Genomic DNA, 123,620 nt, shown 5'->3' on the forward strand with positions numbered 1-123,620 from the left:
GCTTGATAAAGCCTTTTGTAATAATGAATGGTTACTAAAGTTTGCGTACAATTCTGTTCTCCATCTTTCGAAGGTTGCCTCAGATCACAGGCCAGTGCTGGTTCGGTTTGAGAGAGTTGTGTCTAGACACCAAGTGAACTAGCCTTTTCAATTTTTGGCTTCTTGGCTAACACATGAGCACATCAATACTTTTGTAAAGCATGCGTGGGATCCGCATGCCTATTATAGTGCTGCGGCTTCTCATTTTTTCCAGGCAGTTCAAGCTTGGAATCAAAAGGTTTTTGGGAATATCTTTCAACGAGAACGATAGCTAATGGCTCGGATTAATGGGATTCAAGCAACCTTAGAGAATTATAGTTCTATAGGGCTGATGCGGTTAAAGGCTCGCTTGTGAAACGAGTTGGAAATGGTGATGGGCCAGGAGGAGATTCTTTGGTTACAAAAATCTAGAAAAGATTGGTTCTTGCATGGCGACATAAATACAAATTTCTTTCATAAAAAAACTATTGTTTAAAGGCGGCAGAATAGAATTGAGGCCATTCAGGATAATTCGGGGAATAGGTTGTACGATGAGGAAGATATTCGGAGGCATGTAGTTGGGTGCTTTTCTTTCTTATTTAAAAGTGAAGCTACAATTTATCAAGATTACCATGTTCTAAATTTTTTTTCCAGTCTTAGATGCTTATGATATTGATTGTGCTACTGGCCCAGTTTTGGGGAGGAAATTAAAAGAGCTGCATTTAGTATGAAGCCTCTTAAAGCTCCAGGTATTGATGGTCTGCCATTTTTTATCAGTCTAAATGGCAAATTGTTGGTCCTTCCTTTTGTAAGTTTATTACTGATATTTTTAACACGGGCAAGATCCCTCAAGAAATTAATACTACCCTTCTGGTTTTGATTCCTAAAGTGGAGCATCCTACCAGCTTAAAAATGTTCATGCCTATAAGCTTATGCACAGTTGCTTACAAGACAGTGACTAAAATAGTAGCTAATTGCTTGCAAGCTTTGATGCCTGACCTTATAGGCCCTAATCTGACAAGCTTTGTTCCTGGGCGGCATATTGTAGATAATATTGTTGTTGCTTAAGAAGTGGTTCATCCCATGCGCAGAAAAATTGGAAAAAAAATGGTTTATAGCCATCAAGGTCGACCTCGAGAAGGCGTATGATCAGCTTAAATGGGATTTTATTTTTCATACTCTTCAACAGACTAGTCTACTAATTCATTTATCTAGGCTCATCATAGAATGTGTAACTTCAGCTAGTATGAGCATTCTGTGGAATGGTGAGGCTACAGAGTAATTTTTTCTAGGGAAAGGTATCCATTAGGGAGATCCTCTCTCGCCTTATCTTTTTGTTCTTTGTATTGAGCGGTTGAGCCATAGTATAACCCAAGCGATGATGGATGGAAGATGGAAGCCTATTCATTTGGCCAAACATGGAACTCCTCTAACGCATTTATTTTTTACAAATAATTTACTTTTATTTGCGGAAGCTTCAATTGATCAAGCTTATAGCATTGATGTAGTTTTGGAGAATTATTATAGGGGTTCTGAAGCAATAGTCAATAAAACGAAAACCAAAGTCTTTTTCTCCAAGAATGTCTTATCTAGAGATGCTTATTTCATCGGTGATACCTTTGGTTTTTTGGCTACAAATGATTTGGGTGACTATCTTGGAATGCCTTTAATCTATTCGCGAGTGAATAAAGCTACTTATCAATCAATCACAGACAAAGTGGACATGCAACTCACTAGCTGGAATGCAGCTCAATTAATGCTTCAAACAATGCCTTCTACGCTATGCAAATGACTTTACTTCCTTCCCCTGTGCGTTATAAAATAGATAACTCTTGTCGGCATTTTATTTTGGATGGAAAGTCGAAGAGTCAAAAAATGAGCTTGGTGGGGTGGGATAAAATTTGCATGCCAAAAAATCATGGGGGCCAGGGGTTTAAAAAGATTGACGTGATGAACCAAGCGTTGCTGATGAAATTGAGTTAGGAAGTTGTTTCTAGGTCGAACAAATTGTGGGTGAAGGTTTTTTGCTCTAAATACGGTTTTGATCCTAGTAAATTATCGATTTTCCTTCCTGATAAACCAGGGTCTCAAATCTAGATGGCTATTAGGAGAACGTGGTCAGCAACTGCGCATAGAGCTCGCTGGTCCATATGTGATGGAGCTAAAACTTGGTTCTGGCTAGATTGTTCGGTTACGAAGCACAATCCCTTGATTAGTCTCACCCTCCAGCCGATTCCTTATGACCCTAGTAATGCCCCTGTGATTGAGTTTACTAATGTGCATGTGGGCTGGAATTGGTCGAGATTTGAACATTTGCTACCAAATTTTATTCTCATGCAAATTGCTTCGGTAATGCCTCTTATTTTTCATCTTGGTTCTGATAAAATTTACTGGTGTTTTTATCCAAAAGGCATGGTTACTGTTTGGTCAGCCTATGACTCTTTTTGTCATCAAAACCTTGCCGATCATGACAAAACTTGGAACTTACTTGGACTTGGAAGGGGCCTCAATCCATCTGCCTCTTTCTTTGGCAGATTCTGCATGGTAAACTAAAGACTCACAATGAGCTTGTTGGACGTTATATTCCCGTTTCTGTGGGCTGTGATAAGTGTGAAGGTGCAGTTGAAGATATCCTCCATGCCTTGAGAGATTGCTGTTGTATTAAGCAGGTTTGGATTCAGCTTGTTTCGATGGGTAATCACAGCACTCTCTTTCACTCTATTTTATGTGACTGGCTTGTTGCCAACTTACAAAATAAGTGGAAGATTGTATCTCCCCTCCCTTGGGATTCTATCTTTGGCATGGCTGTTTGGAGGTTGTGGTTCTGGAAGAATCACTTCATCGTTGTTGGGAAGTTGGTGGATAGCTCAACAATCTATCTGGATACTATGGCCATAGCTAATGAAATTCATAGAGTGAATAACTCTCACATAAGCTAGCAGCTGAGGAGAAAAGAGATTTTTATTGGCTTGATGCCTCCGCCATGGCTATGGTACAAATTGAATTCCGATGGATCTTGTAAAATTACATGGGAAGCAGGAGCTGGTGGTGTTATTCGCAACTCTATCGGGCACTGGATTTCTGGATTTGTTATGAGAATTGGGGAGAGTTCAGTGATTATAGCTGAGCTTTAGGGTCTGTATCAGAGCTTAATTCTTGCCTAGGATGCAGGCATAAAACGGCTATTGGTGGAAATAGACAGTCTTTGTGTTACTCAGATGATCTCTAAATAGGTGGTTGTACCTAATATTTTCTATGCTTTAGTTGTTTCTGTTCGGGAATTATTAAGCAGAAACTGGCAGACTGCTATCACTCACATCTTTCATGAAGTAAATTCAGTTGCGGACTTCATGGTTAATATGGCTCATTCAGTTCCTCATGCTTTGTATTTATTTTCTAACCCGCCTGTGAGTATTTATTTTATTATTTTGCAAGATATATTTGGAGTTACTCAACCCTGTTTTATTCTTATTTAGCTCGTTCTGATGAGCACCTCTAATAAAAAAGAAAAAAAATCTTATCTTGTTAAATTATAATGTTGCTGGATAGATATGCTTGAAAAAGATGGCAAAAGATTTGATCTATATTGATTATATTTATTTTATTATCATATCATAGGTCATGTCTTGGGTAATGCAGAGTGACGACACACTGGCAAAAGTAGTAAGCATTACGACAAATAATGGGCCATTTTCAGCCACATACAAATTTAACTAGGTCCCCAACAATTGGATCAAATAGTGTCGCGTTTATGGGGCTTATTTACAATCCTTCCTCAATTATCACATAATTAAGTGGAGCCAGTCTATTCCTCACGAAATGTGAGTAGAGTGGACAACCCTCGAATATTTGAGATGGTTTGAAGAATTTGGGCAGCGCTTCAGAGGAGTACATGCCACGATGAAGGTCCCAATTGTAGAATCTGTGTGTAAATATTAATTGTAATACCTACAGTCCTGTATAAACAGTATTCAAAAAAAAAAAATAGTGTCGCGTGATTGTATATGTGTTTAGGGCTTATTAATTAGCGCGTAAAATATAGTGGCGGGACAGCTAATTATGTCAAAATGCATCAAAGTTCGGTGGTTAGGGTTTGTGGAAGGCCACTCAAGGAGACATGATTTTATATTAATTTTTCTAAATTTAATTGGAAAATTAAGTGCCGATAAAATTTTGCAAGTGGATAAGTATGGTTAGGTTAGGGGATTTTGATTCAACACTGAGCCGACATTTTTGATAACTTTTTAGGAATATATAATTAGTAATTACTGAATAAATTTTTTTAATTTTATTTATTATCGCCAAATATAACTGTTCAATTTAAATTATTTTTAAATTTAGTAGTTTAGAAAATAATTAATTAATTAATTTTTTTACATATTTAAAGTAAAATAAATGTATTATCATTTATTCATTAAATATTTAGGTTTACTAATTTTTATTATTATTTAAATTAAATTAAATTTTATCTAGATATGAATATAAAATTAATATTAAATAAATTTACATTTATTATAAATTATTGAATAATAAAAGTAAATGATTAAAATTTAAAATAAAAACAGCGTTTTAATGCGATTCAATACAGTGTAATACAAGATGTCAAAAACACCTTAAATGTATAATTTAATGAGCGGTGTTAGACATCCAATGAATTTTTCAAGGTTCAAGTCAACTACAGGCCTCATAATAAATACAAAGGAATTAATTTTAACTCGGCGCCTATGCTTGATGAACTTCTATAGTGCTTAGAGCACTCTCTCAATTGCACCATGTTTAAACAATTAAACTAACTAAAAATGGAAAAACGACAAATAATTTGGCAATTTAATATATATATTTTGCTCTAGTAATAGAGATTAGCGGGCATCACTCTAATCAGCATTAAGCAATCCAAGAAAAAGTTTCATGGATGTAATTATGATGAAATTTAAAAGCTTCTCTTTTAAAATGAAGCACGTGATTCTCATTTCATTTCTTTGGTTGCGTATTTTCTTTCTTTCATCTCTTCAATTTGGTACCTATTAAAAGTCAAAACTCAAAATGTCAATACGAATTCTTGATAGCTGCCCAGTACACACAGCTGGCCACTGCCCACACATTCTATTTGCTGAGTTTCAGCTTTGTATGATTTTTATTAACGCATGTTATTTCATATTAAAAGAAAAAAAAAAAAAAAGGAATCTGAAGATGTCGATGGCTTATTTCCACGAATATATTCGAAACTTTGCATTCACAAATAATAACGAGACGCATAGGCAGCAATGATTCACAAGCTTTTTGTAATATTTGGAAGAAATTAGGGTTTTGGATTGTTGATCGATTCTTCATTCTTCAATTATTACTCATTGCACCACAAAATAACCAGGGCTTGTGGGCAACTAACAGGCACGCACCCAAACGTGGAAAACTTACTATGAGATGGTCTCATAACATCACAATATATTGTTTAAATTTTATTTCTCACTTTTACATATAGTATTGAAGCTGTTTATTGATTGAATGTATGAATAACGTCATACACTCATACCTATACGTACATGTCAATGTCATTTGAGACTTTCATTCCTTAGAAATAAAAAAATTCAATAACTAAAATGAGACAAGTAAGAATTTGGAGATTTGCAAAGATTCGAGTTGACAATTTAAAGCTTTTGCATTAGTGGAAACGAAAAATAATGTAATACGTGATTCAACGTTATCTGCCTAGCTTCTTTTTCACAAAAGATTAAAAAAAAAAAGGGCACTGATGAATGTTCATACTGAAAGTCAGTGGATAGTCATTTCGACATGATCCCTTTAATTGTCGAATTACAACTTTAATTTGTTTTATTGCCATGCTTCAATGTCTATCTCCACATGATTCCTCATAATCTTCACGTGTCATAATTATTAGATTCTGTACAACAAACAAAGATTTACTTATATTTCAACTTTTGATAGTGAGTTATCATGTCATGATCAGCTGCAAGCCTACGACACGAGCCACGAAAAATGAGTTCGATCAAAACAGGTTTCTTAATCAATACAGCTTGCATGCGTTAAAAAGGACCTTCGCTACATCTACATCCGATTCAAATGGATGAAATATACTTCGTTTTAGAGATATTTTTCAATAAGAGCTCCCATGTGTTAGCCTAAAGAACTATACATAATGTAATTTTGATGATAACAAACATATGTATTAAAGTGATTTAATAGATATTGTATTTCACATTTTCACTAGTTTTTTAAGGGTAATATTTATGCAAGTAAATCAAGTGAAATCAAGTTCAAGACACTCAACGGACAACGGCGAAATCAAGAATAAAGTTTAGAGCTCAATGGATAAATTAGTGCGATAAATTCTTGTAAAGCCGGTATAATTTAATTGATGCATGATTTAGCATTTGAGAAGCTCAAGAGATTAATTTAATTAAATACTTTTCATAAACTAAAATGTTTTATTTTTATAAAATAAAGTATTTTGTGGATTTGAGTAATTTGGACTTAAATGCTAAGTTTTGAAATCTTTGATTTTAATAAGTATTATTATTAAATTTCAGAGTTAGATGTTTTTACAAATATTTGAAATGTTTTGGGCCATACTATAATGTATGAATATTTTAGACTAAAGTGAAAGATTTTGATAACTTTGAAAAATATAGATATTATGTTGAAAAAGACCTTTTTGCGAAATAATAATATCTTTGAGGCCATATCATAATTTCAGAAAGATTTGGAAAGACAACTATTCTTAGGAAATTCTGAAATTGGACCTATTTGAAAAATTTTATAACTTTTGGGGCCTTAGTATAATTTTAGTGAACAATATTACTGTAGTAAAATTCAAAAATAACGGTAATATCACTGTTCATGAATGGCTAGCCGGATAAATCAAGCGGCTAACCACTTGGGCACGGGAATTTACCTATAACGGCTAGTTTTCGGGCTTTAATTATAAAAAACTCAACTCCAACTTCATTTTAAGAACCAATGCAAGCAAATATAAGATCATACAACATATATTGAGCTTCCAAAATGCAAATCATCATAGATTGAATCATTGTTGAGCTATTATTTGCATATTCACTCTTAAAGAGAGTTTTTGTTGTAATTTTCATTTCTTATCAAATTGTGAGTGTGTAAGTGTGAGAAATACTTGGGGTGAAAAGATTGGGGAGATAATTTCTTGATTGTAAAGGTTCATTGACACCTTAGAAGTCAATTGTAAGAACTTGAAGCCTTGGGAGGCTTGGATAGTGAAATCCTCGAGCTTGGTTGGCTTGGAGGCGTGGACGTAGGCGGGGATTGCCGAACCACGTAAAAATCCATGTGTTTGTTTTTCTCTTCCCTTACTCTTTTATTTTTATGCTTGTTTGAATTTATTATTTTCTATTCCATTAAGGCGTTAGATTAATTTGTTATGCGAATTGTATTGCATAATTTTTAAAAACCAAATTCACCCCCCTTCTTGGGTTGCGTAACTTGCATTTCACCATGTATATAACTTTTTAAAGATAAAATTTCAGTAAATGTTATGAGATTTTAGAAACCAGCGCAATGGACAACCTACCATTAATTGAGTTCTAATATGTTTCCATGCTAGATCCCCACATAGGTTAAAAATACAAAAATTAAATGAACACATAAGCTTATGAATACTCATTCCTACAAGTTAGTTTTCAAGAGTGAGTTCTATCAATGAATTCATACTATACACAATTAAGGTCGAGCTAGCATAGCATTGTTGAGTATGATCAAATCGGTATGTACAACTTCATGACAATTGCGAGTGTGATATCAAATGCATCATGTTGACTATGAGATTTAATAAAGATACAGAATTTGTAATGTCAACCAATTGGGAGAGGTGACGGATTGTCGTAAACGATGGTTGCAGAGCGTGATGGACTTCTACAATCCTAAACTATAAACATAAAAACTAAATGGGTTATATAAGTTTGATAAATCACATTTAATTTCAAGTTAACGATATCAATTAGGGTAAACTTGAATTTACTCCTACATAGAATGATAATCTTCAATTTATCCTATAAAAATGTGAAAACATCAATTTACCATTAAAAAAAAAAAATCAATTCTTCCCATATAGTCACATTTGCCGTCATCTTCTAAACAAAAATAGTAGATAAATTAAATTTTTTGCATTTTTGGAGGACAAATTAAAAATTGTCACTCTACTAGGGGATGAATTGAAGTTTACCCATAAAAGAATTAGGAATGTAACAAAAAGAAAAAAAAAATTGTGGCTGATTGCTAGTATACCGTTGAAGGCGATGCAGAAAGCATATCAATGATGCAAACTTTAATGTTATTGTAGATTGGATTGCATTTGGAGGTGGTTTTAAGAGAAGTAGACCATATCAAAAAAAAAAAAAATTGTGCTCGTAAAACATTGGAGCCGATACATGGTTGACATATCCTCTCAAATGCATGCTAAAAGTAAAAGAATTTTGGACAAATTTTTAAGTTATTAGTAGTTGTTGAGTAAGAATTAGCTTAAATTTGAAGGTGATAATCAGGAGAAGATTAATACAATGTACAAACGGTGCGGCGGGAAGCTGATGCTTGGTAGTATTTGACCCTAAACACATCTTGAAAGTACGTAGATACAAATGATTCAAACTTATGAGTAATTGGTAGTTGAGTCAGAATTAGCTTGAACTTGAAAGGTCATCCAGAGAAAAGGGTTCTGTCTACAGAAGGGTTGTCGCATCATCATCACCCTCTACAATTTTGCTAATAATGCCCACTTGGAGCTCCAATGTGAACCATGTCCCTTCAGATCTGTCGATTAGTTTCACTCACTCACGAAACTAAATATTCTGCTCCACATTTCTCCACTAGCCATAGTGGCTTTTTGTAAAATCATGTAATATGCTAATATGTTTTCATAGAAAGTTCAACTCATTGCATTAACGTACACATGTGCATACCTGAAAATACTCATCTAAACACAACCAGATCTGCCGATACCAGGGATGTAGCCAAAAAATTGTGTCATCTAGGGCACATTCAACGTATAATATAGACTATGAGTGTAGCCTAACCGACCATGAAAGTGTTTTGCACAGTTGGGGTAACAATAGAGAGTAAGGACTAGTGTTTAGTGATGAGGTTACTCATTTTTATCCAAAATTTTTATCTTTTTTTCAAAAAAGATAGAATACAATTTAAAAATATTCAAATCACAATATATGACACTATAATTATATTATATTATTATTTCTTGATAGATTTTTATTGATTACGGTTGTCCTTATAAGGTTTTGTGTTTTGGAAATGATACATGATGATTTCATTGGTAATAAAATAATATACAATATTTTAATGTATACAACTAAGAAGAAGAAGAAGAAGAAGATGATGATGATGATGATGATGATGAGGGAAAAAGGTCAAAAAACCTTATTTTTTTATAGTTTCATATATTTTAACTATTAGTGTGGCTAATTCATGTATATTGAATCAAAATAACTAATAAATTTTAAAAAATTATTTTTTCAATAATGCTATGTTTACTCAGTTTGGATATTTAATTGGGATACTCACAGATGCGTTACCAATCATATAATGTTATGTGTATAATATTAATTGTTTTATTATTAATTATTGATATTATTTTTACAATCCACTAAATGAAATGACGTATGATTAAGTGTCCCAATTGAGTATCCAAAATGAATACGCATAGTATTACTCTTTATTTTTATTTTTTTTGGAAGACTGTTAAATTTAAAACTCTTTAAAACTCTTAAGACAATTTTAGTATTCTTAACACTAAGCTGGAGCACTATCACAAATTCAAAGCAACTATGGACTGATTTGAAATTGCTCTTCGAATTTTTTCGAAGTTAACTGTGGCCTGTGCATCAGCTGGTATCGTACTGGCAGAGCTGGTCGATACGAATAATCACCCCTAGTCATATTGGCTATCACAAAGCTACTACTTAATCGGTCGATAGAACTTTTGATTAGCACTAATCACATAATATAATTATTAATGATCATATAGGTCAATAAGAATGTATGAGTCACATTATTGTAATTAGTCGCCTCATTTTCATGAGCACAAGATTAAAGATAATGCTTGAGGCAATACTGAATATAATAAATCTTTCAATTGTGTATGATGGATCGATAGGATAGATGGGAAAATAAGATGAATCAAAATGATAGCAGTAAACAGGGAACTTCATCATGGAATCCATCGTGACCATTTTACACTAACCATATGGAAAGCACTATGTATATAAAAGTCATAAAAATTTAGAAACACATAAAAGTATGTCTAATCAGGGAAAGTGGAAAAGAAAGTTCAAGCTTAAAAGTTAATATCAATGAAAAGGGACATAGATGAATGAGTCCTTAGTTGAGGCAAGTAAACGTCGTGCAACCAAACAAACAAGCAACGATTTAACGCATAGCCTTCAGTACTTTCTGAGTCTTTAGACCAATAATGCTAGCTATATTATAGATAAGAGTTTTAAGTGGCTTAGATCAGAAGAGTGCAACAAACAGCGCACCACACCACTAATGAGGAGAAATCAAATATATGTGGAACTGAGAATGTTGATGAAAAAGTGACCCTGTTGACAAATAGAAGAGAAAGGGCTCATAGTGCTTCTCCGTATGATTGCTTTTGACTCGACAGGTATCAAAGAAGTGAAAGCAACTAGCTACTGTAGAAGATCTCCATGCACCTAAATTAAAGATAAAACATATCTTCTGGTGGAGGAAAACCTAATATGCTGATAAGAATTCTCCTATTCCAGCACCTGTTTGTGTGTGTAGAAGTGGGTGTGCACATTTGCTCCTATGAGATAGTGAAGAGTAAAAGCAGGTACCATCGGTCAATTCAAAACAAATGATTGAGACCATTTCCACCAGAGATAATGTAAATGCAAATATCTGATATTTACTTTTTCAGAATGATAATTCAGTTGGTAAGATGTCAGCAATTAACAAGTAATCTCATTATAATGCAAATATCTGATATTTACTTTTTGAGAATGATAATTCAGTAGGTAAGTTGTCAGCAATTAACAAGTAATCTCATTATCTGAGACTCGTAAGACTTTTCTGAAATTTCTGAGTTTTCGTTTTCATTTTCTTGTTGAAGGCTGAAGCTTAGAGTTTTGAAGTCAATATTCAGTTACACAACCTTAGTACAATCAATCAGAATCCAGTGTTGAAAAATACAAAGTACTATCTATAGGTCAAAGCCTCGCCCCACAGATAAATAAATAAGTAATTGAATAGAATTTATACTCATAGTTGCTCATATTGACAATATATATATTTTTTTGGCTCAAATATTACAGCATTCATCCATCCATTTGGGATACAATGCAACATGCAAGTCATCCATTAAATTGAAAAGGCCACACAAAAACAATTACATGCCCTGTTGTTGCAGACTTGAAAAACCATACAATTTATAAATCATGGAAGCCCAAGTACTATATATCTCAACAGATGATTAGGCACCACATAGGAGCTTCTAATGATGCCAAGAATCCTTACAGTCCTGCAACTAAAAGCATCATATGAATTCAATTGCAGTTTTTTGTGTAATCTAACACATTCGGGAATGTCATGAAATTTAAATGCAGTTACCAGGAATAAATTGAGCTGCAGTTCATAGAATTCACAGAAGACCTTTGAGATAATTTCTCTGTGATATTAACATAAACAGACCATATATAAAGCCTCCACCTGAGCTTTGGGGGATTTGATTTCTGATGTTCTAATGGTCTACAGCATTTACAACCTCTAGCAGAGTTGCCAAGCTTACCAATTTACAAGTAAATGCAATAACCCAAATGCCATACATTTCTCTCCCTGTGTGCTTACTATCGGAACTTGGTGAAGAAACAGAACTTCAGTTAGCAAAAAGATCAAGAGAAGCCAAACAATTTGATTTATGAACCCTTATTACACTTCCATGCTATTGAAGAGCCAACAAACTCAGAAGTCATCTCTCATGTTTCCATGTCATAACCTTATTTAAATACCCTCGTGTGCCATTTATGTCTCCGTTTCCGAACAGAAAAGTAGCAGAACATAATTGTATGCCCCTAGGGGCTTGACCAAGTGGTTTTCAAGCAACTACCTTTCGCTAGCCACCTGAGATCGAATCTTGGGGAAGTAAGGGGCTAAACTATTGATTTGGGTTTTGCCCACCCTCCTACAGTCCTACATCTTCCAAACAAAAAATTAAAAACAAAATACAGAAAAAAAAGGAACATAATCGCAAAGAAATATTCTCTTGAAAAAGAAACTAGTTGGTGGACAGGGAGAGATATAAGACAAGAGTTGGAAGGTGTCCTGATGGGCTGATATTAAGCGTCTCTTATACAAGCTAAAAGTTCATTTGAACAGTCCCAAAAGCGTGGCATGAAAAGCAAGCTAAAATTATGCAATTTCACTTCATACATTAAACATATCATTTTAGAACCTTAGTCTGATTCAGACTTAACACTAAACCTCTGGTAATGGCAATTCAACAGGAAAATCTTGCAGAGTATTATTCTTCTTTTACACAGGCACGTAAGCTTGGAATTTCATGGTTCAAAGACAGTTCCAATAAGAAACCAACTGAGCAGTTTCTATCATTAACACACAAGTAAACATGGGTGTAGATGTAAGGAAACTAAGGAGGTCTGAACTGAAATCCACCAAAAATTATTAAACATGGGTGTCTGTGAATCTTACATTCAGGGTCCGCTCCTTTTAGTTGATCACTCAATTAAAAGATGAATGCAACCTTACTCAGATTATCTTGTAATTTATGCTCCCACCAAACATCAGCAACTAGCAGTTACATCAAACTTCTGAAAAGCATACACGACCATCTCAGCGAGTTTCAGGTTGAAGCTTATTAACTAAAATTAACTCAGTATACAAAACGAAAGCCTAATAAAGTGGGGGAAAAAAAAAGCACCTTCAATCTATTAGCTTTATTTCTTGATGTGTAATACTACTACACAGTAGTCAGAAAGTACCATGTAGAATGAAATCTACCAAATGAATAGAGGCTATTAATACAGTAATTTAAGTCCATAAGGAAGACTGTTAATTACAGAAATTACAACGCGTGCGAATAAAAACCCCCATTATACAAATTCACACACACATACATCTTTACTCATCTTATCATACCATATGCAACAAATGCATTATCAATTAAACTAACTTTTAACCTAAAAAGGAAAAAAGAATTACCTAAATAATGTTTCATTCATTCTAATCTTTGTTTTGCTTCCTATTCCCCCTCTTCCTCCATCTTTTCGGCGGCTTTCCGTTGAACCCATTTGTGCTCGAAACCTCCTGCAAATTCCCATTTCCATTTTCGTTATCTTCTTTACTCTGTAAGTCATTGCGCTTCGACGCAATAAGCCCATAGGGTTTCACGCTGTGAACGACTCCTTTGGGGAAAAACCTAGCGGAAGGCAACCCGTCGGGGGTCTCAAACATTTGCGGGCCGTCGCTCTCGGTCCAGAGGTCAAACCCGCCGGGTCTTTGAAACCGGTCCGCCAAGACTTTGACTTGCTCGTCGGCGCTGACAGAGAAGAGGTTGGGGGCTTTTTCGACGGCCTCCCAGGGGCGCTCGAGCTCGGAAACTGCGGCTTTGAGTTCGGCTCTCTTTCGCATCTCGTAGATATGTCTCTCGCGGCAGAGGCGGGCTTTGAGGAGCTGCTTGCCTTTCTTGGCTTGCATACGCTTCCACTGCCACTTTGAGACCCCGCCTGGATACGTGCGGGGCCCACCTCCCATTCGGATTACTGTTGATTTTGGGTGGTCGTGATTGTTGTTGAAAGAAACGTAGGTGGGTCTGTTGGCGAGGAAGAGTTGGGTCGGTGATGATAGTGATTGTGAGAAAGATAGCACAGAAGCTGAAGAAGCTGTTATTGAGAGAGCCATTTGCAGAATTGAGGGCATTCAATTTTGCTGGGAATCAGACAAACTGAAGGAGCAGAAACAGGTCTTCTATCATTGACACATTAATCAACTGATAGATAAAAATAAATTACCCCAATTAAACAACAGGCACCAGTGGTCTAGTGGTAGAATAGTACCCTGCCACGGTACAGACCCGGGTTCGATTCCCGGCTGGTGCAAGCATTTTGTTTTTCAAATATACGTTTTGTTGAGGTCTGCGCGTGCAATCGCCAACATTTTGTAAGCCGGCACAAAGACAGGATCTGTATTAAGTTACTAACTGATGCCCCTCATTGTGCTATCAAAAGAATTAATCATCCACGCGTTGTGTTTCGAGTTTCAGTGGCATTCAACCGCAATCGTAGATTAGCATCATTGACTGACTCTCAACAAAATGGTATAATAATATCCATAGGCTACCCAGAGCTTTATCATAATAGATCGACTCACTTGCAGACATATGTACATATATATTCGAGAATCAAAATATGCAGCCTCCATATCATGGCACCAGCCTTTTTTTTTTTCCCCCAATAACATTACTAGTTCTATATATGCATGCATTATCAGTCTGCGGCGATACAAGAACAAATCGGGGCATAAATGCTGTCTGGCGAGAGTTTGCAAACAAGAAAACACTTCTTAGATTCTTCAATTTAACCCATGTTCTTTATGTTATCATAATTTCTAAACTATAGGAATAGAGTGGTCTAATTAATTGAAAGGGATGAACTGAGACAAGAGAAGGATAGCAAAATTTTGGTCTAAATTTTCCCCAGGAAGCACGTTTACTTCTTTTTTCATTGATTCTGATATGATAAGGCGAGAAAGTTAAACAATGCTCTTTTGTACCCTGCATATCAACAGGGCCACGCTCAAATTAATTAAATTAAGCTGCAGTATATGCCAGGCATGCACCTAAAAACAAGAACAAAACAAGTTTGGTAAAGAATTAGTGTATGGCGATAGCTTTTAACGAGTAGTCACCCTTAATTTAAATATTTACTTGATTGCTTTAGGTGATTTGCTGCAGAAGCTTTTAAGTTACAACTGTTATAAAAAATATATAATTATTAAATAAAAATTAATAATACTTATTAAATATGATATTTTAAATAATAATATTGGTAAAAATAATAAAAATGATTAATTAGACATTTTAGTATTGTAACTTAAAAATTACAACGACCAAACCTTAATTACAAACAAAATCTTAGTCATATAGTATCAAAGAGAAAGATTCTACGATGTGACTATGAATGAACGGAAAATATGTTAAGTTTGTTCTTCAGGCCATGGAAATGAACTTATACTTTGTCCCACGATTAGCTGCAATCCTTAAGAATTTGAAGAAACAATCGTTCGCTTGACAATTAATTAGACATTATGATTAATTTTGGCATTTCTTGGAACCTGAGACACCTTGCTGGCAGATTAAGCAACTTGTTGGAATCTTCTATTATTACTTGAGAAATTATGGGATCTGGAGCCCGTATTTTAATTCACTTTTCTTCAATGATCCGCACTTATAATAATTCAAATTAAATGCAATTGCAGCTTACAAATAAACATATTAGAGATCTTGTACCCTTAATTAAGATCTTAGTTGTATTTCTACTATTCTAATACCTCCTTCACTTTCCCCCATTCAACAGACAGCCCCATAAACACCAACTTAATAAAATCAATTAAATTCATCCAGGAATCCTACCCACCTGGAAATTTCCTTCAAACCACACGATTGGAGGATCTCATTTTAATGCCCTTCCAAAGAAAAAGAGGCACTTATATAAAGGACCCACAAGCCATAGTCTCCATAATCGGCTCTCCACAGCTTCTCAAAATAACTCAAAGCATCCGTAAACCACCAGCATTATTCAAAATGGCTCAATCTTTTCTTCTTTGCTTGATCTTGGCGGAAGTTTTTCTGGCTCTGGCCATTGCTAGTGAAAACACAAATACTCGACACATTCTTCACTCAAACCCACCAGCATTGAGTCCGTCAGTCAGCCCGGATTCATACAAAGCTGAAGCGGCTTCAATAAGGAAACTCGGAAAGCACCAACCCGCTGCAGCTTTCAACCCATCCGAGTCACCTCAACTTTCAAACGAAACTAATCATTCTTCTGAGCAAACAACTTCAAACGAACAAGAGATTCATCTGAAGAAGAATCACCATTCAATTGACAGGTCAGTTGCTGGAGGTGGTGTCATTCTTGGAGGACTGGCTACAACATTTTTGGTAGCAGTATTTTGTTACATAAGAGCCACGGGGAGACGCAAAGCCGATAGCCAGATCACAGTTTAATAGTGCTACTGTTGTATATCCATGTAATCTGATTAATTCTGTAAAGTAAATATGATAAATTAAATGAGATATGTAATATTGAATCTGGAGTTTTATTAATTAGATGAATTTCATTAACGTATAAATTTATTTAACGTTCTTCGCAAAGGCAACACTGAGTCTGAGATATATTAAATTTCCTAATGATTTTGTTGAGCTTTTGAAAATCATATAAACCTCTCTAATATCCCCCATCAACTTGCCGGGCATAGGCTCAATAAATGGGGCTCCAATTCTACAGTCTAATCTAATGGATTTACAACTGATGGGCCTGACCCGACCCTGGACTCGTCTATCTACTAGTGTGCTACGTATAAATCAAACAAAAATTTCTTGCTAAACGAGCCAGCAGCTTGACTTGCCACGTGGACTAGAGTCAACATATAAATCACCTTTTGAACCTTTTCACCTTCTCGCGGTTTCCTTTCGCAAAACCAAAAGCGAAAACCTCTCTCGTAAGTTCTTCTAAAACCAAAGATAAAAAACAGCAACAATGTCGAACGACAAATCGGTGATGGCCGTGATAAGAGCGGCGAGGCCAACCTTCAGAAACGACTTCGATAAACTTGCATTCGCCGTTCACGCTACTTTCCTCGCGTCCGGACACGTGTTAACCGCCACCGGCCCTTCCGCCGACACGGACTTCACCTCTCCATCCACCGGTAATCAATGACTTGATCAAACAAAATATTTTATTTTTCACTCGTTTCGTTTTTTGCGTCTTTCATTTTTAGTCTTGGCTAAACGGCTGCGTTTTGGTTTGTAGACGAAGTAGGAATCGATCACTGGAACGAATTAGATGATAATTACGCCTTCGTGTATGTAAAACCGGAGAAAGGCTCAAAGAAAGTGTTAGTCAAGTGTCTCGTGATGAACAATAAGTTGCTTGTTGATGCATTGGCTGACGGAGCTTCTGAGCCTGTGCATCTCGAAATCAAGTACGCTTTTGGTTCCTTTTTTATTTGCGATTACATTATTATTATTCATTTTTTAAAAATTTTGTAATTTGTTTTATTGTTAATGTTTTGGTGTTTTGTTGCTAGTGTTGCGGACTTTGTTGCCAAAAACGGAAGCAATTACTCTGATCAGTTCCAGAATTTGGAGAAGCTTGTGACAGATGTTGATAAAGAGATTATCTTGCAATTATATGGTTCCTCAAAACCAGCAAGGTGATTTCCCTACCGTCTGGTATAATGAGTCGGTTAGATATATGCTAATTGTAACTCACTCTGTATCTGTACCTGTTTGTTGTGTCTTTGTTGTTACTTATATTTGAGAACAAATTACTGAAGGCAATTAAGGCATATAGTAAAGAATGATAATATTAAGTTTTTTTATGTGATTGATGAATTTTCTTCTAGTTCTTTGATCTATTGCAGAGAAAATAGTATGCTTAGCTGGCTTGGAATATGTAGACGGTGACCAAATTTATATATTTTTTTCATGCTCAAACTAAGTTCTAGATTACTAGATGTCAGTGGTACTATTTTATATGTTTTATGGGTACCATTTAACTTATTGTTGGTCAGGTGTTATTATTCATAGAGATGTAGGACAGATTTTTCTGTCCACTGTATGTTTGTGCATTCCCTCTTGATTTTGTTTGATTGTGTCAATATGATTGGAATAGATGAAACAACTGTTGGAATGTACTTTTGAATGGTTTGGAAAAGAAATAACTGTTGCTTCTTTCTCCGCCATCAGTTTAGCATTTGAATGTGGTATTATTGACAAGGTTCAACATACATGTAATTTTGCAATGTGGAGAATTGCGCTGAATATGGAGTAATATTGGTTTTGCCAAAATTTGGAGCTGTCATGCGGTTTTGTTTAACTTTGAAATTGCCCAGAGATGCATGACAAGGATGCCATCTTATGAATTATCTTTTCACAGAATTTTGTCTTGTGAATTGCAGCTCGGAAAGAGGTGAAGGATCAAGGCTAAACAATCCTGATTTTGGATATTTTGTTCATCAAGGGCCTCAACCTTTGCCTACTGGGTAAACCTTCGCTTTCTTGTTGCTTCTTTTTTCCTTTCTTTATTATTGGGGGGTGGGGGGCCAATGGATTATATGTTACTGTATAGCTCATGGTTTTACTTTTGCACACTGACCCATTCTTTTTCCTGTACATTTAGTTAACTTAAATTTTCATTTCTCTAGTTCTAGACTTGTGGAGTATGGAGTTCATTGCAATTGTTCTAGATTAATTTTATAATTCATTCAAGAATTTCTTCTGTTATTATGAACTCTGTTGTTCATGTGAGGGAAACAATTTATGGTAATTGTTGATGGACTGGTATGGTATAAGTCTCTCAGTTTTGTTTATAAGATATTTTGCAAGGCATGTAAATTCTTCTGATATAGTGAGGGAAAATAATAGCATTGGATATCTGGTACTCAACAAGAACTCTGATTAGCTTCCATCTTATGTAACCGAATCAATGGTACAATTTGGTTCAACAATGCCTCACTCTCTATAGTACCTAATTATCTTTTTTATCTTGAAATTGGGTAGTGATAGTCTCGTTAACTGTAGTTGAGACCATTCTTGAGGCTTTCGCTGCTTGACAGTAAATTTTCTATGTCATTTGATACTAGGGGCCGAAATAATGGTCCCTAGCACATTACCCAATGTTCACCATAGTTGAGACCGATCTTTATAAATTGAATCATGTGCAGTTTAGCTTATGAAGAAGAAGATCAAGTTCCTTGCTTGTTACGGACTTAGGTTTTTATGTAAAGAATGAACTTGTCATATGGCATATAATCATTGTAGTTAAATTTCATTGAAAGCCTGGACAGATAATGATGCTAATGCTATTCACATGCCTGTGATTAAATTACAGCAGTTTAAATGCTCATATTGCCAAACTTACCTGATTTCCAGATTCTATAGATTTGAACGGAATAATTGGGATTGGTATTTTTATGTAATATCCTTCTTCTTTTTTTCTTGGCAATTTCATCCTTCGACTTCACTGTTGCACAGGCTTCCCCAAAGACTAACTTTTGTGTAATATATTGCTTTGTAGAACTCCAGTTCCTCCCATCAATCCAGACCTTGGTGGTGATGTCTATCCCGGGCCCGGTGCTGGAATGTATCCTAGAAGGTATGTCAGTATCCCAAAAAATTAGATGTTTGTCGTTGCTGTTTCTTTTTAATTGTGACATGTTTATATCTATTTTAAATGTATTCAGTATTGCAAATCATTGATTGTTTGTCATTACTATTTCATTCTAATTGTAACATGTATATATCTACTTTTACTGTCTTTCAGGGGCAGATTTGGTGGTGATGGGGGCATGCTAATAGGTTCGTAAGACAAGGCATGTTCTTACTAGATTGTTTAAATAAGCTTATCATCTCTCTGGAATTACTGGCTTTTATCATTTGGATACAGGACCTAATCATCCTGGCTTTTTTGGTGGAGAACCCGATTTACCGAGAGGGAACCCATGGTACTTAAGAAAATGTCTCTTCTCGTATGAAATGTGCATCTTCTCAGGATATAATTTTTAATGGATTTGTGGTGCAGGCCTATTCCTCCAGGTGCCCGTTTTGATCCCTATGGCCCGCCAGATGTTCCTGGTTTGGAACCTAATGGATTTATCAGGTATTTGTGAATTAAGATTCCCATGTTATGCTAACTTGTTAGCTTATAAAAGCAAATAGAGGAAAGAGTTAAAATTTAGTGTTCCTTATATTTTAGCATACTTTTGCAGTTATATTGACTCTTTAGAAATTAGAAACCTAACTACTTAAGGCACTGCTACAGTGTTTCAATTGGGGCTAATTGATTTGTGGTCTAGGGTGATATACTGATAATAGTGAGTGCAATCTAGTGATTCTACCAGATATAGTGGTGTCATCTGGTATTTGGTTTACTGCCAATCATTAAGGGATTTTCAATAAGTTAGGCATCATCATTAGAACACAAACAGGGATCAGGATAACCTAGAGTTTGAAATTTGACATTCTTTGCTTTCTTTTACTTCAGAAACCCAGCACGAAGGCCTGATGGGACTCATCCAGACCTGCCGCCTCGTCCAGACGGTTCCGATTTTATTTAGGAGAGAAGACTTAGAACATTTTAGTATTTTGAGTGCTGTGAATGATACTAACAGCCCAGTACAAAGATTTACGACCTAATTACATCAAAACTCTAGTAGTATATGCTGAACAAAATCAAATGTGATGCGGGCATTAATTTAGAGCAGGGCGTTAATCTAGAGTAGTGATGCCCTTGTACAGTTTGGATATAAACTTTGTATTTTATTTGATGTGACAAATATTTTGGTCTTTTATATAAATCACTGTGTGGCAATGATCAAGAGTTTGACTCTTGACAAGTTATGATGAAATACGTGGATATATACTTTATATTTCAACTTTGCATACATAGCATTGATTATTGATTCAAGTATGGTTGGTTAGGCTTACAGAATAGAGTATAGAGATGCAAAATTTATATGTTAAACATGAAAATAATCAATGATTGTCTGTTTCAGGTCATTGTTGATTTTTTACAACCATTAAATGGATAATTATACTGTACTAATGAATTGGCAAAAAGCGTATTGCCATAGGCATATTTTGTATCTAAATTTTGTAATTGTAACATAATTCTTAATTTCATGACAACAGAACGAAAAAAGTGTTTTCTTGTGACCAGCCCATTGGAAAACTTTCAAGTGAAACCTTGTCCTATTTTGTTTGTAATGTCAGTGAATATGAGGCAACTTGAACAAGAGGTGCAATGTCCTAGACCTAGTAAACTGCAAATAACCATCGTCAGTGTAATTTTAGAAGTGGAGAAGTTGCAGCTTTTGTCAATACTCTCATTTTTGCTTTGTTCGTAATTATCGCTTGATTCAATCAAATATTTATGGTCGACAAGTATTGACGACGTTCGCAAGTGGTAATTTATCTTTATGAATCACAACAGATGTGATAAAAAAAAAAAAAAAAATTGTAACACCTCAATTCCACATACATCGTAATCCTTCTAGAATGTAGATTCAACAATCCAACCACACATAAACAGTAAGAGAAAGGTTTAAGTTGTCATTGCATAATGAGGGATTCTAGAGACGACTCACAAAACGTACAAAGATCAAAATTTCCAGCCAATTTCATCTTAGTGTCAGCTGATAACGACAGGATTAAGTGTGAAACTCCCTTAAATTCAACGACATGAGATGAAATCACACATAAAACCAAAGCGACCCATGCATGCACTTTACTTATTTTCCTTCATTTTACATTAAACAGACAAAATGAGTAGGGTCCAAGTGAAGCTTCATGGTATCACCTACCCTCATCAGAAACGTAAAGCAATTGGAGACTTGGGGCAAGTCCATTTCATGATAATTTTCTAGAACCTCTCACTCTCACCAATCTGATTCAAACAGAAAAAATCCACGCTTCTTATAATAATATTTAACTATTTTGTAATTTCGATTGAACTGACGCTTCTGTTGCTCTCTTGACTCTTGTTTTCTTATAATTAGCATCTAGTTTCTGGTACGCCTCAAAGATAAAAAAAACCCCGACTGTCATATTAATCAAAACCCTACATTTGTCTTTTCAAAAATATTGAGATATGGGCACGGCCAAGCCTTCAGTACTGCCTCTGATTCTGCTGATAACGTTTATTTTCATGTCACGTACACAAAATAGCGTTGCAGAAGCAAGGCCACTTTCAATCATCCCACCTCAACAGAGTAAGAAGAATTCAATGAAGCTTCTTTCATTCATCGTTTCTCTCCTTCATTTATGATAACTGATGAATTGTTCTTGATTATTCAAGCTTCTTATTATGTATTGTCAATTACTGTTTGCAGGATACGCTAAGATTTTTGCAACTCTTGGGATAGTTTGCAAGTGTTGTGATGGTAGTGGAAATGAATGCACAAGCACGTGGACGGAGCCTTGCTCTAAGCTTCAGTGCTTGCCTTGGAAGCTGTAGTAGTTAGATGCTAGTTTTGTACATTCTCATATCATACACAAATGAAGTGGGTTCTGTTTCGCCCTACTAATTGATGACATTAACTCGTTGATTATATAGCAGCAAAAGTTTTACTTGCCCTTCTCCTTTCTGCTTTTCTCTTGTTTGTCCCTCATAGTCTGGTTGGCCGTCACGCGTTTTATGTCAGATGTTGTTTAAATTTGAGTAATAATAGAGAGCTAAAGAGTTGATATTTAGTGAGTAAAACTTCTCTACCATCCAAACTTTGAAAAATAAATCCGCAATATGCGAATACAAATCTTTAATCTGGGGTCAATTTGTCTCAAATAACAACAAATGGGGTTCAAAGAAAAAAAAAATGTTAATTTTAAGAAGCCCTAATTTGGTTTTTTTTTTTAAAAAAAAGCCAACTTCTGACTTCTAATAACTCCAATTATTTTTTTTTCTTTTTCTGCGATGAAATAATTGTTGCTTTGTCTATCGAAATAAATGGCTTTGAATTTATTATTTGGACAATTGATCAAGACTTTTGTTCATTTGATTACAAAGCTGGAGCCTCTCATAAGCAACGGCTTGCATTAAATTTATTTTTGGACTGTGCGGTAGACGGCTTCTAGATTGGAATCCGATGTCACGGGGGGTTTTTTTTTTATATATAAATTTAAAATAAAAGAAAATTTGAAATGATCATTTGACTAAGCAACATTTATTTAACAAGAAGATTGATTCTGAATATTCAATTATTATTTATTACTCCCCTCCTCATCACCCCTCTAGAAAGCTTGAGATGTTAATTACGTATAATGAATAAATATATTTGAGACAGAATTGATCGGCAACTCAGCAGAAATTTCTTTTATAGCTGATTAGTTTGTAGAAATTTTTTATGGAGAAATTGAACTTGTCTCAATTTAACACGAGATATTAATGTTATTGACCCTCTCACCTTTTTTTTTTTTTTTAAAAAAATATTCATCTATTTTGTTGTAGCAGCAGTCGGTCGTGTTGTTAAAATCACACCCACTTTCTGGGTTCAGGCACATCGAACAGCTTTGATAGTCAAATGAATTTTTTTTTTTTTTTTCCTTTTCCCTTTTCTTTTTAGCGACAACTTTTTTTTAACTATTTGTATAATTTAGACAGTGACAATGTATGATAACGAAAAGTTTTGGTAAGTTTTGGTGGGTGGTTATGCGGGATAGCTACTGCACTGTAAATGGGTTAAGGGAAATTTTATAGAGGGGCTAATTTTTTTTTTCAATAATACTATAATTATTTAGTTGAAATATTTAATTTATATGCTAACTGATGTGGCAAAAAGTGTATTATTATTGATTGATTTGAATGATAATTAATTATTAAATCTTATTGTTTATATTTAAATAATAAATTTCTATTAGTGACACATCAGTTAGTATATAAATTAATCATCCTAATTAAGTAAGTATAGTATCATTCTTTCTCTTTCTTTCTTTCTTTCTTTCTTTTTTTCCCAACAGCTAAACGTACATTACAACGAAAATGTGAGTGTTTATCTCTTGAACCTTGGAATTAGGGAAAAATAAAGATACAGAGTAATTGGGCTGCCTAGGTGTGAAAAGCTTTCAGTTATCTTACTTGAGGATATATTAGAAGTACCTGTGTGTGTTTTAATGTAATTTTAATTAAAGTCAAATTAAAACTATAGATCTCGAAGATGGACAACTTTTCAGAGTACAATTAGAAGCACACTCTGGCCCAAAAACTATCACAGTTCTTACGCTAGACACAATTCTAATAATACCCACGGCCCAAATTACGGACGAGGAGGTGTACTTAGAAATTATGAAAAAGCATTGAGCCTTCGCCCTCTGCGTGGCCCATCTCGGTTACTATTTTGAACCTCAGTTTCATTCATTGATCGCAAAGGGCATTAGTTCGTCTCTTTCAAGCACGGAATTTGTCATCTTCGTCCAGGGCTCAGAAAAAGATAACGTCAGAATTTCCAATGACATTAAGCTATCTAATATCAAGTGGTTGAGAATTTAATTAAATTCTCTAATTATCCCCTTAAGATGTGTTAAACTGAAACAGATTTGCAGCCGTATAATTATAGTTGGAGCAAATGATCTCGACCATTTTATGGATTGAAAAGAAAGGGAGCCAGCGGCTTATATGTTGACACACACCATTCACAGAAACAATGTTGATAAGAAAACGAATGATGGCAATATCTCAAAGTGGCACATGACACGAACTTGAACGCATGTAACCGCCCCAAATGCCTTTCATGTGCTCACTTTTGTTTGCAAGCGTTTCGGGGATAAGAGAAGAGAAAAATGAGGCTTTCTCGAGTCAATTTTGTCCTTTTATTTTCGTTTCCTTTGTTTGGATGGACGTGCGCGCGCCCGCGCTTCCATGCCTTTCATCATGCAATCAATCTTGGGTCTCATATCTCCTACGTAGTTGATAATTCCATCCTGGCAGGAGTTTTCTTTTCGTTTCTTTCTTTTCTAAACATTACATTTATAAAAAGAACGAGAGAAAGACAAGAGAAACTACAATCCAAGTTGTCGTTTTACCTCCTCTCTCTCTCTCTTCTGTCAATTTTTTTTCTCTCTCTCTTCTCTCAGCACATACTTCATTCTCTCGTCTTTCTCGCGTTCTTCTTGATACTTAGCATTTTCCCATTTACAAATCTACAAATATTACGCGAGTAGATCTACTGTAGAATTGAAAATCTAGGGGGGCCAAATGTTATAGAGATCAAAGTTTTTAATTTTTTTTTTCTTTTACGTAGTCTATTACAAATCAGATGCATAAGAAGAAGTCCTATCAAAAACTGAAGTTTAACCTAATGCCTGTGAGGACGTGTCTTGATCCTTCAGAGTTGAAGTTCAGTTTGAAAATTTATTAGGAGGGAAGAAAAATATGCTCCCGCACATACTTATTGATTTCTCAACCTCAAGTATGAGGCAAAAAGGGTATCTATTACTTAATTAAGGAGTAGTTTGATAAGGTTTAATGTCAAATAAGAGAATTAAATTATGGGTACCATCTTAAAAAATTAAAGTTATCGGATCCAAGTCATGAAAATTTATAGTTTTTCTATACCAAAAGTCACTTAGAGCCTCTAAGGCTCCTGGCAACTTTGCTCTTGTACTAGATCAATTTTGTGATAACAATTAAGATATTTAGATTTGAATCCAAAAAATTAATGGTTCTCACTTCTGTTTCTTCATAAAATGTCTATCCAACTTTTTTTTTCTCTCTCTCTCGACAAATTTGTTGAACATATTAATTACTTTCATCATTTACCTAATATTGTTTTTTTTTTTAAAGGCTTACCTTTAATAGTAACAACAAACTCTTACAAATCAACTTAAGCTTGTGGGTTAAATAGTTTTTCATACAAGCTTTTGGAGGCAAAAAATTGATGAAGTTTAATTTCGTCCACATGCAAACATCTATTTGCTCTTATCTCAAGTTTTATTTCATATTTCACGTGAGGGAGATTATTAGAACCTTTTTTTCGAACTTTTTTACTCTATAACTTAAATTTTTGAGTTAAATAATTTATCTAACATCAATTAGGCAAATCAAAATAAAAGAAAATATACAAATTTTGTATCATAAAGTTGTTTTATAAAATAAAAATACAACTTCACAAACCATGGATATATATATATATATTTTTTTTTTTCTCTTCTCTGTTGAGATTAAGTGTTTTCATAGAGATAGAAGCAAGAACAAAGAAAGGCATCTGTTGAGACAGAGAGACAGTGAAACAAACGCGACTCTCGTGGTGGTGCAATCAATCTTAAGCGTCTTGCCGCATGATGCCGTAAGCAAAGCGAGTATCATATAATTAACGTGTGTCGTCCTTTTCTTTTTCTGTTCTTATCCAAAGTTGACATGTCGTTTGGAATTCTTTAATTTGTTATCATCTCTAGTGTATATGGTGTAGGTAGGGATGGTAATTGTACCCGCAAACTCGTAAATCCGTCTAAATTCACCCGTCAAAACCCGCCCGTTGTGGGTAATTTTACCCGTTGCAGGCGGGTTTAGTATTATAAATTAAAACCTGCACATGGATGCGGGTGGGTTTGGTATTAACCTTATATCCGGTGGATACCCGCATGGATATCCACCAAACCCGCAATATTTTTTCCAAATATTTTTAATTTAATTTTAATCTTAAAATGTATAAAGAAAATAATGTCATTAATCAAATTACCAAATAGCCAAAGACTCAAAGTTGTGTATATGTGTATGTGGCTCATCTCCTATTTTAAAGTCATAACCTAAAGAAAACTAAAGGCATTTCCCTTCGAATTAGTATTTGAAAATATTAATCTTAATTATTATTATAGGTATTGTGTTGGATGGGTGCTTATGGTAGTGAATGAAATGAATATCTTCTCTTGGAGCTTGTTTTAAATGATAATATGAAATGTAATTATTATTTTTAGATACTAGTTTGTGTTTTTTAAATAGATTTGTGTAATTTATACTTAAATTTGAGAATTTGTGTTGAATTGATGTGGAAATTTTAATTTTTCATTTACATTGTTTAAATATAAAATTGAGTATGTTATATAGAATTTGAGGTTATTATTATAAATTTATATATTAAACATTTGTGATTTTAAATACGGAAACCCGCAAAAAATCCGCCGGATACCATTGCGGGTTTGGTAATTGTTAAAACCCGCTGCGGGTGGGTTTTTTTAAAAAAATTAAAACCCACTGCGGGTTGCGGGTGGGTTTGATAATTTAAATTTTATGCGGGTTTGGGTTTGGTAATGACAAATCCGCTGCGAGCGGTGCCCATTGCCATCCCTAGGTGTAGGTTTAGGTGGCACATACCACTTTCAACCACCACCCTCTCCCCAACATTAATTTCTGATTAAATCTTATTCAAAATAATTTAATTGCGTTGGCCCATTTTTGTTGATTGTTTTCCTTAATTCTACTGACAAGTAATATCTAGCCACCCCACCGGCATTGGCATTATAAATGGAGATATTTGTCATTGACATATTATTGGTGTTATTTTCTTGCTATAGTTTGTAGATTTGTTTTTTACTTGTTATTTGTTTTTTCCAATTCTAATAAATTATTGGCAAGTGGCAACTCATTGTTCACCTTTCCGAACTTATCTTAGAGGTTTCTAATTCTTCAAACATAATCTTTATTTTTATCTTTATCTTCCATGTGATTTTAGGGATAAGGAGCTTGTGGATGGAAGGTAAAGGTATGTAAGAAAAAGAAATGATGTTGTTTACATGTTGAGTCCAATATTTGTTGGACCTTGCAATTAATTTAAATCTTATTATAACTATGTTTAATAGCATAATTGTAAAAGTAATTTCTTTCTTTCTTTTTTTAACATATGTAAAAGAAAAACAAAAAATTGAGGTCTTAGCATGCATGCATGCATACATACATAAGAATAATCTTATTCAAGATTTTAAACTTTATTAAAATCCGAAAAAATTATTAAATTATATAATTTAATAATATAAAATAATTTAATAACTTCATCGACCATTATACTATTTAATTATATGACTTAATTACTTTTCTGCTTTAACTAAACCAGGATCTTAGATTGTAGTTTATATATAATTCTTCCCTTATGCTGGCTGGCGCTTTCATTTGTAGTTGATTTTTATTGTAAAATATGGAGAGACCGGTGCCTTTTCTCTCGTGTCATTGGTTCAATTTGTAGAACAAGCGATTCATGAGAAGCTGTAAAGACGGCAGGGGTAATATAGTAATCTCACTGTATAGCAAGACCCAACCAGATCCTACAGGAAGAAATGCTGGGACCGCGACGAGACACTTGTCAGAAAACCGAGAGCACATAGATCATGCGGCGACTCACAGTGGCCAAAGCCAACGACTAAACCTTCCACATGGACGGATGGACCCATTAATATCACGTCGGCAACGTCTCGGCAGTTGCCCACATCATTATCTCCAATTTTAAATCTTTAGTTGATCGATATTTCATTATTTAATTACCAAGATTATCGATAAAAGGACCGACATGCTTAAAAAATTAATTCTTAATTTCACCTCATTAGATCCTGATTATCCTCAACTGTATAACTCCCTTATCCGGAACAGCGAGTCAATGGCGGAAATTTTCTTCACTCTTCATCATCGTCGTGGGTTGCCATCACAATTCACAAACACTAAAATGGAAATAAAAAAAAAATTAAAAAAAAACAATTGGGACCCAACAATTTTGGACCGACCGAACCGAAACTCTCAACAAACAGATATTTTTAATAAGGATAAATCATCTGAGTATAATGTGTATCATTGTCTCGTACATTGTATTGTCTCTTTCCATTACCCTCGTCACCACAGTCCATCACTACCAGCAAGATATCATGAACATTGCACGGATATTTTATTGCCTTCTAATAATTTGCGTGCTGATGATAATTATTTATATTACGGTGAACGACGTTATCACAAAATCGAATAAATTATTTAAAGTAAAATTATGTCGCCCGTATAGTTAATCGGAAACGGATAAATTTATTCAGAAAGAAAGAAAGAAAGAAAGACCTAGTGGGTAACTGGACTGGATATATTGTCTTTGAAGATTTCTAAATAGAAGTAAAAGGGTGGGTCGCTTGGGCGGAGTGGAATCCACTGATTGTATGGAGCAAATCTGAGTTAAAAACAAAGGTGAAGAGGAGCGAGTGAAGAAGACAGAACATGTATACGTATGTTCGGTCCGACAAGATGAAAAGATAAGGTCGTAATATTACGAAGCGTCGGGGTCTCATCGCTCTCTCTCTCTCTCACTTACTCAGAGTCCTTAATTTTTTTCTCGATCGCCTGTTGTGCTGTGCCCGTAGTAGTGGCTTTTCTTTTGTCTTTGAATCCAAAAAGAGACAGTAACAAAAAGTCAAAAATGGGTTCCAACTTTTCGACTCTCTCAAGTCTCAACTTCCATCAAACGAACTCTTAAGGCGAAAAAAGGCCGGAGGTTGTTGTTATCCACTTGGGTACTCGTGGCAGTAAGCTGTTGGAGATTCAACCCCTGGCCCCACTCCCCAGTCCAGATTGTTCCACGTGGCGCCCATCTGTTTATTCCCTCGACAGGTATAATAGTAGTAGAAAAGGAGGACGAAGGAACAACCAACATGGGGAAACCGCAAAGATTAGAATTTACAAGGTAAATATTATTATAAAAACAAAACAAAAAAAAAAGAGTAAAGAAACAGTTTAATTGATAATTATTAGAATTTGGTAAAAATTCAAAAGTAAAAAAAAAAGTGTTTGTTTTTATTTTGTTGGTTTTGTTTGACGAGGGAGCCTATAAATTGGTGTGCCGTGCGACGGTTTCATTTCTAACTCCGCGGCGATCTTCACGTGTCGGTTTAAAAATTTTCAGTTGCGAGTAGGCAAAGGCTTTCTTGTTTTTTATTATTCAAAGTTTTTCAATTGCTTATTTCCTTTGACGGTGGGGGTGCTTTGAATATACAATACAGTTTGCACTTCATACGTATCTCTCCCTGTTTGTTTCTTGGCGGGCTAAGGCTGAGAGATATTCAATAAAAACAGAGAAGCGTTTCAGTCTTTCAAGAAACAGCAGCCTCGAGAGAGAGAGAGAGAGAGAGAGAGAGAGAGAGAGAGAGAGAGAAATGGAAGGAAGAAAGCAAACAGGTTCCTCTTCTTCATTGACGAACGAGTTGTTCGGCTCCAAAGAATCTTCTTCCTCCTCTGGGATTTTCGGTTCTATCTTTTCGCCTCCCTCTAAGGTATTGTGGAATCAATTATCAATTATATTTATGTGAAATAATTGAATGCTGAGCTAATAATATCATTAAAGCTTGATTCTTTTTTATTCTGACACGCTGGTATCTTCATTTCTGTTGTTCTTTTGGGGACCACTCATTTATTGAGGATGTTGTGCTGTGTTGATTTAGGTGTTAGGGAGGGAGTCTCTGCGTTCTGAATCAATGGAGAAAAAGCATGACTCTTCAAAGGAGGCATGGAACACCAAACCCACTACTCCTGGTACGTATGCCAGTTCTTATAATTCGTGCATGCCAATGCTAAATTATGTTTGAATCCTTATATAATTTGGAAAATGCTCTGTTATACGCTCTTGCATTTTGATAATTTCTTCTAACATGTTGAAGTGATTTTTCTTTTTTTCTTTTTTGGGTTATATTGATTAAAATGTTTTTTTGGGGGGCTTAAGTTCTCTTACTTTCCTTTCCAGGTGATGCATCGAGAAGCTATGAAACTGAAAGCCAGGGCACGGCATATAAGGACATGAGTTCCATGTATCAGGACCAGAGAGTGCAACCGTGCCATTTAAGTTCATCAATCTATTATGGTGGCCAAGACGTCTATTCTCCTAGACCACCGAATTCCCAGGGCCCTGGAGTTAATTCTGTGGTGAGCACCTCCTGCACTAATTGTGGCCACACACCTTTAATGAAAATCTAATACCAATTTAAAAAAATGGAATTTTATTGCATTTTATTGTTTCTCGTATTGAATTGAGGACCAAATTACTCTTATTTAATTGATTGGTCTTTTAGTTTCGGAATCTGCTAACATGCATTGTGATGCTCTCAGTTCAAAAAAGATGGAGAAGATGATTCTGGGAGTGCTTCCAGAGGAAATTGGTGGCAAGGTATTGTATTATATAATCATTCAATAGATGTTTGAATTAGTATTCTGAAGTTGTACAGATTGTAACTAATACCTTTTGTGGTAAATTTTCTTTGTGCAGGATCTCTCTATTATTAAGAGTTAACTTGCCAAGGGTTGTATACTCATCAAGGAAGGTATCATACATCAATGAATTTCATCCGGAATGCTAAATGGTTTATCTTCTTGTGCTTGCATGTTCCTGAAGTGCAATTTTGTTCCAGCTTCCTATTACTTGATTAAATCTTCCTTAGTCACGCGCTGTTTATTTAATCATGTCCATGAAACTTTGTTGATTGTTGGGATTGTTGCCATTTCTATCTGCTGATTCTAGTATACATTCTGTCGTGCTCTGTCTCACCCTGGTTTCTAAAATTTGGTCAACATTTTATTGTTTTAGTTGTAATTCAAGATCAAAAACCTCAGCTTTTTGTTGTTCGAAGATAATAAGGACATATTTATTTATTTATTTCTTTTGGCCCCTGAATCTTTTTTATTGGTTTAGTTGAATTGTGCTGTATGATTTGCAGGTACATAGGACGATAGAGTTGCAGTTTTATCTACCTCTTATAACTAGTAAATAGGAGATAAGTTATAGCAGTTCGATGGTGGCAGAGCTGGTAGTTATTGTTCCTCCAGCTCAACAGCAACATCTTTATATGAACTGATAATAATTGTACTTTAGTTGCCCTTTTCCTTTATCACTGTAAAGGGTACTTGCCCTTTTCCTGTATCACTGTAAAGGGTATGAACCTCTTGTTTTTACTGTAAAAGTATGTATGGTTGAGTTACCATTGAGTATATATATATGTGGTCGATGTTGAGGATCTTATTATGGTTGGCCTCTCTCAGTTTTTACTTGTATCAAATTTTCCCTTAAGCTTTTGGATTGAAATCATCTAAATCTTTTCGAGTCAGTAAACGGTGAGAATAGTTTTTAACACGCTGTTTCATGGACACTTTGAGAGACAGCTTGATTCTAGATTTCATCTAACAGCAGCCTTCCGTGTTCGTATGAATCATTTCCTCTTGGGGGAAGAGGGTTATAAACGGAGGATCTTTTATGTTACATGCACGTAACTTACAATCCTCTTACATGAATAGTGAGTGGTGTGGGCTCATTTATTATTCACGTGAGAGGGTTGTAAGTTACATGCATGTAACTTAGCATTTTATAAATTACCCTTTTTGAGCTTGACTGGCAACTGGGGATAGATGGACTTTCCATCTTTCTGTTTTTTCTCGTACCCCCTCGCTTTACATCCATTTTATCAGTTGATTGTCAGTTTTGCTGGAGGTTCCTGATAATGGTACCGCTCAGCGAAACAGTAAGAACCATATGAAACTTTCCAGATTCCATACCTCAGAAATTGAATTTTTTCAGGATGCCACGCACTCTGAGCAGGGGCCCAGCAAGCGCAATTATCTTGCAATGCGTCCAACTGCTGGTCTCCGAGCAGTCTTATCTATCTGAGTCAGGATAACGCAAGTCAAGGTTATCTTTGTCCGAAATGTGACCCACCATTCAAAGCAGTCTCTATCCATTAGTTTATTTAACAATGCTTTTCAATAGTGGTCAGTTCCTGGTCGTTGTGTAAGATAATATAGTTTGCGGACAAAGATTCTGCAGCCACAATTTATCAATGTTGATTCCGAGTTTTGATGTTACTGCGTTAAGTGTTTTGTTTCCAAGGTCCCATAACATGCTGCCACATCGACTGGGCTTTAGAATATCTGAGTCATCTTGAAACTTTAGGGGATGATTTCTTAATTGACAATCAAAGTGAGATTCCAAGTGGTGAGTATTTAGAACTAGAAGACTACTGAAGTTGAGTCAAGTAAATCACTTTCATTATTCTAATTGCTAAGAAGTACAATCTAAAACAACATAGTCATTTCATCACACTAGTGACTTCAATTCATGGCCTTTATTCCGGCGCGTTATCGAATTCAAGGAATCGTGCAAGCTGCAAAACCAACAATCATGATATTAGTGAGTACTTGGGATCAGCAGAATTCTAAAACTACGGAACCAACTGGTTTCACACCGGGGTAACAATTCTTTGAGGCCACGCAACGACCCCAACAGTTTGGAATAATAAATACGACGAGATCACGAGATAGAAGTAACCAAGACCAATAAACAAACGCACTTACGTCCACACTCGTAATCAGCTGGAAGCTTTGTGATGTTGCAGCGTTTGGGGATGGTGATGGCAACTTGAGGCTTAACTCCTGATAATTTAGCGGTATCAGATAGAAGAACAGCACAGAGACAGTTCGGATTCTGGCCTATTCTCTGCGCATTTCTGCGGCAGCCTGCTGAGACAGGAACTTTCTCATCTTGTGGAGCCGTTGCACTAGGAGATAGCTTCATTGCCTCATCATCCGGTGATGAAGTTCCACATTCTCCTGCCCCATCAACTCTTGCAAGTGTAGCGATGTTAACAACTAGGAGCAAGCCAACAAGGCAGATGTATTCTAGAATTTGAGAGAAGCAGCCATTACTTCCTCTGTTTTCCCCAAGAGTTCCCCCCCCCCCCCCCCTCTCATACTGCTACTACGTCAATATAAGCTAATTGCCACTAATTCTTGCACTGACAACACGACATGTGTAGATACCCATTCATAGCCATCATAAACGAGTTCTTAATGTAACAAATTTATGTGTCATGACATGTTTACATATTTAAGAGGATGTTTACATACTTAAGAGGTTTGATAAAATGGGGATTTAAATTTAATGAGAAATTCAATTGCTAATGGGAAGAGAATGGAAAAGGCGCAAAAGCTTTCTAGTACCTAAGATTTTTACGGAATTTTTTTTTTATTTCTTTTGTTTTTGCTGCTAAGGGACTCAACTTTAATGGAAAGTAACGATACAATTATAAATACAAAGATTTGTATCTCAACTAATATAACATTAATATAAATTCACTATTTGAATGAGAAGTAATAATGTTCAATAATTAATTATCACACGAAAATATGAGATCGTATGCCACATCAGTTGAGATATAAATTTTGTATCCTAACTTTGTAAGTTTATCATTTATTAATTGAAATATGAAAGTTGATCATTTCTCATTCTATAAAAATATCATATTACATTAATTAGTAAAGAATGAGATTTTATTGGGTCTCCTTTTTTTTTTTTTTTTTTTTTTTGGGTGTATGTATAGATATATAGATTGCATAAAAGATAACAAACCAAACACACTAAGAAGGCTGCCACAAAAAGCTCGCGACTCCTCAAAACAGTTCGTGCTACTGTGGATCTAAGTGTGGAATATCTAAACTGTGCAAGCAAATAATTTAAATGCACAAAAGCTAAAGAGACATAACGATAATAACTGATAAGAGAAAATTTTAAACCTCCTCTTTCCATTCCTTTTCTCTGTGAATCTCTAAATAGATTGCAAAGGATTGGTTGCTATTTACAGGAAGCAATTAACCAGCTTTGAGCAGTGAAAGAAGTTGCGATTTGCATTGCACTCCTCGAATGCGCAAGTGTGGGGGAAAAAAAAAATGATACTTTTCACTATTCAATTGCTAAAGTGATTAGCGTGAAATGCACGTTACTTTTATTAAGGGATGGATGGATAAACATATCTCATAGCACGTACTAAAATTTTTGGACCTTTTGAATGTTCACATTATATTTATACTTATTTGTTGTAAGATAAAATCTTAGATATTGATGTCATTAAACTATATACAAACTAAGGTCAGAAGGCAATAGAGTGAGTACTTAGAACAAGAAGATTACTGAAGCATAGTCAAACAGATAACTTCCATTATTAACAGATAACTTTTATTATTCTCATAACAGATACGTACAACCTGCTAGCTTTCATTGCTAGAAATACAAGCTAAATTAGCAACATATATAGTCACCATCAGATTAGTGACTATGATTCCTGGTCTTTAATTCTTTATTCCAGCGTGTTACCGATTCAAGGAAGAGTGTAAGCTGCAAAACAAACAATTACGATATTATTAGTTTTCTTCTTTTTTTTTTTTTTTTTAAAAAAAAAAAGCAATGTAAAAATAATAATTAAAGCCAAAAAACCTATTTAGTTACTTACGTCCACACTTGTAACCAACTGGGCGATTAGCAAAGTTGCAGCGTTTGGGGATGCTCATGGCAACTTGGGGGTTAACTCCAGATGCTTTAGCGGTATCCGAAAGCAGAACTGCACAGAGACAGCTCGGGTTCTGGCCAATTCTCTTCACCTGAGCACAGCAACTTGCAGAAACAGAAGCTTTCTCATCTTGTGCGGCCGCTGCACAAGGAGCTAGCTTTAATGCCTCATCATCTGGTGACGATTTTCCACATTCTCCAGCCCCATTAACTGTTGCAAATGTGGCAACGTTAACAACCAGAAGCAAGCCAACAAGGCAGATGAATTTGAGCGAAGCTGCAGCCATTTCGATCCTCTGTTTTTCACTATGCACAAATTAAATCCTCAACTATATATCCCACAATGCTAAAACCCCGTCTTAGTCAAGAGTTTTTATACTGCAAAAATGAGCTCTGTATTAGTGGTCGCACTCATTATCCACTAATCATGATGGAGCTTGCACTAACTGACACATTATAGTTGCAAGCACTTTGCTGCATAAAAATTGGTAAGTGATGCCCAATTTGCTCTCTTTGGTCTAATCAAAAGTTGGTATTTGCATATAAAAATGAACCCAGTTGATAAGTACCCAGATGTTGCCATTTTATTAACAATGGAAAGCCTCCAAATGCTCTATTTGCAGCCAACTCATCTTCACTACACATCTAGAATTTTATTACCAACAACAACAGCAACAAGACTACAGAATCTCTTTCAATAAAGCTAACATTTTGCTTTTGTGGAAATGTACGTGCAACCTTGAGATAACTTGAATTGTGCTCTTAATTACTAGCAGGCCAACTGTGCAATTAAGGATAATATTTTCTTTAAACTCAATTCTGTCCCGTGAACTTATGAACGAACATGTAATGTTTCAGCTAAAATAGCTATTGATTAATTATCATATGCATTTATTTAGTTTGGAAGGGTTTCCTTCCAAAATGCGTTCTATTTTCTAAGTTCCTAAGAGTGAAAGTGTATTGGACGTAAATTGCTGTACAAGGTCTCCAATTTTCACACATGTTATATCACTTTTCAAAATTTTCTCTTTTATTGGATAAATTATCAATGAATAAAAAGTCTAGGATCGAAATGTGAGTTGATTTAATTATTTCGAGTTGATTTAATTATATATACGCATCGATGTGAAAAGGAATCCAACTTAATTTTCTCTATGGCAAATCCCACATTGTTTATAACTAAAAAAACTATGTATAACGATAAGAGATTCCTCATCACCATTCCTGAGCTTTTTTCGGCTGTTGTCTTCCTTGGCACTAGATGAATAGGGCAATTTTGGAACTAAAAAATTTGAATGATATGTTTAGGTGTCAGTTTGTCACATTTTATCGCCTTCTTATAGTGCGACACATTTCCCAACTTGTGAATAAAATTACTAAGGTGCCTTTTTTTTATTGAAATTTAAATATACATGAATTAGTTTGAATTCTAAATAGAGTTGAATGTCTGAATTTAAATGATATTTTTTTTCTGAATTGTTAAAAATAAATATAAATTTGTCTTATTTCTTAATTTAAAAAATCTGAAAACTATATTTTTACATTTGTACCATTACAAATTATAAATATTAAAAACTAATAAACATCTCAATGAACATGAATAAGATAATATATTATTATAACATAAATTATATTCAATTAAATACAAACCTTTAATATTTTAAATTGGTATATATTAATTAATTTTATTGTAGTTTATGATATTTTTATATAAAAAAATTCATTAAAAAAATTGTGCAGATAAATAATGCTAATTTGAAGAAAATAAAAGGATAAAAAAATAATAATAGTCTACCACTATATTATCACAAGTTATAAAGATGGGTAATATCGCTAATTATTAGATTTTATTTAAATAAGGATGAAAATTAATTAATTAATAGGAAAATTTTAGAGAATTTTTTTTAATGATATCATTCAAATTTTTTAGATTAAACAAAAAAAATTGACTTAATAACTTAATGACCTAATATTCTCATTAATTTAAAAAAAAAACCGGACTTAGTGTCTTAACTTGCTGAATTAAATCAATTATGTCAATAAGTATTAAAAAAAAAAAAAAGCAAACAGCCCCTAAATTGGGGAATTTAAAAACTTGATTCATAAGGGCAATACCACAGCTAAAATTGCTTATTTATAAAATTGACCCTAATATCAATTTTTATTTACAAAACTACCCCACTCAAAGATAATTTTTTCAATAGGAAATTAAAACAAATTTATTTTGAGTAGGATTAATTGCCCCCAAACCCTAAAATGTAGACCTGTCCCAGAATAAAATAACCATTCACCGAAGCTCTTCTATTGAGGGCCTTCAAAGGAATATAGGAAAAGCCACTTGCCTTATTAAATAACACTGGCGTCAACGATAACTTTGAAGTAGCTGTATCTCTAGAGTGCTTATGAATACCCAAAATATTGGGCCCTTATCAATAAGACAATAATGTTACAGGTCCTAATTCAAAAGCAGAAATTAAGTCCCCTAATCTACCTCCAACAATGTATTTATAAATAATGAGTTTCTTCCGCAAGTTAAGAATATAAATACACTCTTATATAACTGAATAAAATTCTCTTCTAGCTCATCATTCTTAAATACACAACCCTATATTTTACTTAAGAGCTAGAGTGTTTTTTACACTTAAGCACTTAGTAAACAGCAAGCACAAAAAAAAAAAAAACTATCATTTATTCGTGAAGGTAAAGAAAAAGTGAAAAACACCGCTACAATATGTAAATAAAAGAAGGGTCTCAAGAGACAAATTAAAAATGAAGTCATGCTACTCTCACAAGTTGAGCCCAATAAAGCACTATGAGCGCGTCACTCCTTCAATTATGCAATAATTAAGTTGGGGTAATCTTTGCATAATTAAGTGGAGATAGTTTTTTTTTTTATAAAACGCAAGTGGAATAAACGTCTCTTAAATATTAGTGAAGATAAAAATATGAAAGTATTTCATAAAATTTAATGTAAACTAATTTCAGTATTAGTTTGATAGTCAATATTAGTAGTAATCTTATATAATATAAATTATAATTTGATTGTAGTGACAGTGTCCAATTTAAAAAAAAAAAAACACTAAGGTCACTGGTAAGGGGCTAGGACGCAGGTCGAAAGTGTTGCAGGGAAGATGAGGAAGCTAACAGAAAATCAATCAATTTCTTTTCAAAATTTTACATTTGGGTGACATAAATTTATAGATTTTATATTCTGCCTCCTTAAGTTTACAATCTCTTCATTTTAGCCTGTACCGAAACAAAATCTTTGGATGGGCCACCACTGGTCATAATTGGTCAAATCTTTCAACGACCTTAGCTCTTGATTGAATGAACTGAGTAAAAACGGTTTCGAAACGGCTCAAAATTCTTGTGTAAAGCGGAAATGGCGGACGCTGACGTGCCAAAGTTGAGTGGCTAAAAAGTTAGTTAAGTTAGTTGAGGATTGACAGCAAATGCCAAATGGTATCTGAGCGATTGGTTTTCTTCATGGATGTGGCCTGTGGGTCTGAAAGGACGAACCACTAATAGTTTCGTGTCATCTTTTTGTTATATCCTCTTGCATTCATTGTATTGGATGTTTAATGTTTTTAGGCTAATTACTGTGACATCTTTGATTGGTCCTTCATGCATGATTGATTTTGAAAAAGAAAAGCAAAAGTGAAATAGATAACGTTCATTATTCTCACTTTGTATTACAACCTGCTAGCTTTTATTGCTAGAAGTACATACAAGCTAATAAAGTAACAGTCACCATAAACCCAGTGACTTCAATCCATGGCCATTCATTCCAATTCAAGGCAGTGTGTAAGCTGCAAAACCAACAATTATGAAATTAGGAAGCTAGTGACTAATGAGGCAAAATTATTTAAAAGGCCAAGAAAAAAAGTCTAGGAACTAATCAAGAACACTTACGTCCACACTTGTAACCAACTGGGCGATTAGCGAAGTTGCAGCGTTTGGGGATGGTGATAGCAACTTGAGGGTTAACTCCAGATGCTTTGGCGGTGTCCGAAAGCAGAACGGCGCAGAGACATTTCGGGTTCTGTCCCATTCTCTTCACCTGAGCACAGCAGCTTCCAGAAACAGAAGCTTTCTCATCTTGTGCAGCCGTTGCGCAAGGAGCTAGTTTGATTGCCTCATTATCTGGTGACGATTTTCCACATTCTCCTGCCCCATAAACTCTTGCAAATGTGGCAACGTTAACAACCAGAAGCAAGCCAACAAGGCAGACGAATTTGAGTGAAGCTGCAGCCATTTCGATCCTCTGTTTTTCACAATGCGCAAAGTAAATCCTCAACTATATACCCCACGATGCTAAAGCCCTATCATAGTCGAGAGTTTTTATACTGCAAAATGAGCTCTATATTAGTGGTCACACTCATTACCCACTAATCCGAATGGAGGCGGCACTAAAGCGTTGTAGTTGGGAGCACTTGGCTTCAGGAAGATTGGTGAGTCGCAATGTTTATTTTGTCCTTCTTGTCCAATCAAGGGTTGATATATATTTTCCATATAAATATGATCCCATTTTTATATCTTTCCAGATGTTGCCATTTGAATAGCAGTTGATGGCCTCCAAAAGCTCAGTATGAAGCCAACTCATCTTCAAATCTAGAAGTACTCCATTACTAATCACCAACGGCGAAAAAACTAGAGAGCCTCTTTCAATAAAGCTATCATTCTCTGGATACGTGTAACCAAATTATTACTACCTACGACAGACCACATTGCGGCGTGGCCAATATCTAAGGTTCATGGAACGAGCAGACCAACTTTAAAACTCTAACCAAATTAGGTTAATTTCAAATGGTTCATAGTACCATTTCTCAACTTTTGCATGCAAAAGAACACATTTTATGACTTTCATTCATTTGTTGGATGACAAGATGTATTATACTAAGGCCTTGTTTGGGAGTGGTGCGCAATGGCATGGCTTGGCTACCACAATTACAGCACTTCCATGCGCAAATTAAAGTGAAAAGTTCTTGGTTTGTAGCTGCTTGGCTGCTGCAGCGCAGCACTAGCAAACGGGAACTTAAATGAATGTCAGTTTATTACTAGGATGAACATAGCCACCAAAACAAAAAAAAAAAAAGGCTGAACAAAGACATTAAAGGCAGATAATCTAACATAGTTTTTACCACATCCTAAAATACGAAGTGGGCTCAGATATTTATTGGTGAATAGGATATCGCCGTTGCCGGGGATCCCGGGTCGCCCGCGTGACAGGCGGTAAATACTCACCACTATACTACAACGACTTTGCATCGAGTGTTTGAAACAATAAAAAAATAACTATATCAAGGCGAGGTGGGCCAACCCAGGACCGCTTGAGGGGAAGAACAGGAGCGTTGCAGTTTGCTGAACTCGGTCGTACATGAAATTTTAATTATAATTTTATTGTATTGAAATACTCCAAGCAAAGTCGTTGTAGTATAGTGGTGAGTATTCCCGCCTGTCACGCGGGTGACCCGGGTTCGATCCCCGGCAACGGCGTACTGAATTTTTGTATGGCCCATGGTGGTGGTGATTTGGTTTTGATCATATTTGTGATTTTAAAACCCTCAAATCGAGTCCACAACAAGGGCATTTGGTCTAGTGGTATGATTCTCGCTTAGGGTGCGAGAGGTCCCGAGTTCAATTCTCGGAATGCCCCATTTCTGTTTTCTTTTTTGCTTCATCATCTTACCCATTTTTTTTATTTTTGAAGTTTGAACTGTTTTATTTTACCTTATAGGGGTGGTAATTTGTGGGCTTGGGCCAGGCTTTTTCGAAGCTCATGCCTAAGTTCACACTGTCCAAATAAAGTTCAGACCCTTTAAAAATCCGTTCAATTTGGATGGATGAGCTTAGGTCGGACTCATGCTTTTTTATTAATTATAAAATATTATTTTTAATTAAAAAATATTTAAATTAAAGATAATTATCTAATACATAATAGAATAATAGTCCAATGTATAAAATATTAGTAATAAAACCTAATAAATAACAAATACTAATATAAAAAATTAAACTAATTTAATATTTTGAATTTTTTTTAATTAAATTTATTTTTTATTTATAAATTAAAAAAGCTCAGGTCAAGTCCAAGTTTTTTTGTTAAGCCTTTGTTCAGATATATGCGGGCTTTACATTTTTTGAGACCATATCCAACCCTAACTGGCGGGGCTTTAGGCCCACCGGCCTAGGGTGGACCTGGGCCGGCCCAGACTTTTTTGCCCTTCTGATTCTATCATTCTAAGGGAATAGCTGCATATATAAGCACATTCCTGGATAAGCCATTACGAAAAAGAGGTACTGGACTCATTATCGTTATAGGTATCTCATTACCACAGATTTTAACATCATGATAAGCTCTCGGTATCCAAACGTTTACCCATTGCTATGAAAAGTATACATCAAATAACTAAGTACGGTGAAAAGCTCTCAAAGCTTTGGCTCATAATCCCATCCTTAAAATCCCTTCCTCCACAACTCGGTTTTTTGTTGGTGAGCTTACTGCTTTTTTTGTACACTCAAATGATTCTGTTTCAGTTTGAGATGGAGATGCTTCTCGAATTATGTTTAACGTGGAATCTGCTTCATCAATTGAATTGCTGTAATCTTTCCCTTTGTTCTCAATGCTAAGATAATCTGTCAATGCCTTTTTCACACCCATACCACGCTGGGGAATCTTGCTGCTCGTGCGGAATGGAGATATATCTCCCTTTGCGGGGCTAACGAGTGCTGGTGAAAGGGTTGGTGTAGCGAAAGCTGATTTATATGGAGTGCTCGAGAAAGGCACTGAGTATGGGATTGAGATACTCTTATGAGCAATCATACCACCTTTTGACATTGGAGAGAAAGAGTCTGAATGTTTGGTCAGGTCATCCACATAAAGTAGATCATCAATACGTGCCACAATGTTAAATGCCAAGCTCTCCAAAACTCTTGAGTAACTCTCCAAGATGGACTTCCCAACATCCTAAATAATACAGTGTGGCATAGTTAGTTTAAACTAACAATCTAGTATGACATTGAAATTTAAAAGTGCTATTATGAATAAATTATTGGACTGGTGCACGATATGCGTACCTTGTTATACTGAATTTTGCTCATATCTAGAGTTGTCTGGGGAAGACCAGGGAACCACTGTTTCAAGCAAAGTAGGAGGCTTTCTGCTCGATCTGCAAGTAATTCTCTCTTCTCTGTATCAACAACAAATTCTTTGACCAATCCCCATGATGACTTTGAACTGGACCGGGTTGTGCTATTGGCAGGCTTAGAATTGGTTCTTTTGCGCCACACATACATTGCAGCCTCTACCCGGTTGGCAATCTCTGTAGCTTGATGTTCAGATGACAAATCAAGGCATTCAAGCAGATATTCCGGAGAAAACTGATCTGATGAAATGTATCGATAAATAAGATCTCCTAGGCTGACTCTTCCATTCTGAAACCAAAATAAAGCTCAGATTCACAACACGGCCTATTTGGATCTCATAACACTAGATATATATGTAGAGGATTTTACCTTTGGAAGAGACTCAAAGTATGATTCAGGGACTTCCATGTCGGCTAGAGTAATGCTGTTGATAGCCATGGCAGCTTTTAGTATTTGGTTAGTACAATCACGCTTGTGCTGCAACTGCTTTCTTGTATTTTCATGGAGACCACCAAGAGGAACCCGAGGCACAGGTAGCCACCACTTTTCCTCCTGACGCTGTAGGGCTCTTCGGAAAGAGGTTGAGCCATCAGCCTCTGAGGCTAGAATCCCTTGGTCAACATACCAGAACTCTGTATTTTCGAAACTGTCCAATATTTCCTGCCAAAAAAGATTGAATTCAGAATGACCTTATTCACCTGGAACAAGTTACAAAGTCAAAAGTGTTGCTAAATCTTACCAGAAGCATGTTATCTAATTTGCGCAGAGCCGGAAGGTTAATGTAGAGATCTGATCTGGGCCTGCAAGTCATTACCTGCAGATAATGTCAAATAGATGATGAGAACAAGTTACAGCATATCATTTTTCTGACCCTCAGAGATAATGCTTTTCTCCTAATAATACACATACACTGATCCAGTTAGCCGTCGTGAATTAAGAAGCAAATAATTAGGATGTACAATCCAATGAAATTGAATGACCCCATGAGTTTTATATAAAATTTGATGCTACAAATTCAAAATAAATAAATAAATATTATAATGCAAAGCAATTGCTAGTCACTTGGGGTATTTCAAAAGTGAACAATGTTATTGGAAAATAAAAAGCTTAGAGCTTTACCTCAAGCTTGCTACCATCTGGAAATGTTTGCCAAGAGGGTGTCAGCTCAACAATGTGATCACTCACACAAAGAAACCATTCCATCTCTCTTCGCCACATGGCTTTCTTCTCAAGGGGAAGTGGTTCCAACCTCCAAAGTTGCCCAAACAAGGTAGCTGCAATGCAATATTGATCAGACCAAGAGCAATCACTATCATAGAAAAGCCAACACAAAAATTACATCATCAAATACATACAATAATTATAGAAAATTCATCAAGCAATATATTAAGCAAAGAAATTTGTAAGCTAGCTTACGTACCACAAAGATTAGTGATGGCATTTGAAATAGCTAATGCAGTTGAAACCCCATTTCCGCAACCTGACATATCTTCTCCAAGCAGCAATTTTGCAAACCTCTCCTTCATCATTTCAACGTCTATAATGCCAATCACAAATAATCAAACACATTATCAAAAGAAATTAATTATAGAGTCTAAAGAGAAACGTAGAAAAGAAAATACCCGGAAGTGTTGAGCCTTTTTTCTCCAAATCCAAACGTGATTTCTCTATTTTTTCATTACCATCAACACTACTACTATCTTGTGCCTCAGCTTTTTGTACAGGCCACCCTAATGGAGGAGAAGACGATTCCTCAGAGCTACTGTGGCTCTGCTCCTCATGTCCTGTTGTCTCAGATGTCAAAAAATCAGAACTTGAACTGCTCTCGCGACCTTTCTCTTCAATCGACTCCCCAAATGTCTCCACTCTGCTCACATTTTCACTAAACTCGTCATGCTTAATCTCTTCGTTGCCTTCAGTTTTCTCTACACTCAAACCCTCCATTGTCGCTAACTCTTCTTCAACTAGCTCGGGCGTTGAACAAAAAACAGAATTGTTCACTACCATAACATTACATTCAAGCCGTTTCAAGCCACACCCACTTGGGAATCCAACTCTGCAGTAAAACTTTTTCCAAGATTTTGACACCCAGAAACCGAAAAGAGAAAATGGGCTTGAGTTATCAAAGCCTCTAACCTTCACTGCTGGTACACGAGGCTTAAGCTGGTAGCATTGTTGTAGCTGTTGAGGGTCTTCTCTTTCTTCTTGGTGAATGAAAGCGCTATCCATAAGGTTTCATTTTCAAGAACCATTTCTGCTTCTATTTGAAGGGTAAAACAGAAAGGGGAAAAAAAAATTATGTGTGTTACTTGTGAAAGGAGCGTTGTAAATTTATGCTTAAATCATGTGTAAGAGACTACACACTGAAGTTCGTCGTGAATATTACTGATGCTTGACAAAACATATGACATGTGAAGCAAGAGTTAGAGGCTCTCTCCTGTCCTTGAATATTTATGAGCTCTGTTTTAGTCTTAGATTTATTTTAGGCCACCATTTTTCACTTTTAAAGCAGAGAGAGAGAGAGAGTCAATAAAAATAAAATGCCTGTGAATCTGTGGCTCCTTTTCTCTCTCTTTGGCTTTGCTTTTGCTTAGACAAGGCTCCTAATTATAATGATAATCATGTATTAATAACACTTAGTTTGGTTCAAAATAATAATAAAGTAAAGGCAATAGGAAATTGGGAACCGTGTAAACGACGGATCTATCAACGATGCCTCCCAATTTATCCTTCATTATGTTTCTAACTTGAACTTCCCAAGACAATGGGCTACGTTTTAATTTCTAAACTTCAAGGACTAAACTAACCTTTGCTAATTAATTAAACTCCCTTAGTGCCAACTTGTTGCATGGTAATCGAAAATGAAAATTTATTTTATTTTTTTCATAGACAAGTTTCCGTGGGAAAATATATCTGGAAATTGATCGGCTATAATCGTTCCTATGTTTGAAGGGTTCTAAAAAGGATAACAGAAAAGGATGCTTTGTCATGGAGGGCAATGAACAGGAATCCGATGGACGGCAGGGTAGTTTGGTAATTTAATCAATGCAGAGGGGTTTTTCAATAGCACGTGTCTTGGATATGGCCAACAAATTACTTTAATTAATTCCAACATCATTAGGGTTTAAGGGCAGGGTGCTATTCTATTACGAGTATTATCCAATATTTTTAGGGTTCGAAGGGCACTGTAGTAATTCCAATTATGTTATTTTCAAATTTATTAGCTCTCTAATCACTTGGTGAGTCCATACAGTCTCTTCTAATTATTCTGGTGTAAATAGATGACCTCTCTAATAAGTCACAAATATAAACTTATCAAAATATGCAGTAGATGTGTGAGTTAATGCTCTGAATTGATTCCATTAAATTTTTTTCATTATAAGATATGAGTGGAGTTCTAATTTTTATCATATGGGTGTTCAAAAAAAAATAAATTATACTTTTGTTTTTATACAAGCTACTTTCTTGTGCCATATGCTTAATTTTGATATTACTTTTGTTTCCTAGTAACATTAAAAAATAAACAAAGTGTGAGAGAAAGATGAAAATAATTTATGAATAGGAATCTAATGAGTGCAACAAACTAAACCTGATGATTATCTCATAACAAACACCAACAATGATAACGAAAGTGACATTATTGAAGTTGTAGTTCAAGATCAAGATCTCATGACAGGAATATTTAATTTAAGCACACTCTTTACGATCCTAATGGCTTTGGTTCCCGTCAGGTTGGTCTTTCTTTTTGTAACTTTCCTTACAAGATTTGATGCTTTTCGGCTCCCTTAATTCTCTCATCTGTGATCATTCTGCCGGTTGTTCAAACTTAACCACATTTGAAAACGAAGGCTCCTCCCAACGGCTACCATTACCAGGTTTGTTAAGCTGATGTTGACATTTAATTTGAAAATACCCCAGAGGGAAAATTTCAGAAAACTTCATTTGCAAGCTCAGTTTTGGGTTTTTTTTTTTTTTTTAAAAAAGAGTAAAGTTATGGTATATAACTTTGTTTTAAAGACTGATCTATTTTCTTTATAAAAGTGTATTTATATATGTGTTTGTGTACGCCCAAATGTAGTCTTCTTATCCGGGCTTTATTTCAATTTTTGAATGCTGAACATTCGAATGGGCTAGCCAAACTTTTTAGCTCATATCAGACAATGTGCATGGAATTGGAATCTATTCAAAAAATTTTGTTACCAGCTGTTGGGTAAAACTATTTATGGCATTACCCGCCTGGGTGCCCGTGAAAGAAGTGAATGAGAATGTTTGAAATAGTGTTTCCATAACTCATCCTGTTTTTGAAACTTGAATAACAATTTGCAGGTGTTATTAACCCATGAAATTTGGATGGTGAATTTTTCGTTTTCGTCTTTTTCAATACAAGTCTACTTATTGGTCCATTAATGGAGGTCATTCTAAAGTTAGTCCATAATTTTCAGTCATGACTCGGTCGATGGAGCATTGCGTACGCTAGATAGAAATGGTGTGGTGGTTTTTATGTCCTGTTAGGAAGACTTGTAATTTGTTGGGTGAGATTTAAGCCCAAGATCCTACAAAATTGACAGAGGACAGAATCTTTATGGCTTTCTCATGGACTCTGTTTTAGCCTTGAAGGGCCAATCAGAAAAGGGCTTTGAGTTTAGCCCAATCCAAAATGAAAAAAAAAAGTCCATCCAGATTTTGTTTGAGTTTGGTGGTCAAACAGGCTTCAACTTTGACCATTTCAGCCTGCGGGATTACAACTGCTTATCTGCCGCAACAAAACAGTCGCCATAGCTTGCATCATCAGTGATCTTTTGATCCCTTGGATCTTCAAAGTCTTTTGGACTCGCTCTATACTCGTGCGTGGAAAGTTACCGAAAACTGCCCAGAAAATTATATATACAATGAAGACTAAATGAATCAGAATAATCTACACTAAAAAAAAGGAATGCGTGTGTGTGTATACAGTGTTTCTCTTATACTAGCGTCCTCTTTTTCTTTTTTTTTTTCCTTTTTATGAAGATATATTATTAGATCTTATGATTCAGTACAATCACACTATTAAATAATATGATTTTATAGTGAATTAAACACTAATTTTTTTAAAATCATATGACTAAATAGTGTGTCCACATAAAAAAAAAAGAGTATGTCGGTATCTGAGAATTTTTATATATGAAAAAATAAAGGAACTCTTAATTTATGAAAATTAAAAATAAGTAAAACATTCATTCCAATGCAATATATTTTATCTTATAATGTATTGAAATATGTTTTTTTTTGTCTTTTATTTTAATAACTTAAAGAATCATTCGTACTTAGTGTTTATTGAATTCGAGCTTAGAATTCAGGGAAGATTTATGGTACCATAAATCAGTTTACAACATTATAAAAATCGATTTACAACATCGTAAATCCGTCCTACACTTTAATTCCAAATAAAAAAATCTTTCTCATTATATATATATATATAGAGAGAGAGAGAGAGAGAGAGAGAGAGGTGTCCTACGATGAGGATTATCAATCCATAATCAAAATTTAAATCACCGTCCCCATTGTATATTTTTTTCAATTTTTAATGTTCATGTATTCAATTTTCTAACTACTAACCGTTGACAATTTTGATCAAAATCTCATAAATACTGTAGAGGAGCTAAATGAAACTTGGTGGCTAAGTAACAAAACGCTGATCATCAATCCATAAATAGGCATGGGGCATGGATAATCAAACACAAAACAATAATAAAGTAACATATATAATATGGCTCAAGTGCAGTTGTTTGGATTATGGGGAAGCCCTTTCAGTTGCAGAGTAGAGATAGCTTTGAAACTGAAAGGAGTCGAATACGAGTACATAGAAGAAGATCTTTCTAACAAGAGCCCTTTGCTTCTACAATACAACCCCATTCACAAGAAAGTTCCTGTTCTTGTCCACAAAAGAAAGCCAATTGCTGAGTCACTTGTCATACTCGAATACATTGATGAGACCTGGAACGAACGCAATCCCATCTTGCCTCACGACCCCTATGAACGAGCCACGGCGCGATTCTGGGCGAAGTTCATCGATGAAAAGGTTAATGTAATTTACAATATTATGCATAAACATATGTTTATTGAATTAAATTTCAGTGCTTTTGCTTATTTCTTGCGGTTATGAATTTAGTGCATCTTTGCTCTGTGGAAAGCCTGCTGGAGTGAAGAGAAAGAAAGGGAGGAGGCTGCGAGAGAAGCCTGCGAGCACTTACAAACGCTAGAAGATGTGCTCAAAGATAAGAGGTTCTTTGGTGGAGACATGATCGGGCTAGTTGATATTGTTGCGAACTTCATGGGCTTTTGGCTCGGAATCATTGAAGAAGCCACGGGAGTTAAGTTATTGACAGAAGAGAAATATCCGAAATTATACAAATGGAGTGAAGAGTTTGTCAATTGCAGCGCTATCAAGGAAAATCTGCCTCCAAGAGACAAGCTTCTTGCCTATATGCGTGCTCGTTATGGAGTGTCCATAACTTACTAGAATGTTAATTCTAAATATGGGTGATGTTAATGTTACTTCTTGCTACCCATGTTGTGGTTTATGCTTCCTTATATATGTAATGTCATGTGGCGCTTTTTAGTCTGGTTTTAGTGTCGGCCACACCTATTGGGCCACTGAAATATGATGTGTTATGGCAGATTGCACTTGTTTTCTATTTGACATGAAATAAGACAGTATTTAATATATTTTCTGGATTTTTTCTATTATGTCTTCAGGTTTTTCGATAAAATGCAAGCAAGACTAAAACAATTTAAAAGGTAGCTCATGTTTAGCTTGGGCAAAACCAAAGAAAAACTTGTCTAAGAAAGAATCCATTGTTCATAACTCGTTGAAGAAATAAGGTGTTTGATGAAATGCCTGTGAGAGGGAATTTCGGAGTTAAAATTCCGCCACTCAGCACCGATGACTTGGCAGTAAATAAAATGGAAAATGATGACACATCACTAAAGTTTAACTACAAGTAACTTGAGTTGGATTGAAGGTTCAAGGGATAATATGTATACCAATAGTAATGATATGGTTCTTCATTTGGAATACAAATTTATATCTCAAGTTCGAAAACATGTCATTACTCTAATAACAATAAATGAATGTCATATATATATATATATATGCTTATTCATCTTTTCTCCTCATATAACAAATCCATGAACAATCTCATGAACTGCGGCCAACTTCATTTGATGACTCATTTAACAAATTCAACGTAATTATCACAGTTGAGCTTCGAATTTTATGTATTTGGTATTTTATTCGTCTTGTGGGATCCAAAAAAATCGTAATTGGGATAGCTACAATTGGTTTAAAGCATAAGAATGATTACACAAAGCTTCAAACCAAAAATATTCCAGGGATTTATGGCCGTTTATTTAATCTGCCCCCGGTTGTTGGACCGTCCGCCGTCGGGTAATTAGCTGCCACTGCCTTTTTTTTTTTTAACCAAAATTTATACATTAGGTCTTGCCTAATAATTTTTACCAAACACCAAAACCTTTTCCTTAACAGTTATAGTTATTAGGGTGCATTTGGGAGAGAGGTGTTGTAGCTGTTCTGGAGTAAAAGTTATAGCTGTGGAGTATAAGCTAATGGTGTTCGGTAAAGGTGTTGTAGCTTTTAAATTGTAGTTGCTAATGGTGTTTGGTAAAGGTACTGTAACTTGTAAGCTGCAGCTATTGATTTTGTTTGGTAAATTTTAATAGTTGTGGAGTAGATGAATATTTGTAATAATTAATTTTAAATAACATTATTTTTAATTGTTAACAAATCAAATTATTTTTCATACTTCGAATTATTTTATTGACATACAATTACGATTTATTACTTTACAAATTAAATTAATATTTATTTGTTAACAATCAAATTTATTTTTTTGCACAAGTTGTAATAAATAATTTTTAAAACATATCATGGGGCCAATTATAAATAATTTTAAATAACTATTGTTGACAATGCCAACCGGGCAATGTAATTTTAAAAATTATCCCAATAGAATATTTTTATTTATTATTTTTCCCCCACAAAACTCTAGATATTATCATATTTTTTAGTGTGTTTTATAAATTACTTGGTGGACTATCTATCCATTCAAACCCAGTTTAAGTTTTGCTTCGGTTTGTACATGATATGATTAATTGAGTATTATTTATTATACCAAATATATCTAATAAAGATCATACAACAAAACATAATAAAAAATTTCTATTGTTGTTCCTCCATTAAACTCGCAGCAATGCCATCTCTCAAGATTATTATATCTTGAGTTGTGTTATCAATTGTTTCATAACTTTCTTCATGAGATTCAATATTGCTTATATGTTTGTTATTTCATCAAAATGATCATAATTTTGTGAATATCTTCTGATATAATTATGTAAGGTCATGGTAGTAATAACTATTTTCACCTGCTTCTTGAGTGGATAGCTTGGCATATTTCGTAAAATCTTTCATGTATTCTTCCAAACCCTAAAAGTACGCTCAATAACACTTCTCAAGGAAGAGTGCTTGCAGTTGAACAATTCTTTATAACCTATTTGTTGGCTACCTCTACGAAATCCAGGAATAACCCTTATAAGGTCCTAAGTACCCACATAACTTCGGATATCTTGCATCTACTAAATAGTATTTTCCTAAAAATAAAAAGAAAAATACAAAAAAAATAACACAATCTAATCAATTGAATAAGTATTTAAAAAAAATTAGAAATACAAACTTGGAGGAGGATTTGGATAATTGAATGCAGGATTCGTAATAGTTGTTTGAAATACCCTTGCATCATGGGCACTGCCTTCCCAACCAGCCACTGTAAATATGAATTGCATATCAAATCTACATACAGCCATTACATTCTGAGTTGGTGTCCCTCTTCTACCAATAAATAGAATTCGATCCTCCGAAGATATTGAGGCAGGTATATGAACACCATCAATAGCACCAATACAATCCTAAAAGTATCACAAGCATATATACATTAATCATTTTATGAAGTGGTTAGGTTTGTAAAAGAAAATTAATAAATTAAATTAGCTTTATCAATTACCTTAAAGTAATGTATATATCTTGAATCTTCAGATATCTCTTTGGGAGTGATAATAAAGTCAGGATCCAACAGTTTTATCAAATCTACGAACATGCGACACAGACTATCTAATACATTGTCAAAATATCTACTCATAGTATCACCAGAATGTTGGAACCGCTCCATTATTGACCGATTTCCTACACTTTTTCCTAGTATATACAAAAGCATTCCTAACATCTCAGCGCCATATGCTCTCCTTGAACTCTTTAACCCATAATTATCTTCTAAGCCAGTGCATAATCTTAAAAATACATCATTGTTCATTCGAAATATGTTAAAGCACCTGCTTACATTTCCACCAAGTGTTTCTATCAACTATTTATGCCCTAGTTAAGTAGAATTCATACAAGGCTCCTTATGGATAAATGTCAAATAATAATGATGCATCAAAACAGATGTTACACAAACAAGCTGGTCAAACTCCTTTTCATCATTATCCATATTTTTAGATCAAATCTACAACTGATTATCTAAAATTATAATGGGATAATTCAAACTACTAGCTAGCCGAATTCAGACTCCACTCTCAAAGTAGATTTATGATTGGCAATAATCTTTTGAATTTCATTATGTATTGTTCGTAAAAAAAAGGGAATAATGAAATAATTGCACAAGTAATTGGATTCATTGTTGAAATATAAAACACCATTCAATAAAAGAGTAAAAAAAAAAACATGAAAACACATTAAGTCTGAGAGCTTGAAGTTGTGTTCCTTTTCTCTATTGCATCAATGAGACGATCAAGCTGCCTTGACAGTTTTACAACATCTCCTACTTTGTTCCCTTTTACAACCACTCTTTTGCCTTTGCTTCCCTTACTATCATCAAACACGATATACTCATCAAAGTCAGCAGTACTCTTAACACGAAGAGATTCAGACGCGTCATTACTCTCTAAAGGAAAACCAGATGAGGGAACCCAAACATGCTCACCCGTAGCCACATTGTTCATGAACATTAAATTTATTTTTTTTCTCCAACTCTAATACCATTTTCTTTTCCCACCATTCCTCACTTGCATCAACTGTCCTCAACCTATGATTTCACCAGTTTCTTACCAATCAAATTCTTCCACAATTTCCAATTAGTTTTAAAATAATCTCATTTATTTTTCATTTGAGTTCTGTTGTAATCTAATCCAGTTTCTTTAATGAACTCCTTAATTAAATTTTCATATCCTTGGGAAGTCAAATGAGTCCCAGGACGATGTCCGACATCCACCTCTTTAATGCATAAGTCACAAAATACATCTAAAGTCTAGGCGTTCTAGGTAGCCTTACTAGTTGAGCTACAAGACATAATTTCATACACGTAAACCTAGAAAAAAAATTTCTTTGTCAAACAACAATATAGGAAAAATAAGAATATAGAAGTTGAGAAAATTACTAGAATCTTGTTATGGATGGTGGAAGGAAAAATAATTCGATATTAAAAAAATTCAAAAAAATAGACAAATCAGAAAAGTTACTTTACTTTACTTGAAATACTTTTAATCAAACACTTAGTTTACTTGAAATACTTTTCCAACAAACAATAATGATCATAGCCCACGAATAGAAACAATTACAATCAATTCAATAAAGCAACAAAAGACAAACCAAAAAAGGAAACAAAGAAATACAACAAAACAATCATCATAACCAAGAAATACATTTAAAGTCTAAGTTTTGCCATGATACAAAGAATTGGAAACTCAAATCAAAATTACAGAATTTGAGGCAAATGAACACAATCCAAATAATAGATATCATAAACACAAACTTTAAGAAAACAACATATACCACTCATAAGTGCATACTATAAATTACAAATTCCACAAGTAAATACAAACGAAATTGAAACTTGTTAAAATATTAGGGCATGAACTCTGCTCAAATAAGTTTGAGATGGATTTTTATTAGGGGAATTTTATCAAACAAGGGTTGTGCATGTCTACAAAAAGCAACTACAAAAATAAAACTACAATAAAAACAGTGGTTACAAGCAAATAAATCACGCATGACCCATCACCTATCAATTTATTCTAAACAAAAGCCCCAACATATTATGAACAAAAAGGAGGAAAATGAAAAATTGCATGTAATAGAGTAAAAGAGCACTCAAAAATAAACAATTGGTAAAGGAAAACACGCCATTGACAAAGGCGTATGAGAGTGGCCGGTGTTGGAATCGCGTTGATGAGAATTATCGGTGTCGAAATCGTGTTGATGAGAATTATCGGTGTCAGAATCGCATCAATTAGAACTGTCACAGTCGGAATCATGCTGACGAGAATGGGTGTTTAAGGTTTGTTTCACACAAAAAAAATTCAATTTGAAATGAAGCTTAAAATGAGGAGGATAAAATTGAAAGTGAATAATATATAAGGTTAATTTAGTTATTTAATCTACAGCTGGGAAAAAAAATCTGCTAAACTGCTAAAACCCAGCTACAAGTGTTACCAAACACCTTAGTAGCTAGACTTTGGCAGCCCAGCTACCTCACCACAATCCCAAACGAGCTCGAACTCTGCTCAAATAAGTTTGAGGTGTATTTTTATTAAGGGAATTTCATCAAACATGGGTTGTGCATGTCTACAAAAAGCAACTACAACAAAACCAGTGGTTACAAGCAAATAAATCACGTATGACCCATCACCCAACAATCTATATATATATATAGCTGAGACTACAAGAGATGATGTGGCATTACTATTTCTCATTTTCTTATATTATCTATTATCTAATATATTGGTTGAGATTAAAAAATAATTACATTACAAAATATTAAAAATAAAAAATAATTATTAGATTACAAAAGATTACATGTCTCTTCCTCTTTCTATTTAAATTCAACAATATGTAACCATTAATAATAATCAATTATAAGTCTTGAAACATTCATTTATTTTATTATGCCAATAATTAAACTTTAGTGGCTTAAAATATATCAATTAATTAATATAGGAAGGAAATTTCTTTCATCTTCCCTCAACAATGTCATTAGAGCCTAATTTTAATGTCATATTCTCATATATAATTATGCAACATTTTGTTTAGTACCTTTTGGCTTCTTCAAATTCTATAAACATTAAATATTTAAGATTTGTGGCATCATTATTTATTATCTTTTTTATATTCTCTATTATCTAATATATTAATTGAGATTAAAAAATAATTACATTACAAAATATTAAAAATAGAAAATAAATAGAAAATAATTATTAGATTACAAAAGATTACATGTCTCTTCCTTTTTCTATTTAAATTCAACAATATGTAACCATTAATAATAATTAATTATAAGTCTTGAAACATTCATTTATTTTATTAAACCAACAACTAAACTTTAGTGGCTTAAAATACATCAACTAATTAATATAGGAAGAAAGGTTCCTTCATCTTCCCTCACTAATGTCACTAGAAATATTCTTGTGTTTTTATTTTTTGACTTATTTGAATTTTTAGTATTGTGTGCTTTATGAAGTACTCTTTTCTTCATTAGTTAAATAATGATAAAGATAGTTGGATGATAAAGGTTAAGCTTTGTAGGATATGGAAGTCTGTTAATACCAAGAAGAATTGAGAATTGATTAGTGTGAACATGATTTTTATTTATGAAAAGGTTGTATAAAAAATTTTTTCTCCCATTGTTTTCTCTAATTTTTTTCCCAATTGTTTTACACTTAATGTAGCATTTTTTGTTTTTCATAGGAAAATCTAATGCATGCAACAATTGGGAAAAATTTAGTGACAGAGTTTAGGCATATGTTGAGTTAGGGTTCTTTGTACAGTGTCAAGAATTTGAAAATTGTTTCAACTACAGGCGAGTACAAACCACTTTCAAATCAGTATAAGATTATTTTCTTGATTGTAACTTCGCTTAAGAGGTTAGAAGAAAGAATTTTTAAGATTTCGATCAATGGATTCCAATTTATATCTATGAATTTTATTGATATATGTTTGAATGATAACACAATCCTCTCGGGTATTTTTTTTAATTATTAATGTTTGTTCATCTTTACGTTTATATTAGAAATTATTGATCCTTATGTTTTAACATGTTTATGTTATTTTTCCATAATATTATAGATGTTGTCGGAAGTTTATGAGGTATGGGTGATATTGAGATCGTTGGAGCTGGTTGGAAAAAAAGAAATATAAAAGTTCTAACAGATTAGTAAGTTGAATATAATTTAGAACTTATTAACAACTACAAAAGGTATAAGGTTTGTACACTTATACTATACACACTAATATATATTTTTAAAGTTAACAAAAAATAATTAACTTTCATAAATAACATTAGTTATAAGGCTACCTCATCTTAAAAAAAATCAATTCATTTTTTTTATCAGTTTCATCAAGTGCAAAGTAAGAAAAAAAGATAATATTAATTTTTTTTTAAAAGCCACATGAAGGGCGGTTGTATTTCCCAGTTTATTATAAACAAAAGCCTCAACATATTATGAACAAAAAAGAAGAAAATGAAAAATTGCATGTAATAGGGAGCACTCAAATATGAACAACTGGTTAAAAAAAAAAAGCCACCACTGATAGAGGCGTATGAGAGTGGTCGGTGTCGAAATCGTGTCGATGAGAATTATTGATGTCAGAATCACATCAATTAGAACTGCCACAGTCGGAATCATGCTAATGAGAATGAGAGTTTAGGGTTTGTTTCACAAAAAAAAAAATTGATATGAAATGAAGTTTAAAAATAAGGAGGATAAAATTGAAATTGAATAATATATAAGGCTAATTTAGTAATTTAACCTACAATTGGGAAAAAAAAATATACTAAACTACTAAAGCCCAATTATAAGTATTACCAAACACCTTAGTAGCTAGACTTTGGCAGCCTAACTATCTCATCACACTCCCAAACAGGCTCGAACTCTGCTCAAATAAGTTTGAGATGGGTTTTTATTAGGGGAATTTCATCAAACATGGGTTGTGCATGTATATAAAAAGCAACTACAAAAATAAAACAGTGGTTACAAGAAAAAAAATCACGCATGACCCATCAATTTATTCTAAACAAAAATGAAGAAAATGAAAAATTGCATGTAATAGAGTAAATGAGCACTCAAAAATGAACAACTGGTAAATGAAAATGCACTATTGACGGGGGCGTATGAGAGTGGCTGGTATCGGAATCGCATCGATAAGAATTATTGGTGTCAGAACGCATCAATTAGAACTGCCACAGTCGGAATCATGCTGATGAGATGGGTGTTTAGGGTTTGTTTCACAAAACAAAATCGATTTGAAATGAAGTTTAAAAATGAGGAGGATAAATTGAAATTGAATAATATATAAAGCTAATTTAGTAATTTAACCTACAACTGGGGAAAAAATGTGTTAAGCTGTCAAAACCCAGCTACAAGTGTTATCAAATACCTTAGTAGCTAGACTTTGGCAGCCTAGCTATCTCACTACACTCTCAAACAGGCTCGAACTCTGCTCAAATAGGTTGTGCATGTCTACAAAAAGCAACTACAAAAATAAAAATAATAGTTACAAGGAAATAAATCACGCATGACCCATCACACATCAATTTATTCTAAACAAAACCCCAACATATTATGAACAAAAAGGAAGAAAATGAAAAATTGCATGTAATAGAGTAAACAAGCACTCAAAAATGAACAATTGGTAAAGGAAAACACACCACTGACAGAGGCATGTGAGAGTGACTGGTGTCGGAATCGCGTTGATTAGAATTATCACAGTCGGAATCATGCTAATAAGAATGAGCGTTTAGGGTTTGTTTAACAAAAAAAATCGATTTGAAATGAAATTTAAAAATGAGTAGGATAAAATTCAAATTGAATAATATATAAGGCTAATTTAGTAATTTAACCTACAACTGAGAAAAAAATGTGTTAAGTTGTCGAATCTCAGCTACAAATGTTACCAAACACCTTAGTAACTAGACTTTGGCAACCCAGTTACCTCATCACACTCCCAAACGGGCTCAAACTCTGCTTAAATAGGTTGTGCATGTTTACAAAAAGCAACTAAAAAAATAAAAACTACAATAAAAACAGTGGTTACAAGCATATAAATCACGCATGACCCATTACCCATCAATTTATTCTAAACAAAACCCCAACATATTATGAGCAAAAAAGAAGAAAATGAAAAATTGCATGTAATAGAGTAAACGAGCACTCAAAAATGAACAATTGGTAAAGGAAAACACACCACTGACAGAGGCATGTGAGAGTGACTGGTGTCGGAATCGCGTTGATTAGAATTATCACAGTCGGAATCATGCTAATAAGAATGAGCGTTTAGGGTTTGTTTAACAAAAAAAATCGATTTGAAATGAAATTTAAAAATGAGTAGGATAAAATTCAAATTGAATAATATATAAGGCTAATTTAGTAATTTAACCTACAACTGAGAAAAAAATGTGTTAAGTTGTCGAATCTCAGCTACAAATGTTACCAAACACCTTAGTAACTAGACTTTGGCAACCCAGTTACCTCATCACACTCCCAAACGGGCTCAAACTCTGCTTAAATAGGTTGTGCATGTTTACAAAAAGCAACTAAAAAAATAAAAACTACAATAAAAACAGTGGTTACAAGCATATAAATCACGCATGACCCATTACCCATCAATTTATTCTAAACAAAACCCCAACATATTATGAGCAAAAAAGAAGAAAATGAAAAATTGCATGTAATAGAGTAAACGAGCACTCAAAAATGAACAATTGGTAAAGGAAAACACACCACTAACAGAGGCATATGAGAGTGGTCAATGTCGGACTCGCGTTGAAGAGAATTATCGGTGTTGGAATCGCGTTGATGAGAATTATCGGTGTCGGAATCGCATCAATTAGAACTGCCACAGTTGGAATCGTGCTAATGAGAATGGGCGTTTAGGGTTTATTTCACAAAAAAAAAATCGATTTGAAATGAAGTTTAAAAATGAGGATAAATTTGAAATTGTATAATATATAAGGCTAATTTAGTAATTAAATCTACAGCTGAGAAAAAAATCTGCTAAGCTGCTAAAGTCCAGCTACAAATGTCACAAAACACCTTAGTAGCTAGACTTTAACAATCCAACTACCTCACTACACCCCCAAACGGGCTCGAACTCTACTCAAATAAGTTTGAGGTGGATTTTTATTAGGGGAATTTCATCAAACAGGGGTTGTGCATGTCTACGAAAAGAAACTACAAAAATAAAAACTATAATAAAAACTGTGGTTACAAGCAAATAAATCACGCATGACCCATCACCTATCAATTTATTCTAAACAAAAGCCCTAACATATTATGAACAAAAAAGAAGAAAATATAAAATTGCATGTAATAGAGTAAACGAGCACTCAAAAATTAACAACTTGTAAAGAAAAACACACCACTGACAGTGGCGTATGAGAGTGGCCGATGTTAGAATCGCATCGATGAGAATTATCGGTGTCGGAATCGCATCAATTAGAACTGCCACAATCGGAATCGTGCTGATGAGAATGGGCATTTAGGGTTTGTTTCACAAAAATAATTGATAAAAAATGAAGTTTAAAAACGAGGAGGATAAAATTGAAATTGAATAATATATAAGGCTAATTTAATAATTTTAACATACAGTTGGAAAAAAAATGTGCTAAGCTGCCAAAGCTCAGCTATAAATGTTACCAAACACCTTAGTTAGCTAGATTTTGGTAGCCCAACTACCTCACTACACTCCCAAACAAGCTCAAACTCTTTTCAAATAAGTTTGAGATGGATTTTTATTAGGGGAATTTCATCAAACATGGGATGTGCATGTCTACAAAATGCAACTATAAAAATAAAAACTACAATAAAAATAGTGGTTACAAGCATATAAATCACGCATCACCCATCACTCATCAATTTATTCTAAACAAAAGCCCCAACATATTGTGAACAAAAAGGAAGAAAATGAAAAATTGCATGTAATAGAGTAAACGAGCACTCAAAAATGAACAACTGGTAAAAAAAAACGCATCATTGACAGAGAGGTATGAAAGTGGCCAGTGTCGGAATCGCGTTGATGAGAATTATCGGTGTCAGAATCGCATCAATTAGAACTGCCACAATAGGAATCGTGTTGATGAGAATGGGCGTTTAGGGTTTGTTTCACAAAAAAAAAAAAAAAAAAATTGATTTGAAGTGAAGTTTAAAAATGAGGAGGATAAAGTTGAAATTGAATAATATATAAGGCTAATTTAGTAATTTAACCTACAGTTAGGAAAAAAAATCTGTTAAGCTAACAAAACACATATATAAATGTTATCAAACACTTTAGTAACTGAATTTTGACAGTCCAACTATTTCACCACACTTCCAAATAGACTCTTAGCCCAGTGACTTAAAAGTTAAAGCCATGACAACTCATTACCAAAAAAGACACTTAATTGAGATTTATACAAAAGTCTTATCCCATGTAAAAAAAAGGTTCAGTACATTAATTTGAATATGGAAGACAGCCAAATTTAAACAAATCAGATTGGAGTTTGTCCACTAATGAAAGTGGATAGTTAATTTTAAAATAATAAGTCTGTTGATGGAAGTGAAAACTAACAAAACATTATCAATATTCTTGAAAATAAATGGGTAATTGAAAAATGTTTATCTTCCTGTGCAAATAATTAAGTTGATGAGTAGAGCTATTAGCACCTCTTTAATCTCCTATTAAAACTCCTCTTTTATGTTTACACTTTTACCCTCATTTAAAATTACATTAAAGCATAGTATAAAATGAGAGTACTAATGACGCTAATGTTCTAACGAATATTTTACAGCCCAGTATTCCTATTTTGATATCAACATAAAACAAATAAAATAATTTCAGAGTAGTCTCTTGAAACTAATTATTATGATGCTATTTTAATTATGTTGCTAACTATTTGATTTTTTTTTTAAATCAATGAACCATTTTCTACAATAGCTAGGATCCACCACTAACACCCCCTAAACTATTACTTCTGAAGAAGTTAATAAGAAGTTATCTTTGTCCTCGGCGAGATTGTAGTTCAATTTAAAAAATTTATGCTGAACTTGCAGACTGACAAATGTGTAATATAGTTATTCACTTTAAAATTTAATATAGCAACTTGCGGTTTACTTATCAAACCACTCAAATATTCCTACCGATATAATATGTTCAGCTTTCTTATTTGTCACCATATACTTTTGAAATTGTCAAACTCATATGGGAACCTTGAGCAATTGACAAATTTTAATGAACGTAACTAGTAAAGAAAATGAATTGCGAGACAAATTTGTTTAATTCGTGTGATATTTAAAATTTGACATATAGATGAGCCTTTAGGCAAAAGTGAATAGGGTTATTTGTGGAAACTATTTTAGTGTTAATAAAAGTAATATGAGATTTGAGATTTGACATATAGATGAGCCTTTAGGAAAAAGTGAATAGAGTTATTTGTGGAAATTGTTCTGGTGTTAATAGAAGTAAGATGATATTTTAAATTATTTTACGTGGTATGTTTAGAAAAAATGTTTTAAGAAATTAATAATTGGGTGCCAATAGCTCCACTCAAAGTTGGTTAATTAACAAAGGATCGCTTATAAGTAATCCTAAATTTGCCATTATCAACTTTGTATCCTAACTCTTTTTTTTTTTTTTTTTTTTATTCTTCTCTGCAGAAGTTTCATTAAAAGAACAGAAATAGGAAAAAGTATTACAATTACACATTAATCGTATAAATCTATGTTTATAGAGGCCAAGAATCTTACACAGCCTTTTGCAAATACAATTAGACGGAACATCCTATCAAATACAGGAAGAAAGAAAAAAAAAATCTGACTTAAATATCCACAACGAAATTACTTTCACCGTAAGTATAACTAGAGTAAAAATTTATTTATTCTCTATATTTTGATGTTAGTGTTCGTTTAGTTCTTATATTTTTAAAAATACCCTAAAGTATCCCTATTGACATCTTTACCATTACCTTTATGTTTCTTTTGACTTATTTTTACAATATTACTCTATTACAATAATGTTTCTTTTTTTAGACATTATTAAAAAGAAAAATTAACTTATCAGTTTCACACCAAAAAATATATATATATATATAATTTTTTGTGGAACACTCTGCAGAGAGTTAAAATATTAATTTTTCTTAAAAAATTGATAGTTTAATTTTTCACAAAATTAGTTTTTTTGGACACACATGAGCTTCAACAAAAATTAATATATATCTTTTTTGTTTTTTATTTTATTTTTGGGTTTAATTTAATAATCCAATTTTTTTATTAATATCCAAAAAGAAAACATTACTGTAAGAGTGTAATATTATAAAAGCATGCTAAAAAGAATAAAAAATAATGGCACAAGTGTCAATATTTAACAACAAGAACGTTTTGAGGTATTCTTAAAAATATAGGGATTAAATAGGCACTAACCTCATAATATATGAACTAAACAAGCTTTTACCCGTATAACTACAATGGAAATGCAATGCACCTAACTTATTTATCTCATAATTTTACACAGGTGACAGGTCCCTTATTTATTAAACCATGAAGCAATTGTTTAATGAAGCATCTTATTAGTGTTTAACCGGATGGTTTATGCTAATAGAACCTCAGTGGACTCTCCACAATCTCATCATCTTTTTTTTTTTTCACTTTCCCTGTGGTCGCCAAAACTATAATTTGATATGTAGAAGGATATTGAGGGGTGCCAAAAAAATGAATAAATAAACAAATAAATGAGTGGACAAGCATGCTTCAATTTTGCTAAGTATCATCACTTCATAAATAGGCACGCAACAATATCTCCTTTCAGTGCAAGTCAAATAAGAAGACAAAAATTATTATGGCTGAAGTGCAGTTGTTTGGTCTATGGGGAAGCTTCTTCAGTCACAGAATAGAGATTGCTTTGAAACTGAAAGGTGTTGAATACGAATTCATAGAAGAAGATCTTTCTAACAAGAGCCCTTTGCTTCTCCAGTACAACTCAATTCACAAAAAAGTTCCAGTTCTCGTACACAAAGGGAACCCAATTGCCGAGTCACGTGTCATACTTGAATATATCGATGACACCTGGAAAGGCCATCCCATTTTGCCAGAAAATCCCCATGAACGAGCAAATGCACGTTTCTGGGCCCAGTTCATCGATGAAAAGGTACCCCGACAACAGCTTAAGCTTTTGAGTCGAGTGGTTAAATCTAACATGGTATCAAAACTGAGGTCTTGTTTTTTGCGTTTATGTAGTGCAGGGTTGCCCTGAGGAATGCTTACGGGTGCCAAGAGAAAGAACGAGAGGAGGAGGCCACAAGAGAGGCGTGTGAGCTCCTGAAAACACTAGAAAATGAGCTCAAAGATAGGAGGTTCTTTGGTGGAGACAGGATTGGGCTGGTTGATATTGTTGCAAATTTCATAGGCTTTTGGCTCGGGGCCATTCAAGAAGCACTTGAGGTCAAGTTGTTTACGGAAGAGAGGTTTCCGAAATTATACAGATGGAGTGAAGAGTTTGTTAATTGCAGTATCATCAGGGAAAGTTTGCCCCCAAGAGACAAACTTATTTCCTTTATGCGTCGTCGTTATGGACTCTCTAGTTAGAAATCAGGATGTTAATTAAGACACGATGTTAAGTTATCTCAGCTACACACGCTTGTTAACGACAGAGAGATAACAATAACATGGCAGATTGCTCTTGATTCTAGTTCTTTTTGTACTATAGGCTTGGTTTTTTATTACTTTCATTTTCAAAATGTAGCCAAAGTTCAACTTTACTAGTAACCCCACATAAGCTACCAATCTTTAAGCTCCAACTTGTCCTAAAATTATTTAAGAACTCAAAGCAAGCATCCCTTTTGTTATTGTAATCTTATTGGCTTGAGGGTCCATAACGAGATTTTGATGTGGTCGATTTTAGGCTACATGTCTCAGATGTAGCATAAAATATATTCATAGGCATTTTAGAAATTAGTCGTCGACTAGGGTCTCTATTAAAGTATAACATAGCAAGGATGTAAATCCTCCGGCTACACAATATTTTAATCCATAATAGATTCTTAATTCAAAAACTTGATTTCTTTATCTCGTTTATGATTCCTCACATTCCTTATACTAACTCAAGGATATGCTAAAAGAAATAATTGAAATAAATTATATGCCAACATCTAAGAAAAAGATGAAATTAATCGCGAATAATTTCTCTTTAAATTAAGATATAGCAGAATGATCATGTCCAAAATAATCGATGGACAAATAATATCAACGCTCAACATCTCATAGGTCTAATTATCTAGAATTTTAGACAGTTATTTTAGTACCCAGTATTTCTTTTTATAAAGTTTGCAAATGCTCTTTCTGTACTCACCATCCAGTAAGGGAAAAACTGTAATTATTGTAGCCACTGTTTTAGCCAACTGCTTTTTAATTATTGTAGCCATGGATGCTCGCATTAGTAAACTTCAGTCAACTTAAATTTTGTTTTTTTTAAATCTTTGGTTTGTTCAGTAACCATATGCGAAGGGTCCATAGAAACTTATCACGTTATTTAAATATAATCAAAAGAGTCATTGTATAGTTGCGCGATAATTATTATTCTTTTGCATATATAGATAAATGGCCAATTTGATATAACAAGTGTATTCACACTCTTTGTACACTTACTATCCATATTCGTCATAGCAAGTCTTCTTCTACTAATATTAAGTATTGCTATTAAGGAAGTAGAGAGAGAGAAAAAAACCGCAAAAAGTAATAAGAAATACCAAAAATAGAAGAAGAAAAATTTGGAGTTAATGTATGTTTGACCTCAGTGAAATTAAATCTTATTCATAAAAGAATAGGACTATTGACGCCCTTCCAAATACCTCTTAAAACTCTAATAATTATTTTTACAATTTTAACTTTTATTAAAATTAAATAATATGACAATTTCTAATTAAACCTCCACTCAAAAATCAAATAATTTTCTTTCTTTATAAAATCTAACATTTTAAAAATTAAAAATGTTGTTTTTTCCTCTAATGTTCGGGTAAGAAATTTACCACCGATAACTACAATAGAAAAAATGAAAACCTATCATTTTTTCTTTTAAATATAAGAGACCTCATTATTAAAATGGGGTTTAATAATAAAAATTAAAAAATGGGGTTTACACAATAAGTTTTAATTAATGATATTTTTGTTATTGATGGATGTGTTAAAAAATTTATAATTTTTTAAAACATTCTAATGGGGTTAATTAAGAAAATGGATGTTAAGAGATATTTAGGGAGGTGCCAATAGTCTCACTCCATAAAATCATTAGAATAACATGTGTCAACATCTCTTACAAATTTAAAAAAGATTAGATTAAGAGAAAATCCAAATCGAATGAAAGATATCACCTCTTTCTCCTCGCCCCGATCATTCCTCTTTCTTTCAATTGCTTTTTGGCCGGTGAAATTAAATTGTTTTTCTTACTTTTTTATTATTTGTTTTTTCTCCACTCAAATCTTCATATCTATAGTGGTTTGTTAATCCACTCACACATTTTTAAATTTACAATGGCGATTTTTAGTTTGTTTAGTCTACTCAGATGTTCAAATCTGTGATGGTTTTATTTATCGTATTTTATTTTGTGTGTTATAACGTGGTTTTTCTTACGAGTCACAATTTAAGATCTAGGGCATTTCGTGCTATCTAAATGGATCTTTACTGAAAATCCATCACGATATCAATTTGAAGGACCAAATCTGTTGAAAGAGGATGCTACAAAACAGACAACAGAATCAACTATAAAGCTCGACTCGTATATGTGCATAAATATTTGATGGTGACGGACAAGCCTTCATCCCAATCTTCAGTGTAGAAGTAAAATAGTTCAACTAATTGATCGTTGTAATAAATTATCTTTAGTTAAACTGATCTTGTCTATATACCGTGACATATGTAATATTGTAATCTATGTTTCATGTAATGAAATAAATTTTGAAAAAACAAAAAAAACAAAAAAAAAAACAAAAGAAGAGAAAGAAAATAATGTGATGATGGTGAAACTTGAAAGGTCAAACAAATTGTGTTATTTTCTTTTCCATGTTTTCACATATGAAATTGGACAGGGCCTGCGAAGCAACTTGCATTGGGAAGAAAGCGTGACTTTAACTTTCCCTCGCACAAATAGTTAGGCTTTGGCTGTTCCTGAAATGAACAAACCATGTGTGTGTGTGTTTGTTGAATCATTGATATTATTTAACATTATTAGACGAAAATCAGTACGCGTGTAGATCCCATCTCGCCAATAAAAATGCAGCATGGCACATGAAATTTTCTCAAACGCTATCAGTGCTGGCATGCAGATCGAGATTCCTCTGTTCATATATAATGCTGCAGCAGACAAAGTTATAAAAAAGCCTTGTACTATGGATGGGACACAGGTTTTCTGAAGCCATGCGTTTCGGCACTTTGGATGGCCATTAATGAATTAACAAATCAATGAGTTCACAAAAGAAATATGTTCTAATTTTATTTATACTAATCCAGGGGGAATAAGGTGGTGAATACACCTTAACCCCATTTGCTTCCAAAACGTGAAAAAAGTTCAGGACATGACCGATAAATATACTGAAATCCAAACAAGAAACCCGAATTCACTCAGGATAACATAAGATATTGGCTGTAAATTAAAGCCCTAGTGATATTTGATCAGTGCTTGCCGAAGCTTGGATCCTTGACGATGGTCACCGGGCAAGGTGCATGAGTCATCACATAGTTGCTCACACTTCCCAAAATTATCCTACATTTCATTTCATCAACCAACCACCCATCAATATGCGTCTGTGTCGCACTTTATCACCGTAGGTGACAAGCAAGAACCAAAAATGACAAAAGTGAAAATTTCATACCTTCGAACGGTACCAAGTCCTCTGCTGCCCATAACCAGAGAGTCCAGCTTCAGATCTTCAATTGCTTCAAGCAACCTCTCTCTTGCATCTCCCCAGTAAATTTTGGCAACAATATTCGCCTGCAAAATCACATCATTACAATTCTAAACATTCGATCCAACCATAACAAAGTAACGATTTAATTAATTAATGTCCAAGGCCAGTAAAACTAAAAGTTAAAGATTTACCTCTTTCTGTCTAGAAGCAGTGTCAAGCAAATCAAGCGCATCAATGTCAGTTTTAACATTGTACTTCTCCATAGTCTCAGGCTCTCTGAACTCAGTCAGAGGAATAAGAGCTAGCAAAAAAAAAACAAAAAAAACAAAAAAAATTCCCAGATCAAATCATAAGTAGCCAGCTAAGAAAGGCCAAAGATCAAAGAAACTGATATTAGTCAGAAAATAAGCAAAAAGAAATATACTTACGGGAACCAGATTTAGCCCACATGAGGTTACGAGACTCGTCAAGAGAATTGGGGTTGATGTGGATGATATACAAAGTGTCACCTTTATCAAGCAAGTTATTAACAGCCCATGATAGAGCAAATTTGCTGCTCGGCGAAAAGTCCAGCGCCACTCCGATCTTTCTGTCCCCTGCCATTTTTCAGAACAGTGAAAAGAGGCAAGAAGTTTCTTTCTTTCTCTCTTGTGTGAGAGCGTTAAGAGATGAAGCCAAGGTTTCTCAGAAGTGATAGGGTCTTTGTCTTTGAGCCGTAACAACTTTATTTATGTAGCTTGATGTCAAAAGTAGCGTTGAAAGTAAGATGATGCTTTTGTAAATAAAGTTTGCTGAGAATTTATCTTCACGCTCCACGTACGCATATGGTTATTTTAAATAACGGTAGATTGTGGAACTGGTCCTGTAATGTGCTTTGCTTCTTGCCAACCCCTTGAAATTTGCGTCACGTTACGAGATCAATGCGAATTGCAAATTACATTCAACAAATAATGGGAGAATTTGCTGAAGTCATGAAATAAACGAGGATTAGGCCAGGCATAGAACTGGCACTGGCGAAGTTGCTTCGCACCTTCCTTTGTCTTTATCATTTTTTTCTTTGTAATATTAGTACAATTGTTCTCTGATGCTGAATTTCATTCCTCATATGTGCTGACAGCTAATGCAAAAGTTAGTTTATTGTTGGTCTAACGTCGTGGCATTAATTCATTGGTTGAATAAAAATATAAATTAATAAAAACAAATCATGTGGGCCAACTGATATTTAATTCAATCAATCTTATCATGCCACATCGGTTTGTACAAAATAAATTTGTATAAGAGTTTGTGGCTGTATCATTACTAAAAAAAAAAACATTCCCATGAGGAGGATGAAGAGGATTTGGGTTTCGATGCGTGGGCCTACCAAACAGGTGCCCTGGGCCAGGCAGGTATTTTTCAATGAGCCCATTATCGTTTTGAGGAAGATGTAAAAAGCCCGTGGCTTTAATAATGGACTGGAAGCTTGAACCCAACAAGAAGTTTTGAATTAGGCTTCTGAGTTCTGTGTGTTACACAAAAGGTTCCTATAAATCCTCGACGGGGTGTCTCTAGTAGGATTTGGTTTTAGTGCTGAGTCGACTTGTACTCAAATATTTATAATCTCCTGTCATATGTGCATGTAGAGTAATACGCCGTTAAGATTTAATTATTTTTATATTCTCATCCAATAAGTAACACTTACATATTTTTAAAAGGTTAGAGAAAAAATAAGTTCAGAACTGAATCTAAATCAGTCTTTAATAAGACATACACAAATTGAAAATTCAATTTTCATAAAAGGGCAATCAAGAACGGTAAATATTCACATCTAAGTGGCGCCCATTAATATATACTTTTACAAGATAAAATAATGGCACCCATTAATATATACTTTTTCAAGATAAGATAACACTCATAAACAAAACTTTAATCCTACTCTTCCATCTTCTAACTTTTGTCATCCGAGGAAGGCATCTACGTATAGTACCGAGCGTCAATGCTATGCATATTTTTTTTTTTTTGCTTTCTAGTAGGCTAGAAGCCTGGCACGTAATACAAGTTACTAATAAAACATCTAACTGATGTTTGTACTACATTGTTTGGCAACTAACTTTGATTAGTTTGACCCCACTCATTACGATGTTATTTCTAGACGTGGCCCACCACCACCACCACTAGAATCACCGTTGGATTCAAAAGATGTATTTGATCATGGGTTCATTCACTCACTGGTAACCACTGTGGAAGATTTGCATGAGTCAAGAGTGTAAGCTTAAAGGCTTAAGCTGCAGGGGGGACAGATGGTCAAAGTTTTCGAAAAGAATCGACGAAGCTCTCGCTGATCTCTTCTTACTTTAACTCTTCTTATTTTAAAAATAAAAACTAAAAGCAATAAAACGACAAGCTTGCAGGCACAAAACACAAAACCCCATTCCATTCCGCTAATCAAGGCGACAACTCCCTCGATATTCCCTCCTTTCCCCTGCTTGGAATTGGGAAGAAGAAGAATTAATCATGATTATTTGACATTACTTAAGCACCTTTATTTGTCTGTGGGTTGTGATTTAGTCTTGATGATTAGACGTGCTGAAGCTTGTTACAGCTGGTCTCTAGTCTCGCACACGCGCGCCATTAGCTGCACTCACAGCGGCCACGAACTGTAACAACAATAATATCAAGCAATTAGGATAAGTCTGGTACATGGGATCCGGCGTTACATTTATTTTTCATCTTCCTCGTGTGTAACTTGCAATGAACGTGTTAACTTGTACATCATAAGCCGCAATTAAGGGATGACCTAAGACTATAATGTTTCAAAATTGTTTAGTAAAACCAAACCCTCTTAATGAACTGTCTCTTTATTGGGGACTGATTGTTTTAAATATCAGTACTAATGTTAATAATGACAATATAATGAATGATCAGCTGCTCATTTGCATTCCTGCCGAATCCTATTAAAATGATGCCATAAATAAACATAATTAACCAGCTAACAAGATTAACCAAAGTAATTATTGAACATAATGCTCGTTTTCTACCCTCCGCCAGCGCCACGTGATGTGAATACTGCCCTATGATTCAATGGTAGTAGCCTCCCCTTTAAAGCTTTTTGTTGGTTTCCAATTTTAAAGCTTATTTCACGAGGCATGTGAACACAAAATGCCACGAGGACTCGTGACAACACGACACGGGTGCTAGGTCTAAACAATTCATGTGAATTAATATGTACGTGCGAATAATGTGATTTTCTCGCCACTTTAAAATTCAATCGAATCAAAGAAGAAAGCTTTGTAGCCAAGATTTTGTGGTGCTGTCTGTGTACCCTTTTGACTCAAATCCACTCTTTTCTTTTAATCTTATTGTCTCCCATTACGCCCTGCTGTGATGGTTTTCACTTTGATTGCGTCCACCGTGTCGCGTCTGCATGCATAAATAAAGAGAGCATGCTGCGTGCGCAAGGCATCTGATCAATTTATAATCAACGGTGTTGATTCAATCGATCAACCGACGGCACATAGTTTCACTTAATTGCAGTGGACAACCTCAGCCTCTGATTGATGACCATGTGAGAATCAGGTTTTTTTTTGGGCTAGTTGTTTATTCTGTTCCTTTACAACATCGTCAACTTTGTCAGTAGCCTAACCATGTGACTGTCGGGGCCTACACCGACTATTTTTCTGGTATAAAAAGAATGGACTAATGATGGTTCCATGAGAGATTGATTTGAGATAAGAGCACCAACTTATTACTGTGAATTTACTCACAACCACTTGAATTATTGGAATCATATAGATGATTGTTTTCCGATCCACTTGTAACTATGCAGGCTTGAACTGGGTTCTTAGCAAAATAGCATTGTATTATGTTAATTAATAATATCATAAATTCCGATATTTTGAGTCTTACTTAATATAACGACATCACATTAAGTTATTTATTAGCGTTCATGAATTATTTGGAACCTAAACATTAGGATCTCTAACAGTATTATTTATTAAAAATTTAACTCAAATTTACATTTAAGCTATCAATATTTCAAATGACTAAAATCGCTTTCAAGTGGGGTCTTCTTTGAGTTCAATCATCATATAGCGGATATTTAAGGGTACGTAGTTTTCTCCTTTCAAACAAATTGGAGTAGACTTGCTCTATCTTAGCTTAAATTTCACCCTTATACCATCAGTGTTTGAAAAGGACAAAAAAGAGTTTAAATTTGTATTCTCTAAAATGCTAATGCTTGAATTATTATTGGATTGGTGCCTTATTAGAACGACATGGAAAATTAGGCACAATAATATGATTTATCATCACTTCTTTTCTCTTAAGAAAATACTCTCAAATATGTTGCAAAAAATTTTCTAAAATAATGAAAAAGAAACCTAGGAAAAAAGAGAAAAGGTAGTGAATAGAAGGTTAGTTATGGAAGCTGACCTAACTTTGCGATTTACATGGCCACCCTTTGAAAAAGCAACAAAAAGAAGAAGAAGAAGAAAAGGAAAGGGAGACAAAGCAAGGAAGAGGGTATAATGCGAGCAAGCTTAAAGCTTACTCAAAAGAATCCAAAATAATTAGGTTACCCGTATTATTGGCACACGGCCCTCAATTTTTGATATATTCTGATCTTATATATCGTTAGCGAGAGACCATAACGAATCAATTCAGAGACCCACTTCGCAACCTGGAATCCACTCGCCATCACTCACGGCTTCAATTATATAAACAAAAGTCATGTTCGTCAAAATTATTAACTACACAGTCATGTTCTTAAGATCTGATTCAGAAAATGACCTTTTTGAGGGCTTTGCTTTTTCATAATTATATTTCTTTTCGCCTCCGGCTGTCGTTCTCAGTGACGAAGATCGAGTGAGTATGGTAATGTAAGATTCACGCACCACTTACAGGGTACGGGAGTGGACCGCGCTGGTTCATCTCATCATGCTAAAGCAAAATTAATTAATTAATTAAATTTTTTTTTTTGTTGCCAACCCAAAAAAAAAAAGACTAAAATATTGGGATTTCAGATGATTTCAATTTAAATGTCAAAGTAAATTGCATATATTTACATTTATTAATATGTCGGAATTTTCCGATCAGTTATAAGATAAGATAGTTTGAATATTTAGACCTAAAATGAGTCGAATCTATTTCAAAATATTTTTAAAAAAATCAACATTCGCACACAATAAACACATAAAGTCATTGGACCCTCGACTTCTTCGAAGGCACGCAACATTCATCTAAGTAGTGGCTAATTTCCAAATTCAGTGGAATTGAATTAATTTTTTTTTTCTTTTTTCATCACTCTTGGTGATGATTGGATCACTCATTCAGGGCTATTCTATTTACAGAATTTTCGTATAGATCTTCAAAGAGGTCATGACACAATCGGATAATCACCACACTCCACGAAGTTAGCTTAATTGAATATCAATTCATGCCGTAACCTTTATTAAAATTGCATAAAGATGGAGCTTAATCTTAAAGAGCAAGGCACTTATGTCAGCCGATGAGAACAATTATTGTTGCAGTGGTACAAATAAAATAAAATAAAATATAGATAAAAAGGATTCTCGGATAGAAGATCCTTGAAGCTAATTTGTTGACTAACATTCATTGCGCGTCATCAGGCGAGGTACCGAATGGTGTGCTAGATCCTTCGGTCTGCAAATTATGGGCCCACTTGTTTGGATCAAAGGGAAAATTAATTCGTGGATCAAAGTCCCTCCAATCGACATTATCCGACCGCGTGCTCAACGCCTAAACCTAAAGCCTTGCACAAAAATTTGCCGCCATCATTTTAACTTTTGCAACGTGCTAATGCCATTGGTGGTGGTATTTCATTAGGTTAAATTAGGGTATAAGTTCGTTTAGTCCTTATACTTTAAAATTAGTATTTGTTTAGTTCTTATATTTTGAAGTTAGTATCCGTTTAGTCCTTATATTTTTAAAAATACCTCAAAGCATCCATATCATTAAATTATTGACATTCTTGCCATTACCTTTTATTCATTTTGACTTATTTTTACAATATTACTCTATTACAATAATATTCTTTTTTTTAAACATTATTAAAAAGAAAAATTAAATTACTAGTTTAACACCAAAAAATAAAATAAAAATTGATATCTTAATTTTTTACAAAATTAAATTTTTTTGGACACACAAGAGCTTTCACAAAAATTAATATATATCTTTTTTTGTTTTTTATTTTATTTTTGGGTTTAATTTGATAATCCAATTTTTTTAGGGATTAAATGGACACTAAGCTCATAATATAGGGACTAAACAAGCTTTTACCCGTCAAATTATCGTGATTACAAATTGTGCGTAGAATCATAAAATCTTATTTAGGGTAAATGAGGTCGGTTGATAATTTTTTTTTTTAATCTTCTTAACAGAAATAGGAAATAAATTAAAATTTTTAAAATCAAAAAAATTAATTAAAGACAGTCGATTCAAATAGAATAATTTAAAATTAGGATTTTGTTACAGTCATTGTAATGTGACAGTAGATCCCGCTGCCATCTCATAAATATTTTGTATATTTTATATAAAATGTAAGTTACATTGACTGGAACTTAGCAAAATCACTCAAATAAACTTTTTTTTTAATCTATTCATTAAAATTCTTTAAAAGTAATGATATTGACTCCTTGCACACAAATTCAAAATCATATTTGCTTAGATAATAATTAACATAAGGCCAAGTGTCGAAATTAATATCTTTGATCATATCATATCACATGAGTCTAAGTGTCACTAATCCAATAAATTTTTTGTAGGTTAACTTTCGGTTTTCATGAATTTTTGGAAAAGACCCTTCTTTCCCACTCTCTCTACTGGGCTTCCTTGGAAAAAAAAACAGAGAAAGAGAGAGGATATATCTCTTTCATTTCTGTTGGCAAGAAAGCGAGGTCTCTCTGGTGAATTTTTTTTTATATTTTATTTTTGTTTGAAACAAGGAATATTTTTATTGGATCTAGAATTTATGGTGCTTTTTTTTTTCCTTTTTATGTAGATTTAGATCTAAGGTGATTGCGGCAGTCTTTCAAATTCTTAGGTCATTCTGTAGTTCTTTCTAGACGTGGAATTTTCAATGTTAGATTTGAAATATTTTAAGTTATAATGGATGATCCATCATTGCATTTGTCAAAAAAACCAATCTATTTAACGAAGGATAATTTAAAAGGGACGAGGAGATTTCTCATGCAACTTTAATTATCTAGTGCCAATTTAAACTTATCGAATTTTAGATTTTTGTCGAATGGGATGATCCGCCTCCATCTATTAGGAACTTACTTGAAAATGCTTGGGACAATCCGAACACACACATATATGTGGCATTTTTTAAGAGTAAAAGAAGAAAACAAACTTCTATTTTTCCATTTTCTTTCTTTTTTTTAAACAACAACAATAATGCAACGAAACCAAATATATCAATCTTCAATAGAATCACGAATAAAGCTTAAATATGCACAGTTGGCATATAAAAAATATAAACTAGTTCATTTTCATTTTGTCTATGTTATAACCACAAAATTTTAAATACTCAAGTTGAGTAAATTATATGGTACAAATTTATATGCAAATTCATTATCATATCACTCAGTAATTCATGTTACAAATTCAATGGCTACCCTTAAAAAAATTGTACCGGCTAAGCACTTTTCATGCCTTCAAAATTTTTTTTTTTTTTTTTTGGGAAGAGAAAAATTAAATAACTCACTGCTATGTTATTTGCATTGGCTTGCCTCAACAGCGACAAAACGACATGTTACCCACAAATACAGAGGACAAACATGAATGCACGCCGCTCTTTTATCATTTTCCGCTCTTGTTTATATTCCTTTTGATCCCCATTTTGTCTTGCAAACTAAGCAATACAAATTATATAAAGTATCTGCGGTGATCGAAACCGAAAGTGGGACAAATTTTTTTTTTTTTTTGGGTTCAAATGGTAATATTTCTTAAAAGGGTTGTTTATTTATTGATTCCCATGTTAGAAAGTTCTTTTGCTAGGCTTTGTAAATGCAGCACCCGCCGCCCAATTGGAAAGGGCATCCTTCTATTACGTATTACTTGCATGAATTAAAAATTCATTAACGAACGTAAGAAGATGAGAAAAAAGACAATTTGAAATCGACAAGATTCAACATAACGTGGTGTTTTAGTACGATTCGACCGTCCATCACAGCACAAAAAAAAATAAATAAATAAATAAGATGTGCTTAATAATACATTGTTGGAAGAGTTTTTGAATTTTTTTTCCCCTTACGGCGTATTTGAATCATGAGTTAGCTTAGATTAATTAAATTAAACAATTAGCATGAGATATATGTCGTCTATTCAACTTTTTTTTTTTCGACATTCATTCTTATGCTTGAAGCAAGATTGTTTCTGTGTAACATGTGTCAATAAAAACAAAAATTCTCGCATGATGATGGTTTATCATTACTTTTACTGCATTTTGACATTTTTATTTTTGGATTGAGAGTATTTGAAAATCAAATGAAAATGAGGAATAATGCATGAACATATTGGTCCAACTGAAACATAATTTTTTAATTAAATATTAATATGTTAAAATCAAAAGTCAAAACTCTACTAATATATTTTATTTATCTATTAGAATTAAGTGCATGTATGATATAATTTATTTAATGAACACAAGTACTTATTTAATTAGTTTAATCTTTTTTAAATTTTTTTATTATTATTTGGTTATTTTTTAAAGTACAGCTTTTGAATATAAAATATCTAAAATATTATTTACTTATTTGACAGTTTTGTTTTATTTATTTCGGGGTAAAAGCTCATTTAGTTCCTATATTTTGATGTTAGTGTCTATTTCGTCCCTATATTTTTAAAAAAATACCCTAAAGCATCCCTATCATTAAATTATTGACACATTTACCGTTATCTTTTATTCCTTTTGACTTATTTTTACAATATTACCATATTACAATAATGTTTAGTTTTTTAGACATTATTAAAAAGAAAAATTAATTTACCAGTTTAACACCAAAAAATAAAATAAGATAAAAACAATATATATATATATATATAATATTTTTGTGGAACAATCTACTGAGTAGTTAAAATATTAATTTTTCTAAAAAATTGATAATTTAATTTTTCACAAAATTAATTTTTTTGGACACACATGAGCTTCAACAAAAATTAATATATATCTTTTTCATTTTTTATTTTATTTTTGGGTTTAATTTGATAATCTAATTTTTTATCAATATCCAAAAAAGAAACATTACTGTAAGAGTGTAATATTGTAAAAGCATGCTAAAAAGAATAAAAAATAATGGCACAAGTGTCAATATTTAACAGTAAGGATGTTTTGAGGTATTCTTAAAAATATAGGGATTAAATGGGCACTAACCTCATAATATAGGGACTAAACAAGCTTTTACCTTTTATTTCGTAATATAACTTTAAAAAATATGTCTATTAAAATAATTTACAAATTTTAATAAAAGCTCTCATTAATAACTAAATAGATAGTATTTTTTTTTAAAAAGCCATACTTAAATCGATTATATTTAAAAAGCTATACGAAACGAACCCTAACTTAGGATTGTAATAGGCAAATATGATTAGTAACAAATTTTTCAAAGCCTTGCTTGGGTGCTAGTGGCCTGGGAGTGGAGTGACCAATTGAAACATAATTGATAAAGGTCGAAACTTTGTTTGAGCCAAATCAATTAAATGTAAGGGTATTATTGGTAAATTACTTGTTCCCAAAAAACAAAAAAGAGCATATTGGCAATGTTTTTTTGCAAGATCGATGTATTGTAGGGTATCAAAATCCTCCAAAATTTCTACTGTTTGGACCCCTATTTTAGGCTGGGGAAATCACTAAGATCAAATTTGTGGCCACTAAAGAAATTTTGAAGTGGTGGGCTGCTGCCCTCACAAGCATTGTGAGGACAGCGGTTCTAGCCCCCACAAAAGTATTGTGGGGGCTAAATGTTCTTTATATCCTTTTTCCTTGCGAAATACAAGTGGAGTATGAACATCCTCCTCGCTGAGGGGTTATTTGTATTGGACATGTACTTCATAGAATTCATTGTAATAATGTAAGTCTCAATCATGTATATCTGATTATAAATATCAATGTAATACCTCTGCTATAATAAGCAGTTGTTGTAAATATCTGTGTAATGCAGTAATCTGATGATTAATCAATCTAAAAAAAAAAGATAAAAAAAAAAAAAAAACTAGGGGCGTCTCACGTTTTGTTCTAGTCAAAGATATGAAATTGACAATTAATTATTCCTCTTTCGGCGGGAAAATTAGAAGCAACCATTTGGGCTTTAATATCATATGCTGTTGCACGAAATGAAATAAAGTTTTGATTTCCTTTTTCACCGCTCATTTAAATATTTTAATAATTCTTACTGTACCTCTATTTTTTTTAATTTGACAGTTATTTTTAATAAAATTATTTAAAATATAATTAAATATCATAAATGTACCTTATCTTAAATTGAAGAAAAATTAAATAACATAAAATGTTAATTTAATAATTAATATTTACATTTAAAATTCTTAATTAAAAGTAATTACACAATAATCTCATTAATTAATTTATAAAATAAATTTAATTTATCATCATTAAATAATATTTAAAACATAAAATTTTAAATTTATCTTTTAACTGTTAAAATAAAATATTAAATTAACGGATTTAAATGCGTAATAAAAATTATCAAAATATTCAAGAACACGGTGGAAAATGTCCAAGAGTAGGCCGGAATTAACCCTTTCCTTTTTGCTTTTTCAATTTTTTTTTTTTTAAATTGAAGCAATTTAAACAGAAAAAGGGTTCATGGCCAGCACGCCGCCCGACGTGAAACTCATAATCTCACGCGCTAATGATGAAGGGAATTCACACGACATGATCTTCGCAAATGATGGTTCGTGATTAGCGGCTGTGAACGCGAGTACAGGAAGTTTACAACTTTATTGATCTGAGATGTACGACCTCTGTGCTGTCCCTATCCACAGGTGAGCACGTCGACAGCACGTGCCTCCACAATTTGCCAAATTCATGGAACTTAATAAGATATTCTATTTTGTCTGTGTGCCTGTAATTGTTGATTAAATGGAATTTATAAATGGTGTTGCGTCCACACAACTGACACGAGAGAGAGGCGCCGTCCCACGCCGGCGAAATGGCAGTTTGAAACTGGAAAAAAGACACGCCGTACTGATGTCTAACGAAAATGACGGCCGTTAAAACAAACGGAAGGTGCCAGGGGTTTGACCAACGATAGATAGACATTTTTTTTTTTTGAATTCAGGTACACACATATTTAGGAATGGTAAAATCCTCCACGGATTTAGAGTTTCACGGAGTCCCACTCCAAATAGAAAAAATTTTAAATAATTTTTGAGAAATAGAGTAGAGAGTGAAAGGAAAATAATCATCAAATTTCTTCATGAGATGGGGTTTAATTTTGTACTCCTCACCCCACCCCCACCCCCACCCACACCCACACCCACACCCACACCCAAATCCCTATTAAATATAAATATATTTTTAATTCTTATTTAATAATTGTTATTTTTTTAATTATAATGTCAATTAATAATTTTTTTTAATTTTTATGCAATATAAACAAGATATGAATGAAAGAAAATTCTATAATATTTTTCAACTCTGAAACATTGTTATATTTTCTTTTCTCTTTTAAGGTGCTACACTTTTTAAATATTTTTCACTTTTAATATCATTTTAAGATATTATTTCAAACTTTTAGATTTTTTTAAAAGAATTTAAATACTTTATAATATGATGATGATTTTATTTTAATTCTCTAATTTTTAACTTACTAAAATAATGTATTTATAAAATAAATAAATGAGGAATGGGGTGGGGATGAGAAAATCATTCCCCACATGGGGATTTTCCATCCCCACCCCACTAAATTTATTGGAGAATGGAGTGGGGAATGGAGGTAAAAATTTCTAACGGGATGAGGAATGAGGGGTAGGCCTCCCCACCCCCACCCCATCCCACCCCATTGCCATCCCTACACAGATTGTTACTGATATTATATCAGACATTACAATTACATTATTTACAATCGTACTAAACAACTTAGACCACCGTCATACATTAACCCACTGAAATACTTACCCAAATATTTTAAACTCTCTCTAATATTCGAGGGGTGCCTACTCCACTCACATTTTGTAAGGAAAGTATTGTCTCCACTCAATTAGTTAATAATTGAGGAAGAACTGAAACTAACTTCTATAATTCTCTGATGGAGACTCGAACCCTTGCACTCAATATTGTAAGTGCAAGGTTCGACAAATAGATAATTAAGCTGCCGAATCAATCATCATTCATAAAGGGAAATGCTTGGTGTAGGCAGGGGAGAAATACGAGAGAGAAAAAAAAAAGGAGAGGAAGAATGGGTGACTAGTTAGTAGATAATTTTTTTTCATACTTAGTACTACTCTTCATAAATTCTGTATTGCTGCCACGTCAAAACGTCATTCCGTTTCGCCCTCTTTTGCTACTTCATTGTTTTATTTTCAAAAATGTAAATTATAAGATTATAATAATTTAAAAAAAGCATTAAATTACAAACTCCGTACCGGGATGGGTTAAATTCTTTCCGCATGATTATTTTGTTAAACATGGAAATGGGAGTTGGCTTAATTAAATTAAAAAGCGCTCAAAATTATTGAAAATAAATTTCCTCGTGGCAACTTTGCATGTTTTATGTGATGGGCATATTAATGGACGGGTCATCTTATGATGATGAGGAAAGTAACCATCTCGTGAACTATCTAGGAAATGCATGCAAGTTAGATGATCAAAATTATTGTAATCTAGTTGACCACAATGGAAAATAAAATTGTCAAGTAAAATCCCAACATAGTAGTCTAATAGTAGACACTAACATCTTGTGATGTTTTTATTTGTATAATTTTTATTTTCTTTTAAGTGGAATTAGAGCTATATTTAACTCAACAACGTTGTTATTATTATAAAAGAAAAGTAAAATGAGGGACACAAACTCATTCCACAATTATTGTGTTGAGTTGTATCTCACGTTAGATAGTAAAGACGAGTTACTTGAATTTATAAGTAGGATATGTTATTTTACCTAATTGGTTAGTCTTTTGGATTGAATACTTAAAAATACTGAGTAAGTCTTCCAACGAGTGATATCAAACTAATTCTTAATAGATAGAATGTGGTAGTGGAACAATTCAAGTATATAGGACGAAAGAACCAAGGTTCGGTAGTGGTTACATCAAATGGAGAATTATTGGGTTGTGTCTCACACTGACTATTAAGTAAGAGTTCCTCCATTGGTTAGTAAAAAAAAGTTACTTAAATTTATAAATAGAATATATTATTCTATTCAATAAATTAGTATTTTGAATTGAATACTTAAAAATACTAGGTCGGGTCTCCCGACATATTGTGCATAAACTAATATGTTATTAACTATTAGTTAAATGATTGTCACGTGAGTTGCATGCTTTTTTTAATTAATTATATTAAAATTTTATATTTTCTTTTAATCAATAATTTAATTACATATCAGTTTATATAAATAAATAATTTGATCGGCTTTTTTTTAAAATTTGTTACCGGTGCAGGAATTACCCGTCCCATCCACAATCAAAGAGGAACCACTTGCAATCATAATTGAGAATGATTAGGTGACAACACACCGATGAGAAAAGCATAAGCTTTTTCCCAATCTACAAAAATTTAATTGTAATTTGACCATAAATCGGTGTCAACGATCATGCGAGTTTTAACGAACTCCATTACAACCTTAGTGCGGACATTTCCTTTTTAATTTTAAAGCTAAAATGCCAACAATTGAAATCTACTCATTTCATACTGTTTCAAAAAATTTCACTAGTTTAATTAATTAGCATCCGCAAAAATGTGATCGGGTTAACACAATTTATTTCTTTATACTTGTTTCTCTCTACATTGAAAATGTACGATGTCTTAAAGTAAATCAAATTTAGAAAAAGGATGGAATCCTTATTTATTTATTTTTTGATAAAAACAATTGCATGGTGAAATATTTCATTTTGATTGGCATGTTTGCCATGGTATCCCTAATAAGGTCAAATTACGGACTCATTGAATACCCAAAGACTGTAGAACCTTAAAGACAGTAACATAATCCAAACACGACACAATACCTCACACACGACAGAGTGCTATAGACTGCAAAATATTGACTGCATGTCGGGTTAAAACATGGTCGTCGTCTTTTCGCCAACTTGAGACGACATTTCATACAAGAAGCAAAGCCTGTAGGCAGTAGCGTGTAACGAGTTTACAGTGGTAATTTTACTTTTTTAATACGAAAGACTGAAATTGCTTCGAGTCCCCAGCGGTTCTCATTGGTCGTAAAAAAAAGATCTTCTGCTCCAAAGCCGATATCGCCTCAGGCTTTAGCTGAAAATGGATGTCCTTACTGCCTTTCACCAAATAGAGCTTCTTTGTTCAGAGAACTCATTGAATGCGAGCCAGGGATTTAGGTCTGTTTGGCACTCCGTCACCAACTATTCAGAACGTGAACTAAGCAAAACCAAGGGCAAATTTGTCTAAGAATTTAAAATTAATTACTTACTCGCAAAGGATAGTGTCCCCGGGGGTGCCAAGTGGAATGCCAATAAGGGCAAATGTCTGTCCGTTGAAACGGAAAAAAACGAACGAGAGAAGAGAGTGTGGTGTGCCCCACGTCTCGTGAGAGATTTTGTTTAGCCACTAAGTCACCACCTCCCCCCACTCACTCACAAGTCACAACTCACAACTCAAAAGCAAAAACCGTAAAACTGTTTTTTTTAAAAAAAAATGATTTTCGGAAAAAAAAATTCCTGGCCCCACCTCACAATCACATGCTTGCCGAGTGCCTCTACCTTATCTCGGCCCCAGTCCTCTGGTGTCTAATATCTTACCTGGCTGCAACTCGTCATGGCCCCCACTTCTGACACACGCCCATCTCCACCGTCGATCTCGTAATACCCTAAGCGTGTGTCTCACCTCCTCCTCCTCCCTCGCGAGTGAAAAGTACGTAACCCACCTTTTTCTTTCCTCTACAAATACTAACTTCTCTTCGCATAATTGCATTTCCCCTCCCCCTCTCCGTTTTCTATTGTAACAAACAGCAATTAAACGCGCACACAAAGCTCGGTTTATTTTTTCCTCTAATCTTTAGCGCGTTGGCAGGGGGCCCTGAGACTGAGCATCCAGCAAACAAATCTGAGGCAAACCTATTATTAAATCTTGCACAAGCAGCAAAGCCCATTAGGCCTGTGTCATCAAAACCACTCTCAAATCTCGAGCAGCAGCGGTAACAACATGGCTCAGAGTTTAGACGACGGTGAGTTTTGGCTGCCGCCTCAGTTCCTCACTGACGACGACATACTTATGGACTTGAGTATGACTAATAACAGCAACATCAAGAAAAGCAGCAACAACAAAGAGGGATTTGACTTGGAGGCTGACGCTACCAAGTCTTTGTTCCCTTTTGAGTTCCCTTACGGGTTTGGAGCCTTCGGCCACTCTTCTTCGGATCTTAGCTCTCCGGTTGAGTCGGTGGTGGGTTCTACGGAAACCGAGAGTGATGAGGAAGATTACATCGCCGGCTTGACTCGCCAAATAGCTCACTCAACTCTCGAAGACGACGCTTTTGCCGCTGACAAAACTAAGGTACCAATCATTATAATATATACTCTCTAATAAACTGAAATACTGTGTTTTATTTTTTATTTTTTTCTTTGCTTTCGCGTTTTTCTCATCTTTGGCTTGGTATTTAGGCTCGGTTTGTGTCGGGCTCGCCGCAGTCGACGCTGTGTACGGTGGGACGTGGTTGCGGATGCAGGCAGGGCTCGAGCAGGGGAAGCCCCGGCTGCCAATCGCAAGTCTCGTCGCCTCCGGAAACTTGGGATCTGCTATACGCGGCTGCAGGGGAAGTAGCAAGGATGAGAATGAACGAAGAATCATACGGGTATCATCAACACAACGGAGGCCTATTGTGTCCACCAAGAAAGCCGTCTGCAATCTCTGTTCCATTAAAGAATCACCACCCAAATCACTTTGACTCTGCTGGTGGTATCTACTCTCGCCAGCACCAGCTCCTTTCTCACCAGAGGTTACAGGCCACTCAAGTAAGAAACCTTCCTGAACGACATCGTAATAAATACTCCCCAGCTTTCCATATTTGTCTTTTGCTTATTTCTTTTGTTTTTATCTGTTAACAGTTTCAGCAACTGAAGCAACAGCAGCAGCAGCAGCAGATGATGAAGCAACAACAGGGTTCGTCTGTTTGGGGAGGACCACAACAACAAACGCAGAGCAAGCCAAATGGACTCTACCAAGTTGGTGGAATGAACAGATTGACGAGGAGTAATTCGAACAATGGTCGCTCTCTCGGTTTGTCGCCCTCTGCATGGCCGCCTCTGCAACATGCAGCAACTCAGCAGCAACAAAACGGGTCGGGTATGCGGGCTGTCTTTCTCGGAGCTCCGAGTGCCAAAAGAGAATGTGCCGGCACAGGCGTTTTCTTGCCTCGCCGAATCAACACACCCACTGAGCCGCGCAAGAAGTCAGGTGAATATATCTTCTTTCCCTTCTGTTCAAATTTCAAATCAATTTGCTCTGTTTTATTCCGAGATCTGATCTTGCTTTTTTATTTTTTTCCCCTAATTACAGCGTGTTCCACTGTTTTGCTTCCAGCCAAAGTGGTGCAGGCCTTGAACCTTAATTTTGATGACAAGGGCGCTCCATTTTATCCTCGTTTTGGGAGTTTCATGCCAGAAAGTGGTAAATACAAGTCACTCGTTAGTGTCGCTCATATGTTTTTTTTTTTGTTTTTATTTACTGGGTATTAATTTTTGTTTTTATTCTTGGTGATTATGCAGATTCTGCCGCTTTGAGGTCTCGAAATAGTAATGGGGTTTCCTATCAGAAGCGAAATCTCAGGCCGCAGCAAGCAATGAGTCACGAGATCCGGTTGCCTCAGGAGTGGACATATTGATCCGATTTCACTTCTGGGGTTTACTAATTCTGTTTGTTTCGTGGGAGGTTTTTAGAAAATGGAAAAGGGGTTTTGAAGATTAGAAGAAATTCAAGAAATAAGAAAAGATGATGGGGGTATGCTAGTTTTTGTCGTAGGAATAGAATTTGGTAGCATATATAGTTATATTATAGTGTTCTTTTTAAGAAGAAAATATGATTATTATGATGATGGTTATTAAGAGGTAGTAAGAATTATGAAAATGTTTTTTGGGTTAGAATTAGGGAAAAATAAAGGGATTTTCTACTACTAAGGAAAGTGAATGCTGTAGCAGCTTTTGTTCTTTTTGTTGGGCTCAAGGAAAGAGAGAGAGGTGGATGGGAAGGGGAAAAATATTGAATGTTTTTGGGGAATAGCAAAAATTAGAGAAATTAGTGTTTATTACTTGCATAGCCGATGAGAGAGTGGGTGGCTTGGAACAATGTTTATTATTTTTTCAGGCTATAGATTTGCTCACTCAATACTCATGATGCCAATGCATTATTGCTTGTCATTCTAGGCTTGTTTGTGTCTTTGGAAAATTGTCATTCCAGCCTGTCCATCCACTCGGTTGCCATGAAGTAATAATAAATATAATAAGTTATTATTAATTTTGCACTTCCCCTCATCTTTGTTTTTTTCAGTTATATTTTATTGTGACTGTATTTTTCTGGGTTCAAGTTTTTGTAAGTAAATATTGTTGCATTGCAGTGTTCATACTTCCGAGGAAGTAAAACAGTCCAATGTACGAACAATCAACAAATAATGTTAAATTAGTCCAGCTTTCCGGCTCCGGAAGATTGCACAAGTGTTTCTATTAAAAGTACTTTCCCTTTCCTCGAGGTCCAACAGCTGGATCTTCGGGCTCACGGCCTGTAATTATTATTATTTTACTAAATCAAGTTTAACCTTAAATCAATAATCAATCAACTCGGCCGATAGTACGCAACTCAGTGAGTCACTCCATCGAGTTAAAAAAAGAAAAAAATCTCTTTTGCCTTGGGGAGGAAGTACAATTTTCCTCGCTGTCGATGAGTTCATCAAAGGAGAGTCCTTTGCACGTGGCAGGCTTTGAGCTGAGCCTTAATCTTTACTTTTGCGTGAGGCGAGATCTTTTCGGTAACCCCCTTTTTCTTTTTCAAAGGGGGGGACGCAGGAGCGGAGATCTTTTTATTGATTTGACGGATTTTTAATTTCATTCTGAATCTTATCTGGGAAAGTCGGGCTGCCTTAGAATTTGAGAGCGAGGGGTTGCTTTCACCGTGGCCTCACGGTTAATGGCCACACACACGGCACGCACGCGTAGATGCCGGCGAACGTGGTCTCATCGTGGTCCACCACGTCCTTAGCCAAAGCCAAGCACCTTCGGTTACCGAACCCCTCCCCCTCCACATGGTGCGCACCACGCAGCACCCACCTCCCTCCTTGTTTTGTCTCCCACGCGTCCGGACGGCGATTGGGAAACAAAAAATTAGGCTTTTTTTCTTTTCATTTATCCGCGTCGGTTGATGTGCGTGATATGTTTGAGTAGGATATTGGAAGGTCTAGTAAGCGTTTCAAGTGGCGCCGTTTTGTGTGCGGCTATTTGACCGGTCCTCCATTTCTGCTGGGATCACGCCTCTCGTTCATTTATTTTAATGCCACTTGTTGTCTTGCCTCCTCTTCTCGTGCCGCCCATTTCTGTGTTGAAGTCTAAAATAAGGAAAAAAAAAATTGGCATCAAGTAGACATTCACACGCACCAAAATAAATAATGTTTACACGAAAATTTATAGTAACAGTCAGAAGTTTGAGAACCAACTAGAAATTTAACCAGTTTCTAATTTGAAGCGTTTGTCTTCAAATGGACATAATTAAAAATAAGAAAAAGTACGAAAACCACTTGATATTTTTCTACTATAGACATACGGTATTAATACGCATAAGCAATTAAGCAGCACACATTTATTATTCGACGAAATGTCAAGCCATCACTGTATGGCATTGTTGCACGACCTGAGCAGCCCGTCGGTCACATTAAATGAGGTCGCATAATTCCTATGCCCTGCGTTTAATGAGATGTCTAACTACAGTTCTACTTTTACAACATCTCATCTTTGAACCGGGCGTCGGCAATTAGACTTTGCCTTTATGGGCCTAAATACGGCGCTGGCCAGCATCGGCGGCCGCATGGGTAGATCACCAATAATATATGAATGCGAGTTTTGTTAATTAAATCGGGGCTGTTTGTTCCGTCGTAGGGACGCGGATGACGGATGCTCTAAAAATACTTTTCTAATGAATGCGTCTTAAAATATCCGACGTTTTATTTGGTAGCATGTGCGAGTGTAACTAAAGTTGGGTTTACAAATTCAACGGTTGCTCAACCAACCAACCCAACTAACTGTCGTTTAGTATCTCGTACAAAGAAATTATATATTAAAAAATACAGAGTAGGCAAATTGCTGCTGTTCAAAATTATGTATTGAGGTGATGAGCTGATTGTATAAGGTAATGTCGACGACTCTATTAAATGATAGGGAAGTTTAAAATTTCAATAATGTCGCACTGTATTAGCGTACGGTTTTGTTTCCTTACCATATGACATTGTAATAATATTTGCGTATCAACTGCTCAATGTGGGGGTGTTTGCTAAAATGAGTTTTAAAAGAATGTATAATGAGCCAAATTTAGTTCTTTTGGAGATGGTTGACGGGACAAAAACTTAACGCTATGTTATTTATTATAAGCTAACCCTGCGGTATTTGGTGATAGGTTTGTTAATGCCTGAGTGACATAAAATCCAATCAATTATCATGGACACGTTTGGACAGAGTCTCTTAATTCATTTATCGAACAGAGCGTGTGAAATCTAATGTTACATGTACTTGATTGTCATTTCACTAGACAACTAAACCACTAGGCTTATATAATAAAGAAGCATGGCCCGGAAGATAAGTTAAGGAATCCTACGGATTGAATTTTGTTCTACATAGTTAAAAGTAAGTTTGTACACACACTTCAATGGACTTTGATTCAATGGGAGAAGTCTTCCACTTACAATGTTAAATGCAAGGGTTCTAGTTTTCATAAAATCATTATGGAAGTTAGTTTCAGTTCTCCCTCAATTATCAACTGATTGGGTGGAAACAGTCTATTCCTTACAAAATATGAGTGGAGTAGGAATGTGAGTAGAGTAAGCATCCCTTGAACTGATTGAGTGGAGACAATTTCTCCCTTACGAAATATGAGTGGAGTAGGAATGTGAGTGGAGTAAGCACCTCTCGAACTGATTGAGTGAAGACAGTCTCCCCCTTACGAAATGTGAGTGGAGTAGGCACCCCTCGAATATTAGAGAATGTTTAAAGTATAATTCAGTGGAGACAATCTCTCCCTTACGAAATGCGAGTGGAGTAGGCATCCCTTAAATATTATAGAAGGTTTAAAGTATTTGGGCAAGTGCTTCAGTAGGTTAATGTATGGCGATGGTCTCAATTGTTTAGTACAATTGTAAATATTGTAATTGTAATGTCTGATGTAATATCAATAACAATATGTATATAACAAAATTAAAAAAAAAATTCGAATATGATAGAGATGTGGATTTAAATAAAAATTATGAAATTTGACATTTATTAGAAAATAATTATATCTATTACCACTATATGCATAATGTGTTCTACATTTCTTATTAAGATGAGTACTTTTCTATGGATGCTAACAAAATGTAACTGATAATGATTCTACATTGGTCCAAAAATGCAAATGGGATATTATATTTATTTCCTAACTGATTTACTATGTAAATAGGTATACAAGTCATTTTCTAACACGAGTGTTCATATTTTTTAAAATGTAAATTTAAATTCTTACAGCGTTGTAAAAATCTTTTACACACACATTCCAATTAGTAGTAGATAATATGTTATTTGAGATATAAAATTTAATTCCAAATATGTATGTGTAGTACCAATGCAATATTACTAAAATTTGATATATTTTTGCGAAATCAATTGCCAGTTATGAGATAAAATTTAGTTACATAGTTGATATTAGGGGTCTTGGTAAGTTTTATATGCTTACATCAACTCAAAATTAGTTTTATTACATGACTCAATTGTTGTACGCCGAACAATTAGAGGGTCATGGGAAACTACTTTTGGGTCAATTGTCAGTTACAAATAGCAATTGCCATATTTATAGTGATATATAAATATATAATTATCATTGTCATTTATTTATAGACTTGGTAAGATTAATATATTAATAATGAAATGTTGTAAAATCAATTAATACCTTATCCATAATGATGTAAAAATAAGATATAAAATATGTGTATTCAAGTTTAAACTTTGTAGGTATCACACTATAGATTAAGCCTTGAGAGAACTGATATGATTTTCAAGTTTTTTTTTTTTTTTGGGTTAATTATTCATCGAGTTCGAATAAGAGAGGTAGGGGTATCCTACCTCTTAAGAAAAAAAGGGGGGCCAAATTATAGATAAAAGATTCCAAGTTAAACAAGGCGCCAGGCCCAGCCGGCCTACGCCCGTCATATACTCATATGGCGCCAAATCTGCGGACCGGATCAGTAGACACCGGACAGTCGGCCCAATATTTGCAAAGTCAAAAATCAACGGTCTTAAACATCCCTAAGAAATAAACGCTCTGATTTTGACATGCTCTAGAGTCTAGAAGAGTGAAAACAAGGTGACTAGGTGAGTGAGTGAGTCAAGCAGTCACGATTCGTCTTCAACCTCTGATTTTCAGGTAATTGTCATGTTCTCTGCCCTAATTCTCACTTAATTGGGTTGTTGAGCAAACAAAAACAACCAAAAAAAAAAAATGAAACAATTTGATTTCATTTAAAATATAAAATCACATCGTTAGTCATCGATAGTGTTGACCTTAGCTCACTTAGGGTATGTTTAAATCGTACTATTTTTTTTTTCTTAGCTCAATTATTGATGTTAAAATTCTTGTAAGCAGTCCAGTTCTTCGTTAATTTGTAAGCATTCATTTGAGATAACCGGAGATGGCTGTAGAGGATGAAGATATAAATCCACAAAAGAAAAAAGCTCCTTCCGAAGATGACAAGAGGTAACTTCTTTTTTTTATTTTTTAATTCTAATTTATCTTTACTCTAAAATGCTTGTTGATTATTTGATTTAAAAATTGTTGTATTTTTTATAAATAGGAGAATGAAGATTGTGCCGGGGAGTCTGATGAAAGCTGTTATGAGGCCAGGTGGGGGTGATTCAACACCGTCAGATGGTGATCAGGTTAATCTTTTGGTGATGAGCTTTAGTTATTTATAATTATAAATCACATTCTTGTTCCTTTGGTTATAAAAAGATACACAACCTGGAAATGGATGGATTGAATTGTTGCACTTAGTGCTGGAATGACTTTGTTATTTTAGGATCAAGTAGAGAAGTCAGTACTGAATTCTTAGTTGTGCATTATGTTTTTCAGGTTGCCTATCATTGCACAGTTCGGACACTAGATGGTGTTATTGTTGAGTCTACAAGATCAGAATATGGAGGTGATTACTACAAATCCATAATCCTGCCTTAAATTCAAGTTATTTCAATATTTTCCCCTTCAGTTACCTTGTTATATATTTATTGAAATTGTATAGGAGATTTAGTATATTTGCTATAATAGATGATAGCGGGAATACCTGATTTGTATGTACTGGCAGAAACAACCCATTTCTTTGTAAAATTTTGTTTTGGTAATATGGTTAATTGGATTGAATGAATATTTACTTTACATGACAGGCAAGGGAATTCCGATAAGACATGTTTTGGGCAAAAGCAAGATTTTATTGGGGTTGCTGGAAGGAATTCCTACAATGTTGAAGGGTGAAGTGTCAATGGTATTCCTTGAGTTTCCTAGACTTGGCTCTTTTTCTTTTATGCATGTGTTTGGAACAAGGAAAGAAAAATTTGCAAGGAGAGGTAACTTGGAAGCAAGAAATTTACAAGAACCACAGTAATCTATTTTTGAAGTTATTCATGAAGGAATCGTTTGGTATTTATGTACGAAACAATTTTTCATATCATTAGTTGGCATATTTAATTGGTAGTGGAAGGACAGTGCAACTTATCTGTTCATTATTTGAGTGCTAAGTTTTTGTTATGCTGGTTCCAGTTTAAGATGAAGCCTCAAATGCACTATGGTGAGGATGATTGTCCAGTTGCAGCTCCCAGTACCTTTCCAAAAGATGAAGAACTTCATTTTGAGATTGAGATGATAGATTTTGCTAAAGCCAAGGCAAGATATAAAATTTGATATCTCTTTTTTTTTTTTTTTTGGGGTTATGAATTTTCTGCATTGTTGAGCCATGAGGTTGTTGCCATGTTTCTTCTTTTTATTAGAATTTATTCAAGATCTCTGGATGTAAGATGGGCTTTTCATAGTTACAAGGGTTATTTGTCATGTCAATTCCGCATATGTTTTTCAATTGCTGCTCTATGAATATTTCCTTAAAAAATTTTAGGATGTACATCAGGTATCATGAATTAAGTCTCTTTTTCAACCTCTCTCTTTTTCTAACATTGGAATTTAATTGTATTTATTTTCAGATCATAGCTGATGATTTTGGAGTGGTAAAGAAGGTACCGAATTTATAAGATTTGTTGCATAATTTATTAATTTAGATACATAGTCCAACAGTTGCATGTGGAGTATCTTTCATGGATTTTCAAATGCTTTGAAATGATGAGATTTCTTATTAGTTCATCATTGTGGATCTCATACGGTTAGTTTTCTGCTCTGCCGGATGCTGGCTGCTAGGTTGCAGATATTTACATCTCTCTACTCTTTGTCTTATATCCAAAACATATTTCATTGTTAATTTTTACTAATTTGGATAGGTAATAAACGAAGGGCAAGGTTGGGAGACACCAAGGGCACCTTATGAAGTAAAAGCATGGTAGAAACTTCTTCTTGATCGTTTATACCTCTTCCTCTTTGTTTACTTTTGGAAGGCATGAAATTTTCTGAGATATATATTGTCTCAGGATTTCTGCTAAGACAGGTGATGGGAAATTGATTCTTTCTCATAGAGAAGGAGAACCGTATTTTTTTACTTTTGGAAAATCGGAGGTTCGCATTTCTCACTTCAAATTATCTTTTCATTTTTTATCTGCTACCGGTGCTATCCATTATTATTTCTGGAGCCATTTTACATTCCCACTTTACTGGGTTGTTGAGCTCAGAAAACCATGAATGAACATTTAATGGAAATATGAATCTAGTCAAAGTTAGGATATTCAATGTAGCTCTTGCCCTTTTATTTGTAATTTTCAACCATGCACTTCTTGATATGGTCATTATACATACTAGGTACCTAAGGGCCTAGAGATGGGAATAGGAACAATGACACGGGAAGAGAAAGCGGTAATCTATGTTACAAGTCAGTACTTAACTCCATCTCCTCTCATGCCTGTGGTAGAAGGTTGTGAGGAAGTTCATTTTGAAGTGGAGCTTGTTCATTTGATTCAGGTATGTAAACCCCTCCCAAGCAGTACTTTTGTGTTTGTTTCAATTTAGCCTGTGAACATCACTATGACAGAGGCCTTTTGGCAGGCAAGCTGTTAGCATTTAAATGATTCCATGCAGTGATTTTGAGATAAACTTTATTCACTTATAACTTCCAATGCATGTCATATTATTCTGTTTGAAGTCATACTGCCTGGACTGAACTGATTTTCCTGTTTTATTTTGTCGTACTTAATCTTTCATCTGAAGATATCAACCGCTATTAGTCTAACCCAGTATTGTTTGTTTGCCCTCTAGACTGTATATTTCACCTGTTCTGTCAATTTGGTTAGTAGACTACTTGTTTGGTGGATGAATTAATGAATTAATGCAAACTGCACCCATGCTAGTATGTTGGAGATCATAGATTAATAAGCTGCAACACCTGTGACTTTGCATATTCACAAAAAGAGAACTGAAGTTTGAGTGGGCTTTTTATTCATGTCTTTAGTCATAGACAAGAGTATCAATTCTGTCACATATGTTTCAGTTGCCAAGCTTGTGAGTGTGATTGAACTCTCAATCTTTGGAATTGACAGGTACGAGATATGCTTGGTGATGGACGCCTTATAAAACGCCGAATTCGTGATGGAAAAGGTGTGTTTCAGTATTTCATTTACTGTCAGGCATCAGCACAAAACTAGATATTTTTGCTTTCTGTCAGCTGGTCAATTTTTAATGTTTCAAGACTTTGGTGTACGGTAGGAAGGCAATAATGATGCCTTAGGAAGATCATAAGGATTGGAATTTATGTTCAAGACATCATTAGTTTTGAATTCTGAGCTGCTCATTTTTTTTATCAAAACTAATTTAACTGTTCAATATGTAAGGGTCTAAATTTGCACTCCTTTTTTTTTTTGGGTGTTGGGGGGAGAGGGGGGGTTAATCTCTATTTCATCTCATCGTTTTTCATCTTTTAGCCTATTATGTTTCTTCTTTATGCATTGGAGATATGGCTTAATATATGTTTGTAGATTGTTAATCATGAAGTCTCATGATCCTCTTTATCTTTTTGGATATTAGGAGAGTTTCCAATGGATTGTCCCCTTCATGATAGTCTACTTTGTGTCCATTACAAGGGAATGCTTCTTAATGAAGAAAAGAAGGTCTTCTATGATACCCGAGTTGATAATGATGGTCAGCCTTTGGAGTTCAGTTCTGGAGAGGGGCTGGTGAGTTATCCATCTTAAAGGTTGAAAAATCCAAGTGAAGCTCAATTTTTTAAATTTAATTTGTAGAATTTGGTGGGGATATATACCAAATTGGTGTATCAATGTTAATTATTCTTGGCCTTGTTGAGCAGAAACTTTGATTTTGATGTTTTTTTGCTGCATTTTTAATTCCGTGGGGCTCTGTTTTGTGTTATAGGTGCCTGAGGGATTTGAAATGTGCGTTCGCTTGATGCTGCCGGGAGAGATAGCTCTTGTCACATGCCCTCCTGATTATGCTTATGACAAATTTCTGAGGTTATAATTCGATTCCAGTTGATCCTCGATCTAATGGAACTTGTAATCATTTTTTTCTTCGTCCCCATACCATGTTATTTTTATATTTTTTCCCCTCCCATAAATTAGGCCAGCTAATGTTCCTGAAGGTGCTCATATTCAATGGGAGATTGAACTTCTTGGTTTTGAGAAGCCGAAGGTAATCAGCTACTTATATTCCAGTGTTTCGTATATGGAAAATGCTTTTGAGAATAGAAAGGTTAAAAAGAATCACTCTAATTGGTATGAGTACTAATTAGGACTAGATTGAATTATGATTGCTTTGATAATACTCTTTTGCCTTGTCTATAAAGCTTAGATGTATTACGTTGTGACTGAGATTTTATCTTTACTGGCTTTAACATCTCTACCCATGTTAACTTCATTGAAATAAACACTTTTTTGATGAATGATTTAAATCTTTATGTCAGGACTGGACTGGTTTGAGCTTTGATGGTATAATGGATGAAGCAGAAAAGATTAGAGTCACGGTATGTACTTTAGGACCATTTATCTACTTTATGATGATCTCAGATTGCTCGACATATGTATGACAATTTTGTGTATGTTGTATGTGTGTGTGCATTTTAATTCTTGTAGAGGAGTTTCAATGTTACAAATTGGTGAGTCTGTCTTAACTTTATTTGTGCCATACATGCTGAAGTTGGAGGCAGTAATGGTTGGTTTGCAAATTTTGAGACGCTGATGTTACTATTTATCTTCAGGGTAATAGGCTTTTCAAAGAAGGGAAGTTTGAACTTGCAAAGGCAAAGTATGAGAAGGTAATATTTTCAGTCCTGAAAATAGCTTGTGGTTGAGTACTTTTTGGACTCGACTATTCTGTCCCAAGTGTATTTTGTTTAGCATTGTTACATAGTTAGAATTTCAACAAAGTCAACCAGTTCTTTTGGTTGAAGCCATGGACTGCTAGTTCTAGAAATCTGTAACAACATGTCAGTGGGCCGGCACTGTTCTACAACTGAATAATCTGTTTTGCAACAAAGGAAAAATCTTGATTTTTAGTTGTTTACTACTATGGATAGAGAGCGGGTTTTGTTTTCTGGTTATCTTGGTGCTTTTAAAATTGTTGTCTTCTTGATGTTATGGCCCAGCTCAAAGATTTCTGATTGCTTCCATAACGAATTTATGATATGTTGATGTTTGTCTATGGTGCAGTAAGTGCATTTTCTATGCAATACAATTATAATATATCTATTTTGCTTTTCATCAAGTTTTTATCTAATGCCACTTGGTGACTACTACACAGGTGCTTCGAGACTTTAATCATGTTAACCCGCAAGACGATGAGGAAGGGAAAGTGTTTGTAGGCAAAAGAGTATGTTTGTTTTCCTCTGTTGATCCTGAGAATATACATCTTTACTCATGTTCGTTGTTATTGAGATGTCTAATCTTTATGCTGCTCTTCTTCCTAATTTGGATCAATTTCGCTCCCTGTTTGATTGTGTGAAGAATTTGTTGCATCTGAATGTAGCTGCATGCTTGCTCAAATTGGGAGAATGCAGAAAGTCCATCGAGGCATGCAATAAGGTGTGTTGTTCTACTTGGATTTCAAGTTGTTTCACCCCTTTCAATCCTGATCTAGCAGTTGCTTTTCTTTGGTTTATCAGTGACCTATTTATCTTATGATTGGCTTAATCTGATAATCATCTATGCTGTCTGTGTTGATACTTTTTCTAGCCGAGATTTGTCGTGATTATATGGAGTTGTTCCAAGATGTTTTCATTCAATTTTTAAACTGAAATATAATATCAGCTGTCAAGTAGCCATAATTGATTGAGTAGCTGGGCCCCCTTGACTGAGATTTAAATTTTCATAACTCTTGAAAGCTTCTTGTCGGATCCTCTGTTCTTGTGGACTGCCTGAGTGAGTGGTCTCAGGGTCATTCTCAAATGTGGGTACTGAAATGGAATTACAGAGTCTTGGGTAAAGTATGCTGATGTTTACCACCATCATTTAAAATTATCCTACAGTATGCTTGATGTTTACCACCATTGTTTAAAATTATCCTCCATTGCTATTAACATGTGAATGAGATGAATATGGAGTAATTTCGGAAGATTTTACCTTAAACAGTGTATATTACTGTAAACTTGTCAGATGTAGGCTATCTTGTGCTGTTCTGTCAGGATGGTTTGAGTAATTGATCTAGCACTATAGTCTGTTCTTTGAGTTCAAATCTTTAAAGGTACTCCTGGTGGATTTGTGCAGGTCTTAGATGCTAATCCTGCTCATGTAAAGGGTCTCTATCGCCGTGGAATGGCCTACATGGCTCTTGGAGAATTTGAGGAAGCTCAGAGGGATTTCGAAATGGTAATTCTGATATGATATTTTGGAGTTGATAGCTGGATTTACAATATTCTGGGTGCTTCTTGGTGGTAAAATCTTTTGGGTTGTACATGAAATCTGGGATTCGAACCCACTCACATGGGTGGGAACTGGGAAGTGGTTCGGTGGTTATGCATGCAATATTTTATTTAGGGGAAAAAATGATTTCTGATATCCATTTCTAAAATTCTCAATTCAATTGGTTGCTGTTAGATGATGAAAGTTGACAAGTCATCTGAACCTGATGCAACTGCGGCTCTTTCAAAACTAAAGAAGCAGCGGCAGGTGTGTAGAATGGCTACAACCTTTTTCTTTTTTCAGCTAGGCAGGGAGAAGATGCGTATTTTATGTTCTATGTGCCCTTATTTTGATGAGCAGGAAGTTGAAAGTAAGGCTAGAAAACAGTTTAAAGGGCTGTTTGACAAGAAGCCTGGGCAAATTTCTGAAGTAGGTATTGAAAATCAAGGCGAAGATCAAGCTGCAGGCAAAAATGAGAATGATGGTAGTGAACAGGAGTCAGATGGAGTTGAGGCGCAGGAATTTCATGAAGCTGCTGCTGAAGCCCCTCGAAAGGGCTGGTTCTACCGCTTTTGGCCTACCAGTGGAAGACTATTTTCTGCTCTTGGACTTGATAGATGTACCATATTATGACATAAAATATCAAAGATAGGCATCTAACTTATCAAGGTTCGATCTAATTTATTCGCCTCAGAGCATATAACCAAGTTGGCTGTTGGCTGAGGAAGGAATAAGGTGGCATTGTAACATTTTGATGTAAACTGAGAAATAAAGTAAAAGGAAAATATTTGTTCTTGACATTCCTCTTTTTTTTTTTTTCCCAAAAAAAAGAAAAAAAGAATTGTTAAACAAAGGAACACCATTTATTTCCTCTGCGACAAAGTACTTTTACATGGGGAAATTGAATGCTGCTGTATGCATCGAATGCCCTGAACTCCTAAGCAGCCACTTTTTTTTTTATCGTTAAAAGAAGTACAGTTGCATTGTTCATTCATTTGATTCTTTCAATATAATGGAGCATTTGCTGATCACATAGGAGTATACCATGCATCAAACTTTAGAGCTGATGCCGGCAGAGGGCACTGCTGAATCAGCTCGGTTAGCCGCGGCAAGAGCCCGGGCCTTGACTAGCAAGAATCCCGCCCCATGACCAGCAACGGCGACTATGAACACGCCAAGATTAAAGGACATGACAGAAAGCATGACCATGTAAGCTAAAGCCATCCTAACAACATAAACGCAAGCTTGAATCAACAGGGCAGCCATCGAGCTGCTTCCAACAAGCTGCGGAGAGATGGACAAGACTTCAACAGCAAAGCCTAGCAAGAACACAAAGATTAGAGCCAGTATGTACATGCCGAGACTCCTTTCAGGCCAACCTGAGAACAAAACGAGGACATCTTTGCCCCAGTAGAAGGTCATGTGCATCATCATACCCATATCCATTGATGTTGAGTTCATGCTTCCATCCGGCATTGATGATCCTGGAGGCATGTACATGCCACCATCGTGATCATGATCATAGAACATTTTTCCTTTTTCCTGAGAAAAGAGAGAGAATTGGGAGAGTAACTCGAGATGAAATGGTTTATTGGGTGTATCTAAATTAAATAGAAGAGCAGAAACATAGGAGAAAACATTGGAAGGAGATAACGCCGAGGACTGAGAGACAAAACAAGAGAGACACTGTTTGACATTGCTTGAATTTTAAATTAGTTTCACGCTTGTCACAACATTGGTGCTTGAGTCGGCAATAAAAGTAGAAAATGCCGTACAGCTCACCATGCATGCTTTGCTACGATGGCTTGAAAGCTCGACTTAGTGTAATCAAACACATTTATAAATAAGAAAAAAACAGTCTGATAATTAACCATATCATTGTTTTTTTAATAATAAATCTAAAGAACGTCGTCATTGAACAAAAAAAAGTTTTGTATTAAGGAACAGCGTCCAATGGATGCAATGAAAACGATCACGAAAACTATGATTATATATATCATATTAAAATTGGGTCATTATTAGTTTGCCGATCCATCTACGGGCGGTGTTGTTTGATGGAGATGTAAATTTGTCAACGAAGGGTTACCATATATATATATATGTGTGTGTGTGTGTATGTTGCCCACGATTGTCTTAATAAAAATTACAAAATTTTATTATGGCAGTCGAATGACGATAACATAGAAAAGGGCAGAATCATTTAATGCAATCAATTTTTCTTCTTTTTTTTTTTTTTTTTTTTTAGGGATACCGCATAGGTTGTGGCCTGAGTGCCTCTTTAAAGTATTTGCTCTGAAGCCTCATATGTACATATGGTAGTTGTCTTCACATTTTAAGATAATTTTTATCATCTTTTCCTCTTCTCTTCCTCCCGCATTCCAAGTTTTGTCACCAGCATCCGCTAAAAGGTAAAAGTGGAAATATGAAATCGATAAAAATAAGCTTATATTAAGGCAATTTTAATGGTCAAATACTGGCTCCTTATTTCACCGTGAAAACGTTGCAATTGATTATTAATTGTGCAAATTACTTCTTTATTATTGATGAAAAGAAGGGTTAAATTGATTACACATTAATTGTGCGAACAACTACTATATTATTGTTGTCGTTTCAATTTTTAAAAGTAAAAATTCTTTTTATTGTAATTCTAAACTGTAAGTGGGCCTGAAAAGAAGCCCAATCAAGGCTTGTGAAAATTGGCAGATGAAGCCCAAGCAGCAAATAGTGTTGTTTGTGAACTGACCGTCTCTGTACTACAAATCTTACATATTACATCATGTACGTGCTTTATATTCCAAGAAGAAAATAATTAAGCATATGTTCGACCCAAAATATGTTCAATAACATACAATTTAAAAATAATAATAATGAAAAACGAAAAAACACATGTTTAAGCATAATCAAGGGAAAATATAATTTAAAACTGATTTATTGGTCTTTAAAATTTGAAGCACAGCGGATCACTGATTTTCTTTCAAGACTTTTTTTTTTTTTTTCCTTATAATCCCAAATCCTCTCGTCTTCCATTTGAATTTCAAGCATTAAAAAAACAAAGAACTGGAAAAGAACAATAATAATATAAAAAAAAAAGCATGTTCAAGCGGGGGTTAAGTCTAAGACATTAATCGTCACTTAGGAGGAAGAAGATCCGAATCCTTATGAGAATCCGAATCCGACCTACCGGACTTATTAAAGACCACCCGACTGCCAAAGAGCAAGTACCCAACAGCATGCCCGACGACAGCAGCAATAAAAATGCCACCATTAAACGACATGACGGCAAGCACGACCATGTAAGCCAGCCCGACACGCACACCGTGCAACCCAGTCTTGAACAACCCAGCTGCCACGCGGCTAGCCCCCGGCTTCACAATATTGTAGTGACTTAGCCACTCAACAATCACAGCCAGCGAAAATACAAATACCAAGGCCAGTACGTACATGCCGGTGCTCGAACCCGGCCACCCGGGGAACAAAACCTGCGTGTTGTGGCCCCAGAAGAACGTCATGTGCGCAATCCTTTTGCGGTGAACGTGCAACCCCGTTGTGTTCCACGCCTCCGTTGTTACGGGCCTCACTGTATGGTGACGTGAAGCCATCGCTATCGTGGTATCTCGTGTTCTTAGTGATAATTATCTGTTTTGTGTTTGATGTTACACTACGTATTCTTGATAAGGACAGACAGGGGGCTGTTTTGTCTTTTAAGAATTTGATGAAGAAAGATTTGTTCGATCGCTTTACTGCCACGCTCTTTTTAAGGGAGAGTTGTAGTATGATGTGTATAACTTACTTTCCAGGTTTTGTATCACCGCACTTTCGGTTCTTGTTCTTGAAGTTTGCTTGCTGTCGTGGTGTTGTCTTTCTCCGGGTACAGGCTTTTAAAGCGGCGAATAATACTTTTTGGTTTGTCAAGAACCATGTACGTGTTACAGGGACGCGTGTGATTGGAATTTTGTTTGTTCTCAAATGTGCCATGATTCGTTTCCAAGTAATTCCCCGAGGGAAAGTGAACTGAGCAGAATATTTAACGCATGCAACTGGCATTTTTGCGGGCCTACACAGAAGGAGTATGAACAAGCCCCACGCAAGAAATTCGGCGTCGAATATTTGTTCGATTGCTGGGCTCGGAGCTCGTATTTATTGTTCAAGTCTCCTTTATTTCTTTGGGCTCGTAGGTGAAGCCAGTACTTGGACCGAAAACGTACGTAAAATGGTTAAATTCTAGAACAATAAATGAATTCAGACTGAAGACTGAATGTCAATCATTTTGTATTTTTGTATTTTTGTATTTGAAATTATCGAATATTAAGGGTGTGTGTTAGTTAATTTATAGTCGTGTTAAATATTTAGAATGCTGAGAGAAACGGCAGCCTATGCTGCCATTTCGCTTCGCTCCCTTTCTCAGCGTTTTAGATATTTTTTATTGTTAAAACTTTTTTTAAAAAATTCAAAATGACAAAAAAATTGAATATGTTTACATGCATCACTCTCTCTTTGTCTTGACTTTATGCTCACTCTCTCCGGACCATCGCTCCTTATCACGCTTCCTCACACTCTCTCTGACCTCTCTCTTAGGCTCCCCATCACATTTCCTCACTCTCTCCAGCTCCCCATTACGCTTCCTCACTCTCTCCAGCTACCAAACATGGAAGCGTCGCTCGTTTTAGATAGCAGAACCCAACCGCCGCCCATTTATGGTCAGTGATTAAAGAAAATGAAAAAAAATATTTGTTTATTGTACGTTCTTGGATTAATTTTGTAAATTTTGGTGGTAATTATTTGATGATAAAGATGAATTTTTGGTTTGGAATATTAATTATGTGAATATTGCTGGATTTTTTGTTTGGAGTATTAATTGTGTAAAAATTGTTATGAAAATTGCTGGACTTTTCGTTTGGAGTATTAATTGTGTGAAAATTGCTATGAAAATTACTGTATTTTTCATTTGAAATATTGAATGTTTGAAAATTTATGTGAAAATTATTGGATTTTGATTCAATGTGATGTAGAAATATGAGTTGGGTGAAAATTTTATTGATTTGTTTAGAAAATGTCTATAGGGTTAATCATTTCATTTCTCTTTTATCTAACTGCAATATCTACTTACACCAACTCTTAATGTTCATCTAGCACATGTACCCTTATAAATGAGCACTAACCCTCATAGCTTGGTATGAAATTATGAATTCAAAAATTGAATTTGGTATTCAATATGTAGAATTTTTGTCTTTAATGTTTTGTATGAGGAGTAGTTTTAGGGTAGATGAACACAAATGAAGATATTTAGTGCAGTTGGCAATGAGCCCAGCTTGAATTAGACACTTCGATCAAGTGGCTTGCCACTAGCTTTGCCATTATTAGATTCTTTCAATCCTCTGCTTGATTAGGAAATTCAAAACCATTAACAGAGTTTACTTAGGAGCTGATGACACCATTACAACTTACAAAAAGCAAAGCAAAAAAAAAATGACAATTTTGCCTCAATCACCAAAACCCTTCATGTATTGACCTTCTACTCTATCATTCTCCATAAAAAAATATGTGTGCACTGCATATATCTTCAATGTGAACTAAATCAATTGACCCCGTTCTGTCATTTACAGAAGACAATATTGAAAAGAACTTAGAGTCACCTAAGGAAGTAGCCAATTTGCGAGTTATAATACTTTCTTTATTTCATGTGCATGTGTGCATCCATAGACCTGTTACTAGTAGGTTATTTATTACACATGTTGAAAATATATTATAAGCAGAATTATTTCAACCAAATTTTTTTCTATGCATTTTATGACTAAGGGAAGAGTTTGATGTATTATAAGCAGAATTAATTATTGATACCTAGCAACACTTTATTTTATACTTTGTCTAATGTGAACTCTAAATTTTGTTTGAACTCTTTTTTTTTTGGCAATTAAAGTAGTCTATTAATGGTAATATCATCCACCACAAATGAAACTCAAAATTCATTGCAAATATGTAACAAATATGGTGACCAAATGGAGTTGTTAACGTCACGTATTACAAAGAATCTAAATCGCAAATTTTGGAAATGTAGAGGATGTAAAAACTTTCAATGAGCAGAAGACGGTAAAATCTCGTAAAGAGAAAATTGACTTGTTAGTAGAGGAAGTTAGGAAGTTAGGAAGTTGACATTGGAGATTGAGTATTTGTCTATTAAATTTCAATTGTTACATAAAAAAAAAATTGAGCATATGCAACAATGTGAAGTACATAGACGATTGTTTGACAATGAACTTCGAAGGAGACAGACATCATAATATGATTTCATTAGAATACTTTTGATTGTTATATTATGCTTTATATTCAAGTTTTATTTTTAAGTTGTTTCAATTTATATTATCTATTGGAAAAAAAACATGTAGACATATATAACAATATTTTCCCTCAAAATATAAGACTTTGAGTTGTTTCACTTTATTGAGTTTGAAATTAGATTCAAATTATTGTGGATGCCAAAATAGCATACAATGAGTACAAGCACATTGAAATTGCAATGATTTATTCCATTGAAAATTATCAAAAAAGCCACCAGACCAACAAAAATTATTGGAAAAAAAAAACAATAGGGAAATTAATCATTACTATAATTAGTTGTTTTAAGCCAAATCTAAGTGAAATAATAGAGAAAATAATCTGAATAGAATACAAGTCAAACATCGATCACATCAATTGTTGTCTTTATTACATTGTTGATGTAGTAATTATTGGAAATTACCACTTCTAGATCTTTTATAAGTCATCAAAGGAGAAAAATAACGTAATTGCAAAGCATACGGTGGGACTAGCTGCTATAATACCCAAAAAATTAAAACATTATATTACATTTTAGTTATTTAAAAATACAAGTATATACTAAGAAACTGTAATTTTAAGACAACAACTTATGCTGTGTTTATTTGCTGGAGTGGGAGTGAGGAGTGTGGATTCCTCCCACTCCAGTGTTTACTTCCTCTAAATAGGAAGAGAGTGGGAATCCCACTCCGTGGGCCCCACCCATTTTTGGAGTGGGGAGTGGGAGTGGGACTCCCAATTCCCACTCCCACCTCCCCCCTTTTTTACCCTTTTATTTTTTTTAATTTAATTTAATTTAATATTTTATAATTAATAAAATAAAATAAATATTATTATATTTATTTGAATAATAATATTATATTTAACTAAATAATAATTTGTATTGATTCTAAGTTAAAATTATTTTAAAATAATATTATTATATTAATAGAGAATTAATAAATATAATATTATTAGATTTATTTTAAAAATAATAGTACTATATTTATTTAATATTAATAATAATAAATAGTTTATTCTAAGAAAATATTAATTTTGTACTAAATAATATTATATTATTATTTTATATAATAATAAATTTAATATAATTATATTAAATAAAATAAAATAAGGTTTCATTTTGTATTAAAATTAATAATTTATTGTTCATAATTAAGAATATTAATAATTATAATAAATTTACAAATATAATAAAATAAATATTATTCATTAAATATATTTTTTATTAGTTTTGTAATTAAAAACTATAATTCTTTAAATAAGGATAAAATTGTAATTTGAAACTATTTACTTCCAATCCAAGACAAAGTAAACACATAAATTGGATTCTAATCTCTATTCCATGCTTCCATTCTAATGTAAGTAAACAACCTACTCCCACTCCCACTCCACACTCCCAATTCTAGGATTCCCAATCCTAGGATTCCCACTCCTAGGATTCCCACTCCTCAGGATTCCCAATCCAATCCAAAAAGTAAACGCTACCTTATTGTGTGCTAATAAAAGGAAATGACTGATAAATATTATGTAATATTATGTACACCAACTTAGGTTGGGTATATAGGTACATAGGCAAATAAGATATAATTAAAATTTCTTCACGAATTTAATTCTTATTTTTATAATAGCCTAAAGTCTCGTATTAATTGAGATTGGCATTAACAATACTTTCTTTCTGTAACGTCTACATATGTTTAATAATATACTTAGTTACGTATCTTTAAAATAAAAGAAAAGTGTAATACAAAAATTCACAAACTTACCATGGCCACGTTGCTTTGTTGTGTAGAGATTTCATTAGGTACTTCATAAGATGATGGCACATCTTCTTGTAAATCCTGTAAAATTATAACAAAAAATTAAACGAAGAACAAATGAAATTACATATATATATATTTCAGTAAACGTTTTTTTGTGTAGTCTTCTTCTTTTGGACTATGAATTACAGATTGTTTTCTTAGATAAAGAAGACGACCATTACGATGTGATACTATTAGATTATTGGTTACATGTTCAATAGTATTGCTTTTGCAACTTACTTCATCTCTAATAGTTGTTGGTGAAACAATTGTTTCGACACTTACACATCGAATTGCTTGGGTAGATCTTTCAGTGCCTTATTAATCCAATCCAATACAAATTTATAACTATTTTCGTCATCAATAGGTATGTTTGCAACCTTACTAAAATCAATAGACATTTTGTCATATCTCTTCTACTAACTAGAGAAATGATGCACATCATGACTAACTTTGACCTTATTATAGGATCTCTTCACATCTTTCCTCCATTATAATAAAATGTACATTTTTTAAAACAATTCAACATTGTTATGTATCAACACTGCAAGGGCATGTCTACAAAAAATCCCCGTAAACTAAAACTTTGAATAAATACAACTAACTCCACACTCGGTTTCTTCAAGAATAACCTCAAAGCTTTTTTTCTTACATTTCTCATAAGATTCACTGATTTCATAAATTTATCCCATATAATTAACTATATCATAATATATAAGTGCAGTTAATTCTTGCTGAAATTCGTTAAACTTAGAAATAGTGTACACCTCTTCAAATTGCTTATCCATTTTATATCTTATCACCCATAAGGTTTTTTTTTGTTGAAACACTTTGCATCTGCTTGTCATTCTAATTCAACTTTCTTTCTTAACGTATTTTCATATTGCTTCACAAACAGCTTTAAATTTGTTTTGGAGTTAACAAACTGAACAAAAAATGTATTTATACTTTCACTTCGCTGAGTTGTTGACTTTCCTCCTTAAAAATGGTCTTTCAAATAATATGGAACCTAATTGTGCCACTTTTATATAAACCATTTAATTAATCATTATCTCACAAATCATATATTGTAATCATGTCATGCCAAGTTTTCTCAAACACAGCAGGGTTCAATGAATCATAAATAACAAAAAGCAATGAAGAAATAATATCTTCACGTTTTTTAAAAACCACTAACTTCTCAAGTATCTTTTTCATTATATGCCACAAACATCATTGATGCATAGTCGTAGGAAAAGCATTCTCAATTACCTTTTGTGTTGCTTTGTCTTGGTCTATAATGATTCTAATGGAGAACCTAACATACATGATAGTCATGCCTCAAATAACCACATAAATATCTCGATATTCTCGTGTGAAATCAATCTGCTTCCTAATAAAATAGACTGGTCATGATGATTAACTCCGACAAAATGAGCGAATGACATGTCATACTTGTTGGTAAGATATATGGTATCAAATGTGATGACGTCTCCAAAATATTTGTAAGCTGCTCTACTTTTTGGATCTACGTGAAATACATTTTTAACCGATCCTACTTATCCAAATCAACACTAAAAAAAAAAAAAAAACACTTGCATTTTGCTTGCTCTTTCTAATAGTGCTTGAAAATTGCCATAACATCTATTTCTCTAAGTTGTAATTTTCTAACTTTGTCAACAAGATTTCTATACTCTTTTTTTAGAAATGAGACATTTTAATGTCCACCAACTTATGTTAATATGAATATATCTATTGATTTTGATGATAACAAACATGATCAAGATTGATTAAGTTTTTGAAAGTTCAAACGATTTTCATACATTTTTTAATAAATCATTAGTTTGGTATAATAATGGTTTTTATTCTTAAATGAAAATGATTTAATAAAATTAGTTGTTTTTTTTTGAAAGACCATGATCTAAATAAAAATTAGCTTCTGGACACAGTCGACGAACCGACTTCATGATAACGGCTAACCGACATTGAACATACTTGATAATTAGCTTCTGGACCCTGTCGACAATCCGACATTTTGATAACGGCTAATCGACATCAAATAGAATTGAAAATTAGCCTCTGAACACTATCGGCGATCCGACATCTTGATAATGGCTAATCGACATCGAACATAATTGAAGTTTAGCCTCTGGACACTAACAACAAACCGACTTCTTGAAAACGGTAAGCTGACATTTTCTTTACAGGTCATTGGATGATAATGGCGATCCAGGATTTCAATAACAGTGATTCGATAATTTGAAAATATGTCCAATGGTAACTTACTCAAGTCAAAACGGCAATATGACTTCTAGTTAACGGCGATCCGACTTCGAGCAAATTGTCTGTAACAGCTAGTTTTTAACTCAAACTACAACAACGATTCCAACTATTATTATTGAGCATGCAACTTTCATTGAGCTTTAAATTCTTATATACATCTCATTTACCCACACTTTAAAATTCCATTTGTAATCAAACACATTGTCTGTGAGAGATTTATTTTGTAATCTTTTTGAAAATCAAATTGAGAGATTGTAAGTGTTGGGATACACTTGGGTTAAGAGATTGAGGATAATCTCTTGTTGTAAATGTTTATTGACACATTGGAAGTCAATTGTAAGAGTGGTTGAAGCCTTGGAGGTATGCTTAGTGGAATCCTCATGTCTGGTGAGCTTGGAGGCATGGACGCAGGCACGGTTAGCCGAACCACGTAAAAATCACGTGTTTGATCTCTCCTCCCTTACTCTTTTACTATTGCGCTTGATTAAATTTATTGTTTTTGTTTTTATTAGGGCAATAGATTGAATTGTTGTGTGGTTTGCTTTGCATAAGTTTTTAAAATCTCAATTCACCCCCCCTCTTGGGTTGCCTACTTATTATTTCAGCTTCAACAATAATAGAATTAAAATTTTAGCAATGTTAATTCCTGCACAATCATTCATGTAATACGTTTTTTTGCACTTGCACTAATGCTATGATTACAAGGAAAATACCTAGCCTTATGATTGTGCTGAAGGTTTAAAGTTCGAAGAACCCATGTTCTATCTTCATTTACACAACCTCCAATTCTACCATCACAACCAAATTTTACAATATATTTTGACTTCAACACATTAGTAGATTTACTTTCCGACTTGCCGCTGGCCACATGCAAATGTCATATATTTTACAATTCCATCACTCATTTTCTTACTAGTTAGTTTCTTCACAAGAAACCCTTCTTTTTTACCATAGGTTTTATGAAACGCCTATATTTCCTCGTGACTATCAAATAATATCTCACGAGTTGACACATATTTTTTTATTGCACATCTTCGACTCCAGCCTCATTTTTAAAATTTTTATTTCTACAAAATAATTAACATTTGTATTGATAATAAATTATTATAAATTTTTGCAAAATTTTGGTCCAACAAAAATTGAATCCATTAAGTTTCTAAAAATTTAAATTTAAAAAATTTCTAAATCAAACAAAATTATCATTATCATTTAACTAGTAAACTGATTCCAGGAGTATTAAGCAAAATGTAGGTACATTTCTATTAATATTGATATAATAGAAAATAATATTCAAAATAAAAAATCACTCTTTATAATCAAGTAATTACCATCTTTCTGTTTTGTTTCCAAATCTAGATCGGGCAGTACTTCCGTGTTTGGGAGAATTTGTGTAGAGTTTTGGTAGCTGGATAGAGTGAGGAAGCCTGAAGCGTGATGTTGGTAGTGGTAGCTGCAGGAGAGAAAGTGAGGATGAGTACATAAGTGAGTGAGGATGAGTTTACTTCCTCACTGTTGAGAGAGAGAATATTCATGTGAGAGAGAGAGAGAGAGCTACATGTTTCTTCTATCATTTTCTACATTTTTTTTAATATTTTCAACAATATAGAATTATTACAATGTCGAGAGAGAGAGTGATGCACGTGAATAGATTCAACTTTTTATCATTTTTCACTTTATTTTATATTTTTTTAACAATAAAAAAGTGTAGAATGTTGAGGGAGGGAGAAAAATAAAACGGCAGCACAAATTGTTGTTTTTCTCAACCATCTCTCAATTTTTTAAACAATGACCATTTTTCTAATTTATAACACTATCTCTTAAAAGTAATACAAGAAATATGAGGTTTGAACTCTGCTTAGTCATGTCGAAGTTAAAGAGACATCAAATTAAAAGAATGTTGTGAAATTTATCCTTTAAAATAAGAATAAAACTGAAGCAACACTACAAAAGAAAGCAAAGTGGCATGACAAGCATAAAATAGAATTACATTATGCGACTTAAAGACTACAATATTAATATAGCTATCGGCACGTGTTAGGAATTGCAAGCAACGGGCTAAATTTATAATTTGATTAATTTGTGATATAATTTATTATAGAAAATCTTTGTAGTTCGTATAGGACCCATTTATAGATCAATTAATAATTTACTAATATGCAACTAGATCTGTTAGATTTATGTTTAGTTTAATTAAGTGCAAATGATGGCTTACTGTTTATGAATCGTGGACATTGGACAATATATATACTTATACAAGTATGAAAGCTTCTAGCCTAGCTATGAACAGATTTTGCTTACGTATCTGTGTACTAAATATTTACATGCCAATAAAATAAAGACAATTGATATTGACATGGATCATTTACTATAGTTTAAAACACGTCGAATCCTTTGGTAATAGCGTTACTGGCATCAAGACTAACTAAATCACATGACATTTCATGTTGATTTGTTTGATTGTTGTGTTTGAGATATTTTGATAAAAAAAAAAAAGAAACGAAAAGAGAGAATATATTCACAAATTAATAATATTGTTACTATTTAAATTAATAATATTCACCCAAGGGTCTTCGTTATGGATTAGCTGCTCATCTTCACACTCATCTGATTTCAAGCCCTAAGATTAGAAAACTTAGAAAGAAAAAAGAAAAGAAATAAACCAAACAAATAAAAATTAAACGGTGCTTTTGGTATTAAATAAAAAATTATTGATAAAGGGCTTTCATAAGAATTTTAGATGGGTGTTAAAAAGCTCTCCTAAACTATTTTATGGGATAATATTAATCATAATCCAAATATGTGAATGATAATCCACACAAGTCCGGCCCGTATTTACTTAGTTATAACTTTTAACGCACCAAGTCGCAATATGTATTTGTAATTTTGTATTTGTAGTGGATTAGCTTTGTTCATGCACATCTTATCCTGTGGCGATTCCACTTTTCAAAATGGCTGAGAATATGGTACCATCAGTTAAGATCACATTTTCTTTTCTCATCTAAACAGTAGGAGACACGATATCAGTAAACCTTGAATTATCAAACAAATTGCAAAAGTATCAATACTCATTACAAATTGTAAGACAATATAATGATAAAAAATTTCAGTTAGTCCTTGAAAATAGAGATGAGAGTAAGACAATAACCTCAATCCTGTTCGTGACCTCAATTTGTGATGTGTCATAGACAAAGCAAACATGAAAAATCGAAAAGCTGGTGAGTAAAAATTAGCATCAACAGGTTTAGAATATAAATAGTAAGCTGTACTGACGTGACGGGTCATTATTTATTATAATATATGCATGGTTTCATTAGCAAACTGTTCTTGCAAAACACAAACACAGACACAGTTACTTGTATAGTACAAATCTTTATTTGTAAATTAATTAGCCAGTGATACATGCCTATATAGTTTAGCTTTGTTCAGACGCCGGTAATTTTGATGCTTCTGGAATGACCATGATGCTTCTTAATATCCTTTTTGGGAACGGTGACAGTGAGCGTTGAATTCGCTATATGAGCAGTTATTCTATCAACCATGGCGTTTTCAGGTAACTGAAAACGTCTAGAGAACTTGCCGACGGCAACCTCCAGGCGGTGACCCTCATCCGTCCTCTCTTCTTTCTCAATCTTCTGCTCCCCGCTTATGCAGAGGACTCTCCCGTCTTCGATTTCCACCTTCACATCGTGCTTGTGAAACCCTGAGAGATCAGCTTTGAACACGTGGCATTCCGGGGTGTCATGCCAGTCAATCCGAGTTGGAATCATCATCGGCGGCGAAAACTGATGAACGTGCTGGAACTGGCCGCCGTTCCACATGTCATCGGATAAGGGAAACGGAGGATGATGGTATCCTACAGCACCAGCGAATCTGCTACGGGAAATCTGAGACATATTGTTGTTTTGTAAATTAATTAATTTTTTTATGTATGCTGTGGAAGGGAAATGGTGAAGCTATACTTATAGCCAGGGAATTTATACAAAGTATGGTGTTTCTTGGCATCAGTGAAAGGAAGCATATGATAAATCGTATAAGAATGAAGAATTGGACCAGCTTAGATTTTAGATTTGCGCTGGGACTAGTCCTTGTCAGAATATATGCACACTAATCTTTTAAATGTTGAGCAATAGATAAGACATGCACTACCGTTTTATTATTATTATTATTATTATTATTATTTTAAATATGGCTACTATCACTATAGAAAAAAAAGATCTATCCTTTTTAATTGGAATTTGGATAGGAAAAGTAATAGATACCACCTGCAGCGGGCTTATCATTACCAAATTTACATCCGCAAAAAAATTATCGAACCCACATATAACTCGTTGTGGATTTTTAGTTTTTTTCAAAAATTCTCCTAGTGCAGATTTTAATAATTACCAAATCTACCTACAATCCATAATAGGTTTTGCTTATAACCTGCAGTGGCAGTAATAGCTATATATTTATTTCAGATCATAACACCACATCTAGATTCATAATACCATATTCAAAAAATTAGATTTATCAAATATTTCTATAAAAAATAGCTTTACTATTGCATACAAATATACAATTAACTCTACACTAAAAGTTATCTGTATGCTTGAGCTTCTTATTAGATTAGTCGCCAAATATATGCATACGTACTGTGAAAAAGAATGATGTAAATCAAGCTAGCGATAGCAATTGTGCATTTTTATAATTAAATATTTTAGTGATTAAGAAGATTAAGTTAAGTCTTGAGTAACAAATGACTCTCATTAACTTAGTTTATAACTTTTATAATAAAATATTTTTAAATGTGACTTTAATAATTAAAATAAAATTGCAGGTCGGTAGATACCCGCCAGACTTTTTGTTAATACCAAACCCACTTACAACTCGTAATGGATTTAAATTTGTAATATGAAATCCACTAGCGACCCGTAAAATTACCCGCAGTAGTGGGTTTTTAATGGGCGAATTTTGAAGAATTTACTAGTTTGTGAATATTGTTGCAATTCCTAAATATGGGCTAAGTCAAAATTGGCAGCCACCCTAAAAAGGCACATGGTAATGTTTTTTAATTACGCTCTATATGCAGATTTCCCATAAAAGTATATATATCAGACCTTGTTCATCCAGATTTAGATGTGGATGCTGGTAGATGTTCGGACGTAATTTTGTCATTTTGTGTATAAAATAAAAAGTGATGGTATTTGAACAGCGGAAATCTTGACTCTTAATGGGCCTAGGCCTCTTTCTAATATGGATCAAAACTCAGCAAAGGCCACCCAATTGAATCTTCAAACCTAGAATGGTTTTAATGTCTGGGTTTAATCAATTATTGGCCCTGAGCCTAGAGCAAGGCCAGCCCATATGCTAGAACCCGTACAAATTTCCAATGATTAAGCTTTTGAAATCAAGCTCAATTAATTATAAAGCCACTGCCACGCAAGAAGAAGATGGGGGAAGGTTATAGAGGCAACAAGACACGTCCAGAAATGACCAAGATCAACCCCGAAACTTCAAGAGCTCACCGCCTAATTCCCTATAAATAGCAACCCATGAGCTCCGCTCACTTCATCAGTAAAGAGTGAAGACCCAATAGATAAATAAGCAAACGATTTCGAAGAAAGTGCTCGTCGCTTTGATTAAGCAAAAATGTCTTTGATTCCATCTATATTCGGAAACAGGAGCGTGTTCGACCCATTTTCCTCGGACGTTTGGGCGCCCCTTGGCTCCTCCAGCAATGAGGTGTCAACATTTGCCAGTGCTCAAGTCGATTGGAAAGAAACCCCGGAAGCTCATGTTTTCAAGGCGGATCTTCCGGGGCTCAAGAAAGAGGAAGTGAAGGTTGAAGTTGAGGACGGGAGAGTCCTTCAGATCAGCGGTGAGAGGAGCGTCGAGAAGGAAGACAAGAACGACAAATGGCGGCGTGTTGAGAGGGGCCGCGGCAAGTTCCTGAGGAGGTTCCGGTTGCCTGAGAATGCCAAGATCGATCAAGTTAAGGCATCAATGGAGAATGGTGTCCTCACCGTCACTGTTCCCAAAGTGGAGGAGAAGAAGCCTGAGGTCAAATCCATTCAGATCACTGGTTGAAACTCTCCGTTAATTGCAGCCTTTTTAATTTGGTTCTTGTTTTGTTCTGTGTGTTAATGAACGATGTGCGATTGCTGTTAAGTGTGTCGCATACTTTTGTTCATGTAATGTGTTGTCGACTGCTTTTTTAAGTAATTTTAAGTAATAAAAATATGTTGTTTTCTTGGAAGGAGAAATATATTAATTATTAATTCATGTAACCGGGGACTTAGCCAATATTTTGGTTGTCCAAATATTGTGATAGTGCTTGTGGCAAGCTCTCAACGGAAGATGTATGGTGGTGAGCCTTACAATCTGTAAATAAGAGTTTGTCGTGGACTTCTTGTTCAAGTGCGCACACTTGAACACCCTTTGAAAGATTATTAGATAACAATATAAAATATTGCGGCTATAATGTAATTGATAATAAATTTATTTATTATAAATTGTATTCGTTTATTATAAATCGTATTCGTTCTTTCATGTGATGAAAATGTTGTGTATAGTTTAACTATTGATACAATTGAAAATTATCTTTTTTAAAATAAGCAATTGACTTACCACTTAATTTGAATAATAAAAGTATTTATATAATGCAACATAAATAACAAATACAAATACATGATATAATTAAGGATTGATTTTGAAAATTAGATAAAAGATAAATTTTAAAAAATTATCCGTTAGAATTAGCTAGATCTACAATTTAGAAATTAATGTTGAAAGATTGAATAATTGTATAAAGGAAAAAGGACAAACACACCCTCAACGTTTAGACAAAGGGACAAAAATTTCCAAACGTTTCAAAAAAGATATTTACACTCCCATTCACTAACAGAAACAGTAACTTTTAACAAAAATTACCGTTATACCATTCTAGCATATAAAAAAATATATACAAATTTAACTTGTGGTATTAATACCATAAAATTTTATTTAAATTTTAAACTTGTATATTTAACAATTCTTCACATGTTATCATTTAAACTTGTATATTTATAACTAATTTTTTATGTTATTTATTATGGTATTAATTGAAATACAAGTTAACATTAATAACCAATTTTATTTATTTTTATTCTTGAGTAATGAATTAAATTTATTTGGCTTGAAGAGGGAATTTGATAAAAATTTAAATAGAGGAATTGGGTAATGAGGGTATATTTATAATTTTATTACTAATATATGGACAAATTGAATAATTAACAATTTTTTTTATACGCTAGAAGGGTATAACGGTAATTTTTGTTAAAAATTACTATTTCCGTTAGTAAATAGGGGTGTAAATATCTTTTTTGAAACGTTAAAAAAAAATTTGTCCCTTTGCCTAAACGTTGGGTGTGTGTTTGTCATTTTCCCTTATATAAAATGACTTTTGATTTAAGGAAGTAGTCTGAAATTCATTCACCAACTTCATAATAAAAAAATATAAAAATTGTGCTTCTGATTTAGAGCGTTAGAAAGAGGTGAAAAAGACAAAAGAATAAAGTAAATCTATCTTTCTTTTAATTGGTGTTTTTAATTTTTAAGAATCTTTTATCTTTTGTTTTTATTTTAAGTTTTATAATGTTTAAATAATTAATTAAATTATTTACAATTACACATTTAAATTAAAATTAGCACTCATTTAAATTTTAATAAAACTTTAAAAATTTAATATAAAATATTGCAACCATAATATATATAGATAACAAATTTATTTATTATAAATTGCCTTCGTCGAAGATTTCTCGATAGTATTTTAAGTATCTCAAAATCTTTGAATGCAAATTTATCAGGTCCTTAATGAAGCACGACTGCACGCAATTGGTTAGCACTCATTTAAAAATTAAAAAATTTTAAAAATTTAGATAATAATATAAAATATTGCAACTATAATATATATTAATAATAAATTTATTTATTATAAATTGACTTCGACGAATACTTCTCGATGGTATTTTATGTACCTCAAATTTGCGAATGCGAATTTGTTATGAAGATGCTGTTAATGGAGTGTGACTGCTCGCATTTGGATAGCACTCATTCAAAATTTAGTATAATTTTGAAAATTTTAATAACAATATAAAAGATTGCAACTATAATATATATTAATAGCAAATTTTTTTATTATAAATTATCTTCGTCGAAGACTTCTCGATATCACAATCTTCGAATGCAAGATTCTCATGGATGTGTTGTTAATGGAGAGCGACTGCGCGCGTGCTTGATAAGTACTAATTCAAAATTTAATGTAATTTTAAAAATTTTAGATAACAATATAAAAGATTGCAACAATAAAATATATTAGTAACAAATTTATTTATTATAAATTGTCTTAGTCGAAGACTTCTCAATAGTATTTTATGTATTGAAAATAATGTATAATTGTTTTATTATTAATACAATTGAAAATATCATTTCCAATATGCTCAACTAATTTATCACTTAATTTGTTCTTACAGTTTGTTAATAAAAGTATTTATATAATGCAACACAAATAGCAAACATAAATACATGATTAAATTAAGGATTTTCAAACTATATAAAGATCAATTAAAAACTTACACATTAGAATTAGCTAAGCTTACAACTTAGAAATCAATGTTGAAAGACTAAATAATTATATAACATTACTTTTGATTTAGGGATGCAGGATAAAATTTATACACTAACTTCATGACAAAAAAATTAATAAGGGTTCAGATACGTTGGAGATACTATAATGTAAAGCAGTCTCTAAAATCATTGGATGCACGTTATTATAATTATTTCAGATTTAGCTATATGCATCTAACGGTTTTGGGGCTGCTCTACGTTGGAGCATCTCCATCGCAGCAGCTGCCAATAAATAATTGTGCTTCTGATTCATAGCATTAGAAACGGACAAAAAAGAAAAGAGACCAAAATAATCTTTTGTCTTTTGTCTTTTTTCTTTTTTCTTTATTTAAATTTTATAATTTTTTAATACTTGATCAAATTATTTAAAATTAGATATTTAAAGTAGTTCAATATAAAAATTTTTAAAATTAATTATGGTACTTTCATAATCTTATAATTTAGTTGGGACACTTCCTTAAATAATCAATCAATTTTTTTTTAAATAATCATAATAAAAATTCAAAGGCCAGCTGGGGCACATATGCTGGATACATCCTGTGTATGATACAAGACTAGAAGATGATCTACAGGTGGGAGAATTTAGGATCTCTTGTAAGTAATATTAAAAGTTCAAATTCTAAATTAATTAGACAGTGTTATGAGAAATTGTTGTTGATTATAAGGTGAGTACTCTTTGTTACACACAAGATCTTGGAATTAGGATGGGCAAAAAAGTCTGAGCCGGCCCAGCCCAGACCTGTGGATTTCGGCCCGGCTTTTATACATGAGGACCTAGACAAGGGCTCCAGAAAAAAAAAAAAAAGTCCAGGCCTAGCCCACACATACTTTTTTTAAAAAAATTATAAATTAGAATAATATAACTAAAATTAAAAAAATAACACAAAAAAACTTAAATTCTTAATTTATAAATCAATAATGATTCAAAAAAGTCAAAATTATAATATTAAACTCTCTCTTATGCGTTAATTAATTAAGAGAGTATTTGAATTAGAGAATATTTTATTAAAAAAATTAAATTTCTAAATTTTTTATTTATTATTTTACTTTAAAATATTTATTTATGATCATAACAACTTATTAATTATTAACTCATTTCAAATTTATAATAATTTAAAATTTTTTTAAAAATAATAAAAAAATCCAAGCCCATATAGGGCTCAGCTCTAACCCAGCCCTTATTCTTACTAAAGTAGGCTTGGGCTTGGACTTAAATAAGTCCAACCCTAATCCGCTTTTTGCCATGCTACTTGAAATTTTGAGTGACAAGATTTTATGGGACAGTTATTAAATCTTACGAGCCATTAATCTAACGTTCTCAATTAACCTGTCCAGGTTTCTAGAGGAGGATCCGCCTTCGTTGACAGCATCACGAGCCATCATTGCAACTCTATCCGTTGATCCCATGATCTCTTCTCTCATGTTTTCCATCAGGTCTCTCACCAATTTTTCAATAATTGATCCATCACACGTGTCCTTCATGTCAAAACCAATCTTCGAAACCTCACTCACACATCTGCTATTAACGAATTGGTCACTAAATTGTGGCTAGCAAATCATAGGCACTCCAGCTGCAATGCCCTCCAGCGTTAAGTTCCACCCTCCGTGGGTCAAAAACCCACCAACAGCTGGATGGGCCAGAACCTCTTCTTGTAGGGCCCAGCTAACAATGAACCTGTTTCTTTCCTCGGTTCCTTCATTTTGGGCCAGCGGAGTTTCCCCAGCTCCAGGTTCCCCCAAAATCAAGTCGGGTCTCACTACCAACAAGAAACTTTGACCGTTGTTGACCAAGCCATGCCAAAGCTCTGACATTTGCTCACGAGTGAGCCCCACCAAGCTCCCGAAACTAACATACAGAACAGATTTTGGAGGCTGAGAATTGAGCCACGTCATGCAGCTTGTATCTTCTTTCTGTAGAATGCCGCTGGATGAGACAGATGGTGAGTTAATATCTTTCATACGCGACTTCTGAAGCTTGTGTAGAGGACCAATTGCGTAGATCTTTGTAAAATGAAAGCCAAGTAGAGAAACTATGGGGGCTTCGATTTCAAAAGTGTTGAGAACGAGGGCAGAAGCTCGAGTCATGGCAAAGGTTTCTTCGATGAAGAACTGCAAAAGATAATCATTGTCGCTTGTTTTGACTCTGCAAGTTCCTGGAAGATCTCTATTTCGAAGAAAATTTTCAAATCCTGGAATGCCTGCAATGGGTTTGTCCATGTTTTCATCTGCAATTAATGAATAAATTTTATGTAAATAACCAAAAACGGAAAACAAATTAACAATCCTCCGAAAACTTATCACCTGGAAATGGGATAAGGCCATCCTCAATGAGCTTGGGAAGGTGGAAGTAAATCCAAGAGTAAGAAGCATTGTGAGTTCTTAGAACGAGGAGAGGAATTTGAAGCTCCTCCGAAACATCGAGAGTCAAGAAACACAGGATACCATCTGCTATAACGCATGTTGGGCGCTGGCGCTACTCGGTCTCTTCACCGAGTGAAATCAACAGATCCCGGAACGCCGGCTTGCTCACCGCCTTCATGGCGTCAAATACATCTTTGGCAGTTAAGCCGGAACGTATCACATTGGCGGGAAGACCGCTAGGGATGGACTTGAACTGGAAATTAGGGAAGCGATTGCAGAATGAAGTTATGTCGGTGTTTCAAAGAAGAAGGTCGTGGTTGTGATCAATGTTTACGAAGGTGACTTGAAAATTTGCACTGCCAAGAAGCTCCGCTAGACTCATCATGGGTTTGATGTGGCCTTGTAAAGGGTAGGGCATGAGCACTACGTGAGGATTAACATGTGATCACTCTATTATGATCATGTTCTCTTGTTGGAAGAAAGATCACAGTATTGCTGCAAATGTGTCTTTTTCTGTGTCGAGTGCTCAATGCTGTTATCCCTACCACATATAGAAGATGAGCAAGTATTGGCTAGCATATCACAGGCACTCCAACCATACCATGCCATCCGAAGCTAAGTTCCAGCCGTTGTGGGTTAAAAATCCACAAATGGCTTGATGGGCCAAAACGTCCTCTTGAGGAGCCCAATCAACCATAAGCCTCCTTTCTTGGGTTCCTTCTTCTAGCTCCGTTGGAATTAGGCCAATCCCGGATTCTCCCAAAATCAAGTCGGATCATATGACCCACAAGAACCGTTTTCCACTGTTGACTATCCCAAGTGTTGAAATGAACTCAAACTTATCAGTACAACGTGTCGTTTGAATGTTGTGAAGATGAGTGACATGTCGTTTCATTTAAGCAATATACCAGAACTGACAAATTGCCAATGTCGTTCAAGACCATTAAAACTCACGTGTCTAACGCATGCCTTACTTAAGCTTAAACGACAGAGCTAGCAGTCGTTTAAAGAAGGCTTTATAATAGCGCGTGAGAAGCTCGTGACAGGTTGGTTGAAAGGTCGTTAGATTTGGAAGGAAATCTGGATCTGTTTCACTTGCACAACTGATATATAAACGAGTTGGTTCTGGTGTTATGTTGCGTGATCAAGGAGAGAGAGATAAGACATCTATACTGAGAGAAAAGCTTGATTGAGTGGTCTTTGTATTGTGTGTGATTTTTCTATAACCTTGAAGCTTAATAAAACTGCTCTCTGAGTTGGTTTTCTCCAGTGGATGTAGGCACCCTTAAAGGTGTTGAACCACTTAAGCTCTATGTTTTCTTTGTTCTTTGGGCTGTGTTCTTTGATCATTTTCTTTGTTATTTGTTAGCGTAAGATTGGTTCTTGAGTCTTCAAGTCAAAGTTGGGTCTTGGGGTGTGATTAATCTAGAAACTAAAGGGTTAATTGCGCAACAATTGGTATCAGAGCTTTAAACTCTGATTTCAAGGTTCAAGAATGGGTTCAAAAGTGGATCTTGAGAAGTTTACGGGGCAGAATGATTTCAATATGTGGAAGATCAAGATGGAGGCTTTGTTGATTACTCAAGGGTTGGGAGAGGCCATAGATCCAGTCACTAAGCTTGAAGGAAGTAAGGCTTCATCATCTAAGACCCTAGAACAAGTAGCAGAGATGGACAAGAAAGCCAGGAGCACAATCATATTGAGTCTTGGTGACTCTGTAATTCGAGAAGTGGCCAAGGAAAGGATTGTTGCTGGTTTATGGGCTAAGTTGGAGAACTTGTATATGACAAAGTCTTTGGCAAATAAACTTTACATAAAAAAGAAGATGTTCTCACTGAAGATGATTGAAGGGGCATCATTAGCTGAACATGTAGATGAGTTCAATAAGGTTTGTGATGAACTAGGGACTATAGATGAAGGACTGAGTGATGAGAGCAAAGCTTTGCTACTAATCAGTTCTTTACCAAAGTCTTATGAGCACTTTATGGATGCACTACTGTATGGGAGGCAAACACTCTCCCTGGAAGAGGTTAAGTATGCTCTTGGCACCAAGAAGCTGAAAGATAAGCAAGATAATCCAGAAAGTAAATCAAGTGAGGGATTGATGGCAAGAGGCAGGCTTGAGAAAAGAGATAACAAAGGAAAGAAGCAAGGCAGATCAAAGTCTAAATAGAAGAATTTAAAGTGTTTTCATTGCCATAAAGAAGGACATTTCAAGAGAGATTGCCCTGAAAGAAAGAACAAGAATAAAGAAACCAAAGAAAGAACATGAAATACAGCCATAGCCACAGAAGAATAATATAACTTTGAAACAGCTGGAGTACTCATTGCCACAAGTCAGAAACCTTAAGGTCAGTGGGTCATTAACTCAAGTTATACCTTTCACATGTGTCCAAATAGGAGTTATTTTACAACATATCAGCCATGTGATGGGGGCATGGTTCCAATGGGTAATAACTCAATGTGTAAGGTAGCTGGTATTGGGACTGTTAGCCTTAGGATGTTTGATGGTGTGATAAGGGAATTGACACAAGTGAGGTTTATTCATGATCTAAAAAGGAACTTAATTTCAATTGGCATGCTAGATCAAACAGGTTGTGTGATTAAGGCTGAGAAAGGTGTATTGAGGGTAATTAAAGGCTCAATGGTGATCATGAAAGGCATAAAACAAAATGGTATGTATGTGATGGATGGACATACTGTTGTTGGGGAGGCAAGTGTAACTGACAGTAAATGGAACAGATCAATGTTGTGGCATTTAAGGATGGGGCATACGAGTGAAAGAGGTTTGAGAGAGTTACAAAAACAATGAGTGTTTGGGGATGATCAGATAGGAGCTTTGGGGTTCTGTGAGGATTGTATTCTAGGAAAATCCTCCAGGTTAAGGTTTGAGACTGCAGCTCATACCACCAATGAGAAGCTTGAATACATACACTCTGATTTGTGGGGGCCTGCACAAGTGAATTCACTAGGTGGATGTAGATATTTTCTGACTTTTATAGATGATTTTTCAAGGATGGTTTGGGTCTTTGCACTCAAAAGCAAAGATGAGGTTCTGGAAAAATTCAAAAACTGGAAAACTTTTGTTGAAAACCATACTGGTATGAAGGTGAAAACTCTGAGGACAGACAATGGCTTGGAGTACTGGAACAAGCTGTTTGAAGAATTCTGTGAAAAGAATGGTATTTAGAGGCACAAAACTGTCACATATACCCCTCAACAAAATGGGCTTGCTGAGAGGATGAACAGGACTTTGGTGGAGAAGGTAAGATGCATGCTAATCTATTCTAAGCTCTCAAAAACCCTTTGGGCAGAAGCTTTAAACACAGCATGCTACCTAGTCAACAGGAGCCCATCAACTGCTATAGATTGTAAAACACCAATGGAACTTTGGTCAGGAAGAAGGGCTGACTATACAAAATTCAGAATCTTTGGCTGCACAGCATATGCTCATGTGAAGCAGGGTAAGCTAGAATCAAAGGCATTAAAATGCAGGTTTCTAGGGTATCCAGAGGGTGTCAAAGGCTATAGATTGTGGTGTGTTGACTCAAAACCACCACAGTGCATCATAAGCAGGGATGTAAGATTCCATGAAGAAGAGTTATTGAATAAACCAAGGAGCCCCGATAACAACATTGAATCAGGCACTGAAACTGATAAAATGAAGTTTCAGGTGGAGCCTCAAAACTTGAAAGAACCTGAGCCTGAAACTAAAGGTGCTGAAACAGAACCTAAAGCTGGTGTTGAACATGAATCAACAGAAAGTGAAGAGGACACCTATCAGTTGGCTAAAGACAGAAAAAGAAGGACAATAAGACCACCTAAAAGATATACAGTAGCTGACTTGATTGCATATGCTTTGAATGCTGCTCAAAAACTGAATGATGATGAACCTATGACCTATCAAGAAGCTATCACAGGCAAAAACAAGCTGGAATGGAAGAGGGCAATGGATGAAGAGATGACATCCCTGATTAAAAACAAGACCTGGACATTGATTGAAAAACCAGACAAGAGGAAACCAGTAAGCTGTAAATAGATCTTCAAAATCAAAGATAGTATACCTGGAGCTGAACCTAGAAGATTTAAAGCTAGATTGGTGGCAAGGGGTTTCACACAGAATGAGGGAATTGACTTCACTGAAGTATTTTCTCCTGTAGTGAGACATGCTTCTATCAGAGTTATTCTTGCACTTGTGGCTGTTCAAGATATGCATCTTGAGCAGATGGATGTAAAAACAGCATTCCTGCATGGTGAGTTACAAGAAGAAATTGTAATGCAGCAGCCTGAAGGGTATGTAACATCTGCAAGAGAAGATTGTGTTTGCTTACTTAAAAGGTCTCTGTATGGGCTAAAGCAGTCACCTAGGCAATGGTATCTGAAGTTTGATAACTTCATGATAACACATGCCTTCAACAGGTGCAGCTATGATTGCTGTGTGTACTTCAAGGAGATAAGTGGAGGGGGGATGATATATCTTCTGCTGTATGTAGATGACATGCTGATTGCATGCCATGACATGGAAGGGATCAATCATTTAAAGAAGCTTTTGAGCAGGAAATTTGAAATGAAGGAGCTTGGAGAAGCTAAGAGAATTCTGGGAATGGATATCATCATAAACAGAAGCAAGAAGAGTTTGTTCTTAACTCAACAGAACTACATTCAGAAGGTTCTTGTGAGGTTTGGAACGAATGAAGCCAAGCAAGTACAAACACCATTGGCAAGCCACTTCAAGTTGTCTGCTGCTCAGTGCCCTCAAACTGAAGCAGAACAACCGAAAATGGCCTGCATACCCTACTCCAGTGCAGTAGGTAGCCTCATGTATGCCATGGTACTCACCAGGCCTGATATCTCACATGCTGTGAGTTTGGTGAGTAGGTTTATGGCAAATCCTGGATATGAACACTGGAGAACTGTTCAGTGGATTATGAGATATCTGAAGGGGACTCTGGAGGTTGGTTTGGTCTATGGTGGAGAAGACAAGAAATGACACACACTGATTGGTTATGTGGATGCTGATTTTGCTGGTGATCTTGATAAAAGGAGGTCACAAACAGGGTATCTGTTTACTCTGGGAGGCTGTACAGTCAGCTGGAAGGCAACATTACAGAATATGGTGGCATTGTCCACAACAGAGGCTGAGTATACTGCAGCAGCAGAAGCTCTCAAAGAAGCAATTTGGCTTAAAGGCATGATAACTGAGTTGGGAGCAAAACAAGAGTCTGTAACAGTATACAGTCACAGTCAGAGTGCTATACATCTTAGTAAGAATCGGTCCCATCACGAGAAAACAAAACATATAGATGTTAAGTTGCATTTCGTGAGGCTTGAGGTGTCAAGGGGAGCTGTAAAGTTGCTGAAGATTCACACTGAAGAAAATCCAGCTGACATGGTAACCAAGGTTGTGCCAACTGCCAAGTTCATCATTTGCATGAACTCAGTAGGTATCTGCAGAGTTTAAGAAGCTACAGATGGGGAGAAGACAACGTGAAAGGAGAGAGCTGGGAGTGTTGAGTTCAAGGTGGAGATTGTTGAAATGAACTCAAACTTATCAATACAACGTGTTGTTTGAATGTTGTAAAGATGAGTGACATGCCGTTTCATTTAAGCAATATACCAGAACTGACAAATTGCCAATGTCGTTCAAGACCATTAAAACTCACGTGTTTAACGCATGCCTTACTTAAGCTTAAACGACAGAGCTAGCAGCCGTTTAAAGAAGGCTTTATAATAGCGCGTGAGAAGCTCGTGACAGGTTAGTTGAAAGGCCGTTAGATTCGGAGGGAAATCTGGATCTGTTTCACCTGCACAACTGATATATAAACGAGCTGGTTCTGGCGTTATGTTGCGTGATCAAGGAGAGAGAGATAAGGCATCTGTATTGAGAGAAAAGCTTGATTGAGTGGTCTCTGTATTGTGTGTGATTTCTCTGTAACCTTGAAGCTTAATAAAACTGCTCTCTGAGTTGGTTTTCTCCAGTGGATGTAGGCACCCTTAAAGGTGCTGAACCACTTAAACTCTGTGTTTTCTTTGTTCTTTGGGCTGTGTTCTTTGATCCTTTTCTTTGTTATTTGTTAGCGTAAGATTGGTTCTTGAGTCTTCGAGTCAGAGTTGGGTCTTGGGGTGTGATTAATCTAGAAACTAAAGGGTTAATTGCGCAACACCAAGCCAAGACTCCAACAATTGTTTCGAAGAGAGCCCTAGTAAACTCCCAAACTGACGTATAATACGGACCTGGACGACTGCAAATCAAGCCACGTCATGCAGCTTTTGTCTTCTTTTCGAAGAACATCGCTGGATGAAACTGAAGGCGAGCATTCTCTGATACCTGATTCGCGTATCTCATGAAGAGGACCGATGTGTATATCTTGGAGATAAACGAGCTTAATCTAGAAACCATAGGGGCTTCAATTTCGTTACAGGTGTTAATAACGAAAGCAGAAGCTCGAATACTCATGCTTGAGGTCTCCCTAATTAAGAATTGCAAAATATACTCATCTACTGTTTCAACTCTGCAAATGCCTGGAAGGTCTGTACGCCGAAAAACGTTTTCGAATCCTGGAATGCTAGTAACTGGTTTCTCCATGTTTTCATCTGTAACTATTAATTTAAAGTATATCAAGATCCCTCATTTCAAATTAAAAGAAAAGAAAAAATACAGACTCGTGGTACAGTGTTTTTTTTAATCTTTTAGTAGATTAAAGGTCGTGTTTTATTGTTTTTTAACCTTAATCCAACTGCAAGTTTACTTAAAGGATGGAGAAGAAAATCACCCGGCAAAAGGAACTTCGCCTTTGGATGAGCTTAGGAAGATGGAAATAGGTCCAAGTACAAGAAGCACTGTCAGTTCCGAAAGTGATGACAGGAATTTGAAGCTCATCCGCAACATCAATAGTTGCAAAAGACATGATACCACCTGTTATAATACAAGTTGGCCGCCGCCACTACCCAGATGGTTCACTCAATGAAGTCGATGTTGTGTGCGAAATTCGGAATCAAGGGCACTAAATAATCACAGAAAAATATAAGACATAAAATTTAACGTAGTTCGCCAATTATACATAGGTCCACGGGAGTAAAAGAAAATAATTGTATTATTAACAATTATTATAGTACAATATATGAGTAAAGAAAACTCATTTACCAAAATTGAAATACACCAAGTACTCTTACACACTTGAAAGAAAAAATTTCTTAATTACAAACTCTCCAATTGCACACTCTCTTAACAATTCTATAATTGAATTGTTGCTCTCAATTTTGGGATTCTCTCTAATTAGGATAATTTCCAAATAAAGAATACGTCTCTATTTATAGGACAATCAATGACACTATTACACCCACTCCTTTTGGCTTCAATTTCCATGATTTCAGCCACATGCTTTATCAATATTTCTAATATTGCAGCTAGAAGATCATGCTATCAATTTCTTTTGACTTTTCAACAATTCTCCACCTCGACGAAAATTTGCTCAAATCTAAGCGAATACTAATGAACCGTCATCTTAAGTTTCATCATCATACAAGTGTCTTTTATTTTCTAGAATAACATCGAGATCAATTTGAATAAAAGCATCCATAACTTTGCACCTTCATATGCCAAAGTTGATTTTCC

At 34.4% G+C, this 123,620-nt stretch overlaps 17 protein-coding genes and 3 non-coding genes across 30 annotated transcripts; 11 read left to right on the plus strand and 9 right to left on the minus strand.

Annotated features, from left to right (window-relative positions):
• Positions 1 to 11,311: 11,311 nt before the first annotated feature.
• LOC102619315 (uncharacterized) lies at positions 11,312 to 13,999 on the minus strand. Of its 8 annotated transcripts, none has more exons than XR_008055842.1 (4): positions 13,249 to 13,999; positions 12,968 to 13,043; positions 12,739 to 12,857; positions 11,632 to 12,219 (listed from the first exon to the last, which is right to left on the minus strand). XR_008055842.1 is itself a non-coding variant. In XM_052443822.1 (2 exons), exon 1 carries the CDS (start codon positions 13,963 to 13,965, stop codon positions 13,270 to 13,272), a length of 696 nt encoding a protein of 231 aa, XP_052299782.1. In that variant the 5' UTR covers positions 13,966 to 13,999; the 3' UTR covers positions 11,312 to 11,557; positions 13,249 to 13,269. The 8 variants fall into 8 exon arrangements, 4 of the variants coding, with proteins under 4 accessions (XP_052299782.1, XP_006480902.1, XP_006480903.1 ...); XR_008055843.1 differs by having other exon boundaries at positions 11,632 to 12,225; XR_003066077.2 differs by lacking the exon at positions 12,968 to 13,043.
• Positions 14,000 to 14,073: 74 nt separating this feature from the next.
• TRNAG-GCC (transfer RNA glycine (anticodon GCC)) lies at positions 14,074 to 14,144 on the plus strand. The gene has a single exon. It is a non-coding gene; the product is annotated as a tRNA-Gly (tRNA).
• A 1,477-nt stretch (positions 14,145 to 15,621) lies between these two features.
• On the plus strand, positions 15,622 to 16,391 carry LOC112498681 (uncharacterized). Its single transcript, XM_025100298.2, has one exon. It carries the CDS (start codon positions 15,725 to 15,727, stop codon positions 16,271 to 16,273), a length of 549 nt encoding a protein of 182 aa, XP_024956066.2. The 5' UTR covers positions 15,622 to 15,724; the 3' UTR covers positions 16,274 to 16,391.
• Positions 16,392 to 16,709: 318 nt separating this feature from the next.
• On the plus strand, positions 16,710 to 22,406 carry LOC102620170 (probable proteasome inhibitor). The gene is made up of 10 exons (XM_006480841.4): positions 16,710 to 16,974; positions 17,079 to 17,250; positions 17,356 to 17,481; positions 18,229 to 18,312; positions 19,347 to 19,424; positions 19,593 to 19,627; positions 19,716 to 19,773; positions 19,851 to 19,928; positions 20,313 to 22,038; positions 22,159 to 22,406. The coding sequence occupies exons 1-9, from the start codon at positions 16,806 to 16,808 to the stop codon at positions 20,383 to 20,385; spliced, it is 873 nt and encodes a 290-aa protein (XP_006480904.1). The 5' UTR covers positions 16,710 to 16,805; the 3' UTR covers positions 20,386 to 22,038; positions 22,159 to 22,406.
• A 7,020-nt stretch (positions 22,407 to 29,426) lies between these two features.
• Positions 29,427 to 31,785, plus strand: LOC102620921 (uncharacterized). Of its 3 annotated transcripts, none has more exons than XR_008055722.1 (6): positions 29,427 to 30,049; positions 30,218 to 30,308; positions 30,496 to 30,695; positions 30,879 to 30,936; positions 31,036 to 31,129; positions 31,484 to 31,785. XR_008055722.1 is itself a non-coding variant. In XM_025099839.2 (6 exons), exons 1-5 carry the CDS (start codon positions 29,933 to 29,935, stop codon positions 31,050 to 31,052), a joined length of 483 nt encoding a protein of 160 aa, XP_024955607.1. In that variant the 5' UTR covers positions 29,428 to 29,932; the 3' UTR covers positions 31,053 to 31,090; positions 31,484 to 31,785. The 3 variants fall into 3 exon arrangements, 2 of the variants coding, with proteins under 2 accessions (XP_024955607.1, XP_052299377.1); XM_025099839.2 differs by having other exon boundaries at positions 29,428 to 30,049; positions 31,036 to 31,090; XM_052443417.1 differs by having other exon boundaries at positions 29,441 to 30,049; positions 30,517 to 30,695; positions 31,036 to 31,090.
• A 2,965-nt stretch (positions 31,786 to 34,750) lies between these two features.
• LOC102621873 (putative lipid-transfer protein DIR1) lies at positions 34,751 to 35,537 on the minus strand. Its single transcript, XM_006480846.4, has 2 exons — positions 35,042 to 35,537; positions 34,751 to 34,926 (listed from the first exon to the last, which is right to left on the minus strand). Exons 1-2 carry the CDS (start codon positions 35,382 to 35,384, stop codon positions 34,910 to 34,912), a joined length of 360 nt encoding a protein of 119 aa, XP_006480909.1. The 5' UTR covers positions 35,385 to 35,537; the 3' UTR covers positions 34,751 to 34,909.
• Positions 35,538 to 38,750: 3,213 nt separating this feature from the next.
• Positions 38,751 to 39,421, minus strand: LOC102622162 (hypothetical protein). The gene is made up of 2 exons (XM_006480847.3): positions 39,010 to 39,421; positions 38,751 to 38,906 (listed from the first exon to the last, which is right to left on the minus strand). Exons 1-2 carry the CDS (start codon positions 39,350 to 39,352, stop codon positions 38,890 to 38,892), a joined length of 360 nt encoding a protein of 119 aa, XP_006480910.1. The 5' UTR covers positions 39,353 to 39,421; the 3' UTR covers positions 38,751 to 38,889.
• A 1,100-nt stretch (positions 39,422 to 40,521) lies between these two features.
• Positions 40,522 to 40,593, plus strand: TRNAD-GUC (transfer RNA aspartic acid (anticodon GUC)). Its single transcript has one exon. It is a non-coding gene; the product is annotated as a tRNA-Asp (tRNA).
• An 88-nt stretch (positions 40,594 to 40,681) lies between these two features.
• TRNAP-AGG (transfer RNA proline (anticodon AGG)) lies at positions 40,682 to 40,753 on the plus strand. The gene has a single exon. It is a non-coding gene; the product is annotated as a tRNA-Pro (tRNA).
• A 598-nt stretch (positions 40,754 to 41,351) lies between these two features.
• Positions 41,352 to 44,822, minus strand: LOC102622467 (rop guanine nucleotide exchange factor 7-like). The gene is made up of 7 exons (XM_006480848.4): positions 43,863 to 44,822; positions 43,661 to 43,777; positions 43,360 to 43,514; positions 42,980 to 43,054; positions 42,610 to 42,900; positions 42,172 to 42,528; positions 41,352 to 42,061 (listed from the first exon to the last, which is right to left on the minus strand). The coding sequence occupies exons 1-7, from the start codon at positions 44,467 to 44,469 to the stop codon at positions 41,537 to 41,539; spliced, it is 2,127 nt and encodes a 708-aa protein (XP_006480911.1). The 5' UTR covers positions 44,470 to 44,822; the 3' UTR covers positions 41,352 to 41,536.
• A 3,091-nt stretch (positions 44,823 to 47,913) lies between these two features.
• LOC102622765 (glutathione S-transferase U8-like) lies at positions 47,914 to 48,963 on the plus strand. The gene is made up of 2 exons (XM_006480849.4): positions 47,914 to 48,298; positions 48,389 to 48,963. The coding sequence occupies exons 1-2, from the start codon at positions 47,987 to 47,989 to the stop codon at positions 48,737 to 48,739; spliced, it is 663 nt and encodes a 220-aa protein (XP_006480912.1). The 5' UTR covers positions 47,914 to 47,986; the 3' UTR covers positions 48,740 to 48,963.
• Positions 48,964 to 62,095: 13,132 nt separating this feature from the next.
• LOC102623072 (glutathione S-transferase U8-like) lies at positions 62,096 to 63,075 on the plus strand. Its single transcript, XM_006480850.4, has 2 exons — positions 62,096 to 62,458; positions 62,548 to 63,075. The coding sequence occupies exons 1-2, from the start codon at positions 62,150 to 62,152 to the stop codon at positions 62,893 to 62,895; spliced, it is 657 nt and encodes a 218-aa protein (XP_006480913.1). The 5' UTR covers positions 62,096 to 62,149; the 3' UTR covers positions 62,896 to 63,075.
• Positions 63,076 to 65,768: 2,693 nt separating this feature from the next.
• LOC102623347 (hypothetical protein) lies at positions 65,769 to 67,201 on the minus strand. The gene is made up of 4 exons (XM_006480851.3): positions 66,638 to 67,201; positions 66,401 to 66,510; positions 66,174 to 66,292; positions 65,769 to 66,064 (listed from the first exon to the last, which is right to left on the minus strand). Exons 1-4 carry the CDS (start codon positions 66,810 to 66,812, stop codon positions 65,974 to 65,976), a joined length of 495 nt encoding a protein of 164 aa, XP_006480914.1. The 5' UTR covers positions 66,813 to 67,201; the 3' UTR covers positions 65,769 to 65,973.
• A 14,139-nt stretch (positions 67,202 to 81,340) lies between these two features.
• LOC102623650 (uncharacterized) lies at positions 81,341 to 83,865 on the plus strand. Of its 2 annotated transcripts, none has more exons than XM_006480853.4 (5): positions 81,341 to 81,909; positions 82,017 to 82,367; positions 82,461 to 82,809; positions 82,936 to 83,022; positions 83,121 to 83,865. In XM_006480853.4, exons 1-5 carry the CDS (start codon positions 81,559 to 81,561, stop codon positions 83,234 to 83,236), a joined length of 1,254 nt encoding a protein of 417 aa, XP_006480916.1. In that variant the 5' UTR covers positions 81,341 to 81,558; the 3' UTR covers positions 83,237 to 83,865. The 2 variants fall into 2 exon arrangements, with proteins under 2 accessions (XP_006480916.1, XP_006480915.1); XM_006480852.4 differs by having other exon boundaries at positions 81,342 to 81,909; positions 82,912 to 83,022.
• Positions 83,866 to 87,847: 3,982 nt separating this feature from the next.
• Positions 87,848 to 95,426, plus strand: LOC102624416 (peptidyl-prolyl cis-trans isomerase PASTICCINO1). The gene is made up of 21 exons (XM_006480855.4): positions 87,848 to 88,002; positions 88,222 to 88,332; positions 88,430 to 88,514; positions 88,708 to 88,777; positions 89,016 to 89,113; positions 89,389 to 89,511; positions 89,823 to 89,855; positions 90,114 to 90,172; positions 90,261 to 90,345; positions 90,586 to 90,744; positions 91,320 to 91,377; positions 91,804 to 91,952; positions 92,149 to 92,246; positions 92,355 to 92,424; positions 92,696 to 92,755; positions 92,990 to 93,046; positions 93,532 to 93,600; positions 93,735 to 93,812; positions 94,494 to 94,595; positions 94,824 to 94,895; positions 94,989 to 95,426. Exons 2-21 carry the CDS (start codon positions 88,268 to 88,270, stop codon positions 95,259 to 95,261), a joined length of 1,863 nt encoding a protein of 620 aa, XP_006480918.1. The 5' UTR covers positions 87,848 to 88,002; positions 88,222 to 88,267; the 3' UTR covers positions 95,262 to 95,426.
• Positions 95,427 to 95,449: 23 nt separating this feature from the next.
• LOC102624127 (copper transporter 1-like) lies at positions 95,450 to 96,539 on the minus strand. The gene is made up of 2 exons (XM_025099949.2): positions 96,065 to 96,539; positions 95,450 to 95,947 (listed from the first exon to the last, which is right to left on the minus strand). The coding sequence occupies exons 1-2, from the start codon at positions 96,156 to 96,158 to the stop codon at positions 95,679 to 95,681; spliced, it is 363 nt and encodes a 120-aa protein (XP_024955717.1). The 5' UTR covers positions 96,159 to 96,539; the 3' UTR covers positions 95,450 to 95,678.
• Positions 96,540 to 96,862: 323 nt separating this feature from the next.
• Positions 96,863 to 98,473, minus strand: LOC102607848 (copper transporter 6-like). The gene is made up of 2 exons (XM_006481330.4): positions 97,810 to 98,473; positions 96,863 to 97,029 (listed from the first exon to the last, which is right to left on the minus strand). Exons 1-2 carry the CDS (start codon positions 98,225 to 98,227, stop codon positions 96,929 to 96,931), a joined length of 519 nt encoding a protein of 172 aa, XP_006481393.1. The 5' UTR covers positions 98,228 to 98,473; the 3' UTR covers positions 96,863 to 96,928.
• A 9,779-nt stretch (positions 98,474 to 108,252) lies between these two features.
• On the minus strand, positions 108,253 to 109,002 carry LOC102624698 (18.1 kDa class I heat shock protein-like). The gene has a single exon (XM_006480856.4). It carries the CDS (start codon positions 108,892 to 108,894, stop codon positions 108,424 to 108,426), a length of 471 nt encoding a protein of 156 aa, XP_006480919.1. The 5' UTR covers positions 108,895 to 109,002; the 3' UTR covers positions 108,253 to 108,423.
• A 1,462-nt stretch (positions 109,003 to 110,464) lies between these two features.
• On the plus strand, positions 110,465 to 111,203 carry LOC102624989 (class I heat shock protein-like). Its single transcript, XM_006480857.4, has one exon. The coding sequence runs from the start codon at positions 110,630 to 110,632 to the stop codon at positions 111,065 to 111,067; it is 438 nt and encodes a 145-aa protein (XP_006480920.1). The 5' UTR covers positions 110,465 to 110,629; the 3' UTR covers positions 111,068 to 111,203.
• Positions 111,204 to 115,192: 3,989 nt separating this feature from the next.
• Positions 115,193 to 115,861, minus strand: LOC102608143 (7-deoxyloganetic acid glucosyltransferase-like). Its single transcript, XM_025100086.1, has one exon. It carries the CDS (start codon positions 115,859 to 115,861, stop codon positions 115,193 to 115,195), a length of 669 nt encoding a protein of 222 aa, XP_024955854.1.
• Positions 115,862 to 123,620: the final 7,759 nt, after the last annotated feature.

Source organism: Citrus sinensis, chromosome 6 (genome assembly GCF_022201045.2).
Source record: "Citrus sinensis cultivar Valencia sweet orange chromosome 6, DVS_A1.0, whole genome shotgun sequence".
NCBI classification, from domain to species: Eukaryota; Viridiplantae; Streptophyta; class Magnoliopsida; order Sapindales; family Rutaceae; genus Citrus; species Citrus sinensis.

Bases quoted from the DNA above. Each gene is read 5' to 3' on its own strand.
- LOC102620921 (XM_025099839.2), top strand. From the start codon at position 29,933: ATGGAAGGAAGAAAGCAAACAGGTTCCTCTTCTTCATTGACGAACGAG. The intron at 30,309-30,495 runs GTACGTATGCCA...GGGGGGCTTAAG, and splicing joins CACCAAACCCACTACTCCTG to TTCTCTTACTTTCCTTTCCA. The intron at 30,696-30,878 runs GTGAGCACCTCC...TGATGCTCTCAG, and splicing joins GCCCTGGAGTTAATTCTGTG to TTCAAAAAAGATGGAGAAGA.
- LOC102623650 (XM_006480852.4), top strand. From the start codon at position 81,559: ATGGCTCAGAGTTTAGACGACGGTGAGTTTTGGCTGCCGCCTCAGTTC. The intron at 82,368-82,460 runs GTAAGAAACCTT...ATCTGTTAACAG, and splicing joins AGAGGTTACAGGCCACTCAA to TTTCAGCAACTGAAGCAACA. The intron at 82,810-82,911 runs GTGAATATATCT...CCCTAATTACAG, and splicing joins TGAGCCGCGCAAGAAGTCAG to CGTGTTCCACTGTTTTGCTT.
- LOC102623347 (XM_006480851.3), bottom strand. From the start codon at position 66,812: ATGGCAGGGGACAGAAAGATCGGAGTGGCGCTGGACTTTTCGCCGAGC. The intron at 66,511-66,637 runs GTAAGTATATTT...TTTTTTTGCTAG, and splicing joins GTGGGCTAAATCTGGTTCCC to CTCTTATTCCTCTGACTGAG. The intron at 66,293-66,400 runs GTAAATCTTTAA...GTGATTTTGCAG, and splicing joins CTGCTTCTAGACAGAAAGAG to GCGAATATTGTTGCCAAAAT.
- LOC102622162 (XM_006480847.3), bottom strand. From the start codon at position 39,352: ATGGCTGCAGCTTCACTCAAATTCGTCTGCCTTGTTGGCTTGCTTCTG.
- LOC102624127 (XM_025099949.2), bottom strand. From the start codon at position 96,158: ATGTTCTATGATCATGATCACGATGGTGGCATGTACATGCCTCCAGGA. The intron at 95,948-96,064 runs GTATGATGATGC...TGTTCTTGCTAG, and splicing joins CTCAACATCAATGGATATGG to GCTTTGCTGTTGAAGTCTTG.
- LOC102620170 (XM_006480841.4), top strand. From the start codon at position 16,806: ATGTCGAACGACAAATCGGTGATGGCCGTGATAAGAGCGGCGAGGCCA. The intron at 17,482-18,228 runs GTGATTTCCCTA...TGTGAATTGCAG, and splicing joins GGTTCCTCAAAACCAGCAAG to CTCGGAAAGAGGTGAAGGAT. The intron at 18,313-19,346 runs GTAAACCTTCGC...ATTGCTTTGTAG, and splicing joins CCTCAACCTTTGCCTACTGG to AACTCCAGTTCCTCCCATCA.
- LOC102608143 (XM_025100086.1), bottom strand. From the start codon at position 115,861: ATGGACAAACCCATTGCAGGCATTCCAGGATTTGAAAATTTTCTTCGA.
- LOC102621873 (XM_006480846.4), bottom strand. From the start codon at position 35,384: ATGGCTGCAGCTTCGCTCAAATTCATCTGCCTTGTTGGCTTGCTTCTG.
- LOC102619315 (XM_052443822.1), bottom strand. From the start codon at position 13,965: ATGCCCTCAATTCTGCAAATGGCTCTCTCAATAACAGCTTCTTCAGCT.
- LOC102624416 (XM_006480855.4), top strand. From the start codon at position 88,268: ATGGCTGTAGAGGATGAAGATATAAATCCACAAAAGAAAAAAGCTCCT. The intron at 88,515-88,707 runs GTTAATCTTTTG...TATGTTTTTCAG, and splicing joins CACCGTCAGATGGTGATCAG to GTTGCCTATCATTGCACAGT. The intron at 89,512-89,822 runs GCAAGATATAAA...ATTTATTTTCAG, and splicing joins TAGATTTTGCTAAAGCCAAG to ATCATAGCTGATGATTTTGG.
- LOC102623072 (XM_006480850.4), top strand. From the start codon at position 62,150: ATGGCTGAAGTGCAGTTGTTTGGTCTATGGGGAAGCTTCTTCAGTCAC. The intron at 62,459-62,547 runs GTACCCCGACAA...GCGTTTATGTAG, and splicing joins CCCAGTTCATCGATGAAAAG to TGCAGGGTTGCCCTGAGGAA.
- LOC102624698 (XM_006480856.4), bottom strand. From the start codon at position 108,894: ATGTCTCAGATTTCCCGTAGCAGATTCGCTGGTGCTGTAGGATACCAT.
- LOC102607848 (XM_006481330.4), bottom strand. From the start codon at position 98,227: ATGGCTTCACGTCACCATACAGTGAGGCCCGTAACAACGGAGGCGTGG. The intron at 97,030-97,809 runs GTAGGTCGGATT...TTTACCTTTTAG, and splicing joins GGTGGTCTTTAATAAGTCCG to CGGATGCTGGTGACAAAACT.
- LOC102624989 (XM_006480857.4), top strand. From the start codon at position 110,630: ATGTCTTTGATTCCATCTATATTCGGAAACAGGAGCGTGTTCGACCCA.
- LOC102622467 (XM_006480848.4), bottom strand. From the start codon at position 44,469: ATGGATAGCGCTTTCATTCACCAAGAAGAAAGAGAAGACCCTCAACAG. The intron at 43,515-43,660 runs GTACGTAAGCTA...ATTGCATTGCAG, and splicing joins TGCCATCACTAATCTTTGTG to CTACCTTGTTTGGGCAACTT. The intron at 42,529-42,609 runs GTAAAATCCTCT...TTTTGGTTTCAG, and splicing joins ACTTTGAGTCTCTTCCAAAG to AATGGAAGAGTCAGCCTAGG.
- LOC112498681 (XM_025100298.2), top strand. From the start codon at position 15,725: ATGCCCTTCCAAAGAAAAAGAGGCACTTATATAAAGGACCCACAAGCC.
- LOC102622765 (XM_006480849.4), top strand. From the start codon at position 47,987: ATGGCTCAAGTGCAGTTGTTTGGATTATGGGGAAGCCCTTTCAGTTGC. The intron at 48,299-48,388 runs GTTAATGTAATT...TTATGAATTTAG, and splicing joins CGAAGTTCATCGATGAAAAG to TGCATCTTTGCTCTGTGGAA.